General features: G+C 41.3%; 7 protein-coding genes across 10 annotated transcripts; 4 read left to right on the top strand and 3 right to left on the bottom strand.

The window, feature by feature from the left end:
- The first annotated feature begins 35,776 nt into the window (after positions 1–35,776).
- Positions 35,777–41,940, top strand: styx (serine/threonine/tyrosine interacting protein). Its single transcript, XM_084541732.1, has 11 exons — positions 35,777–35,960; positions 36,286–36,318; positions 37,093–37,146; positions 37,239–37,336; positions 37,443–37,503; positions 37,598–37,634; positions 37,715–37,754; positions 38,239–38,289; positions 39,011–39,083; positions 40,872–40,965; positions 41,381–41,940. Exons 1-11 carry the CDS (start codon positions 35,901–35,903, stop codon positions 41,455–41,457), a joined length of 678 nt encoding a protein of 225 aa, XP_084397858.1. The 5' UTR covers positions 35,777–35,900; the 3' UTR covers positions 41,458–41,940.
- A 231-nt stretch (positions 41,941–42,171) lies between these two features.
- gnpnat1 (glucosamine-phosphate N-acetyltransferase 1) lies at positions 42,172–46,546 on the bottom strand. Its single transcript, XM_084541284.1, has 6 exons — positions 46,405–46,546; positions 45,252–45,419; positions 44,995–45,057; positions 44,616–44,743; positions 44,272–44,333; positions 42,172–43,220 (listed from the first exon to the last, which is right to left on the bottom strand). The coding sequence occupies exons 2-6, from the start codon at positions 45,403–45,405 to the stop codon at positions 43,073–43,075; spliced, it is 555 nt and encodes a 184-aa protein (XP_084397410.1). The 5' UTR covers positions 45,406–45,419; positions 46,405–46,546; the 3' UTR covers positions 42,172–43,072.
- Positions 46,547–48,839: 2,293 nt separating this feature from the next.
- Positions 48,840–55,869, bottom strand: LOC311485703 (E3 ubiquitin-protein ligase AMFR-like). The gene is made up of 14 exons (XM_084541283.1): positions 55,700–55,869; positions 54,831–55,139; positions 54,633–54,725; positions 54,356–54,520; positions 52,156–52,308; positions 51,934–51,974; positions 51,298–51,430; positions 51,024–51,157; positions 50,783–50,893; positions 50,023–50,219; positions 49,833–49,936; positions 49,441–49,575; positions 49,097–49,287; positions 48,840–48,999 (listed from the first exon to the last, which is right to left on the bottom strand). The coding sequence occupies exons 2-14, from the start codon at positions 55,083–55,085 to the stop codon at positions 48,843–48,845; spliced, it is 1,869 nt and encodes a 622-aa protein (XP_084397409.1). The 5' UTR covers positions 55,086–55,139; positions 55,700–55,869; the 3' UTR covers positions 48,840–48,842.
- Positions 55,870–59,599: 3,730 nt separating this feature from the next.
- Positions 59,600–60,770, top strand: LOC311510061 (leukotriene B4 receptor 1-like). Its single transcript, XM_084574992.1, has one exon. The coding sequence runs from the start codon at positions 59,655–59,657 to the stop codon at positions 60,672–60,674; it is 1,020 nt and encodes a 339-aa protein (XP_084431118.1). The 5' UTR covers positions 59,600–59,654; the 3' UTR covers positions 60,675–60,770.
- Positions 60,771–61,859: 1,089 nt separating this feature from the next.
- On the top strand, positions 61,860–62,939 carry LOC311510060 (leukotriene B4 receptor 1; the record flags this gene model as incomplete). Its single annotated transcript, XM_084574991.1, has 1 exon — positions 61,860–62,939. One exon carries the CDS (start codon positions 61,860–61,862, stop codon positions 62,937–62,939), a length of 1,080 nt encoding a protein of 359 aa, XP_084431117.1.
- A 4,040-nt stretch (positions 62,940–66,979) lies between these two features.
- esrp2 (epithelial splicing regulatory protein 2) lies at positions 66,980–83,883 on the top strand. 3 transcript variants are annotated; one of them, XM_084540952.1, is made up of 17 exons: positions 66,980–67,133; positions 67,304–67,456; positions 67,898–68,026; positions 73,155–73,268; positions 73,437–73,551; positions 73,713–73,808; positions 74,175–74,229; positions 74,702–74,812; positions 75,255–75,387; positions 75,784–75,826; positions 77,108–77,409; positions 78,209–78,442; positions 78,842–79,040; positions 80,429–80,633; positions 80,753–80,948; positions 82,030–82,130; positions 83,742–83,880. In XM_084540952.1, the coding sequence occupies exons 2-16, from the start codon at positions 67,325–67,327 to the stop codon at positions 82,114–82,116; spliced, it is 2,151 nt and encodes a 716-aa protein (XP_084397078.1). In that variant the 5' UTR covers positions 66,980–67,133; positions 67,304–67,324; the 3' UTR covers positions 82,117–82,130; positions 83,742–83,880. The 3 variants fall into 3 exon arrangements, with proteins under 3 accessions (XP_084397078.1, XP_084397079.1, XP_084397080.1); XM_084540953.1 differs by lacking the exon at positions 66,980–67,133 and adding an exon at positions 82,220–82,251 and having other exon boundaries at positions 67,140–67,456; positions 83,742–83,883; XM_084540954.1 differs by lacking the exon at positions 66,980–67,133 and having other exon boundaries at positions 67,140–67,456; positions 74,705–74,812.
- A 2,454-nt stretch (positions 83,884–86,337) lies between these two features.
- nfatc3a (nuclear factor of activated T cells 3a) lies at positions 86,338–142,361 on the bottom strand. Of its 2 annotated transcripts, XR_014698974.1 has the most exons (11): positions 141,839–142,361; positions 124,325–125,507; positions 119,850–120,012; positions 106,657–106,856; positions 105,959–106,131; positions 105,397–105,537; positions 101,762–101,817; positions 101,470–101,596; positions 98,371–99,465; positions 88,572–88,800; positions 86,338–88,503 (listed from the first exon to the last, which is right to left on the bottom strand). XR_014698974.1 is itself a non-coding variant. In XM_084541129.1 (10 exons), the coding sequence occupies exons 1-10, from the start codon at positions 141,927–141,929 to the stop codon at positions 88,724–88,726; spliced, it is 3,306 nt and encodes a 1,101-aa protein (XP_084397255.1). In that variant the 5' UTR covers positions 141,930–142,361; the 3' UTR covers positions 86,338–88,723. The 2 variants fall into 2 exon arrangements, 1 of the variants encoding a protein (XP_084397255.1); XM_084541129.1 differs by having other exon boundaries at positions 86,338–88,800.
- Between the last annotated feature and the right edge of the window lie 1,818 nt (positions 142,362–144,179).

The raw sequence follows: 144,179 nt of genomic DNA, 5'->3' as shown, positions 1-144,179 counted from the left end.
AGAGAGACAGAGATGGGCATTTTGTGTGTGTGTGTGTGTGTGTGAGGCAGGGAGAGTGACTGCAAGAGAAAGAGAAGAATGATTTTTGTGCGTGCGTGTGAATAAGAAGAGGGTGGGTGTGCGTGCTCGTGCATGTGTGTGAATGCGTGCGTGCATGTGGGTGTTGATGGCTGTTGTCCAGTGAAGTAGAGCGGAGGGTGACAGTGATGGAGAGGTTCAAGGGAGGAGGGGAGAGGTAGATGAGTGGGGGGAGAAGAGCGGTGAGGAGGACAACTTAGTGCCGCCGGTGGTTGATGACTTGAGGAAAAAAAAAGGGAGAAGAGAGAGACATCATCAGACAACAGGGGGAGAGGGAGAGCGAGAGAGGGGTCGTGACTGGCGCGAGAGGGAGGGAGATTCCATTACTAGGGAGAAGGAGTCGGTTGTCTTCGGCATCCTTGAGGAACGCTTCACAGCAGAAGTGGAGTCGCAAGGCTCACAGCCTGGAAAATGTGAGTCCTGCTAGAAATAAATTAGATTTCAGAAAGGAGGCTTGGCCCAGTGTGTCAACAGACATGGACAGCATGTGGAGGCTGTGCAGAAAGACTGCATGTTTTTATCAACAAATGTCAGTTATGTCGTCACGTCCATCTGCTGTATGTCACCGATGCCCAGCTATCTTATCACCTGTGCCAAAGGTTGACTAAGCCAGCTTCTTTTTGTTTTTTCAGCTACAGTAAATTTCCTATTGTTGTTCCAATGCAGGTGAGTCTGTGAGTCCTGAGGAATGATCATGTAATCATGAAATAATAGTGCAACAGAGAGGCATAAAAAGGATTTAATTCAAAGACAGGGCAATGTATTAAACATTGACTTTGGAGAGATTTGCAAAGCCGGATGTTTTTCCTTTTTTTTTTTTTCATAATTTCCTGCCACTGTCTTTGAAATCATTTATGCCGAGAATACAGGACTGAGCTCTGCGTCCTGTCACCGAAGGCTGACGGTGTTGCTGTTCGGTCAAAATCAGGGAGGTGGACTGATAGAAGGCTGAGGAAGTTTAATGGCATCCACGTTGCTCAACACAAGGTCAGTTGCTGAATATATTACAGAGGCAAAGTGCATCAGTGGCAGGTACTGTAACAGGAACATGTCAAGAAATTTAAAAGGCAAAGTACGTGGCTTGTTTTCACCTATTAAGCAATTATATTCTTTTACAAAGAATACAGGTAGGGCTTAGTGATCATGAGTGGTTTGTTTTTTTGTTTTTTTTCTGACGTGTGTACATCACCTTCACATATAGCTCATATCTCATCATGCAGAAAAAAATGGTAATGGTTGCAGCTGATTAAACTTCAAATACAAGGTTACGACATGCAGTTCAGGATATTTCCTACCTCCGTTAGAAAACACTGACTTACACTGTTGTATAGTGACTCTGCTGCTGAAGGCATGAGTTGAAGAGTATCCGCAGCAGTGCGTGAAAATGTTGTATAAAAAGGAAAAATTATGTTTGCAAATTACCGCGATTTATGCCCCATGTAAAGATCGTCTGACGACATTCTGTTTACTTAGACGTGAACTCTGACTGTATTATATGATAAATATGTGCATACCGCACTACATTATAATCAATCCTGGAGTTTAAATGGAGCCGAGTGGCAGAGAAAGCATAATGATTTTCATTTGTAAAGCCTGCAGCACGATTACATTATACAGACCCTAGCGCACACAGGAGCGCTGTGTTGCTTGTGGCTTTTGGTTTCCATCCAGAAATGAATATTTTTCTATTGTGTGTCCCAGTTTTGCTTTTGCAGGAACTCGGAGACACAGAAGTAGGAGACCTTCGGTGTCTCCATGACGTTGGGAGCTGTAGCAGGACGGTTTTAATGTTTCCATCAGCAGGCAGGTGTTGCTTTGAAAGAATAGGCGCTTTCAGACCAAACACTTCAGAGGACTCCCTGAGGGTGACTACCAACTGGAGAGCTCCCTTGAGAAATACATACCTTCAAGGGCTTGTGTTTTTTTGTTGTTTTTTTGTTAGCATCCTGGCTTGTGCTTAATATACATGGATATAACTTAGCGCTATGTGACATATGAAAACATACATCAAACAACAACTTGGTTCAATAGGGTTGAATCACTATATAACTACTGTATGTTTCTCAGTGAACTGTGAAAGTACCAAAGATAAGACACTGAATAAACCCTAGAACTGCAGTGTGGACGCTCAAAATATGGGTTGTTTTCTCCAAAAGTTATAGAACCTATAAAAAGTTCCTGCATCCAGAAAGTGACACGTTAAAGACACAATACCCAGACGCAAAGACTACAGCCAAGCCGATACATGCAATATATCCTGCGCCGGAGTTAAAGGAAAAAATCTTCATACCATCAGGTGGCAGTAGTTTGTATTTATCGTTCAAAAGGAGAAACTGGAAAAGCTGCTTTTACTAGAAGGCTAGGAAGCCAGTAGGAACTATGAGCCAGTGATAAAGCCCTTTGTCGTTTGTTTTTTTCTTCTCATGCACTGGTTTCAGAACATTGAACAGCCAGTCAGAGAGATCTACTTAAAGTGCATTGCAGTAGATGTGTAGCTGTACCTAATAAACTGCCGATGCGGTATACATCGTACTGCAGAACCAAATCCTGTCCCTCACTCAGTCCACTTAAGCCCCTTGTTATCAGCACAAACAGAGCCCCATCCCTTGACGCTGAAACATCAACATAATACAGAATGATGAACACACAGCATCCCTCAGCTTCCCCCTTCTCTCATAAGTTGGGCAATTAACAATGCATTACACGTGTTAGGGTTTTATTTATGACTAACGAGAAGTTAACAAATCTTGATTTCCTCTATGGCCGAGTGTAATGTTGGGTCTCGGCGGAAATTCCGCTGAGTTACGGCAACTTGACAGCTGTATTTCATAACGACCCCGCCATGCAAGGCTCAATAACACTGATTTAAGCTCCTGTCTGAACCAACCAGCACACACACTGCTGCGCTGTATCACTTTATCACGCCCGGTATCCATCTCCCACAACAAAACAGGCTGCAGAATAAGCACAATACCGGTTAAGTGGTGCTAAAGTTAAAGAGATGTTGATTTGTTGCCCGGCTGGCAGTTTGTGTCGTGGGAAGTAATAATGAATGAAAACAACGGGAATGAGAAGGTTAGGGGAGAGAGAGGGAGGGAGGGAGAGAAACAGAGCGCGAAGAAATAAAGTTTTACAGAAAGTACACTGGAGCAAAAAGCCAAAATGTAAAAGAAAAAGTAAAAGAGCAAAAAGACAGACAGCCAAGAAGGGGAGAGGCAAGCAAATAATGCAAATGAGGGGGTAGACTATCGCGGAAATGATTGCCGCTATTACAATTATCATTAGCATGTGTTGTTGGCAATAAGTTGCCTCATTATGGTGGATCCTATCATCATGCTAATTGTGGAGGATGCCGTGCTTTAGCATGCAGGGGGCTTTCTGTTACAAGGGGAGGGTTCACTACAAAAACTCTCATGGTGTGCTCGACTAAATGACTGACAAACACAAGCAGGCAACAGAATCCTTTTGGCCTTAGTTTCAAACTGTATAATCCCAGGCACTGACAGCTCATCTTTACTCTGACGCATAGGAAGAAATACCATATACCATAGCAGAAGGAGGTAAACCTGAGGACGATGGCCGATCCCTAGATATCATCAGGTCAAAATGTCCAACGCTGACTAGAAAGGTAAGTCGACATTCCCATCAGTCTAGGTGTTTGCACTCTTTTCATATAAATTCTCATAAATGCTAATGGTAAACATTCATTCATTCATTCATGTTCTGTAACCGCTTGTCCTCTCGGCTGGACCCTATCCCAGCTGTCATTGAGCGAGAGGCGGGGTACACCATGGACAGGTCACCGGTCTGTTTCAGGGCTAACACAGAGACAGACAATCATTCACACTCACACCTACGCCAATTTAGAATCACCAATTAACCTAACAAGCATGTCTTTGGACGGTGGCATACTACTGTTGTGGTGAGCACACTAACAGTCTGCCTTTTAATCCAAAATCTGTAAGAGCAACCTCACAGAGCCACTAGCATGCCGCTAGCATGACTACCAGGCCAAATCCATTTTTCTTAACACCTTATCCAAACAGTTGGATGCCATCGACTGATTTCAGAAAGTCCGGACAACAAAAAAGCTCATGAAACATGATCTGTGTTTGCAAAATCCAAGCCAGGTTTGGATGTGGTTGAAGGGCAGTTTCGGTCAGGTTTCGTGAATCTCAAATTGGTTTTCAAAATTTTGCGTCAATCACTATGGGACACAGAACGACAACATCAAATTCAGAGTAGTATCCGTGCTGCTACTATATGAGCACTATGGAGGACATCATGGAGAACAGCAGTATGTGGGAAGACACTAAATAAGCCGTCTTAAAACAGAGGCTTCAGGTGCAAGTAAAGCTGGAACAAAAGTACGTCATCTGCATCTACGTCAAAGCAAACCATGCAAATGGGCTGAATCACAGAAAGACTTGTGTTTAATTCAATCCCTTTTTAACGCCACAAAATTATACAGTTTAATTACCTTTTCTTACATCGTTTCAAGATAAAGTGAACATTATGACAGTCGTGAAGGGGGAATTAGCGCAGGACTGTTAAATATGAATGCACTGCCGTCACTAGTGTAGCTAATGTTTTGGCAAGTGACTGCATATGCTGGTGTGGCAAGGAGACGGGGGGAGTTTTTGCAACATTAAATAATGAAAGACGCCACCTGGGGACTTGCACCCAAGGATATAAAAAGCAGAACTAAACTAGTGTGATGCAAAGAATAAGGGCACAGGGTCGTGACTGAGGAGGTAGAGACAGTACATGAAGCAAATATTATTATTGAATTAAAATAAATCAGGGACAAACCTAAGAAAACTGGAACTGTGGAGAACACAAGATAACACAAGGTAAGTATGGAAAAAATGATTTTAACAATAATCTAAAAGGCCGGCTACAACAGGGCCAAAAAAAAACTAATAACTATAACCTATCGCTAAAATCAGTGGGCTGGGGCCTCAGTGGGAGGCAGACTACCAGTTACAGGCCCCTTCTCAGTGGCCTGGGGTACAACACTAAAGTAATCACTACAAAACATGCATTAAAAGTGCCCCAGTGAGTGAGGTCCTCACCACGGTGCCTCGCCTCCCACCTGACGACACCCAGGCCACGATGAAAATCAAAAAAAGGAACAAAAACTTCAAATCAAGACCAGGAATCAAACAAAAGGGTACTTTAAACAAACTTAAACAAGAGGACAGAAAGAACAGAACAGGGCAAGAAAGAGCAGCATGGAAGAAAAGAGAACAGCAGATGAGCCACCCTCAGACTACCACCACCAGGGACCAGCAAGAGGCTGAACTGAGCCACCTGAAGCCTTTTATACTGCAGGAGGCAGGAGGAGGAGCTAAGGGAGGAGACTGGGTTGCAGTCACAACCTTCACTGAGGTTCACTACACTGGCATCAGGTGGAGTAAGCAGCTATACCTCCTTTAATATCTGTTGATATGATAGACTCGTCCTTTCAATATCAATTCAAACTTATCACATGAAAGAGGATCCTTTGAGTCAATGACTTTATTAGCGATATTTGGGTAAGTTGTGCTTTCAACATTCCCTGCCTCTCTTCTATTATTCTGTCTATTTAATATTTTCAGATAAATTCATCCTTGACATCTGTGTTTTTCACTGAGTCTGTTGCACAGCCTAAAGGAAGGGTTTTGACTCTAAAATGCCGACTCAAGCTCTGCACAAAAAAAAAAAGCAGAATATCTAACTGGAGAGACATGGAGCATATTTGCCGCTATTATAAAGAGAGTATAGATTTAAACTATTGACCTGTGAGATAGATATTTTGCCGTATATATTCACTAAGTGCGGTGTTCTTAAAAACATCTTGTGCCTTCATTTCATTCATTCACCTTTATTCACATTGGGTAACTTTCAAAGGGTTTCAGTGTTAGGAGAGTACGGCATGGCCTAAAGCTGCCATCTCATTACACATACACATTTAGGCACTAAATGCAAAGTGTGGGATTTACTCGTTGCCCTCTGAGGCTAAGTAAGAGTTGTTTGGAAACTTACTAATTTAAGAATTCTTGTTTAAGGCCTGAAAGTTCAGAAAGTAATTTGTGAAAGTGCAGTTTACCCGAGGGAGTAACAGTGTACCTTAAACGGTGAATTTTTCCAGTGGAAGATACAGTAAATGCTGAAGAAACTCTCACCAAGGGAGCTCAAGATTTTACATCTTGATGAGTCTTAGCTCTTTAGCCTCTAGCTTTGGCTGAAAGTTGTTCAGATTCATTAATATTAATTGGACAAATGTAGACCAAAGGAATAACACATACAAATTCTTAAATGTGATGGTACCAAACTTAAAATGCTGCAGTTTAGTAGTAAGATTTTATACTGTACTTTATCCCGTTGACTAAAAAGGAAGAGAAAAAAGCAAAACAGGACACTTCTTTCGATGGGAAAGAGAAGATCATCTCACCAGAGTGCCTCGCAGTGTCAGAAGCCTGTAAAGTATGTTGCAGATTGCCTTTTTCCTTGCAAACATTACTTAATTTATTTGTGTCTGCAACATGAAATTGTGTCAGTAGCTTAACTACAACGAGAAAGCTTATCTGCCTCTGTCCAAATGCAATAATACTAATAATAATAATAAAATAAAATGCCACCAAAAAAAAAAAACACACATTGTGGTTTTTTGGACTGTCAACACAAATAAAAAATAACTACCGCATGGGTTATTTCTGTGAGCAGCTTATTACAATTTATTAAGCAACAGGTCACATGAGACAACATAAGTCATTTTAGATAATGCCCCACAACAACATACTGTATATTCATTCAAGCAACAAAGTCTCCTGGAGGTCTAGTCATTTTGCTCAGGGCAAAAGTAACGTAGTTATAGAGCCACGAAATCCTCACACGAGGATGAGGATGTCAGGGTGGATGAATGGATCGACAAACCATTGTGGTCATCACAACAAAAGTTCTCTAAGTTCCTAAAACAAAGAACTTATTTTTAACATAACCAAGCTGTTTTTTTTGTGCCTAAACCTAATCAAAACCTATTTCAAATGATTATTTAGCAGGATTTTTATCCAACTTCCGTGGCATATGTTTGGCCTCGGGTTTGTTTCTATGATTTATAAAAGAGGATGGGACAATGGCATATTGGGTTTTTAAGAGGGGATTATGTGCTAACAACAATACCACTACCAACAATCTTATGTGAGTGCTTTAAATCTTCTCATCCAGCCCATAATACAAAAAAGGGGAACTCTGTTTGGCACATCTAATAGAAGCAGCGCTTCCACAATCGAATCAATATTTACTCGTATATCCCCAAACTACTTTTTCTCCTCAGATTTTTAAGACATAACTTTCTTGTCATTTGCTTCTTGCTCAAGACCCCAAAGTTCAATGTCTTTGTGATCCTAATATTATATTCTAATGTAAAATGTAGATTAGCACTGGCGGGGATGTTTATCAAACATCCAGACTGATGAGCTTTTATATAAAGACAACAATAGCTTGCGTATTTTGTTCAAACCTCAGTGAGTGCAGGAGCTTTATCGTCAGGAAGTGACTGCCATGCATTGTGGAGAGTTCTCTAACAACAACTATGTCAATATTGGGGACAGGAACAGAGCTGCTGAGCCTCCATGCCTGAGAGCCTTTTTTTTTTTTTATCTCCGTTACCCCGCCTATCAATCTCCCCAGCCCAAAGTTTGACTCTCAAACAACCTGTCTGATGCAAGCGATCAATCAAGCTAACGATGCCTTAAATCATAGCTCAAGAAGGGAATGTCAAAGTCTTAAGGCCAGGTCTGAGAATTACAGTGAAATTCACTCTGAAATTTGTGACTGAACTGTTTTGTGATCTGAGCCTCACGCCATACAGTACGCTGCCATGCAGTATGTTACCATACAGTACGTTACAGGCCTCCAGGTCCTGTCAAAGACACAAAGAGTTTTATTTCTGCACATAAAGTAATGTGACAAACGTTGAAACATACTCCCAGCACAGCATTAATCTCAATATTATCAGGTTTTGTGAATAATTGATTACATGTGGGCTATTGTCATAAATAATCACTACTCAAGAGTTTAGGATTTACACAACAATAACATCCATATAAATGTAATGTATACCACCCCGCAAGTAGGAAATTATAGTAACCTTGATATCATATAATAACAGTTCAAAATGAAATTGCTGAAATATAATGAAACTTAATAATCTTGTCTATTTTCCTTCATAGAGAAAAAGATAATTATTATTCATCCATCCATTATCTGTGCCATCATATCTTGTAGAGGGTTGCCGGAGCCTATCCCAGCTGACACTAGGCGAGAGGCGGGGTACACGCTTGACAGGTCGCCACTCTATCACTGGGCTAATACAAAGAGACATACCACCATTCATACTGACACGCACACCTACAACCAATTTAGAATCACCAATTAACCTAACATGCATGTTTCTAGAAGGTGGGAGGAAGCTGGAGCACCATCAGGCCCAGGGATTTCATGCTAAGTCCACACAGAAAGGCCCTGGCCGGAAGAAGAACTTCCGGCGGAGCGACTGAGACGAATGGCCGCATAAATAATCCCTCCCGGTCGGTCGGAGTTTATTCCCCATTGAAATTCAAATACGCTCTAAATTTTGTTCTAATTAACGATGGAGGGGGAAAAACACAAGAAAAGCAAGGGTAAACAACCCGAGAAAGCGGAGACTGTCGACGAATTCGAGTCTGAAGAAGAGGTCATGGACGAGGAACAGGCTGACCGTAATGGCGGACAACGCACTGAGCTAGCAGAAGTGGATATGAAAGCTAACATAGCTATTATCCGTGCAGACCTAAAGTCGTTGGTCTCAGAGGTGAAGTCTGAGCTGGGTCATTTTCGAGACAGCATCAGAGAAGATTTGAAAAAGGAGCTAACTGATATAAGGGAGGAAATTCAACACAAGCTAGGTGAAGTAGCAACCGACCTTAAAGCTACAACCGAAAGACTATGCGAAGCAGAAAGCCGTATAGCCGACATCGAAGAGTTCTCTGTGGACTTCAAAGAGGCGCTGAGTCAGTCACTGCAAGCCCAGGAAAAGTTACAACTGAAACTAACTGACTTGGAAGCACGTTCGAGGCGTAATAATATACGCATTTACGGCATCTCAGAGGGAGCTGAGGAAAACAACATCCAGCAACTTATTGTCAAAATGATCCAAAAAGAGCTGCAGCCCCTCGCCGGAGTTGAGCTTGGCATACAACGGTGTCACAGAGCGCTCGGCCCTAAACCCCCAAAAGAGGCACAACCTAGGTCGGTGATTGTTTACTTCCAGGAGTTTAAAACCAAAGAGCTGGTGCTGCATTCTGCATGGAAGAAGAGAGAGATCTACTACGGCGACAGAAGGATTTATTTTGACCATGACTACCCCGCCGAAACGCTGGCAAAGAGGAAGGCGTATGCCCAGATTAGGAGACTTCTGCGTGAGAAGGGGATACGGTTTCAGACACCACCGCCAGCCAAGCTACGAGTCTTCCTCGACAGCGGACCGGTAACGTACGAGAGTGCAGAGGCAGCGGCGGAGGATTTGAAGAAGAGGGGCTTCTCGTTGGAGCGTGAAGGCGCGGCTGATTCCGGGCTCACGGAGAAGACACGGAAAAACACCTGGCAGCGCGCAGCGAAGACAGCCAGCACCATGGCCAGCACCCAGCCTAGCACTCAGGCCCACCAAGAGAGGATCAAGGAAAGGCTGCGAAGCTTTCAACGGCCGTGATGGACCCGGTGTTAACGGAAACGGGAGGTAACAGACTGTTTAACGCAAGGGGAGAGTCTCGTTTGAGAGCCTTAAAAAAAAAGAAAAAAAAAAGTGAGTGACACTGGGGTCGCGGAACGGAGGAATAATTAATGTTGACGGGAGCAAAAACTATATATTACCTGTGGTTGTTTTGTAATTGATTCCTCCTCCGCCCTAATAAGACTGAACCTCCTCTGTTTCTGTTTCTATATATCTATCATTTATTAATATACAGCTAACAGCTCATAATTTCAGTTTTTGATTTATCGCTGTGTGGGATTGTCTTTAACCCATATAATGATTATGATTGACCGACATGTACGGGAAAGAGATCGGTGTCGAAGAACTTAGTGCACAAATACACCCTTGGAGCAGGGGGTTTACAAGTTGCACTGAAGAGGGGGCTCTGGTGGTTAACTAGACTACTCCCCCCACCTTAAGAAGTGTTATATTACTTCAAAATGGAGGTCTACCTGAGTTTTTTCTTGCTCAGTGTTTTAAGTTTGCGTTACTGTTCAAAAACAGTTCAAGTTTGGTCACCAAAAGCATGTCATTCACTTATCTGTGTTAACTGTGAGATTAAATGCAATGTCAGGAATATAGGGTAGTTACCCTCAATGTAAACGGCCTGCACAGTCCAACCAAAAGAGGCAAGGTTATTGCAAAGATGAATAGGGAGAAACTACATGTGATATTCTGGCAGGAGACCCATCTTAATCAGATTGAACATGAAAAGCTAAAAAAACATGGTTTTAAAAATACATTTTATTCATGCTATAAGAACGGGAAAAAAAGGGGGGTAGCAATCTTGATTCCTAATAGAGTGAACTTCCAAGTGATTTCTGAACTCCGAGATAAAGAGGGTCGGTATGTAATTGTAAAGGGGTATCTTGAACAGAAAGAAGTTACATTAGTAAATGTGTACATACCACCTGGCCAGGAAACTTCCTGTATTAGAGAAGTTTTTAATTTGATTGCCACTGAAGCCACTGGAGTTTTAATATGTGGGGGAGACTGGAATACCCAGTTACAATGTAAACTTGACTCTTCTAACACATCAAAGAGAACTGCTCCCAACGCTAGAGTAATCAAGAGTCTGTTGACAGAGCTTGGGATGGTCGATGTATGGAGGGAGCTCAATCCATCAGCTAGACAGTATACATTTTACTCAGCAAGTCACAGAGTGCACTCAAGAATTGACTATTTTTTTACCAATAACTCGGACAGGCACAGAATCCGGGAATGTAGTATAGGGATTCGTGATGTCTCTGACCACTCGCCTGTTTATCTAACCCTGCACCTAGACAACAAAAAGAAAAACACATTTTGGCGACTTAATACAAGTACCTTAAATGATATTACGTGCAAGACCTATATACAGAAGGAATTTAAAGACTACATGGATAATAATAATAATGGGGAAGTATCGCCAAGTGTTTTGTGGGATGCAGCTAAATCAGTGATCAGAGGAAAGCTTATCGCCTACACGTCACATAAGAAAAAGGAAAGAAGTAAAAAACTGTCTGATTTACAAGAAAAACTTAAAGTGTTAGAGAGTGATCTTGTTGAAGGGAAAGACCCCCATACCCTAAATAAAATTAATACCCTCAAAAAGGAATTAAATGGACTCTATGAAGGGGAATTAGAGAAAAAAGCTAAATTTGTTAAGCAGAGGTATTATGAGAACGGCCCTAGGGCCTTGAAACTCCTGTCATGGAGGTTAAGGAAGCAACAGGCAGAGAGCTCCATATTTGAAATTAGAGACCCTAGAACTAAAAAAACATGCCACAAGTTAGAGGACATACAACACATTTTTGAAAATTATTACAGAGAACTATACAGGGAACCAAATACAACTAGCCCTCAGGAAATAAATACATTTCTGGAATCACTAGATTTACCCTCCATAGGTGAAGAACAGAATAAAGCCCTAATGGCAGATATCACAAAGGAAGAAATAGAAAAGGCAATCTCTAAGTTGAAGGCCAACAAGGCACCAGGAACAGACGGCTTTCCGGCCGAATGGTACAAGACCTTTAAAGAGCAAATAGTACCAATACTTTTGGATTGCTTTAACCACACACTTAGAGAAGCTGATCCACCAAGAACATGGAGTGAAGCAATCATTTCAGTTATTCATAAGGAGGGTAAGGATAAAAAAGAGTGCAGTGCATATAGACCAATCTCTGTACTTAATATTGATTACAAGTTATATGCGTCAATACTGTCTAAAAGATTAGAACACATTATACCAGAACTAGTGGACTCAGATCAAACAGGCTTTGTGTGCGAGAGACAGACGCAAGACAATATCAGACGGGTGCTGCATATACTTGATCATGTGTCTAAAGGGAAAAAACAAGCTGTAGTACTCAGTCTAGATGCCGAAAAGGCGTTTGATTCGGTCCGCTGGGGGTACCTGTATTTGACGCTGAGAAGATTTGGATTTAAAGACGACTCTATTAGATGTTTTAAAACCCTATATTTTTCCCCAAACGCCAGAATAAAAATCAACGGACATCACTCACAGCCTATTGAGCTGGAGCGAGGATGCCGTCAAGGTTGTCCTCTCAGCCCGGCCCTTTTCTCCCTATTTATCGAACCCCTAGCACAGTCAATCAGGGATGACCCGGTAATAAAAGGAATAATGGTCAGGGGCCTGGAGCAAAAGATTTGTCTATATGCGGACGACGTTTTATTGCTTATAACAGAGCCAGAGACTAGCATCCCTAGGCTGATGTCTATACTAAAGGAATTTGGAACCTATTCCGGATATAAATTAAATGTACAAAAAACTCAAATTTTAAGCTATAATTATTCCCCTCAAAAAGAATTACTGAATAGATTTGATTTTAAATGGAACTCAAAGGACATTAAATATTTGGGGATTCGAATACCTAAAGATCTATCCAAGATATACGAAAGCAATTTTGGCCCCGTAAGTAAAAACATCAAGTCAGATATCGACAGATGGTCTCAACTGCCCTTAGACATGCATAATAGGATAGAAACAATAAAGATGAACCTACTCCCCCGACTTTTATATCTCTTTCAATCCCTCCCAGTAATGATTACGCAAGTGCAATTTAACGAATGGGATAAGTGGATCTCAAGATTCATATGGGCAGGTAGAAGGCCAAGGATCCAATTCAAAACGCTGCAACTGGCTAAAGAGAAAGGGGGCAGATCACTACCATGCCTAGCAGACTATTATAAGGCAGCGCAATTAAGACCACTGGCATGCTGCTGCAACCCAAATTATACAGCAAAATGGAAGGACTTGGAAACTTCACAATTAGACATACCATTACAATCTATATTGGGTAGTAAAACACTGTATGAGCAGCATTCTAATGATCTGAACCAATGGTCTAAAGTCTGCCTTCGTATTTGGTTTAAGGAATGTAAGTCACCAACATTTGAAAGACAGTCTAGGTTACTGAGATGGGTTGCTTTTGACCCTGACTTTAAGCCCGCAAGGATTGACGGGAGGTTTAAACATTGGTATAGAAGAGGAATTACCTCTTACTGTTCAATTACATCCAGGGGAGAATTTGATAGTTTTCAGAAAATTTCGGATACATATGGGCTAGACAAAACGGATTTCTTTAGGTATCTCCAAACCAGGTCTTATTATAACGATCAGATAAAACCACTAGAGGAAAGTGAGACCAACTTAATCGACATATTTATTGACATGTACAAAAAAAAGGATAATAGGAAACTTGTTTCAAAACTGTACTCCCGTATTCAGTCTATTAAGAAACACTCAACAGATAAGATTAGATTAAAATGGGAGAAAGAATCTCAAATTGTCATCACAGAAGAAGAGTGGCTGAATATATGCTCCGTACAGTCAACTTCTACTAGTTCTGGTCTCTGGAGAGATTTCTGCTGGCGGAATCTGGTTAGATATTTCATAACCCCTAAGCTAAAATATGTGCAAACAGGGGAGACGGCCAGTGGACTGTGTTGGAGGGGGTGTGGTGAACAGCTAGCGGACCATTTTCATATATTCTGGAGCTGCCCAGCTATTCAGCCATATTGGCTAAAGATCACGCAAGTAGTACAAAACATTTTTGGTGATGAAATTAATAGCTCTTTTTCCACAATCTACCTGGGTAATATTGCACCCCATATATTGGGGCGAGACAAATATCTTTTAAAAATACTATTAGCAGCTAGTAAGAAAACCATAACTCGAAGCTGGCTGCGGGCCACACCTCCGACAGAGTCAGACTGGATCAATGTTGTGTCTGATATCCAAAATATGGAAAGGATGACCTTTTCGTTAAATCTACAGACTGATAAATATTTGCACTATTGGGAAAAATGGATTGTGTACATGTCCGAAAGCGACGCTCATTGAACCATCATTGTATTTGTAACTCCACCAGTATAACGTCTGAATGAATGTATTGTATAGGTGACCAACTGTTTGTTCTATGTTATGTTCTTTTTATAAAAATAAAGTACAAAAAAAAAAAAAGAAAGGCCCTGGCCGGCCAGCAGGTTCAAACCCGGAACATTCTTGCTGTGAGGCAAAAGTGCTAACCACTTATTGTGATTATGTGAATATATAATATGACATCATTAGGCTCATTTTCAATGTTCAAATTTTCAATGATGCTTTAAACTCCAGTCTTTTACTGTATAATCACTGACTGATGATAAGTGCTCACTTTAGGAGAATTAGCTGTAAGAGAATCTAATTATTTATAAACAGTGGAAGCATTAACTAATGTCTGTTGGCTTCTTCACAATCCGCATATAGCACCCTTCAAGAGGCAAACAGAGGCAAAATCCAGAGGGAAATGTTACCAGCCGAGTCACGGGCTACAGCTTGTAAAACTTAAATTATGTGAGCATACAGTAATAACTAAATGTGGCACCAAAGGGCTTTTCAATATTCAGAACCTCTGTCATACTGGCCATTTAACAGTAGAAAAGGTTTAAACTTTAAAAAGTTACTGGGACATTCGTTTCCGACATAACTGCAAAACATTCTGTTTGATCATGGTGACCGGTTGTGTCTCCCAGTAGAGAACCACATGTGTAGAAAGCGATAGTCTTTCGTTAAGGTTGAAGCCAAACACTACGCCAGTTCAGATTCAGTTCAAGTTATTTCTTTCACCCAGCCGGGTCATTACTTTGTGATGTTTGCTCGTGTGTTTGTCTCCCCTGGGTATTTCCTCCCAAAAGAATGGGCAAGTCTAAGTAGCAGAACCTAAGATGCCATTCTGCAGTCTTATCCAAGGTGTACGCATCTCAACCAGTGTCAGCATGGAAAGGCTCCAGAGAACTTCAAAGTTTATCGCAGACAGGTGGGGGAAAATTTCCATGGCCAAGACTGTTACTGTGTGTCACCGCTTTATGATATTCTGTTACTAAACTACTTCTCAGTATGGGTTCAGATATTAACATGCCTCAAGCTGGAGTACGGCAGGGGAGAGAAGTTAGAATGACTAAGTGTCTAAAATGCACAGGAATGTGGGCAGGTGCTGCAGAACTGAGAGAGATGTGTATGCCGTGTTTGCACACATGCTGCACATTTAAATGATTAGCGTGCGAGTGGGCAGTTGGCACGCGTTCCTCTCAAGGAACAGAAAACTGAACAGCAACAAGTCTCCGCGGCCACACATTAGACAAGAATCCCATAGAGCATTTAAAGCTCTGATTACAACCACCAGAGGTCACGTTGATGAGAGAACTGCTGAACAACTGATTGTGAATCTTCGTAATATCTGACACACTGTGACGTGTTCGTTAATGCAGACACACAGATACATTCGACAGACGCAGACACAAGTGTGGATGTGTACAGAAATGCAAAACACAGTGACACAGTGTTGTTAATGCATGAATATACACTGATCAGGCATAACATTATGACCACCGACAGGTGAAGCAAACAACATTGACCATCTTGTGACTATACAATGTTCTGCTGGGAAACCTTTGGACCTGGCATTCTGGTGGATGTTACTTAGGGCGTATTCACACCAGGAAGGTCCGTTAGTTCACTTGCTTTGGTCCGGACCAATTTCTTTTTTCTTTTTTTTTTTTTAGTGCGGTTCGCTTTCACACTGTGATTAATTGCAACCGGACCAGAATTTATAAACAAAAACACATGTGCTAAGGTCGTTCAGCCATTGGCTGGTAAACGTATAGGCGGGGTAAAGAAGGAAGCCAAATGTCCCACGTAAATAGGCTACAATGGAGACTTTGCGTACTGTAGGTCTACTTGTTATTATGCTAGCAATATGGTTTATAAACTGAGGGCTGGAATCCCCTCTCTCTCATTTGATTACTAAAAATCTTATATACTTCTGCATTTTTATGTGTTTTCTCCAGCATTTGAGATATCTGGACATCTGCCCAGATATCTAGGAGGCAGCGTGTCTCCTCAGAGCTCGGTTAAGCCACGGCTCATCTCTACCTAACCTACCTGCGTTTGTTTGCTTCACGTGTCTCTCTCTGTTGTGTGTGTCACTGGGCTATCCTACATTTCCCATAACTAGTGCAGTGCCCGTCGGAGGTATGTATTCCTATAGTGGGAGCTGAAGAAGATTTTTCAGTTGTGACCATTGTCGTGACCCATGTCTCCTCCCCACAAAGACATTAATTGTAATGTTTTTACTGGTGGTTTTAATTGTATTAGCAGTGCACATCTTTGTGCCCGTAGCGAGACACCTGCCCAGTTTCAAATCAGCGTGCCACAGACAGACAGACAGACAGACACAAACTCACCAAATAAGTTAAAAGAAATTCTTGATTTATAGATAGATGATCAAATCACTCATGTTTTGTCTGTAAACTGTAAAATAACGTTGAGTCTCCGTTGCCATGGTTACCATCTAGCGTTTGAGCCAGCGCAATAATTTAGAACTGTCATCAGGAAACTGGAAATATTAGAGCGGAGAAAATCTATTTTACCGATATATTTTACATTTCTTATCCAAACAACGTCAAACTTAGCAGTGCACATCTTCGTGCCCGTAGCGAGACACCTGCCCAGTTTCAAATCAATCGGGCCAACGGTTCACGAGATATGCGTGCTACAGACAGACAGACAGACAGACGCTTCTTGATTTATAGATAGATGCGCGAAAACTACGGGAGCTCGTCAAATCCAAAAAGGTAGATTTTTGCAACTTGGGTCGGATCGAGGTCGGGCTGCTTTCACACCATAAAGGAACCGCACCAGGGTTCGGTAGGAACCGCTCCGAGACCACCTCCTCAGCTGGGTCTCGGTCCGCTTGTTTGGTCCGCACCAGAGTTCGAGTGATTGTATTCACACCAGTCAAAAAGGTCCGAACCAAGCAAGGAAACGAACTTGAGTTCGTTTTAATCGAACTAAACAAGGCAGGTGTGAATACGCCTTTAGACATGTACCACCCACCTAGACCAGACCAGGTATCACGACTCAGTGGCAGCTGGACTCAAAAGCACGACTCAAAAAAAAAGGTGACAAAACCAGGTTTATTCTGTACTGGGCAGTAAGGAAAAAAGGCTTACAGGACTCAGCGGTTGGGACGCTTGACAAAAACCGAGGACAAGACTAAATACACAGGGGAAGGACAACATCACAGGTGCAAGCAATCAGGGCGGGGGAGGGGGAAATTACATTGCCAGACACCACAGTACACCCTCAGAAGGCCCAAGTCCATTCCCTGATGAGTCACAACTGTTGTGGAGGCGCAAGGGAGACCTAGACAATATTAGGAAGGTGGTCATAATGTTAGGCTTGATTGGTGTATACGTGTTAATGAGTCACATACAGAAATCACTCCCTGGAAAGGGAGGATGAAATCATCGACAGCTCACGATGGCCGTTGACTGAGGCGCCAGTAACTAGCTGTTTCATATCCTTAACTCGCACATAAATAAACTGAAACATTTTTTGTTTGTATGTGTTTTTGTTTTTTGCTTGAGGGTGTATTTCTGTTCTATATGTGCCTATGACTACAGCTGGCACCAAGACCCCTCCTCACTATAAGAACTCTCCCTGAGGTGTGTCAGATCTGTACCACATCACAGTGCGAAAGTGTTTGGTTGGGAATTATTGTGCTCTTGGTTGATGGCTGTGACTATGAATTTCAAAGGCCCCGGGGTGATGCAAATGCTGCTAAGATATGCTCTCATAACACAACACTGGCCTAATGAAAGCCAGGGAGTAATTGTGTGAGTAAAGCTCCCCCTCACTTTCTCATTTTCTTCTCCAATCTAACTGCAATCAAACAAATCTCAGGTGGCGGTGGACGGGTGGGCGCCTGTATATATGGCACCTCTTCTAATTAAGTCTTCAGGTTCCCTGACTTTATTGAGGAGCTCGGACTGCGCAGTGCCAGCAGTAATAATTAAAGCCAAGCCCTCTTCTATGGATGTGCTTTATTCCCTGATTTAATTACCTTTATTAATCATATAATAGATGCAGAAAACAATCTTTTAAGGGAGTGGATCAGAGGTACGGCTTCTTCATTTGTTTATAGCTCACAGCTCAAGTAAAATTGCACTGTGCATGTGGTAGCATATAAGCAGATGTGATGAATAATGAGTTATATTTCCAAAACAGAAAAACATTCAGGCACTTATTCTAAGCCAGGGACTTTGTACATTACAATAAATGTTTGGAAAATTTACTAAAGCTGCTGGTGTAGAAAAGATGGTGCTGGTGAGGGGGTTCTCTGTGCCCTTTCACCATCAATTACTTTTATTTCCTTTAAGAAAAGCACAACAACAGCAAGAGCAAGCAAGAAAACAATACCTGCAGAGGAACAGATAAGCCATAACGGCGGACTGTGTTTGAACCGGGGCGCTAAAAAGAGCAGGGAGGTTTTCTGAGACCCAGGGAACGTGGGAATGTGTTTGAAGGAGCCTTGCATCTTTGAATTTGCTCTTTGCTTCTCTCCTCGTGAAACAAACAGGACCACACAGCTGACATCCAAGAAAAGCAGTCGACTCTAAACTAGGGTTTAGACCTTCGGGTGTCGTGTTTTCATGTCTGTCCAACAACCAATCAATTTGAGGGAATGCGAAAAGTGAAGTAAGAGAGATAAGAAAAAGAGAAAAGACGGAGGCAGCACAAGTCTGACCCCCACGCTACACTTGTCAGTCAAACATCTGGAGTGATCGCTTAGTGGAAGCAGCCCGTCAGATCCTGTTAATTATTCCCTACATCTCTACTCCTGCTTCCCCTCTGACAGGCTGACAATAGGCCGGTGAAGGAAAAGAAAAAACACACTGAAATACAATAAAGAGCCTGCAGTCAACTGATACAACAGTCACGCTGAAATGAAAACTTATATCCGATTAGCCAATTTACTATGCCAAAATAAAGAATATATTTAATTCTCCATTAAGTGTCATTTTTTATGTTAACACTGACTTGAATCAGTCATTTTAATGGGAAAATTACAGCTTATAATAACACCACAGCACGTTTCACATGCTCTTAGTCATGCTTATTTGCTTTTTTTTAAGAGTTGAATGGCTAGGGGGAGGCTAGCTTAGCTTAGCACGAAGACTAGCAACAGCAGAAATCAGCAAGCTTGACTCTACTCTAGATAATCAAATCTTATTAGGACCTCTAAAGCTCACATGTGATGAAAGTCAAGTCGACACTGACTAGTTGCTGATGAGGGCACTAATACAAACACAGTAGAAAGTATTGCTTTTCAGCAATGAAATCTAGATTCTTGACCTGAATGCATATGCTGAGAACAGAGAGCCCATGCGCTACATACTGTGTGCTGCAGATGTGTACAGCCTGTATAAAAACAGGCTCTAACTCTGCACCATCAGTAGCATTAAATAGCACTTCACAACGTGTTGTAACATGGGATAGTGTAGCCGCGTTAAACAAAATGCAGTATTTCTCTGTGTACTACAATTAAAGGTCTAATGACTTTCACAATAAAATTTACCGAGAAATTGTTGATTTCTAGCCGCCTTCCCTTCTCTCTGTTACTGCAGGGTGTTTGGAAAAGTTGTTAACTGACTGCTGTAGAGAGGATTTGGACCATTCCTCTGGTAGCGTTATTTGATGCCTTTTCAGATAAGTGTGCATTACAGTAGTACTTTTGTTGTATTTCAGGACTCACTTACACATTTTTGCATGTCACGGTAGAATGGGCTTAATCTTTAGCGAACTATTTCCACACATTTGATGAACCACGGATAGTTTGCTGCAATGACCCACTGTGCTCCTCACCTGTCTTCTCTGATGCGTCCATGCTGTTACTGTCACGTTACCAGTGACTAGTCGACACGATGCTTAGAGTGTCATGGCACAGAGCAGTGAAGTCAAGTCGACAAGTCTGAGCAATCCCTAATGGGTCGTGTATTTGTATGGACAGTGTTTGTTAAGTAATCTCTGTGTTTATACAAGTCTGTGTGTAGTGTAAAACTAAATTTGCACAAACACTTTAACAAAGGTTGTGATTCATTAAGGTGTACTATTAATGAACAACTATAGCAACAAATAATTAGCTACTAGCATTTGCTGCATTAGGTAACAAGTAGGCCTGAATGGTTCATGACTCTACAACAGCTAGGCAACATAAGCAATTTGGTGAAAGTGCATGGAAATCTGCCCTCTATAAAGAGAGAGGCCAATTAGTAAATGAGGAGCAGATGTGCAGGCGAGCGGCTGATAACGAGGCCAGTCGACAGAGTGGGTGCTCATCACAGTTGTTGATCCAGTGTGCACACACAATCCAGAACGTGTCAGAGTATCACCAGTGACCATTTGGTTGGTTTACCTGTTAAGGTCGCAATGTGCCAGCTTCCAACTTTATTATCATTCAACAGATGGTGGCGGCATATTACCAAAAAGCTGGTGTGTTGATGTCCACGCTGCCTTCAAATAGAACTTGTTAACTCGTGGTTACGACATGGAAAATGCTCGCCATTCAAGTTGATGCTTGGTAACTTCTGGCAACAACAAGCTAACTGCAAGCTAACCACGACATGTTAACCTAACAAAATGTCAGCAAATGCATCGCACCTCGTGTATTCAGCCCTTATTGAAAATTTTCTTTGGACTTCTCTCCTGAAGGCAAAATAAGAAACACGGAAATTCACTGTCCCTTCCAAAGGTCTCCCTAACAATGCCCCGAGAGCAAAACCATAAAGAATATTAATGCCATTGGAACGTTTCTCAAACACGGACCTAAAATCCATTTTGAACTGTCTAAACAAGGTCAGTATGTCTGTTTGTTTTGTTTGCTACATGAAATTACCTTTGTGAGTTAGATAGAACTGAGTAGTCTAAACCAAACATCAGCCAACGGCTAACCTGGCAAACACAGTGTCAGTGTCAGTGTCATTACCAGTGTAGAAGACACATTGCAAGTTCACCATCAAACTTCATTCCTTTTATGCGTTTATTATTTATTATTTTCTTTGCTATAAACAACTTCAACTACTGTCGCATTTACACAGGATTGACAAGAGGTCAGGTTAGAACACACCCACAGGACATCACTACTTTTTCTTCCTCCCATGTTGCACTGACTAGACGCTACATCGACTATTATCACCTCTTGTGGTACAAGGTAATATTACAAGAAGGGGGGGGGGTTGGCTGTTGGCAGGTTACATTAATTAGGTGCCTCTACAACTCCATATGTCTTTGACAAAAAGTACATTTTTGAACATTTTGAATTAAAAACAAAAAATGTTCTCCTTTAAATAGTCTGAACTAGTTTTCATAACTCATACGGCTTTCACTGGACTTTATGATTTTAAGGTTTTCTACAGGTCAATCTGTGTTCATAATTGAGACGTCCATTTGAAAAAAAAATCAAAGCTGTATAGGAAAACAAGAACGATGAAATGCAAGATGATGGCTTAAATCCAATCATCCAAAATGTCACATAGCTATAATTTAATGAGAGTTGTGAGCTTAGTATTGGACATTTTAGTTGTGATGGGCTTCTTATACTGCTGAGGTCTAGACGCCATACAAAATAATTTAATGATCTGTAATAATATAACGCAGCACAGTTGTTTATTAATTTGAGGACAAGGCTTGGTGCAAACATCGTTTTTACCCTTGAGAAGTAATAGACATGATAAAATATGAGGCTGCCATTCAATGGTACAATATAATACAATATAATCACCTTCAATGTTATAATAATAGGATAATAGGACTAGATTTGCCCACCTGATGGATGACCATCTTTTAAACTGAACAGTAATGTACTTGTTTCATGCATGTGTGACCTACAAATGTATAGAATAAAAACGTATAGGGATGGGAAAAATAGCTGAAGGGAAGTAGCAGGAGGAGTCAACCAAATGTAGTTTCTAAAGCCAGTGGTCTCTTGTCATTATGTCGCCCAGAGGGAGTAGAGAGATGTGTGACAGAGACTGAGAGGATAGCGGTTTCCCCCAGAGAGCTGAAAGACAGCCTCAGCATGAAATACATCATGTAAGGCGTTTGGGCAAACATGGGAGACAAACCAGCCTGAATAATACAACTTCTCTGTGTGTGTTTATTTCTCCCTATTTGCGTGCATGTGCATCAGCATGTTTACATGTGTGAATATGTGTGATTACATGTGTGAATATGTGTGATTACAGCTGTTTAAAACTGTAGTGCATTTTAACAGCAGAAAACCACCATATTCCCATGTTAAATCTGTAAAGGGACCGGAATCGGGCCAAATCCAGGATGGGATGATGGCTTATTAATGCACAGGGACCTGGTACCCAACATATTCAGATTGTGCATTTAGCTTTTTGCCCCATTACGGGCAATATTAAGCCGAAGAGTGCAGGGCCCATTTCCAAAGAGCCGGCCCGTAATGAGAGATCAGAGGCAAGGTTTTATCATAGGCAATAAAACATGAGAACTGCGTGTCTGTTAATAAGACCCCGAGAGGATTGGAGAGGGGGGTGAAAGGCGTGGGATCCTAGGATCAAAGAAATGTCTGCCTGGAGAGAAGAGGAGAGGAGAGGAGAGGAGAGGAGAAAAGGAGAGGTGAGGAGTAAAGGAGAGGAATGGCAGAGAACTGGCAGAGAATGACAGAATGGACAAAAAGGCAGTGGAATGAATTGAAAGTGAATACAAAAGAAGAATCACAAGAGAAAAAAATACTAAAAGATGATATATTGTGAAAAATAATGTGACTTTTCCACTCACACTTACATTTGTGCGCTTTATTCTATCGGCTTTTCATTTCTGTTAAATCAGCAGCGGCCTTTGTTCAGCTTAATAAGTGTGATGCCCCCGTTACATGATTACCTTTTCTTACACAGCCAGTTGACATGTCTTTCTTATTCTCCGCTGTCCTTTCAAGAATGTGACTTCAATTTCAGTTCTTTTCTAAAGCTTCCTCTATATCTTGTATTTGAGTGTGGCTGGGATATGGATATAGCCAATGTGATTACAGTCAAATCTGACATTTAAATGCATTTATCTGTATTATTTGTTAGCAGTGTCACATCACACCAAGAAGGTTCTGGGCCTGAACCCGCTGGTCAGCTAGGGGCCGTTCAGTGTTGAGTTTGATTGTTTTCCTTGTGACTGTTTTCACTTGATGCTCTGGCTTCCACCTACAGGAACACGCATGTTAGGTCCACTCATGGTTCCAAATGGGCCGTATAGGTGGAAATGCTTATGGGACACTTGTCTGTCTTTCTGTGTTAGGCCTGAGAAGGAGTGGTGGTCCATCCATAGTGTACGTCTCCCCTCATTCGATGCCCCCATACCTCTCGAGGTAGCTGGATTCCCATGAGATGAATATATCAAAAAGATTGAGCGAATCCTCTTTGCCAGGCTTCAGGCAACCAACCAACGTTCCTTGTGGAACAACTCGCAACTACAGGCACATTTTAGGCGAGGCGTCAACCCGTGGTAACTTCAGAAGAAGAAGCAGCTGATTTTCTGTGCAAACTTTCCTTGGAAAAGATGGCAAAGAATTGTCCACCAATGTGCCGGCTACAGGGCTAGCAACACCGACAGCATGCTAGCTTGCAAAGTTGCTCGGAGTCAGACTGTATAGGTATGCTAGAACGAACCCTCCACGACAACCACCCATAGGTTTCCTGAAGAGTGGCTTTGGAGCTTAGTTCGGCGGCTCCCACCCTCGCCTTTTTGATAGAGCCTGATTTGTGGCGAATTTAGAAAACAAAAACATAAAGCGGTGGAGTGTGGGTGGATGACGCATCTGCAGACAGTCAGCAGCAGCCAGCTGTCACTCAAAGTGTTCAAGGCCTCATTTATGCATAAATAAAAGGAGAAAAGTGAATGCTTTTTAAACTGGCGAGATGAATAGACATTAAGTTAATGTCTTGACTGCTGTTGGGTAGATCTGCCATTGCAATACATTGCATTTATTTTGTCTTATGTAGTGGAGTATTGCCAATGAAATGGAAATACTTTAAACTTCGAAACTGTGTAGTACTCAGGAAGTGTGCTTAGTTAGTGTCCCTCTGTGGGGTTGATGGAAATTAGGCCAGTCAAATTATACAATGTTTAGAAATTGGGATGGATTTATGTCTCATTTCAAACATACTTGTGTATGTATTTTTCCATATCAAATATTACATGGACACATAAGTCCCAAACACGATGCAGTGCCACTTTCGTGAGAGGAAGCCTCGCGTAAAGTCCTTTTTCATCTCTCTACTGAGAGGTCAGAAATGAAAACATGACTGTGGAGCAGCTGCACTTGATGTGACAGGAGCCTTCCCAATTTATTTTGATTGGCCTTGCTTTATGCAGCCCTCGGGTAGATTTCCCATGGGCAACTATGCATTCTCGCTAAGACTGGGAAACTCAACATGTGTGGTGCCTACAAGCAGAGGCTAGAAAATGAAAGCAGGAGTATCATCACAGTGGACATGTCCATTACGCTACAGTCACAGTGATGTTATAAGACGCTGATGGCAAGCGACTTTAATCGACTTTACATTTTAATCACTGTTTTAATACTTACAAGTCCTACTGCTGAGAAGGAATCTCCATAGCAACGGCATACATGCATCTAATAAGAGTGTCAATTAATGCTTTTCTCAACAGCTGATTGATTTTTAGTGCTTGTTTTAAAATGGAGGGCAATTAGCCTGGTGAGAACTTAATTAAAGGTCTTTAAAAATTCTTTAGCAGAAGTTAATTCAGACTGTAAGATGGGCTAATGAGTCTGACTGGATTTATAATTGACTTCAACCCGCGTGGCATAGCTGCATTGTGCGGGCGGAGGTGTGATCCTCATCTGCAGCTTCACCGCCACCCTGCTGCGTTCATCAGGCATCACAGCTCTCGTTGCATTTGAATCCACATAAAAAGGCACAGGGCGTCCGATCAGCGTGAACTTACATAGATGTAGATGCATAATTAACTAATAGCAAATACGGTGGTTTCTCTGAAAACCCTTTCAAGTCAAACGCGTTGCCATAATTTATGATTTCTCACCAGCGTCTCTGATCACATACCAGAGCACAGATTGAGATTAGCAATTAATGTTGAAAATAAAATAAAAAAACACATGGTACAGAGTTGTCACTTTTACACATAAGGTGTTGATTTCTTGTAAGGGAGCTTGCTGAAAGAGAACAAATCTTTGAGAGGGAACCTACTGCGAGTGTCCAGGGTGGCGCTATGATTAAAGGGACCTCAGAGGGCTCCAAACATCCTTTATACAACAAACGGATAGCAATCTTCCGCCCACAGTGACCATGAATCACACAAACAAATTTGTGTATAAAGAATCATCCTGCGTGCCCACATACGTGCAAACACGCTCGTTTCTTTTGAATAAGCTCAGACTCACATTTAACCAAAACTACTTTTTCTTAGGTCCGTTTAGTTTGTGCTGTAAGCACTGCATGGAAAAAGGGACTGCAAAGTGCAAAGTGGGAGTGTGAACCATACCAATGGTAAAAATGAAAGAGCATAAGTGACAGATTTAGTTAGCATTTAGCTTTTTTAGTAGATAAACACATAGGTTTCACTGAGGAGTAAATTAGACTGCTGTAGGGAGGTGAGACAGACGACCATCCTAGACTACAATCTTTTTAGATTTTTGATACAGGCACAAATAAGCTCCGCTGCAGCCTCCATACTTATTATTAATTAACTTACACATAATAAATTCATTGTATTGGAGAGTTATTGGAACTGATGGGATTAAAATTACCACAGAAAAATACCATTACATGGCAGATTAGGTTCAAATGTCCCTTCTGAAACATGCCTTACAATATAAAAACAACTTTTACCATCTATGTCTGACATTAACGCCTGTATTCAGACAAAAGCACACACAAATTAAGATGGTTTCAAAACCATCTCCCTTATTTCCTCACTCATTACCTTAATTCTTTACAAAAGTACAAATCAGCAAGTAAATTGTGATATTCTCATGATTGCTTTTCTACATGGATTTTCCGTCAGTGGGATATTTGAAATTCATAAACAGGGCAGACTCCTCTGCCCACATCAATCTGGAAGGCAAACTCTGTGCTGCTCTCGCTTCCCATCCTGCGTGTCCTTAATGAAGCAGGATTGATAGCACGCCAGCGGAAACACAGCTCACCTCATCAGCGACCAGCCAGGGGAGGGACGCCCTCCAATAAATAGTGCAGTAAACACACAATTAAGGGCCCACATATCACCGCTCTGTTATTACATCCTACCAATTAAGCATCAGGGGCAACCTCCTCATTTGTATCGCTTTACGCCTGTAATCAGTAATTTAGTAATGATGTGCTGAATCTCAGCTGCAGGCTCCATAACCAGCGAGAGGGTGAAAGTGGGTGGTGGTGACGGTGCAGCGTCTGTCTTCTAAGCCGGGGAGTTTTGGCTGTTGTGTGGAAAACAAAATTGAAAGTTTCTGCATGTGAAAAATGTATGACATGCGCAGACTTTTGTTCTAATTATCCTCAGCCTCATAATTAATTCTAAACAGCCACGAGCTGTTAATACATTTAACTGATGCTAAGCTATATAGGCCAACAAAAGCACGGCAGCGGCACGCTCATCCACTCTGACATTCACTTTAATATTGATAATGTTTCAAGCTCCAGGCCTTTTCTCATCAGGGCGATCTCAGAGGCTGAATGTAGTGTCAAAATGAAAGGTGCGCTGGAGTGAGCGAGTATGCATTCATAATCTGTTTTTAGCACCATGTCTTGCACACAAGGGATGAGCCTATTCACTGGAAGCGGTTCAGCGAGCGTGGACCTGCCCAACCTCAGAAGCTGCTGGAATGGGTTTTGAATGTTTATGTTTGACTGCCACCTGGTGGAAGAGATTGGTAAGAGGTTGGCTGTTGTCTTTACAGGTATCAGACAAGCAAGCACTTTAAATTAAGAACATCTTCAAACTTTGGTCATTATGGTACTTTCTGTAAGGTACTTAAAGTACTTTCAGGGGAACATAAATATAGTGTTTACTGACTCAAAGACATGACAAAGGATCAAACATATTCTATAACGTTCAAACATAGGCCTGTATCAGCCTAGCTGTTCATACATACACCGATCAGCCACAACATTAGGACCACCTGACAGGTGAAGTGAATAACATTGACCATCTTGTAACAACTTTTAGATCTGGCATTCATTCGTGTGGATGTTACTAAGACGTGTACCACCCACCTAGACCAGACCAGGCACCCCCACCCCATAGCAATGACAATCCTTGGTGGCAGCAGCCATCCCCAGCAGGATGCAGCCTGACACAAGCACACACACAAAAATGCCTTAGGAACAACTCAAAAACATGAAGAACAGCATAAGGTGTTGACCTGGCCTCCACATTCACTAGAAGCAAGAAGCAAACTGATCAAGTATCTGTGAGATGCACTGGAACAAGCCTGGTCCACAGAGGCCCCTCCCTTCAACCCATAGGACCCAGAGGGCTATGGGTTGAGGGGAAAATGATATTGCCAGACACCACAGGACACCCTCAGAAGGCCCATGTCCATTCTCTGATGAGTCACAACTGTTTTGGAGGCACAAGGGAGACCTACACAACATTAGGAAGGTGGTCATAATGTTATGCCTGATCGGTGTATGTTACAAACTGACTCAGGGGCTGCAGCATAACGTAGAAACCAGATATTAAAGTTACAAAAAGAAATAGTTTATTTCAGAAACCTGAGACATTGTGAGCTTCTGCAGCAAAAGAGGAATGACTCCTGAGGGCCTTTCCAGCCATGCCTTTCATCAACACCCTCCCAGACGTGGCTGATTAAGGTAATCAAGCCCATCAAAGACACTTTCACTGCCACTGCAAGGCTAGTAGGGATACATATTCTGGAAGGACCTGAAGAGGATTCAGACAAAACATCATTAATGCTATGGCTACGGTATCTTTTGATCGCCTTCCTATTGAACACCTTTGTGATGAACTCCACTGCAACATCCGAAATAACACCCACTCATACGCCTTAAGCAGTTCTACTGATAAACGATCAGCTGGAACACTGGGTGACTACGGCTTTCCATGTGACTTAAGTTTCTTTTTAACAGTGCTGACGGCATTCAATAATCAAAGGTGTAGAAGTTTCCCAGAAGTTTTCAGGGGGCTTTTATTATTCACCAGGGATTAGAATTCTCTCCCAGAGTAATATTATGGATCATGAATATGAGGCATGAAAAATAATGCTACTCTATACAGACTCCTCTGGGCACACTGTGCCAGGTTAAAGGCAGATATTTAGGTTGTCTTCGACTCACCGAGTTGCTGTAGTGTTTCCTCAGCCTGTGCTGCCACTGTTCATCATGTGCTGTAGCAGCAGTATCTCTGTCAGGGTTTTATTGACTGTAAAATTGTGATTCAGTACATGTACCTTTGCAAATATTCTCGTGGCGGTTTTAAAGGAAGCACTTCCCGCCAGGAAACTAGAACAAAAGTATCAAGTTGGGATTTTTGTAATGTTGCCATAATTCGGTTTATTTGAAGTTGTGATTGAAATTGTTGGTCTTCAAAAGTGGGAGCGAATTCCCTGGATCATTTAAAAATGTCAGCTAAAACAGTTCTTTAAACTGGCTAAATATATAGATTTTTATGAAGTTTTCAAGTTACTTGAAAATGCTTTAATTACAAAATGAACATATACTGTGTATAACAAAATGGAAGTCTTCTGGTATAACTAAATATTCTGACGTCAGTCTGCTCTACAGCGGCCTTTTTTTACTCTTCAGTGATCCTTCTTGTTCTGATCCTTGGAGCAGATGGTGGCTGTTCACGTTTACGGTACTGTTGCAGGGAATTTACAAGTGTTTTCTATACCAAAATGCCCTGGTGCCCTAACCGTCGCCCATTCACTCTGTGGCAGATTGTGCTAAGGGGAATTCAAATAGTCATCAGGTTCATGGATGAATAATCTGACAAGAGTGAAAAATGTGTACATCATTAGTGTCTTACTCTGACAGCATCAGTTAACAATTAACAAAGCAAATGAAAAAATATGAATGCATGAATAATACATCAGAGCCATCCTTATTAACATTTATTACTATTACAGGGGTAATTAGATTGATGTAAAGTGTTGGTAGATATTTTAGGAATTGTCTTGAGTCAGTTTGACTACAGACCAGCTACGTATCAGTCTTACTTGTTCCTACTATAGACAGTATAAAAACAGTCTATGGTCCCTACAAAATACAAATTCTTGAAATGTCCGTATTCACTCTTGTCCTCTGTCTATACCCCATCCATGTATTTATGCTCAGAGAGGTATTTACCTACGCAACTTGTTAATAGATGTAAAGCCATTGTTATTCTCATCCGGTAGCTCATTCAACAGCCATCATTCCAAAATGATGTATGATGCTGGCTGTTTGAAGTGCAGAAGTATGTCAAGATCGGGATGTTGTGCTGTCATGAATGTGAATGTCTTTGAGAGGAATACGATGGTTGATGACTGTGTAAGAGGATAAGTTAATATGCAGAGGTTTGTAGATCCAAAACTCTTCACTAACTATGCAATAAAAACTGCTAAGAGTAATAATTATGTATTTAATTTGAATTAATATTTCATCTTTGTTACTTTTGTTAGCGGACTTATTTACCACCACCTGCACACAAATCCAAGCTGTGCTTCAGCCTCAGCCTCTGTGTCTGAATATCAACTGATGAGTTTTCCATTCCCATCCGTTCCATAAAATGGTCTGATAATGAAAAATAATGTTCAGCCATTGGTAAGTTTACTTTCATATAGAACAGGAGTGTCAAACTCATTTCAGTTCGGGGGCCACATACAGCCCAGTTTGATCTCAAGGGGGCCGGACCAGTAACATAACAAAATAATAACCTATAAGTAACGACAACTCCAGATTTTTTCCATTCGTTTTAGTGCAAAGAAGAACAAGTAAATTAGGAGAATGTTTAGACTTACTAAACCATCCTTCAAAAACTTTTAATTCCTTAAGAAAAATAAGTGTAATTTGGGCGCATTGCGGTCTGCTGTTTAGTCCTGGGTCTCAGTGTTGTGTTCTGTCCACTTCTTTTTCTAAAACACTGGACAAATTAGGGATAGCAGTTATTTTCATTGTAATGTAATTTTCACACTCGCATAGTGCAAATTCATGCTGCAGGCCAGATTTGACCCTCTGGCGGGCGGCTTTTGGCCCACAGGCCGTATGTTTCACACCCGTGATATAGAACAATCGTGAACTAAATTTACTGCACATTTAATGCTGGTTTTATGATACAAATGTATGGACTCTCAGCTGACTTTGGTCAAATATATATGGTGCTTATCCATGAATCTAGACGACACTTTAACATAGTCTAAAAGAGGCATGATCATGCCATAAAGAAACATTTAAGGCACCATTCTGTCGGTTTCCGTTGTCGGCTAGAATGTTGTATTGGCAACATTAGCATGTGTAACACCATGGACAGATGTGTGCTGATGATCCCCGCTGAAATGGCTTATCGTGCCTGGCATTCAAATAGACAGGGAAGTTTTATTGCAGGCAACTAAAGTCGCAGAAGGAGATATATTGTGGTAGCTCTATTTAGTCCACTGTAAAACAAGAGTTCATTTAATACGCATGTGCTTATTGCAGATGTAAATGGATCCACAGTAATTATATTTTTAGTGTTTTGCTTGGTATGCATTGTACTAATTTGTCTGTAAAACTACATGTGTGAAAAGAAATTTTACAGACATTTACAAACCACAGACTTTATGTCCAGCCCAGCTGGTGGTAAGCAGCAGGCTAGAAAACACAATCTATGTTTTCACAAAGGCAACAACTGTTCCTTTATGCACTTGATCTATTTAGCACCACAGTGTAATTCTTTGACACAGCATGATAAATTGATACAGAAATCCTTTTAGTTTAACCTTTAGCTGCACGTTATTCTGTTTCAAGTAGTATATAGGAAGTTCTGTTATACTGTTTATATTATTTAGTTAATCCTTGGACAGTGTCAACACGAGATTTTTACGTGTGGAATACAAATACGTACAATTTTCCTGCTCTTTCCCTTTCCAATATTGTATCAACATTCGTCAGTGGAAGTACCAGGATGATCTCCAGCACTTAAAGGTTTGTGTAGGATTGTATGTCTTGCAAAGCATGTCGACTACACACCAGTATCTGGCCTAACATTTGCTAGAAAACGGCTTTGTGTTTTTGAGTTTGTCATGTAATGGAAAACCTTTTTAAAGATTGATGACTCATCCTGCACTGGTGGGCGTATAACAATGCTGCATCCTTTGAAACACACATTTTCATCCATCCAGAAGGCTTCAGATCGAGCCTTGAATTTGAGTGGTGCATGCTTTTTTCAGGTTGGGCTGGTTGTCCTCCGTGGCTCTGTTTTTACAGAAAACGAACAAACATACTCAGTAAAATTGCACTCTTGAGGGAACTTTAAGACTCGCGACTGACTTCGAATTATTTCAGATACAGATGGGTCACACAAGCAGGTAAATCAACCCATAAACCATAAAAGACTTAAGGGCTACTGTAACAGCTTTTTAGGTTGTTAATCATAGGTTGATTCACTGCGCCACAAGGGAATTTTTAATAGCCTTCGTGCACAGTTTCCAGTTTTAGTAATGGATTATTAATGTGAAAAAGACCCTTTAAATTTGTCCAAAGCCCATTAAATGACCCCTGACTGATTAAATTAAATGACTCACTTTAAACATTAAAGGCACACTGGTTCATTTTGGAAATTAAATTAAACCGAAAAGAAAAATCAGAGGTAATCAATTTCTCTTTTATGATGTGTCAAACACCATGAGGCATGAGGCAAGACATGAGCCACACTGTTGTACCGTGACACCTGTCTCTTTATTATAATGAATATTAGAGTTTATTTGTCATTTATTGCACATGTAGGTGCACTACCCTGTGAACTTAATCTGAACTCAAAAGTAGTCCTACATGTGTAACATTAGTTCCTTTAACTTCAAGGCAGGTTGCGTGTTAATCTCATCCACATCCATGCCCGCTGTTTTCCTCCACACATCCTGACACAAAATTCCAGCCAAAGGAATCTGGCAAAGCTGCTAATTTCTGATTCGGTCTGGAACAAGAGAATATCAAACAGCCGCTGTCGCCAGGTTGTCTGCTCTACAGGGAAGCCGTCACAGAGGGAGACGCAGATGCAAAAGAAAATAAAGTTGAGAGAAGATGTGGGCGCATGGAAATATGTTTCAAACTGAAGAGCATGCAAATTGATATTCTTCAAATATACGTTTTCAAGGTGTGTGTGTGTGTGTGACTGTGGAGGAGCAGCAGCAGGGGATGCATCTGTATCGTCGTCGACCGATAAGAAGCAACATTTAGTGACACCCTTCATTCTGACTGATGGTGCTCTGTGAAGCTGCAGCACTCTGTGAAGAAGGTGGTGTCCCCCATCCCACGGGCAAGGCGGTAAACAAGAATTACAAAATGCTACGCTGTCACACAGGAACAAACAGATGCCTGAGAGACAACGATATTATTCACCATCTCTGTTTTAGTTCAGATCTTTCATCCTCTCATTCTCAGTCGTTACTAAAGCGATTATTAAGTGGTAGAGAGGGAGGAAACAATGTCATTACGACTGAAATACTGGACAGAGATCTGAGGAACATGATAGGAAGGACAGAAATAAAACAGAGTGATATAGAAATCATAAGCGCAAAGAAAATGAAAACGTCAGTTCATGTGTAGGTGGATAAATAATGAAATGCTCACATTTATAATATCAGGCTATGTGGTCATCTTTGATGGGAGTTTACTGCTCTGATTACATTCAGTAACCTTTTTTTCACAGCAGACATTTTTATTTCTCAAAGTAAGGAAAGCACAGGTGTGTTAATGATGGCTGCACTATGCTTAAGGATGGCCCTGCTTTTGTGCTTGCTGGTTCGCTGTCATGTCTCAGTGGGACACTTAATGGAACCGAGCCATCTTCAGCACACCTGTGCTTTGTTTTAATTTAGGAATGTCTAAAGCCCTGTATTGAGTTGATATGGACAACAGGACTCCACGTGGACTTTGAATCAACACTTAATGATTCTGAATTGACTGACACGTTTGTTTTAACTCAGCTAGCACGTGTTAAAATGTATCGCTCACAGTAATTGAGAGAGTGCATACTCATGTACGGTACAGAAAAATAAACATACACTCACTTGCCAGCTTATTAGGTACACTAGTCAAAACAAATGCATTCTAATATTACGATACTGCCCCAAATCTCACTGGAAACAGCGTACGAAAGGTGGTAATTCAACTATATGATTATTTTGGAGGATGTAATTTGTGGTGTTGTTATTTATCCTAGCCCACTGGCTAAAATACGGTTGTCAAACCATAGTCTCCAAGCTGAAAACACGGTAGAATCTGTGTGAATTATTTATTTTTACTATAGTGTACCTAATGACAAGTTCATGGCAAGTCAGTGTAATTTCAGCATTGTCATCAAAACTTCCCTTTAACTGAAAAATTAAAGAATTGGAGAGTTGGGCAGCACAGTGGCGAGGTGGTTAGCACTGATGCCTCGCAGCAAGAGGGTTCAAGGTTCAAATCCATGGGCCGACTGGGCCTTTCTGTGTGGAGTTTCCACGTTTTTCCTGTGTCTTCGTGGGTTCTCTCTGGGTACTCCAGCTCCCTCCCATTGTCCAAATACATGCTTGTTAGGTTTATTGGTGATTCTAAATTAGCTGTAGGTGTACCCCGCCTCTTGCCCGATGACAGCTGGGATAGGCTCCAGCTGCCCCGCGACCCCTCAAGCAGTTACAGAAGATGAATGAAGATGAAATGGAGAGTAGGTGTTTATCAGTTGAATGTCTTTAACCTTTTACAGATTGACAACCAGGTTTGATTGATCCTATTGTGCTCTGCAACTAACTCCAACCCTTACTCAGGCCACAGTGGTCAAGTTTAACTCTGTTCTGGAGAGGTGTACCATGAACTCCTCCTTCAATCATTTTCTCAATAGGAGCCTGGCAATCATAGCCCATATCACCGGTGTTCAAATCAATGCACATAATGCACCTACAATATAATTAGTATTGATGGAACTGTACTTTGTATGTATGATACAGACACACAGCTGCAGTTAATATTAGCATCAGCAATGCAATATAAATAATAATAAAAAAGTCATATACACAAGGGACTCTTCTTGCACCAGATAGACTTTTGGAATACTTTGGTAATTTTACAATACTCTGAAACTTTGCCCATAATTTATCTGTAGCCTCTAGTTATTCTTTTATTGTCTGTAGAAAGTTCTCAGAATAACTTCTCGTTGCTCCCTGTCTTCCTCCATACACAAAACTCAAAACATAACGTATTACCTTGAAATCAAAGTTACAGTCACAGAAGTCTTGTTATTACATTAAAACAAATCAAGGCACACATTTTCTATTATAAAAGTAATATATCGGATTATCTACTCCTCAAAGAATATGTTTTGAGGTTTTAACCTAATTTGATCTGTGAGTTTTTATTATTCACCTCATTGTTGTAGCTGTGAATATAACAAGTTGTCTTGTATAAGGCCTAGTTTATATTAGTGCATTTCTGCCATCTGGCCTCTGTCACAGACGAGAGAGCTGGACACATTACTATCCATAGTTAAGTTAAATGTCAATGAAAAAAACAAATTAATTAACGTGATGCTGGTGGAAGGTTTTTTTTATTGAAATGTCTCGAACATAGTTAAGGATAAACTAGCAGCTGTTCTGCAAAATAAAAAGTCTTTCTGGATTTCGTCACAAATAATTGCACTGATTTAAATCGTTTTGTATTTCAAAGACTCATAGCTAGTTACTATGTTAATTTCTTTTGTTTTATTCCTGCTTTATTTATTCAGAGGTTGTTCATTTACAAGAAAGATTCAATTGATTTTAATTTGTTTCCTCATCATCAGAGACATTATCATCCAGTTCAACATTCGGATGATATTAGAATCAGTCTACTGTTTGCATTTGTGCAGTGCTAGACTTGAAAGCTTGATAAGCAGAGTGATCCTTCAAAAGCTTTCAGCAATTGATGCCAAGGATGGTGCTGCTCCAAGAGTGAATACATTCATGCATAGGCTCCTGAGGACTTATTGACAGCAAGAAAAATCTAAAAATTAAAAAGAAGGGGGGAAAAAAGCATTTTAAGGTGCATACCTCTGCAGACTGTACCACCTATAAATAAGACTATTGTCAAACCTCAAAACTACATTAGAGGACTAGGGGAAGAAGATTAGGGCCACCGTAAAAACAAACAAACTCAATCAATAAATAAAACTTAATGCATGTTTGAAAAAAAAAACACCCCTGCTGTATTTTATTTTATTTGTCTGTGTTTTATTCTTGCACGAAATCGCTTCCACACGCTGTCATTCATAAATCGACCGCAGGGCGTCGTCGTTGCTCTCTCTCTCTCTCTCTGTCTTTTTTCTCTCTCTCTCTCTCTCCACGCGCCGGGCTTGCCTGCCCTGCCGCGAGGTCACGTGACACATATGTCAGGGGACAGCATGGCGGACATTCATGTGGAGCCTCAAAACAAATTACACCGACTGTCCAGCTAACCCCGCCGCGAGGAACACCGATACCGCGCGTGTAGCCGGGCCGGCGGTGCCCGAAGAGACAGCAGAATGGACGAGGACAACAAACTCCAGTTTCCGTCTCTGCCCGCAACCAAGGAGGACCTTCTGGTGAGAGCACAGCAGACTGCGCTAGCCGACACGTCCACTGAGTCTGACAAAGCTAATCTGAGCTAGCCTCCGCTTCTGTCTTATTTTCGGGGCAGCAAAAATATGTCCTCAGGAGGAAGTTGTGTTTGTCTTAAGGGCATAACACGTTGACGTGGAAATGTTAAACAGGCTCGAGTCTTTCTTTGAATTCGTCCATATCAGTGGTTCCTTACTAAGGCAGCACAGAGTAGCTAACTAACATTAGCCACGTATGTACATAAAGTAAACTAGCATACACTTCACCCCTGTCTTACTAAAACCTTGCATATTAATTCCCATTTTACAGGACTGGTCCTATCCAATGAGACGAGAAATGCAGGTATGTACGTCTGTTGTCTGTAGTGAAAAAGTTATACTATTATTTAGCAGTTTGTTCTAGACAGTGTTCACCATGCCACATTTAATATTATCATCATATTCCTTATGCTACTGGTGGCATTAAGCTCACTAGAGATTGAAAACCCGCAAGGCACAAACTTCACATGCATTACAGGTTTTATGAATGCCTACACTCACTTGCCAGTTCATTAGGTACAGTAGTGAAAGCATAATGCATACTAATAAAGCAGCCCTGCACAAAATCCCCCCTTCATGACTCATATAATGTTTAGTTTATGTTGAGATAGCTAGGATGTAATTTGTGGTGATGCTAAACTGGATTGAATTAAGTGTTTGTTATTTTATCTAGCCTGCTGACCCAAAACCGGGTTATGAAAATAATGGAAACGTGTCGGTACAACACAACACAGTTCAATAGTACCACATACCACAGCCTTCAGAATGAAAACACAACTGAGTCAACAGCTCTGATATTTTAATCCAATGCTGAATACCTTAACCGTCATGTGGATAGATGTAGATTTAGTGTAGTCCATTAGTTTCCACTAGTGTACCTAATGAAGTGGCAAATGAGTGTATACTGGCTGTGAGAACTTTAATACACCTCTGTTTTGCCCACGGGCATTCACAGATCACGCTTGTTGTATTTAACACGCTGCTACAATGTCATGTTGACATGTAAAGGCAACACATCTCATCCTGAGTTGAACAGCATATGATAACGTTTGTCGTGCTCTTGTATCTTTCTGTTCAGGAGATATTGCCAGGACTGTTTTTAGGTCCCTACTCTGCTGCAATGAAAAGCAAGGTAACTCTTACGGGACTCAACAAATAAAAGAAATGCATTTCACATTTATTTATGGCTTTATCACACTTCTGCTTTTCTTTTCCTTCACCTAGCTGCCAATTCTTGAGAGACAGGGCATAACGCATATTGTGTGTGTCCGGCAAAACATTGAAGCCAATTTTATTAAACCTAATTTCCCTCATACATTTAGGTAAGTAGGAAAGCCCCTGGGTCATATTTCATGTGACATGTATTCTGCGCTTCTTATTTCGTTTTGACAATGAGTGGACTTAATTTCATCAAGTGCTTTCTTGCAGATACCTTGTGTTAGATATTGCCGACAATCCGATGGAAAACATAATCCGCTTTTTTCCTATGGTGAGTGGCCCTCTTGCTTCTGTCTCTGTGAGCTTTTCACTCACTGCAAGATATGGCATTCATTTTGTTCTCCGTTTCATTTTCCTCCGAGCAGACTAAAGAATTTATCGATAGCTGCTTAGCAACAGAAGGTAAGGATGAGTGCAGTTCCCATTTGTCACGCTCAGAGTGTCAAGTATGCTATCAATAATCTCTGTTCTTGCTCTCTTAGGAAAGGTACTGGTTCACGGTAATGCAGGGATATCAAGAAGGTGAGGCTTGTTTTTTGAAATGACATCATTTTCAGTTTCACTTCCTGCATTGAATGTCATTATATAATATGACATTATGTCTTGAATAAAGCACCAGCACCTGCAGTAGCGAACACACAAACAATGTACTTCAGTAAAAACAAGACCACATTAACCGACGTAGTCGCTGATGCCTGTTTTGTTACCACAGCAACCCATGCAAATAGATTGGTGCATCTGGACACACAGTCTGACGTGATCACAGACAGTCTATGCAAAATATCTGCTTTGGGAAACAAAAGTGATTTGATCGAAGTCTTAACACAGCTTTAGTGACTCAGGAGTCTTCTGAACACACTGCTGTGTCATTGAAAGGGTGAAACACGTGAGAATGATCGAGGAGCAGTTGGACTAAAGGAAAGCTGTTACACAGATCGATGCATTCTCATATTGATAACCTGAGTAACCTTACTTCTCTGTGTCTGCTTTATTTGTTGTTTTTTAGTGCTGCCTTAGTGATTGCATACCTTATGGAAACATTTGGGATTAAATACAGGTGAGTTATATTTCCTCGCAGCAGATTATTGCTGTGTTTTAACTCGGTAGAAAACAATTTATGTAATTTAAGTGCGATCGGTGAAGCGGTAAACTGAGTTATTATGGAGAATTTTCTACTTACATTGACCACTGTGTTGTTTCTACTTTCTGCGAAAATATACAAAACCACATAAAAGCTTCTGCATGAGAATGCTAGAAATCTAATAAAATAGTTTTGCAAGTCTGGACCCAAGTTTTTGAAGGCTTGCGTAATGTTTTGACAACCGTAGCTTTACATCGTTAATCCAAGACTTTGTCAGGATTTCAGATTTGTCACAGTTTTTTCCCCGGTGCATCTGTACACAGTTGTGCACATGTTTGACCACACCTTTATGAACTTTTATGGCAGTTGTGGAACTGTTTCATTATCTTAATCCCATATGTGTAAAGTGGCATATTTGTTGGAATACTCAGTCTTTTGCCAAAATATTAGGTACACTAGTTAAACCGAATGCATGCTAATGTAACATTCCTGCACTAAGTCCACCTTCATGCCTGTTACGATGTTCAGTTTGAGATGAAACAGCGTAAGAAGTTATGTTAATCCCATATAAGTAACGTGGCATAAGTATGTGTTCATCATATGTATATATCTTACGTATGTATGTATCTTACTGTTTGTAGTGGTTTTTCAGTGGTTTCGGGGGCTGTAAACGTAACTTCATGTTCTCTCTCCGTAGGGATGCATTCAGCCACGTCCAGGAGAGGAGGTTTTGTATCAATCCCAACGCGGGCTTTGTGCATCAGCTCCAGGTGAGACCCAAACTACAGATAAATATGTCTTAGGACTAATCAACACTTGTCCAGCCTATAAATATACATGTATAAGTCATTGCAGTGAATGACTGAACTACAGATATGAATCAACCTTGTCTCAGGGTTAGGGGTTGTACCGACTAGTCGACTTTACTGTTGTGCCATGACGCTTTAAGCAGGAAGTCAACTAGTCAACTGTCACATGACAATAACAACACGGTTGCCTCATAGAAGACAGGTGAGGAGTCATTGCAGCAAACTAGCAGTGGTTCATCTTGTATCCGGAAATACTTCACTAAAGATTAAGCCCATTCTACTGTGACATGCAGAATATGTAAGTCAGTCTTGAAGTACAACAAAAGTACTACTGCATTACACACTCATCTGAAAAGGCATCCGCTAGCATTAGCAAAGGAACAGTCAATTAACAAATCCACCTGTGTAACAGAGAAAGAGGCTGCACATCAACAATTTGCTGGTGAATTCCATATCGTCTGAAGTTATTAGACCTTTAGCTGATGTACACGGAAAACCATTTAGAGCATTCTGTTCTGTTAGTTGACATTGTTGCTGTGGTTAAAGAGTGTTGCTTTTTTTTGCTGAGTGAGAGCCATATATTAAAAGTGTCAGACTGACTGTGTTGATGGTGTTGACGTGGGCTACGGCCAACAGTCGCCCACACCTTCTTTTGTGTGAAACGCTGCAATATGTATTTAGATCAAGAATATAAATTTCTTTGTTTCTACAGTGTCTACTAGTCAACGTCGACACGACTTTAACCACATAGTAGTTGACTTTAAAAAATATGAGTAATTCAACCCCTACTCAGTGTGTAATGAATCGGTCTCTGGTACTTCATTTACAGAAGTAAAATAATACAGAGAAAATAATGTAAAATAAGAGATTCTGACCATATTATGTAGGCAGTCACATACAGAGAGGTAAAGCTTTCAGTGTGGATCCAGCATGTGTTCTGAATCAGGCTTACTCCAATCTGCTTTTGGTGTGACTTGGCAGAAATGTTTTTCTCATCTGCTGTATGCAAATACCATGGAGATGGGATGAGGGCGTGTTCATGATTGGGGTTTTTTGCTGTTAGAAAGCTGTCTGCAAAAAAACACAATGAACTCATTAATAGACCTTTTTCATCGCAGACATTTGAATCGTACAATCGAACAGTAGGAATAGCACATGTGTACTGATGATGACTGCGTTGTAGTTAGGGTAGATCTGGCTTTTGTGCTTGCTGATGCCCTGTCATGGACATAGACTGTATAAAATATGGACGACACGCCATCACTTCGTTTTATTGGTCAAACAGATGCTAGAATTCCTGGGATATGGGTGAAAACATCCTGTTTCTATAGTACATGTATGTGTACATGTACTATAGTGTTTTAGTTTCCTGTCCACTAACATGGAGGGGGTGGAGCTTATGACCTATACTGCAGCCAGTCACTAGGGGGAGCTCTACTTGCTTTGGCTTCACTTTAGAGGAGCTGTCCTGTTGTCCATTTTTTATATACAGTCCACGGTCATGGCTTACTGGGAAGCTTGATGGAACTGAGCCATCATTAATACCCTTTATTTTCCCAACTCTGACAAGTTAGAATGCCTGCAGTGAAAAGAGTCTATTAAGCATGTAAGAAGTCAGACAAGAAGGCAATACTCTCACAAGTTGATGATGCACATGATCATTCTATCAGCTATCCTGGTGTTACTGATGATATTCCAGTAGCCGTGATGAGTAATATATGGATTGCGTGTGCTTATTTGTTTTCCTAGGACTATGAAGCAATCTACCTGGCCAGATTGACCATTAAAATGATGTCACCGATGCAGTTGGGCAGGCCGTTCTCTCTACAAGCTGGGATGCCAGGTTTGTACATAAAGCACACGGTTAGAAAACAGATAACAGAAACATGTTGGTGTTAAATCCAGTCCAGTTTAACAACCCGACAAACTACACCCTCCAAAATGATCATACAGTTGAATTACCACCTTTCTGTTGCAGTTTCAACATAAACCATCAGTTATTTCTGTTGAAAAGATGCTAACATTCAAAGACTTTCTGAACTAGCTCATGACTAACTTCTTTTAAAGCCATGCTTCTTGTTTTCTGTTTCGTGACAATTTCAAGGTTTGAGAAGCGATTTAATCCAGACATTTCAGTTATTAAACGGTTAAAAATGTAATTTTCCTTCTTGTGATTGGAAACTCAACTCCCTGCGTCATGCTGTGTCAAATGAGTGCTGCATGTTCAGTTCTTTATTTTCACCGTCACATGTCTTCAGCAGGAAGCCGTAAACGGAGCCTGGAGGAAGATGAAGATTTTGGAGCAATGCAGGTCACGGCAGCACAGAATCTATGAGCTTTGCAGATACTTAGCCGTGTGGCACAGTGCACTCATTTTTACATTTTTAATGGGATTAAAAATGTAAATATTTGAACTTTTTCTAAGGGGATTGGATGGGGGTGGGAGGGAGGACCACTCGTGTCTGGGACATGGAGTACTGATGGGGCAAATTTGATAACTTTTTTTTTTTTTCCTTGAGCTGTATGCACTGATGGGAGATTTTTTGCAGTTTTATAGTATTTAAAGCATTATGCATTTGCAGCGGGACAGTATTGCAATAATGCACTTTCAATACTTGAATTTGTGTCGACGAACAGAAGGGGGAAGTTGGCAAAAGGGAATGAAGCCAGGATGTCGCTGAGTGGAAGACACTACAAGAGGAATAGCTATGACTTAATTTTGGGAGTAATAGGATTATTAACTAACATCAGGCGTAATATGGGATTGTAAGGAATGGAAAAATAACTCACTGCTTAATAAAAAAATAAGTCCTGTACAGCTGTCTTTAAATCATTATGTCATACAGTGCTTCACAACTACACATTTTTCTTTCCAGTATTTAAATTTTATATTATTATTTAAAGACATGTTTTTGGGATGTAGACTTGTGTTCTTTCATAACCATTAATAGAAATGATCACTTTCACATATGTCCACCAATTTTTAGGTAAAACATCTTTGTACAACTTTAAATTCATTCATCAAAACACAGTAGATCATAGAATATTTTAATTTGCTGACATTTGAAAATAAATTACAATTAAATATGTTCCCCTGTTCTCCAGAATAAAAGCTTAATTATAAAACTTAACTACAAAAGCTTAAATAAGAGTAAATTTACAAAAATCATTTGTTTCCAGTTCCCATTAAAAAAATGCTGCAATCCTAAACCCAGCTGTCAACTAAATACAAAACTTTGAAAGCACTGTGTCAGTTCCTTACCGCTACATGACTTTTTGTTGCTGTTCACTGGAAATGTTACAGATAACAGTCTTGATCATGATGCTTAATGTCTTTGTCATATTGAAAACTTCATTTCGGTATTCGAGCAACACGTGACTGACAAAAGGCCTTCTAGGACAGAGTACAGTTTGTATAGTTAAAGAGGAAAACGGTAGTTTTCTTTCGTGACAGACCTCTCAGAGTAGCTTGGTTCTCAATGTATCGTAAATTCTTCCAGCGTATTTGGTTGTGGCCTTTAATATAACTTCATTTGATACCTTCTTGATTTCCAACACACTTGTATTTACTTAAAGTTTATGGTAGTACCAGGAATAATTTGTAGTTTCTCTGTCAGTACATAGCAGATAACTTGTTAGCGATGTAACACAGTAAGAAAAAAAAAAAAATCACAGTAACTGACATTTCCTTCTTAAGATGGATGAGGAAATGACAGACGTCCTCTTTGGAGAGGTAGCCATGGTTACCAAAGGAACGGAGGATTATGACAGATTGAGCTTCCTTGTACATTTATGTGTAAGATGTTTCGGCTGTGGTACCTCCATAACCTCATCTTCGGGCCGCTCTCTTAATTCTTAAGAAGCTCATTGCAAGTTCTGATGTCGGTGTGCGTGTAAAAGGTAATGGTCCACACCCCAGAAATTGGGGTTTAAAGCTGCTGCTGCTGTCCTCAGTCGAAGAATCGACGCTGCATGTAAGTCTCATCTGAAGCGGCGTAGCCAAACTTTTGGTAGAAAGCCACATTGTTGGGAGCACATTCCAGTGTGATTTTATAGCAATTCAGCGTTTTGCTGAGAAGAGTAAGAGTTGACACTAACCTATAAGGAGAAAGAAGAAAGGGGAAGAAATTAAAAGATATTTCCTGAATACATTAATTAACCATAACATTATGACTACCTGATCACTGATATTGTTTAGTTCCCCTTTTGCCACCAAAAGCCCCGACAGCAGAGTCCCTAAACCCCTGAAGTTGTGCTATTATCTGGCACCAAGGTATTAGCAGCAGATCCTTGATGTCCTGCAAGCTGTGAAGTGGAGCCTACATTTATCTGACTTATATGTCCAGATGCTTAATTGTATTGAGATCTGGGGAAAACTGGTGACAAAGTCAACACCTTGAACTTCTCATTGTGTTCTTTTAAACTATTCTTGAACCATTTTAGTTTTGTGGCAGGACACATTTTCCTGTTGAAGGAAGCTACTGCCTTCAGGAAATACCGTTTCCATGAAAAGGTGTACATGGTCTGCAACGATGCCGCGTGAAAGGGCGCCATCATACGTCTTGCTTTCTTCCCATAGTGCATCCTGGTGCCATGTGTTCCCAAGGCATGCGACACATGCACTCGGCCATCCACTAGATTTAAAAATACATCAGACCTGATGCTCACATTCCCATGGTAGGTACTTTTGGCAGTGGACTAGGGTCAGCATGGGCACCCTGGCTGGTCTGTAGCTACGCAGCCCCATAAAGAACAAACTATGATGCACTGTTTTTTTCAGCACTTTGCTCCCCACACCATGACCCTGTCGCTGATTCATTGCTTTTCCTTCTCGTTTAGATCCTTGTAGAGTTTTGAAGATGCTCCGAGCTGATCGTCTAGCCATCACATTTTGGCCTTTGTCTCTCCATTTTTCCTGCTTCTAACACATCAACTGTGTGTTAGAAGCAAATGTTCACGACCAAATGTTCGCGTGCTGCCTAATATATCCCACCCACAGACGAGTGATAACAAGATAATCGGTGTTACTTACTTAAAATATTATTATATTGTTATGGCTGATTTGTGTGAGCCTGTGAATCAAGCTTTAAATATAATAATCAAGCTTAAACAAAATGCCTTCATGTCGGGCTAACACAGGCCTACTTACAGCTTCCCCAGCTGCTTCCCTCTGCACACATCGCTCACGACTACCTCCTCCACCCGGCCTCTCTGCAAACAAAATGAAACAAAGACAGCTTTTATTTCAGTTACTTCTGAGATCAATAAATATGCGTCTCTGCTCTGGAACCGGATTGACCTTGTTAAAGAAATAGAAGATATAAACTGAAGTTACGTCGATAAATTTGGTTAATAATTAACAGACATTTAATAAACTTGAATAATGTGTGAATAAGTAACTCCTTTATGGGATGGGAGGAAACACGCAGCGACAAACTGCAGCAGTACTGACTCCGAAATACACATAAACTGAACGTTAGGTTTAATATATACCTTGGCACAGGAGTGGATGAATTTGTGTTCTGTGATTAATGTGGCCGTGGCTACAATCTGTCCCAGATTTGTGTCCTCCACCACGACGACATAGTAGTCTCCCGTTTTCTTCATGTGCTCAAACTTCTCTGGAAGTCAACAGAAAACACTTGTTTTTAAAATGTAAGTAATCATTTATTTCACTGGTTTGTGTTTACAGTTTGTTTTCTAGTTTGTTTGTTTTTTCTTGTCTTTATGATCTGATGTCTGTAAGGACAGCTTAAACGCTGAATCTAAAACCGCTCTGACATCAAACAGTGGGTTCATGTTGTTGTCATAGATAGATAGATAGATAGATATTGTCATGTCTTACATGAAAGTAGCATTGATCAGGACTTACTCGCAAACAGCTCTGGCGTGACATCGCCCGTCTGGGTGAGCTGGGATAAAACCTTGAAGAATCCTGGAATACAAAAACGAGACGAGTTGGTGAAAATGACTGGATTTCGTTCCATTCGTTCATTTCGGCTGTTGCTGCAAGTTTGAAATCTCTATTAAAATACTAACATTGTCCGTACCGGATATTAAAAAAACACACTACATATTACAGTGTCTTCATATAGACGACAGGCTTTGGTGTATGCCGCCCAGACTCACCTCTATTAAAATCTGCAGTACAGAGCGGCCTCAGCACCAGGCCGTCCCCTGGGCTGGAGGGGGAGATGGGGGGAGAGAAGGAGACAGTGTTAAGACTCCAGTCTAGCTCCTGAAGCAGAGAGGGCTCAAAAAGTGGAGTCTCGTCCAGCAGCATTCCACAAGCTCTGACTGGGAAACACACAACATACAAACACACACAGGTGTAAATCCACAGACGCACACACAGAAAACGTACTAAAGGATAGCCTTTTTAAAAAAAAAAAAAAAAAAAAACTGTATCCATGCAGCGAGCTAACTTGTTGATACAGTCAACTTGGATGTTAAATATTTGTTCAGAAGCGCTGAGAACTTTGTCCTGACCAATACAACTTGTCATGAAAAAAAAAGTTTCATTGCTGAACAGCTATGAATCAGTGGTTGAAAAAGCAGCTGGCACGCACTGTACATGGGCGCACCCACAGGAATTATAACACACAGCCTGCTAAAATATCCTATGACGTGTTACCGTTCTCAGGGTTTATTAGCGATTTTCTTTCCAGGACAGGCCCGGGATCAGTCCAGGATGTGTAATTTGAGAGGAGCCTATCCCACACAGGCATAAGGACAGAGCACTACCACTACCACTGCTGCTGCTGCTGCCGCTGGCTCTGACACATGGAGTTTCTGAATGTCACTTCATTTTTACAACTTGAACTAAAGCGTTGCACGCGGCCTAAATCTCGTTACCATGACAGCAAGGGACAATAACACTTTACTGCTGTGGTCGTTTCCTGATCAGCGCACCACGCAAATCGGTATCCGACCGTGTGAAGTGACTTATTATTAAGTGCCAAAAGGGGATAACATTTCCCCGCCGTTGCCTGCGTTAGCTTAGACCAAACTGCTCAGGTTAACTGAATCAAATAATGTTACATTATCCACAGCGCTAACCCGGCTAACGTAGCGTTAGCAGCGACTGGCGAACTGTCAGTGTGCGAGCCCACGAGCAAAGCGGTGACATATTTAAAGAGTCGTTACCCTCTCGTGTGTCCTGTCAAACCTATCCAGCCCAGCTAGCGTCACAGCTGTAACTTCACACCTCATAATAAACGGTAACTTAGCGTTACTACACAAGTGCCTATTCTTAACATTTAGCTTCCCAGTAGCTACTTACCAGTAAAAACCTGACCAAGGACAGACAGTTCAGCCGACTTTACTCCCAGCTAAGGTACAATGCCAACCGGGCAGTTCTACCAGTTTTGAATGAGGCTGAACTACATCATTCAGCTGAACACCGTGGGTGTTTTTCGGCAGCCGTTTCCGCCAGGCTCCAGCCCTTCTGTATGACGTGGCAGGGATGCTGAGGTTAATTGGCGCAGTCCAATGACGTCATTACCACGTCTGCGACTCCAGCCCACTTACACAGTCAACGCTCCAGAAACTATTTCATATGGTAATTAACAGGAATGTAATAAACATTTCCATTCGACATGATTTATTAATAACAATTTATTAGACTAATCAACTCAAAGCGCCACTTTATTAGACACAGGCTTCACTGTCCTCACTCCATTTTTAGGAGCGTAGTTCTTGTCATAAGCAGGTCTATATTTCAAAAACATCTGCAAAGCCAAAAGGTAAGATCTGCGTTAGTCTTGAGAAAGATTCGGTATTATCAAGCAAAGGATGCACACCATTATTTGTTAAAATCTGTAGAAGCTCTGTTTATTGAGTCTTCTGTATATTTTACAAAAACTAGATTTACAGAAATTATCCATAACTGAACCATTCTTGATTTAGGCACAAAAATACAGGAAAGCTCAGTCCAAAAAGAAGTATTTCAGTTTTGATTAAATAAGTAATGGTTCTGAAAGATAACCCACGAATAAGAAAATATATCATGGATTTTTGAAGCTGCTAAATAACTGAACGACCAAGTGAAGATGAAAACTCTCCAGTTTTTTTGTTTTGATTTTTTACAAGTTGTCTAGCTGAAATCTAAAACCTAAATCCTACATTAAAACTTGTAACTACACACCCAAACAGAGTTTGAGCAATGGAAATGAAAACACAATGAAAATCACAACACTTCAGTTTTTTGTGGAAGTTTGTGGGCTACTCTTTGGGATAAAGTGGAAGGAAACAAAAGCACTTGTCTAGTTTCATGCACATCTCAACTCAAACTGCCTTTTACACTGTAATGACAGAAATCAAACACTTTGTGTCCTTTGATATGTCTCAACCAGCTACAGATTCAGTTGAATTTGACAATACCCAAAATAATTACGTGGGCCAGTTCATGTAGTACAGTTCTGTACATGATCAAAACAAGGTCTCCGGGCAGAGGATGATTCTGTTCACTGCTGGTATGACTTTTGAATTAGTTCTCATCGGTGTGAGAGGACCAAGGCAGTGCAAATAAAAATAATCATAAATATGTCTCTGTGAAGATTCTGTCATTAAGGTTGCAGAATATCTAGAAGTATTAAGTCAAAGTCAACTGTTTGCTGTTAAGTTTCAAAGACATCTTGCAGCACATTCAAGATGGTTTCAACTTTTCTATGAAAGAAAAAGGACTTCACCAATAAAACTGATGACTCTTGAATGAGTGACAAAGCATCTTCAAAATACAACACAGCAAGTCCAGCTGCTGCAGACTTAACTATTTCTACATAATATAAAATTTGCAGAAAGAGAGGACCATACTCTAGAGGGGAAAAGTAGAGGGTAACTTAAAAACACAAAGGACTACACTCATTGTACTTGTACAAAATGTAATACGACCCCCTTTGTTGCTTATGCAGCTCAAGGGACCTGTATTGGAAAACCAAGATTGACATGCCCATTTCCCCCTTTCATTGGATTACTAAATGCAAACTGTTTGTAATGGTTGATATTACACACTAAATACAGAACAACCCATATGGGTCAAAAACACTTTGTTTGCAGCATTATGTTGATAGACACATTCATATTTGACAGAAAGGCTGAACAATACTAAAGTGACATTCTCTTACTCCAAGGTAAGAAATAAAAACGTGTTGTTATTTTGCCTACACTTAATTCACAGTTGAAACTCATAAAATAACACACAGATCCATCAGATGAGTTTCTCCACCATGAGCAAAACTAGTGAAAACACATCCGGTAAAAAAGGAAAACAAAGACCCAGTTAGTAGCTTAATCTAGTAATGACACCTTCAAACTCTTCGCTTAACAAAACACCTTGCTGTAATCGTCTTCTGGATGCAAAGCATGCTCATTTTTCACAGCCAGTCCAAATCAAGAGAGACTGTCTATTGAAGCTGGTGGTTGCAATGTGTGGCACGTGAATAAAGGGCAGTGCAACCTTGCGTTTCGTGACTTGCACCCATCAATTTTATATAATGCTCCAAATACTGGAATCAGTTACACAGAGGGCGTTTACAATAGTCTCACCTTTTTTAAGCAGCCCAAAACAGTCCTAAGGCCATGTTTGCAATGCTATTTAGTTACAGTTTTGAATAGGTGATGACCACTGACTACGCCAAATAGAGGAAAGATGAAACAGCTCGGTCAGTGCCTCTTGGGATGATGACGTGGTAGACTTTGCTGCTGAAACCAATCTGTAAATCAGGGTGAAGTGTCTTGTTGGGTTTGCATGCGTCTCTCTGCGGCTGCTGCCATGGTGCTACGTCTCAGCACCGTCAAGTCCAAATCTGGGAGCATGTCTTCCTCCAGTCCGGGCAAATCGTCATCCTGTTCCTCTGGACTCTTATTCAGAAATTTCCTACAGGGAAGAAGGGTAAGAATTAGCTGAAAGCAGGCAACAAGGAATTAAAAGTTTGTGAAAAAACAATTAGAAAACTAATCTGTAGTGCACCAACCTGCGTGCTTCCTGGATCATCTCTTCTTTCCTCTGCTTTAACATCTTCTGCCTCTCCTCAGCTGACTTGGAGAAGCGACCTCCTCTGACCTCCATGTTGTCCAACTCACTGAGGGCCTGATCAGCTGCTCCACTGGGCCCTGCCTGTTCATCCGGTGAAGGGCTGACCTGTAGAGGGCCACGCTCTATAGCCTGAGGACGGATCACAAAGATTCAAATGTAACAGCTTGTTGCTTCCTTTAAACAATATCAAAAAATGTGATCAACGGATTGCAAGTTTCACAGGGATCACTGGAAAAATGGCAAATGGCACTGCTGTTGACATTTAAGCTACAATTGGCTTACCTGTGTTGGGAAAGGCACCTGAATGCGTCCCTCAAGGATATTGTCAGTGGTGACTTCAACAGAGCGGGTTAACTGCAGGTCCTGCATTACCAAGTAGGACGGCACCTGAGGGAACATTTCCTGAATCTGATGGGCCTGATGACCCAAAGGTATTTCAAAAGCAAAGAGAGCAATAGAGAAATTAGAAAAATACAGTTAGAGATACAAGATTAACACACCCAGAACCTAAAATGCTCTATGAAATCTGTTGGTTAAATAGTTGAAATGGTTATTGTTATGTATCAGTTAATTTAAATTATCTTGTCTAACAAGTATTTGATTAAATTCTAGTCGGCTTTTTGAGTGATGATACTCAGAAAGCTTTTTGAGTCAGACTGTACACTTGAACTCACCATGGCCATTAGCTGGGAGTTGTTGGCCTGAGCGATGCCCAAGATATTAGTAGTATGCATTACTTCCACTGAGAAACTGGGCAGCCAACTGGCAATACGAGACCCTGTAAGAACAGTGTATGGATTTTACATCGGTGTTGGGTCACTCCACAACCAGACTGGTCCTCAGATTTGTGTGTGTCACATTTACCATCAAAGTGGAAGAAGTGATTGTGTTGGTTGATATGAGGTCTAGCATCTGGAGCAGCTCCAACTGGGCCAATGTTCTCTTCCAAGCCTCCACCTTGTTGTTGGCTTCTCGGCTGGCCCCCATCCCCATTAATGTTCAGGGATGTACGACATGTGGGACACGACGTGTCCTGCTCGAGCCAAGAGCGCAGACATGAGCTGGAAAGATCCACAAAAAAGTCACTAGTGTTATTTAGACAAATCTAAATATCAAGACAAATCATCAGTAGCTAACATCAAGACCTGAACAGGGCATCTTACTGAACATGTGAATGTCTACCAAAATGCTCCCTAAAAACTGCAAACTTTAAAAATTGTATTACAAATACAGATGATCCGATTAGTATTGGGAACTCTGTACCAATCAAGGCCTTTTTTTTTTTAAATGATCAGAGCAGGTTGAGCACATGATCTGACATAAAACAAAACCAAATGTTAAAGAATGAAACTAAAAATGTCTGCTGTCTGGAGGTACTTAACTTGACGTTACTTGACGTTTTATAATGCTGGTCTATGCAGAATTGTGATTTAGTATTTGTTGTGACCGTGTGAAAGTTAAGCTATTCACCATAGAGCTATTTATAAAGACATATAGAAGTGTGTTATCTTGTTATTTATTCAGGTAAGAAAGATAAACCTTTTCAGAGGTATGGAATCACAGGTCAGTAGTAAAGTAATTCCCACATGTACTGTGTAATGCATAGAAGCAAGTTCCTCTTTACTTGTGGAAGAGATGCCCACAGGGTAGTTTCCGTGCTGTCAACATAGTATCCCAGCAGATGGCACAATCATCATCATTAGCTGCCAGCTCCTCAGCAGTGGCAACAGCAAATCTGCACAAGGTTCACAGTATACAGTGTGTAAATGCTGATGAAACAGGTAATGATCAACGAGAAAAGCCTTCACACAGAACCACAAAAAGTGATGGAAATAAGGAAAACAATCCAGGCAACACATCATCACCTGGCCTCCATGTTGTTGATAACACGAAGGTAGTTTTTGTGTCGTCGGACGCGTCGCTGGACCTCGTGGAAAAGATACCGCAACTGCATGAAGATGACCAAGCTTGCCATGGACAGCCAGATGTTACCAAAAAGCTAATGAGACAAATATAGAAATATAAGAAAAGGTGGAAGATTAGATGAGCGGAAAAAGTTTGTTAAGAACAAAGTGTAGTTTGTTCTTAACAAACTACATGTTAAGAATACGACAGGCCTAACCCTATTCATACCCTTACCAGCATATGAATATGGTGCATAAGGTCCAAAAACAGCATGGTCAGCTCCATTACGAAGTCCGTGTAGTAGACATACGTTCCCTTACTCTCCCAAGTCCCTGGATGGTTCAAATCCCACAGATGGATGGAGTACCTGAAAGATGTGACAGAGCTCTTTCAGCTCATGACAGATGTCGAACAGACAGAGTAGAGGGTGGGGATCGGCATCTCAGAAAAATTACTGCAACAACTATAACCATGCTGCAAATATGTTGAGCAGAAGCACAGAGGTAAGACTGCTGTCAGTATCATGGGACAGTCACAGTCTATGGACAAAGAAAAGTTCACAGTTCACATGATTTTTCTGACCTTTAAAACAAAGCATAAAAAACAAAACATTGTTTGCATACCAAGTTGCAACTGACAACAGACTAGTTGCTATATGTAACTACCTCAACCGATTAGACCTGGTAAGAGCCGTTGCATAATACTAACCACACTCTCTCTGACAAAGAGGCCTTTCACACTAGTACTAATGGAACTAGAGGAAAACAAATAGTGTTGCTAAGATTAGCTCCTGACTCCAAATTTGCACAGGCTATGTCATCCATACTGCTGCAGAGCGTTCACACATGTGTAATGAGGCTTTAAACTTACCGCATGATAACATGCCCAGTGCGTACAGTAACCAGCAGACACTGAAAGAAAAAAATACATATGAAAGTGAAGTTATTCTCATAAATGGATCACTTCGCTCACAAGACATCTGGGGATCTTGCGCCAATCATACGTGAAGAATCTTGGTTACCAGTTCAGCCTGAATATAAATTCATGCGTCTGAACAAAAGCTTGAATAATATGAAGACTCCAGGTTCTTACCTCTGCTGCCATAAAGGAGAGTGTGTGCATGCCGTGGGAAGCTCCCAGCAGACCACAGACCACAGCCAGGCCACAGCAATCCAGCAGCAGTGAGACCAGCAGACAAAGCACTCGAACGTGACTGTTCATTGGAGTGGAGGGTGAGAACGACAGCTGTGGGGAAGAAAATACAGTATATGAGTACAGTATGTTTCTCTAGAAGTTTCCTCTTTTGAGACGCTGGATGTGATACTGGGCTGTGCAAATAAACATTGACTGGCAATATACTGTATTTAATATAAATTCCGCAGTGGGATACTACTGTCCATACATCACAGGGAATGTTTCAATAGCAGATTCAGTCAAATACTCAAAGGGTAACCGAGAGGAAAACCTGATTGAGCTTAATAAACCCCTACACATCTATGCACTGGCCAAACAATGCATAATACTGTAAATTTACATATATACAGTAAAGAGATAAAAAGGTATAGAATACAATTAAGGACCATGTTACGAAAATGACAACAGCTGAGGTGCAAGGTGCATGAAACAGGTTTCTTTAGTTCTACACGACAGGTTTACCGTATTTCCCCCATAACACTGACAACAAGCCAATGTGTGTCTTCTGTAGCAGTTTTAACTGCCTATGACATATTCACCCCACAAGTTACTGCAGAACCCACAGTAACAGCAAAACAGGAAGGAAGACAGCTGGAGGAACAAACTGACAAACTTCAGTCGAACACTGATAAATCACGTATACATTCGAAGCTGAAACGCAGGAACAATGCTTAGTTCACAGGTACACGGGTAAAACACTTATGAGTAGCACAAGATATTCACACAGAGAAACTACATTTTGTCAACGGAGCAGGTTGAAATTCCACCAAACATCTGAAATGAATGCCTGTTTTAAACATCACTGCTTGCAAGGAGGCTATTAAATTTGATATTTTGTTTTCCCCAACGTGCTGAGCACAATCTGATACAGGCGCATGTCAATGTAGTGACTGAAACTGTATCAGTACAACCACCTATTAATAGATCCCGAGCAGAAAAGGGTACAGTTACACTTAGACCACTGGGGGACATTTGGCACACCTTTTAAAAAGGCCACTGTTGAAAGCGTGTAGGTTTGTTAATCAGGTGTCATCCAGTGCCAGGCTTTACCTTGACTTTAGTGTCAGTCCTCATGGGTAATGAGGCAGATACAAATATTGTAGGTTTAGTCCCATCATGTTTGCTGTGTAACCCATATTGGAACAAGTTTAATCTAGGGGCATTTAAGCCTATATATATATATATATATATATATATATATATATATATATATATCAGAAAGCCAGTTACTGTTGTTTTCACAATTACTACAAACAGAAAACACACATGAACATGCTGATATACACAACAAACATAAACATACACCTGGCCATATTTACACATTTACTTTAACACATCTGCCTGCATCCCTGCAAACGCTTGCATAGTTCACACTGACAGGCTCCGGTTTCATGGTTTGCTGTATAAAATATCACAGCAAAGAGACATACAAAGGTTGCCATCTGTGTACATTTCTGGCAAAAACCTCTTGATCTTGTTACTTGCTAAATACCATACCAGTCTTTCACAACAATACCAAAAGGAACTGAAATGTTATTGTATCTATGACGCGCATCTATGTAAGAATGGCAGTGTGGTAAGGACACTGGTATACGGTTTCTAACTGACATTTCTAAGGTAACATGTGCATCCTGGCGTGACAAGTAGGAGTTCAAAGAGCTTAGTGGCTCTACAGAAAAAAAAATAAGGGATATTTATTTAGGATTCCATGACAACAGCGTCCTCTGACTTGACAGATCTAGTTTCTTTCAAGGGAAACTGGCTTTAGAAGCAGCCTTAAGCTCTGTGACTGTAAAATAAGATGAAACTACTCAACTTTTAGTGGGCCATCCACTAAATACATTTTTGATGTTAGTATAGAGTCATTCCAATATAGCCCATATTTCAGACCTTGACATCTGGTACATTATCTTACATAGCTAATCTCAGTTGAATTTATTTGGTTGAGATTATCAATTGAAGACTATGATGAGGGTAGATTTGGACTGACAACTTGTTGACGGTATTCAGAAATTAAGTTGATTGAGTTTAAGGTCTAACCGTTAATTGCTATAAAAACCATCAATGAAAAAAGCATAGTGTCGTTTAAAATACTTACATATTCAAAACGGTCTTTGCAGAGCTGAACCATGAGATGGAGAAAGACCAGGGCAGAGAACCACAAACACCACATGACCACCTCCTCCACTGTCTGCACGTTCAACACGCCAAAGATGAAAATGAACTTGTAGAAGATGAAGTTCCAAAATTTATCTTTCAGGTGCTGTGAAATAAACACAAAGCAAATAAGATGCCTCGCCCTGGCTCATCTACGCTCAATATAAGATGAGAATATTTCATTCAACATTTCATCTGTGCCACAAACACAGACTCACCTGCTTCTCACTGACTCTTAGCGGGCCAAACACCACATACTGAATCATTTTTGCAATTAGCATCAACGAGCAGCAGAATGTGTTGACCAATACCTACGAGAGAGCAGATAAAAAAAAAAAAAAAGTGACCATGAGCATTTGCGAAAACTGCATCGTTTTATCAAACAATGCTAAAGTCCAAAAGTGGATGACACTCACCCATACAAAAAGACTGTCAGTGACAAGATACCACAGGACAGTGGTTGCTAATTCTGTGTTACTGATATCACTGTTCAGATGGTCAAGATCCACTTCAGATGGAGCTGGTGTTTCTTCGGTTTCCAAGGCACCAAACCCTGGATCAGTGACAGTGGTGTAGGCACTGAAGATGCTGCCAGCGAGCAAAGCCACACTCAGGGCAGTGTAGGTCTGCAGGCTGGGCCAGGGAAATCTCTCCAGAAACAGCAGAGGCATTGCTGAGGCTATGATCCACTCCTCAACTTGTGAAAATGGTGTCAGTCCAAAGACCTGTGAAGAAAGGCAGAAGGGCTAGCTAACGTTAGCCGAACTTAGCTAAACTAAGCCTAGACATTGAAGAAACACAACAACGCCAGCATGAAACCGTGGCTAATGAATCCAAACGTGTCGTGTACGAGTTAACGATGAGTTAGACGTATCCAGTTTGGACACGACATTATATTGCTAGTTTACAGCAAGTTCAAAGACAAATGGTAGCCGTACATGTTAGCATACGTACTCCCAATGCTAACTTCCCTGTAGCTCAATACAGTTGATGGGGGTACAAATTACTCCCGTGCTGAAGTGTCTTTAGCGAAGTATAATAATATTCATTTGAATGAGCCACATAAAAAGAACCACATGTCTCGCCGACCAAACTGGTTCAAAATGTCATTGAGCAATCCCCAGTAGGGCCAGCGCTAAATAATGTGAGTTCACGCCCCTAACATTAGTTATTTACCTGGCTAACGTTACCTAATACTAGCTTAGTTGTTAGCTAATATTAGCTACGTGTGTTAACCACTGTCAGCCAGAACCACACACCAGACTCCTGTTACATTGCCACTTACAGTTTGCCACAATTTTTGTCAAACACAATATCCGGCGTCTCTTGTTGTATCTGGCGCAGTTCTTTAGCACTGCTGCACTGAGAACATCGTAGTTGACAACACCGCCATGTTTATTTCACCGAGCAGGCGAGTAGGCAGCTGACTGAGGCTGAGCGGAGGCTTTCTGGTTTGCGCATCATAACCACGTCATCACGGCAACTTTAAAGACATAGTGAATAAAAAATATCCTGTCACGTTGCCGGCTCAATTCAAATAATAAAATATGCTATATAATAATATAATACTGCTTAAAACATAATAATAATACATTACTTTATTTTCTGATATTTACTTATGTCCTAGAAATGTATTTAGGTGACAGAGCTGAGATGAAGTTTCTAGAACAGGCGAGAAATAAAGCTGTGTTGTTGTTTTGCTTTTTATCTATATAATACAGATATTTAACCTTAATTCTACCGGATACTGAAATATTTTTTTTATTATTTTATATTTTTTGTGTCTGTGCTTTAGTTTCAGCTCATGAATGCACATGAATGTGACACCATGCTTAAAGCTAAGCCTACACCTTCTGAAGAGACATTAGTCTAACTTACACATCATGAACAGATTTATGCAGTTAAGACTTCACATTGTTAATGAAAATAAATAAATCACCATATAATGTCGCTTCTAGTTCAGATAATTTTGACAGAAGGAAAAGGTTTACTGATGACATGAAAAAGATAAATGCCTGCAAGAAGACGATGTGGTGAGAGCAAGAGTTACAGGAACAGATCAGACCAGTTCCCCCACAATTCCATAGGCCGGAAGGAACAAAGAGGCATGTGTGCTAAGATATGAGAATAATAAATAAATAATCCATTCATTAAACAAAAAGTTCACATGAACACAAATTATGTTCAGCACAGAGCCTACCAACAGAAAGGCTTTGAAACAAACAACGATTTCTATGTAAAACAGCAAGAGCACTTTGTTCTTTTACTTAAAACAGGTTTCAGAGATGAGGGAGTCTAGAATGAGTCAAGCCTGCAGGTCATTTCAACAGCATGGGTCATAGTAAAATGGACTCCTTTTTCCAGCATCAGTCCATATAGATGACACCTTGAGGCGTAGCAAGTTAATGGATCTAACAGACTGACAAATCCAATGGCAACACCTTAAGGGTGTTATTAGCTATTACTTGGCTCAAATAATATTATCTTAGTTCTACTTACATTTAAAAGTAGTTTTGAGTCAATGAGAGTGTGCTGCAATAAGTTAAAATAATTGTGTCATCAAATGTTATTGACGCAAAATATAAAGGTAACAGAACCCAAAATACTGTAGATCCTTGGGCAACTCCCCTCTCATGACCGGCTCAGTCAGAAATTTACCAAACATATTTCACACATTCAGTTAAATAACTATGCGGTCAGCTGGTCACTTCACTTTACTTAGAACAACATACAGTAGCAATGATAAAGGAAATTGCAAAGTGCGAAAGAAAAAAAAAATGCAGGAGGGAAGATGATTCATCACTTTATGTGACATGTTGGTTGAACTCAGTTATCAGATCACTTTGCTTATCCACATTTAGTAATGTGTCAAATAAACAGTGAATTATTAGCTAGCAGTAAAACTGTGGTGGGAACTGCCCAGTCTGAGTTCGTTTTCTTTCACTTCCACATTTCTGCTTTCAAAATTTACCACAGGTCCATCTGTTTTTGTCATCAAGAATGATTTGAAGAAGGCACACCTTCAGTTGTCATCAAATGCAACTTTGCCAATCTTTAGTGTTGTCTTCAAAAGGAGCTATGATGGTAACATATTTGACATTTTAGAAATTAACAGATTATTCTGAGCTGTATAAATCTGTCCTTTTAGTGAACTCTGTAAACCTAAACCACCATTAAATTGCGTCTACTTCAGGTTTTAGTTAAACCTCTGAGAACTTAAAGGGGTAGACTCAGCACTTGTTACACCTGTCCCCTAGAACTAAAGAAGCTACTTGGATGAGTAAAACGTCTTCTCAAAAAACTCTTCAAGTCCAGTTGCCTTTTTATTTTTTTAGTTTTGGATATACCATGACCTGGATGACTGAGATCCTTCACAGACAGACTCAGCATCTGGTTCAGACAAAACCACAGATGCGGTTTAAGCTATTGAGGGGCATAGTTATGGTATTTAGGTAATCATGTGACCTTGTACCCGTTCATTCATTCATTCATTCATTTTATTTGGCACATAAAATATAATAAAAACACAATAACAATACCGAAAGTACGTTAACAATACGCAATTAAAGAAAGAAAAAGCATGAAGGCATGCCAGGGAAACCCCAAAAACCCTCAAGGGGGAGGGTTCCCCAAAAGAACATTTCAACTTTAACTAAAGAAAAGCAATCAAGACATAAAACAGATGAAAAAACAACAAATAACAGAAAAAGAAAGAAAGCCACACTTTAAAGTGCAGTTAATGACAGAGAAAAAGTAATTAAGTTTTACAGGGAGGTGATTGGACATGATGATGTCACCACTTTATTTACATTTATTTACAATCATCTTCTGTGGTGTTAGTTAATGGATTTTTGCATTTAGCTACACTGTTTACACTGAAATTAATTTGTCAAAAATGCTGGCCAATCACTGAATATACTTGAAGGTGTGAAAATGATGTTGTAAATCAAACACACAGATGCAAAAGCCAGTCAAAAGCTACTTAGTGATGAACTAAGTAAGCAACCTGAGTTACATGGGGAAATTATGCATTTACTGTAAATCGTAGACCATCACCACAGGACTCCACGCATTTTAATGGGACAGACTGCTACTCTCAATAAAGTAGAAATGAAAGTGAAAGCATGTTGTACTCCTGTAGCTTTTCAATTAAAGGAATCTATAAGCAAATGAACAATATGGAGTAATTTTGACTACTTCACTGAAAAGACAAGGGATAGTAATAATTAGTAATTCATATGGTCATCACTCTTTCATTCAACTGCTGGCAATAACAGAGTCCAAAGTTAAGGGTCGTGGGAGTGCTGGAACAAAATCCTGTAAATGTAAATGTTATTATGGGAAGAACGAGAAAGTGATTCCGGCTTTCCTTTCAGGTCAGCTGGACTATAGCAGTAGCTAGTGTCCTGAGATTTTTTTGTTTTCCATTAAGCCTAATTGTTTGTTTGCCAATCACAAGGTGTTTGTGTCTGCTGACAGCGATTATCTGTGGGAAAAAAAAAAAAAGTTATAGCATATTTTTAGGAGAGTAGAAAAGGTGAGTCAACATATTTGGTATTACTTTATTTGTTTTTCTATGCTAAGAGTAAGTTTATTTCCTTCATTTTAGTTTAGTTGTTTATTTTAGCTGTGTGAAGGGAACTCACAAATGAAGGATTTCATTGCTCAGTGCGCTGAAGAACTGTGTATAAGACAATAAACTTCTTGAATCTTACTGATTTTGATAGTGAAAACTCATATTGACGAACTGACTGTATGTTCATTCACTTCATTCAGGCTTTGACACTGATTTAGATTTATATAAAGGAACTATGAAAGACATTTGTTTGCCATTCAATAAAATATGTCTAAATATTAAAATTCACCCTGGCTTGTTCTTCATTAGATATGGGTAATATAGTTTCTGACCAAGTCATGGACAAAACTGTATTCTTTTAATATCATGAGCTCATTAAAATGCACAGTACAGCAAATTATGCAAAGGCTTGACACAGTCTGTTTTAGTAGATTGATCAGTCTGTTGGAGGTCATCCTTACCTTGGGTGGAGGACCTATGATATACATATTAAATCACGAGTGATGCTCAAATGGTCGGGAACTCATGGTTCATGCGTGAATCAGCCTTGGGAGGAAACCCTGTTCCTGTGCAGCTTGTCCTTAAAGGGAAGTGAAGCCTTGCTTATACAGCATTTTGTTTTATTCATCATGCAGGCACCACTGTGTGCACAGACGCTCACAGCATGAACCATTCAGATGAGCTCTCTCCTTCCAAGGCCCCTGAGGAGTTTGATGGTGGGGTAGCAGTGGCTTGCGTGATCCTGGGCCTGTCCTTCCTGGTTGGAGCTCCAGGGAACCTGCTGGTGATTTGGACTATCCTGAGACACATCAAGCAACGCTCTCACACTGTGGTGCTGATCCTGCACCTGGCTGCTGCAGACCTGCTGGTCCTCATAACCTTGCCTGTTTGGATATACTCCCTGGCGGACAAATGGGTGTTTGGAGAAGCACTGTGCAAGACTTTCGTGTATGTCATCAATGTGTGCATGTACAGCAGCATCTTCTTCATCACCCTAATGAGTATGGAGCGCTTTCTAGCCGTCTGTCATCCATTTGTGATGATGCGCTGGAAGACCAAGAGCGCCATGAGCAGATTTCTTGTACTTCTTTGGCTCCTTGCTTTCCTTCTTGGAGTGCCTACATTGCTGACCCAAACTTTTGATAAAAGTAATGGAACTGAGCAGTGTCTTACCAAGGAATTCAGCTCTGATACCCAAGAAATTATCTTCTTATGTCTGGAGACGTTGGTGGGCTTCGTAATCCCTTTCATTGTTCTTAGTATCTGTTATTATCTAGTAGCTGTGCAGCTCAAGAAAATGAGCTTCAACTCAAAACAGAAATCTATGGTCCTTGTTCATGCTGTGGTGATTGCTTTCACACTGTGCTGGTTGCCTTACCACATTATCAACATTACTAATCTGATTTGCTGCCTGCGATCGGGCACAGAACATGAATGTGTACCAACGAGTATTGTCTTTGGCTCTGGTGCCCTGGTTTTCATCAGCAGTTCAGTGAATCCTGTGTTATATGCCCTCTTTGCAAGGAACTTCAGAGGGAGTCTGGAGGACTCAAGACTTGTCAGGCTGTTCCGGGAAATAGCCACACAGACAAACAAACTCGGGGACCTGGCAGTACAACACCAGACTGGCCAGGGGGCAGCAAGTACACAGGGAGAGCTAATGTCTGATTCTCTGGGAAAGTAATACTCTGAATCTTTGAAACTGTGATGCCTAAGAAAATGCGCTTTATGCAGTTAATTCATGCCTGCACTTTAGTATGGAGGCTTATGCGTGACATAATATGGGTGTGTTATTTCTATACATTGTACACACACACTGTTGATTCATATTTACACAATCTAGTGAAACTGAAATTTTGTGTTTTGAGGACTGTTTTTTAAAAGAAATGTATTAATCATATATTAGGTAATAACTTGTTTTCTCATGGTTGTAGGATGTGTTTGCAATAAAGATTAATGTGTGATGAAATTAACCAATGTTCTTGTCCACTGTTTCACGGAAACACACACGCACACACGCACGTACACACACACCCACACACACACACACACAAACACACACACATGCACACAGACATTCTGCATTCGCTTATTGTTTACACTGTAATGATCAATTAAAATACATCCTGCTTGTGGAATAAAAAAAATATTCTGTCCTCTTTTCACCCGTGGCCCTTGAGTGTTGGTGTTGTTTTTTTATTTTACAGCTCCAAAGTAACAAGTAGATGTATCCAAAAAAGGTTCAAAAAAAGCAACTGGACTTGTAGAGTTTTTTTGAGAAGACGTTTCACCACTCATCCGAGCAGCTTCTTCAGTTCTAGGGGACCGGTGGGAAGTTTGAGGTCCCAAGTCCAGTTGCCTTTTTTGAACCTTTTTTGGATAAACCATGACCTGGATGACTGAGAACCTTCACAGACATAACAAGTAGATGAATCATAACACATTGCAAATAGATAATTATCTGCTAGTTGAAAATCACATTTTGAAATATGTAGAAAGCACATTAGGAACACTGCCCAAGCTTTGTTCTAAAGCATATGGCCATTCTCACGACATCGTTGTGTCTATAAAACTGCTCTTCATTTACTATCTGATTGAGTATAGTAATTGTTATAATTATGGCAATAGATCATGCCAATTTCTTTCAAAAATGTTTCTGTTACTCTTTCATAAGAAATGGCATTTCTTTATGAACTTCTGGGGTGAAAATTGGCTCATGACTCGCTGCATGAGTCACCTCTCTGTGTCTCAAAAAGCCCTGGAAGGAAACCCTGTTCCTGTGCAGTCTATACTTAAAGGGAAGTGAAGACTTACTATACAGCAATTTGTTTTTTCTTTTCATGCAGACACCACAGTCAGCACATACAGCATGAACCACTCAGTTGAGCATTATTCTTCAGAGGAAATGGCCCCTGAGGAGTTTGATGGTGGGACGGCGGTGGCTTGTGTGATTCTGGGTTTGTCCTTCTTGCTTGGCACTCCGGGGAACTTAATAGTGATCTGGACTATCCTGAGACACGTCAAGCAGCGCTCCCACACTGTGGTGCTGATCTTGCACCTGGCTGCTGCAGACCTGTTGGTCCTCATCACCTTGCCTGTTTGGATCTACTCTCTTGCGCACTCCTGGGTATTTGGGGAGGCCACCTGCAAAGCCATGGTGTTCGTGATCAACGCCTGTATGTACAGCAGCGTTTTCCTCATCACTGTTATGAGCGTGGAACGTTTTGTGGCCGTGCGTTATCCCTTTGCCTCCGCTAACTGGAAGAGAAAACAAGCTCTGAATAAAGTACTGCTAGTTCTGTGGACTGCAGCGTTCTTGTTCAGCATACCTGTGATCCCAACCCAAGTTGTTGGGGAAGATTCTGGTGAGGACCACTGCCTGTACCGCGAGTATACTTCTGTGGCCCAGGAACTGGTGTGCGTGCTGCTAGAGACACTCATAGGCTACATAATACCCTTCTCTGTCCTCGTGGTCTGCTACGGCTGCCTGTGCAGCCGCATCACTCAGATGTCCTTCAAGTCCAAACGCAAGTCCACTATCTTAATTGCTAGTGTAGTGGTTGTGTTTGCCATTTGTTGGACACCTCATCACATAGAAAATATCCTCTCACTCATCATCCTGGCCACTGAAGGCTCAGATACAGCAGAGACTCTGGAAAGTGTCAGGAGCACCATGGCTTTCATCGCTGGGGCCATGGCATTCATCAGCAGCACGGTTAACCCCATTCTCTACATTTTCGCAGCTCGTTCATTCAGGAGCTCCCTGCGAGACACCGGCATCCAAAAGCTCTTCCGCCACATCTCCAGCACCTCCCCAGGTGAGGGAAACAGAGAGGTGTCCTTTGTGTCCAAGAGACACAGCAATCAGACCAACAGCTCTCAGTGTGTATCTGAGCCAAAAGACCAAATGAATATATTAATAAACATGTGTGAAAACAACCCACTGTGACACCGAAATTGTTTGGTGTAGTGTTTGTGTAGATATGTTTGTGTACACTGTGTTCATTTTGTATTCATCTTATTTTTCTTGTTTCTTGTGTGTACAACTTTGTAAATGATCCATTTAACATGTTTTATTAAAATGTGAATATATATTTATAAGCATATTACACTCATAGCTTTGCCCATATTGATGAATATAAGGCTTTTAATACGTATCAACCTTGCTGTGTTTTTCTGTGTTGTGGAACTGTAACATTTCAGACGCAAAATTTACTACAGGAATAAAAATTAGTTTTCCCCGAGTGTCAGATTCGTTAACAATTGTCCTAGTAACCCAGAACAGAGAGTCATGTTCTCAACTTCCTCTCACTGAAAAGATTGCCAAATAAAAAACTGCATGTTTCCTTTGCTGAGCAACAAAAAGAGGAATCACGTCTTAATGTTTCTCATAGTCTCATAAAACTCAAAGCCACCAGTGTCCACTTATTTTCTGCTGTTTTTAAATGCATCAATATGTTTAAAATGCTCACTTGACATACTGAGTTCGTCTGTTACCATGACTACAAAGAAATAGTTTCCCCAAACTAACCAACCAGCAGATGGCAGTGACAGCTGCCTGTGATGTTTGTCTGTCTTGCTGCTAATGGAGCGTTGACCTAACTTCAGTGTGGTGTCATAATAAAGTTTTTTACTTTATGTTTCAGTTATATATATATATATTATTTTTTTTTTTTCATTTTACTTTTCCGGTGAATGGCCATAATGAGAATCTGTAATTCAATGCTGCCTTAATACATGGTTGTAATCTGTTGTGGAAGGAGCCATGGTTTTCCATTCTTGTGGTACATTTAATCAATTTGTCCAAACAGTTAATACATAAATTAGTTCTCATATGTCTGTTAATATGAAGCAAATACTGGATGCAATTCAATATTAAGCCACTGTGAAAGGACCTCCGAAAAATAGGATTGCTCGATAAAATCACAAATATGACAAATAAAATTGGCCTCAGTGATACGACAGCTGAGTTGATAGTAGTAATTTCACCCACTAAGAGTGACTCACTGAATATCTTTTACAGAATTACATGTCCTACAATCTAAGAAATCAGGAAAAGCTCCCACTTCAGCGGAAAGATTTTCGCATGAGCTGCGGTTTCAATGTTTTGTCAAAGATGGCCTATTGTGAAAAAGATAAAAAAAAAAGCATGTGAATGAACGCACCGTGAAGGCGCTCGCCATTTCCCGGGATCCTTTGCAAATTACTGAGTCAGGATGGTTTTAATGTGACAGTGGAAAATTACAGACAGCACAGGGTGTGATCGAAGATGAGATCACACAAGAAAGCATAGCAGACTCTGAAACATGCCACTCATTTTCTTGCAGAATGAGGAAGAAGCATGTACATGTGACAACATCAGCAGTGGTGTGTGCCTAGACCATGAGAATTAGTTTTCCTAATAACTAGATGCGCACTATATGCACGTATAAGTATTGCATCGACCTTTCTGTTGTGGTTGAATGCCACGTTTTAGCCTTTGAAGGTGGAAATGCTGTAGCCATACGTATAACAGTCATATCCTGTGACACACTGACCTCACAGCAAAGTCACCGCATTTCCTTTTAAAATTGTGGTAATGCTACACTATAAGCAATTACGGACTTCTGTGTTATGATATTACTGTATGTTGTGTCTTTTAAATGTTACCCAGCACGTACCTAAATTACAGCTGTCAACTGGTACAACTGAGCTACACATCTTTGATAAGTTTACCAAGGAGTGTGACTTTTTTGCCTCTGGCTAGATGGAAGCAAGTTATTTTGTGGGTACAGTGGTGGTCATTTAGTCAGCTTTTCTTTTTTTTTTTTTTTAACAATTACACCTGCTGACTGAAGTTTGTCACTTCACAGACAGTCTACATGAATAAACATGTCCGCAGTGTGACGCCATGAAGATCTCTGCTGTTGTTGTGGTGGTGGATTATCATTCTGCATCTAGGTTTTCAGCTCAAGTGTTTCCAAGTGTGTCTCTGAAGTAATCCGACTGGTTCGGCTGGAAACAGTGATCCCACCTACTGTAAGGAAGGAGACACAAGAAATTCCTCTTGAGATTGGCAGATTTAATTCAGTGAAAGGAGATGAACGGGCAAAAATGCCTTCAATGCATTCTGGCTCACATCGAGCAGAGAAGGGAGTGTAAGGAGCAACAAAACATGGCATTCTGGGAATTGGGCCAAACACTAGTGAAAACTTCACCAAGCCAGTACGGACCTGTGAAGTCACTGAAATATTAAGTATGTTTTCATTGTTGTGTCTTTTACCATATTTTCTGGTGATCCAAAAAAAAAAGAACAAATAACAAACACACAAAAAAAAACATGTGAAGAGAATTAGAGAAATAGATGATAGTAGTGTGACTTTCAGCGGGTGAATAAAGATCAGCAGTTAAAAACACGTCATTTACACTGCGTGACCTGGATTTAACTAAGCAAATAGGTACGAGCCTAATGTTGGGTAATTTCTGCATGGGAAATTGTCTTTCAGCAGACAAGTTATTTAACCCCAACTGATGCAAGGAGTAGCTTCTCATTTCTTAAACATCCATGTTGAAAAAGTGAAGTTGTGCACCCATCATGTCTAGTGCCTACTGTACAAGCCTGTGGGGACAGTGCTATGATCTGGGGTTGCTGCAGTTGCTCAGGTCTAGGTTCAGCAACATTATGTGTCCAAAGAATGAGGTCAGCTGACTACCTGAATATACTGAATGACATATTCCCAGACAACAATGCCAGGATTTATATGGCTCAAATTGTGAAAGAGTGGTTCAGGGAGTATGAGACATCATTTTCACACATGGATTGGCCACCACAGAGTCCATTTAGAATCTTTGGGATGTGCTGGAGAAAGCTTTGCGCAGTGGTCAGACTCTCTCATCATCAATACAATTTTCTTGGTGAAAAATTAATGCAACACTGGATGAAAATAAACCTTGTGACCCTGCAGAAGCTCAAAACAGCGCCACAGTGAGTGTGTGCTGTAATCAAAGCTAAAGGAGGCCCAACGAAATATTAGAGTGTGTGACCTTATTTTTTTGGTGGGGACTTTTTTATTGGCCAGGCAGTGTACGTACAATGCTGATTCTTTATTTTGCCATCTCTCTGGATGTGTCTGTTTGTTTTACTTTCACTTCTCTCTTCTTTCTATACCTCCTGCGTTCTCTTCTACACCTGACATAAAACTGCTTGGCAGTGAAGAAATCTATAAAAACATTTTCAAAAAGATGTTTCTCGAAGGAATAGCTAGTAACACTCATCGAGTAATGCACATCACGAGACGGAAACGCTGCAAGAAAGTGACAGTCTTACAGTTGCACAACTTTTCACTAATTAAGCCAGAGGGTAAAATCAGCTTACGCAGCAAAATATTATTTATAATAACTGCAAGCTCAAAATGTGGCCGCAAGCTTCCATAAAATGTATGTTCATACCCATGATGATTTATTTATTTATTTATTTTCACTTTGTAAATGAAGCAGTAATTGTACACAAGTGAGTCAATGAGCAAACAATTAAATTCAAATAATTTACACCATTAACAGAGGTGTAGAAGAGCACATAATAAAAACACTGACTTGGCATATATGTTCTCAGTGCAATACAATTGTCTAAACATGTTTTTAGGGAATTTTTTTTATAACAAGCCAAATTTGGAATATATTGTTTAATGGAAATGTATTTAACACAAACTACATTTCATGGAAACCAGTATACCTTTATAAAACACAGTCTCTCTGACAATATTCAAAACTTTTGTGTGACTTTTATCTTTTACTCTCCACTATCACACAACAGCAAGCCACAGGACCGCGGTATGGATATGCCTCATGGAGGTTCCGCAGCCCTGTTTTGTTAGAACACTTCCTGATTAAACAGAGCCAACCGACCAATGAGATTGCTGCACTGAGGGCAGCGTCCCACCCTCACCTTTGCAAACCAGCCAATAGACGACGTCGCTGTTGCTCTCCTCGAGCGGAGGCCGAACCACACAGGTAACTCGGGGAGGGGAAAAAAAAAATAGAAAGGAGAGGAAAAAAAAAAACCTTGGCTTGTTATGGAGTTCGAGTGAAAGAAACGCAGATTTCCACCCTTCTTTACCAGTTAAACCAGTATCTCTGGATAGAACACACTCAAGTACAGCAACAGGTAGAGTCTCTGACCGCAAACTCTTCCGTGGCTCCTCTGAAAATAATCTCCTCTTTTTTCTCTCTCCGTTTATCTCAATTGAGTTTCCAGCCCTTTTGTTCGCTCTTCTTATCACTTGGAAAAGGTGAACCCTCGTGTTATTTTTATTTTAATCTTTGCTTTAATTGTAGTTTTTACCCTTGTGGTCCCTGATGGCTTCGCACAGTGATACTCTGGTGGTGTTCTTTGGGGCAACAGCTGGTGCAAATGGGGGTAAACTGGGTTCGGATGAGAGGGAAATAATTCTCTTGGTGTGGCAAATTGTGGATCTACATGAGAAAAAGGTACGGACCTTTCTGACCCCTTCGTTCGTTGTACGGTTTCTTATGTACCCAGAGTGTTTGTGGCTTAATGTCTACCTGTAGTGGAACAGTATGTTTGACATTTAAACCAACATGGTGTGCTCTCTGAAGCTTTTCCCTAATGCTAGCTAACTTCGCTAGCTCACCTTTTAACAGGTGTGCGGCCAAAATTTAACGAGCAGGTGAGAGGTGTCATTTCACCTGGTGGAGAAAACGCACTTTTTTGGTTTAGCATGTCAGCTTCTCGATATAAACAGCACTTTTATTGACAATTATGCAACTACATTGTCAATTGTTTGACTTCTTTTTTTTTTTTTTTTTTTTAAGAGTTAATTTCCTGTATTTGTGGGGACTAAAGCCTGTCATTTTACACTGTTATTTTACGACGCATTCTGCAACATGAAACGCTAAATCCTTTCACAGGTTGGGAAGCTTCACAAATGTCTTGTCAAGCCTGACACTTTGGAGCTGACAGAGCAGTGTAAAGAGGAGACAGGACTGACTCTGGACGAAATCGTTAAAGCTGAGCCCCTGGACAAAGTTCTTCAACAGGTGAGTCTCACTGGTCGCTTAGCTGTGAGTCATTTTATGTCCATATTATTGAGCCGTTGTACTCTTTTAATCAGACAAGGGCCCTAAAAGATTCTGGTACTCGGTTTCAAACAGTGTGTTAAATGAAAATCACAGCCAGTTTTAACTGTCGCTAACATTAGGAGACATCCACAAGCTTGTTAAACTGAGAAAACTTTCCTCTGACAGTTTTTGCCCAGAGCGGGATGTGACACGACAAGCCTGACTGGGTATTAAGCTGTAAGCTAATGTGAGGAGGAGCCTCAAATTTCCCACATGACCTTTTAGAAAAATGGTCTTCCACCTGGTTGAGATGTGTCATTGGTTTGGCCCTGACAGCTAAACTGTGCTGACAGTTTGTAGCCGTTCAGGAGCGAGGATGGGCAGTGCCGGGGGTGTCTGGAGATAAGGAGTCGCAGGTCTAGTCTTGTCTCGGGCCTGATGGGCTCTGCAGACATCTGGATGGCGGAATGTTTACCTGGGACCGCACCTCTGTTTTAGGCTGCAGGACAGACAGGAGGGCAGGCCTTCAGCTATTGGGCCTCATCTTCAGCAGGAGGTTACAGTGCTTGTTTATGACCAGGATGTGAATTTGCTTTCTTGGTCCTCCCTGTCAGGAGGTGTGCTTATGTTGCCAAACATGTTTTTCAGCTACCCTTTGCAAGAGTGTTTGATTGCACTGGGTGCACCTTTCCAGTATATAGTCTAAAACCTCTCATTATCATGCTAGACCACTGTGTTGGCGTTGATGTTGGTGCTGCTATAATCTGAATGTTACTGAATGTAATGCATGCACTATTTTCTTGTTTGTTGTCTTGAAATTCTCCCTGGGCCTTTATAACAATGATGCTTTAGAGGATATTATACCTAGTGCACAAAAAAACAAATGTCCAAATTCCATGGGAGTTCGGTCTAGATGTTCATACACACAGAATCTGGTGAGACTACAGCTTCAGCCACTCTAGGTTAGATTGTGTGCTGAACCTTTAAATATTAACCCAAGCAATCAGTTGGTTCTTTTCATACCTTTGTCTCACTGGTTACTTTCTCTTACTATTGGACACTCGAACATTAGTTTTCCTTTGTTGATACAAGGAAGGAAAGAAAATGCAAATTCTTCATGAGAGCTTGAAGCGATTTATTGAACTGTAGTTCAGAGGCATGTGGCTCAAACTTGTTTATTTTAGATGAGGTGGCCGATTCCTGCTTGTTCAGTGATCGAGGGGAAATGAGCAGCTGCCCTCCTATTGGAGGGCTTGACGTATTGACCTGTGTGGTCTGAGCCCCCAAGGACGTCTGTTGCTTTTCTTTAATGAAAGATTTATTAAGGTAGAGGAGGCTGGAGAGATTAGCAGGGCTGCTCAACACCTGGCTTCCATGCAGTTTAGCACTTTATACACGGTTTTTCTGTGATCATACATCAGTTCATACATAATACTTAGATCTGTGCATGCTTTTGAAAGTTTACATATTGGTTTCATCTGTAAAAATGCATCTTTGTCCATTCTTGTCACCATAGCAATTTTACTACATGAGACCTACTGACATGTTTTGTATACTTATGTGTTATGACTTGTAGGTGACTTGGACAACTTTATCACATTCCGGTTCGGCATGTCATGGCTGCAGTTCACTGTGGTTGTGCGCAGTAGGCTGATGGATGGTGATTTATCTGTAGTCAGGCTGCTGCTGACTGCACAGGCTCTGCTTTAGTCTGAGACATTGACAGCATGTTGCGGCATGTGATGTGAGACTCAACTTTACACACATTGTTGTGAAAAACTGGACCCTAACCCTAAAATGCTGACCGCTGGATTTGGTTACCAGTTTTTGTTGCCCATTTAGAAAGGTAGCCATGTTCTCACGTGACTTACATGATATATCACGTCAAAGAGTGTTTCGCATAATTTGGATTGGAGTAGTTCAGCAAAACGATGACACACAGTTCACTCACACATTTGTTGCAAGCCAAACCTGTGATGATGCATTTATTGTAGCTCATCCTGACACTTCTCTGCTGGGTGTGCCTAAAGATTTCTGGGCCCAACTCCAGTTGTTGTTGCAAAATTCAATTTCTCCCATAATTTTTACCTAGCCACAAATGGTGCAACACTGTAAGTGTCACAAAATGCGCCGTGGTTGAAGTGTGTGTAAATAGTTACCCACAGGGACTGTCCTGACACTCCCTACTTCTCTTATCGGAGTTTGTTTCAGCCACCACCACCCCGCCTTGGCTCTGCATACAAACAGTCCAGCTACACTGGAGAGCCAACTCTGATAGAACCACGTTCAAAGGCCACTTCCTCCCCCTCTTCTTTGAAAATGCCTTTCAGAGGGAGAACGAGACCAGAAGTTCCACCAGGAATACGTGTGTCTCCTGTAGTAATTTTGGAGAAGCAAATGTTGTTATAAATTAAATTGAACTAAATCATGTTACTCTCGTAGTGAAGTAGCATTATCATACAGAAATTGTAACATGGGTCAAGATACCGTAAGCTGGTAATGAGTAGCAGAGCCAAGTGTGCCAGTGAGCCCTGATAAGCATGTTTGTAGCGTGAATTAAGAGCTTCATCTTTTTTTATTGTAAAACGCACAGTAGATAAAATGTTGTATTTCATACATGGCCCAAACACACTCCTTTCTTCTGAAGTTACTGCTAGAGTATGTCCATTGAAAATAAAATGAATCTAATTTAATGTGAGGGCACTAATCTTTCTTCTGTGGTCATTTTGAGACGTTGGCTCAATGGACCGTCGTATGTTATCAGTGTGAGATTTGTCTTGTCTTGTTTGCTTAATTCAATTGTGGTTTTTGACACTGGGGAGAAAGGCAGAGGGTGTGTCTCCACCTCTTCAATAACATTTGCTTTTCTCCCAGTAATCCGGCTTTAGTAATGCACCAAGGTGGAGCTGCATGCTCAGCTATGAGCAAACATTAGGCTTGTTGTCACTGTAAACATGAAATTGTACAGTATGACTGAGCTTAAAATATGCCGCTAAGTTAATCTATGAAACTCTTGAGTGTTATGGTTTGGAATTTCTGTGTTTACCGTTGGACAATAAAGGCTTCAGATAATGAGCTTGATGCATGCAAACTCTTGAGGGTGAAATAAACACAAAAAGGTCTTGGCTTATTTATGAGGAAATTAAGTCATGGACTTTAAGTGGAGCAATATATTTTTAACATCATGTTTACAGGTGATTATGTGTGTGATGATTAATGTTTTGACCAAAGATACTTTTTATCCTGATGAACAATTAATACAAGAGATGAGTTTTCATGGTTGCTGCACTGTTCAGTGTGCATGCTCCCTTTTAAAAGAATTGTATAGTGGTTATGTGCATAGCTGAACATGGTCCTTTAACCAATGTTTTCAATTTGAACTATTTGTACAGTGAGTTTATTGGGATGCGGTTGTCAACTAATTCAGCAGATTTGTCACCGATGGTTGTTTCTGTGGTGATGTTGTCAGTTAAATACCCCATACCTGCTGTACCAAATCAGCAGGTAAATGCTGCGGTTCCACTTATTCAGTAGCTCTGGTTCTATAAAAAGTGTCTGCACAGCCTCAGTTTGTTTTCCCCACTGCTGAATTTGTGTTGTTGAAGGTAATTTGTGCTGTAAATGCATGTTAGAGCTTCTAACCTCTAACAGACAGAAGCTTTTACATCTCACGTGATCTTCATTTGTTGAATGTTAAGCAGTTTTATTTTTTCGTGTTTTTCTCCCAACATCCTAAAACCCCTTCATCTAACCCTGAAGCATTTGTTCCCCTCTTAGTAGCTGGGTCTGCCAAATAGCCCTGCTCTTCTCTCCGACTGTTAAAGAGCGTGCCCTAACACGCACCTCTAATGCTCTCTCACTGTTTGAAGGTCTGTCATACGTAGCCAGTGGCCATGTGAAACAAGTCACTGAGTTTAAGGTGATCACATATCCAGGAGATCTAACTGCTCTTACAGAGATGACTTTGAGTGTTCTGGGTAGTAACGGTATAAACAAGCAGTATTCTGAAGTGTCTGATATCGCAAGCAAATTGTGGTCTCTATCATGTAGCCTAGAATAATTAAAGCCTGAACTGATTCATCTGATAGCCAATGTTAGACGCCTGGGTTGTGACAACAACATGATGAGACGTTGTAGATGTTGGATTTTGATCAAGATGAAAATGGTGAGGGGGAATTTTGAATTTCACATCCTGAGTCACAGTATACTAAGTTTAAGAAGTTTAAGAACACCTGAAGTAAAAATGTTAACAGTCATGTCTGGCATACAAGCTTATATAATTAGATTTTACGCTATTCACTCAGCACAAAAAATGTGAACCCAAAGGAAATCAGTATCTCTTACAAAAATTATATTGTTCCTCATAATTTGCTGGACCAAATCAGTAAATAAATGTGAGCAGATATTACACTTCACTAGAGCATTTCAGTGGTGGCACCATGCTGTTCTCAGACTACTTGATGTTAAAGTTGGGAACTATTGCTAACTGCTAACAGAGAGATTGCCTCAGTTGGCCGTCAAATGCCGGCAATAACAAGTTGACACAACACAAGAAATGAGGCTCATTGAATGTGATGGTTAAAATAAACACTTATATGTGGGAGGTAGTGGTATTTGGGACAGGGTGCAGTATCCAACTGAGCTTTTGTAAAGTGGAGATGGGCAGGTTGGACTTGTATGGGCTGTTTTTCATCTTGTCTTGCTGCGACTGTTGGTTTTGCAAAGAGAAAACTGTGATCTCGTGATTAGCGGTGTGATCATTCCTGTCCTTTGTGTGCTCCCTCCCTCACTAGGCAAACACGAAAACCTGTTAGACTACCCTCGCTCTCAATGAGAAACAAACAGTCAAATGTCAAATACAGCACCACCTTCACTTTTTTAACTTTAGATTCTGAGTCTACTGTAGGACTCTCATCTTCACTTTGTGGATGTTTGAACCATATCTGACCTTTATAGCATCCCGTTAAATGCAAGTTGATGAATCCAAAATAAATTATTTTGTTTATTTCATATGTTTTGGTTTCAGTTCTGCATTCCTGGACGAGATTTAAAAAGTGTAACTTGTCTCCTTTTATACATTTCCTCCTTTTCTTATGTGTCACCACAGTTCCAGCAGTCAGTGTCATCAGAAGTAAAATGCCTCGGCAGGAACTCTTACACACTGTGTGTGAACAGTCCCCTTATCATTCGTCAGGCCCTCCACCCCGAAGCTTCCAAAAAGGTAATCCTTTTTTTTTCCCTCTCAAACTCAAGACACGTGTCTGTGCAGGCACATGCCCATACAGTTCTGATTTAAGATCCAAAAGGAAAATGTTTCAGAAAGCTTTTTGTTACTTTGACGTACATGCCATTTCACCTGACCCTGTCCCTTTTGTTTCTTCCTCTCCAGAATCTTGTTCTACCTGAATGTTTCTTTTCATTTGTGGACATCCGCAAGGAGTTTCACAGATGCTGCCCAAATGCTGGCCCCGTGCAGAAGCTCACACTCACCTCCATGTTGGAACGTATCCTTTGCTAGCCGGACCACTAAAATGGGAAAATTTTAAAATCCTCTGAGAAGCAAAACTGTAATTGCGGGTTATATATACGTTACAAATGTAAAATGACATGTGGAGTAGTCAAAATAACAGTGAAAACTGGACAGCTTCCTTAACTGTGTGTATAGATGTTGGTGTTCCTGCTGTGTCAGAGCAGTCGATGGAGGTGAGGGAGGTGGGGAGCATGGTGCAACTGACGCTCAGCATCCTGGCTGATCCTTACAGTAAGTAACTCCCTAACTTTGCAGAAAAGTACCTCCTCCATAGGGCACCATGACAGTCGATATTATAATGTGTGTTAAGAAGCAGCAGACCCTCTTATTTGTCATTATGCAAGTTACTGATCTGTGGACAGGAGAGTGATGACTCCAGATATGTTACAGTGTGGATAAATCAAACTTTATCTGAAATGTTCCATCTTAATTGTGACAGTCCCCTCTGGCTTTACCCCCTTAATAACGGCTAAGTACTGTACATGGGTGGGATAGATTACAGGAATGCAGAGTGCTCCAGACTGACACTGCTGAAACATCGAGGCTTCAACAATACATTCTGTAATACAGTTTTTTGTTTTTGTTTTTATTTTTTAGATCACAAGTTCTCCTGTGTTGAAACAGTGAAGTACAAGTTTGACTCTGGCACATGGTATGTAGAAACTTTTACAATATACATTTATCTTAGCCTGTGTTTGTGTGTTTTCTTGCCACACCTGTTAGCCAGCAGCTAACCCTGTTCAGACCTCAGACCTAGGGCTCTCGGCATTGATTACAGCAACAAGGAAACCACAAGTGTGTTATTAAAGCTGTCCAACTTTGCCATCAAGCGCTTACCTGGATATCTAGTAGCAAAGCACCAAATCATGCGGTTCTCAGACAGCCAGAAGCCTATCACCTTGACAACCCTCTGACATTTAATCATGGGAGTGTGTTACTGTGTTAAGCACTTACTGTGAGTGCCCTTTGTCTCTACGATCTGTGGACAATTTGTTCAAACTCAAGAGTGATGGTATTGGTGTGTTTTTCTAAATCCGATCCATCTGTGGAAATGCTTTTAATAATGTAATTATTGTTCCTTTTAACGTCACAGATGTTTTTATTTATTTAATTTTTTTGCTCAGCAGTAAGACGGAGCCAGTGGACAGTGAGACGGTGATCAGAGCACGGGGGCTTCCATGGCAGTCCTCAGACCAAGATATAGCTCGCTTCTTTAAAGGCCTCAATATTGCCAAGTATGTTGCACCTCATGGGTTTCTTCAAATAAACAAAATGTGATTTTTGGAGGTTTGTGCAAACTAAACAACGGTGGTGAACACTGTAAACATATCACTTGAAAAGCAGCTTGTTAGAATTATCATTGTGTGTTAGCATGCAGACATTTAGCTGAAAGTACAGCAGCAACATAGAAAATGTAATTTAGAAACATAGTAATTTAGAAGTATTGGTATTATGACTTTGTTACTTAGCCATACCTGCCATTGGCACCGGTTTTTAACTGTTCCTAGTACGAACATGGCAAGACCATTTGTATCCCTGTTAAACCCAGTTCTTATTGTCCTGATACAGGTGTGAAACTGATAGTGGACAGGATGTTTCAGTTTTATTCCCAACTAGAGATTCTTATAATTAATTGTGTGCCATTGCATGAACAATATCTGTGCACTTGTGTTTCAGGGGTGGTGTGGCCTTGTGTCTGAACGCTCAGGGCAGGAGGAATGGAGAGGCCTTAGTTCGCTTTATCAACTCGGAGCATAGAGACCTGGCCCTGGAACGTCACAAACACCACATGGGCAGCCGCTACATAGAGGTACAGCTAAGCAATTTGTGGTTTAGTTTTGTCTGCTAAAATTGAGCTGCTAGCTGAACACTAGTCTCTTCTCTTAACCCTCGTGCTACACTCTTGCATGATCTCTATCTGTCTGTCCATTCGCTTGGGGTCCCAGAGACCCCATAGGTAGCACGAGGGTTAAGTCAAGCTGAATGTGGAAAATGCCTCTTTAACTAAATATGATTAAAGTACCGAGAAATGAATACCCTCAGGTTTCATGATGTAAAGTCCAGTGCTGCTGTTTTCCTGCTCTCTGTTTTTATAAGAGTGAAGATGTTTGACTTGTCTTCATTAATCTGAAGGCAGTGTATGTTAGCTCTATACGAGTTAATACGTTATTTATGACTAAATCCAGTTTCCTCTTGTCTTTGTCAGGTTTACAAGGCCACAGGAGAGGAATTCCTCAAGATTGCTGGAGGTCAGATTTCAGATTTGTTTTACTCCTCTCCTCTCTGTACGGTCATAGTGAAAGACTGTGTGTTAGAAGTGAAGCAGCATTCCACATCTGTAAAAGTGCAGCTTTTAGTAACTGTAAAAGAAGGGATCTCCTTTGCTCCTCACCTCTCTCTCCTGTTACCTGTGTCTTTGCCTCATCCCAGTGACTCTCTAGCAGCTTATCTCAGACTAATGAAAGACGCTTTGTGAGGAGCTTCCCCCACAGCCCCCCATCCCTTCCTCACCGCTTCCTCTTTCGATCAACCCCTCAGAGGCCAGTTGGAGAGAAATCACTCAGGGCTAACAGCAGCTCACCTGTTCAGTTCAGCCTCCAGCTCCACTCCCCTGAGGGAGACGGGGCTGACGCCCGGTGAAAGGGCCAACTCAGGGCCGATACAAAGGGGGTGTGAAGAGACAAAGCCAGGGCCTGGGGCCTCTGGATCATTGAGCTGCAGCCGGCAGTGACACGGGACACAGATTGCAGACAAAGAAACAGTCACTGGCAGCAGATAGCTTACAGTAGCTGCTAGTCAGACCCTGGACTTTGCTCAGATGAGTTAAGATCAATACAGATTGATAGCACACTGGACTTTAAGCAACGAACACACACAATAATACTGACATAGCTTAGACTTTTTTTGATTTGAGGTAAAGGTGCTTGTTTGCCGGAACAGCACACAAACTACTTTTATAAGTTTACATCCACACAGTTTTTTAAAATGATCAATGGATGACAATCATATCTTGTGATGGGTCATCAACATTTCCCATGTGGCTGAACATGTAGTTTAACAGAGTAATCAAAGAAATTCTTGTTGTTGAAGCAAATCTTATCTGAACATGGTTAGCTAGTGTATGTAGACCTATCTAATTATCACTTGTACAGTACTTATTTGCAACTTGAAGGGTTGGCTCGGAGATGAGGCGAGACCATTCCTTTTTATAGTCCTCTTTTCACTGGTTATATAAGTTGATCCTATCCTCTTTTTGCAGTAAAGCAGAGTAAAGAGGAACATCATAAACAAAGCCAAGTCAACTGCAATTGTATGCAATGCGGTGTTGGCTTGTTGAAAGACTAATTAACATTTAAATGTTAATATTAAAAATAAGAAAGGAATGCAAAACGGTAACGGTAAATGCTTTTCGTACACACTCAGACTCTGTGTTGTAGTTGTCTTATGAAGGGAGAGACCTGGGTGCCAGTGTCTGGGACATACGATGTAGGGAGGTCGTAATTAATGTCAACTGTCCTCTGTGACTCTAGGTACGTCTAATGAGGTGGCCCAGTTCCTGTCCAAGGAGAACCAGGTGATCATCCGTATGCGGGGGTTACCATTCACTGCGACACCCCAGGAAGTACTGTCCTTCCTTGGTCCTGAGAGCCCAGTCACAGATGGTGTTGAGGGTTTGCTCTTCGTCAAGTACCCTGACGGACGCCCCACTGGCGATGCCTTTGTGCTCTTCTCGTGTGAGGAGTATGCTCAGAATGCCCTAAAGAAGCACAAGCAGATCCTGGGGAAGCGTTACATTGAGCTTTTTAGGAGCACTGCAGCTGAGGTGCAACAGGTAATTTAATCATTTTCTTCTTTTTTTTGGGGGGGGGGGGGGGGGGGGGGGGGGGGGGGGTTACCATCTGGAATAATACCCTTACCGTAAGTTTGGTCATAACATTAAAAAAAAAATGTGTTTCCAGAAAGGGTAATGCTGGAAACTTTAAGAGGGGAACTTGCAGCAGTGGTTTTCTATTTTCAACACAAACATGCCATTGCTGTCATTGGCATTAATTTCTACACTATTTGATAACTAAGCAACTAGCTATGAATATATATATAGACAAATTCAGGATTTTTATTTCCTCCTAATGTAGGCTCTTGTCTATGCCTTTTTGTTACCTTAAATAATCCCAAAAGGTCCTCTGTCTGTGTGTGATGCCATCACCATGGGCCGAGGTCTATAACAGCTGCTTCCCCTGTCAGTAAGGTTTCCAAATAACTGATGTCATGACAACCTAGAGAAGTAAGCAAACATGGTATGGAAACTGTGACACACCAGTTAAGACATAATCCAGTTGATTAGAGTTTGCACAACAGATAATGACATAATATATGCATGTAATTTGGATCCCACTGAGAAACTGCTGTGACCTTATTGTACCATAAACCATGCTTGATTCAACCCTTTTTAGTTTTTCCTGTCTTAATCTTCGTGAGTCTCTTTTGCATGTGCAGTGAGTGATGCAATCACCTATTTCATCAGTGATTGCATATGCAAAGGAGGAACTATATAGCTTACCACCCAAATTCAAAATCTGCTTTGTTGTTTTCTTTTGGGAGAAATAATCAGTAAATTAATTTGTACTCTCCAGGTCCTGAACCGCTATATGTCCACACCTCTAATCTCCACACTGCCCCCTTCACCCATCGTGCCTGTCCCAGTCCTCGCCACACCTCCCTTCCTTCCAGCAGCCAGTAGCACTCGGGACTGCGTTCGCCTCCGTGGTCTGCCCTACACTGCGGGTATTGAAGATATCCTGGAGTTCATGGGGGAGCACACCGTTGATATCAAACCCCATGGAGTCCACATGGTCCTTAATCAACAGGTCAGACTGGTACAGACTTTGGCCCGGGCACACACACGTAACTGTGACGCTACACGTCTTAAATCTGTGTAAATCTATGTGGGTATCTGAGAATCTTCACATACATTAAAGAAAGTTAAACGAAGGCAAAGGAACTCATCCTGCCTGAAGAAGCCACTTGAATGAGTGATGGAACATCTTCAAGAAAACCCAAAATAGTCCAGTAGTCTTTGTTTTAGCTTGGTTTTTAAATACATTAAATGAAATACAGTATGAAAATAATCCTATAACATTTTACAGACACATCTTGAGCTACCATTAGTTTTCAGTGCAGGACTTCATACTGTTTTATAATAATCACCTGCCCTACAGATTTACTTATTCTTCTTTTGTTTATCTCTACTTCCTTTCCGTGTGCAGGGGCGGCCCTCTGGTGATGCCTTCATCCAAATGAAGTCGTCTGACAAGGCGTTTATGGTGGCCCAAAAGTGTCATAAAAAGACAATGAAGGACCGTTACGTCGAGGTGTTTCAGTGCTCAACAGAGGAGATGAGTATCGTCCTGATGGGAGGAACCCTGAACCGCAGCGGCCTTTCCCCTCCACCCTGCAAACTTCCCTGTAAGTTAACCCCACAAACATAGATTAAGGCAGAAGTAAACTTTGTTCTACACTAAAATATTTCAACTATTTGACAGATGGCCTTTCAGTTTCATACAGATGTTCATGTCCAACTCGGAATTAAGTGTACCGTTACCGTTCTTCATAGTTTATCATTTTTTGACCAAATAGCATTACTCATGTTTCAGTGAGCCTCAGCTGTACTTTGTGGTTAGTAGTGCTGTTTTTTTTTATTGCAACATACACAGTTTAGAGTGTGCTGGATGCAGATTAAACTATGTACTTTGCTCAGTTATGTCTCATATCTGTCTTTGCTGCTGGAGATTAGATTGGAAAAAAAAACTCTGCAGATTACTTTTTTATGGTCGCTGATTAACCGGTTTACTAGTTTTAGTTTTGATTTATTTATTAACTACGTGATGATGGATTTCCATTCCAACTAGAGTTGAGGTTTTTTATTTATTTATTTATTTTTTTTACCCTAATCAACCTGGGAACACTTGAGCCTCCACAAGGTCAGCAGTGTTGTTTGTCTGTGTTGCCTGGTTGGCACTGAGGGAGACCACAGCTGCCCACAGCCTCACACAGATAGTGGCTGTTTGTATGTAAATACATCCATACTGTCATTTGTATGTGTTTGTATTTCAAGTGTGACAGACCGAAGGACGCCGTGCACTTTGGAAATAAAATACTTGGTCTAGAGGACAGGTTTTTGTGACGTCTTTCTAACCTAAGGAGTTAGTTTTTCCTAACTTGGCTGAGTTTATTGTTACAGTATTGGCTTATGGTTTGATGTTCCTTGATCTACTTAAACAAGCTGATAGGTTTAGATGATATGATTAAACTATGTGTTAATTAAAGGTTAATGTTATAATTCAATCCAATAGTGTTAAGTGCTAAATGTCCATTAGAACTTTTTCAATAGATTATGTCTGATAGACTGGCTGCTTATTTACAGACGATTAATAATATATTAATGCTAGGTTTGCAGCTGTTTATTTATCTTCAGATGTCTTGCTTTGTCCTACCAGTAGTCTTCAAACCCCATAATGGCCAGTAGAGAATAAAAGGCCGTCAAATCCTTACATGACAGAAGTGAATGTTAAGCACATGTTCTAGAAAAAGGGACATGTCAAAATAATTGCTTAACTTGCAAACTTGAACTTCAGGTTTATCAGTTTTTATGTCTCCGTCATGCAGACAGTGGGTTGGGTGTGTGTTTAGTCTGTTGGTCTGAACGTCTCATTCTTGTCAACACTTAGAAGCATTTATTTTTTTAATCTTACACAGACGTCAATGGGACCAAATCATAAAATCAATGTATAATCTTCATATTGCTTTACCTCTCTCAGGAATGTATACATTCATATCTTTGTCTCTTTCTGCAGGTCTGTCTCCCCCCACAGCCTACGCTGCTTTCCCCACTCCCCCGACTATTCTCTCTGAGGCTGCCCTGTATCAGCCCCCTCTGTTGGCAGCTCCAAGACCTCCTCAGACTACCGCACACAGCCCCGCTCACACTCTGGCCTACTACCCCCCTCAGCCACATCTCTATATGAACATGAACATGAACTACACAGCTTACTACCCCAGGTTAGTACAGCAAACTGTTAGGCATGTGAAAAAAAAAAAAAGTACCACATCTCCCTTCTTACCTCATCTTACCTGTTTCCTTCTTTCTCTTCTCGTCCTCTTTCAATTTTGCTCTCCAGCCCCCCAGTGTCTCCCTCCACAGTTAGCTACTTTGCAGCTCCACCAGGAGCGGTGGCAGCAGTTGCAGCTCAGCCCCACCCTGCTGCAGCCGCTGCCTCCTCTGTGCTGCCCCAGCCTGGTGCCCTGGTCAGGATGCAGGGTCTGCCCTACAATACCGGAGTCAAGGACATCCTCAGCTTCTTCCAGGGATACCAGGTCAGTACATGCAGAGCTGAAAGGAAGGTGATGATAGGAATGTGCGTTTGTGTTTTGGGGAATGTGTTACAAAGAGAGGATTAGCAGGATGTGAAGCCATTTACTGCAAATGCTTTTTGTTTATGGTGTCTGATGTAGTAGTAATATTTAAAATGCTCCCAGGCTTTTAGCTTCTTCCTACAGAAGTTCTGTCATTTGGTAACGATGGGGGGTTTAAATGCTGACCAGTGTAACTTTGTCAGTGTTTCTTTCCATTTTGCTCTGTTGCTAATTATGAACTCTTACCACTGTCTGCAACCCCACACGATGAAGTTTCTATTTGTTGGACCATTGGGCCCATTTCCATTGGTGCTCTTTATTTTAAAATCACATCACAGTACTGTTCAATTAAGGGACATGTATGCACTTGTGCTCTCCCCCTCCTCTTTGCTTCCCATGTTTTACTGCTGCCAGCCCAAATTAGGTGGAGTCCCCTGAAGCAGGTATGAACCCTGACAGGTGTGGCCTCTGACAGTTTGCGAGTTGGGGAGGGAGGGGGTGGAGGTGGAGGGATTGTGTTGCTGTTGTTGTGTCACAGATCTTGGGTCTGCTTTTGGTCTTTATGGCTCTAGTAATCTAATATTTGTACCATACTTTGACGTTTGTGTGTGTGTGTGTGTGTGTGGGTATGAGCAAATACTAAATTCACAACAATTCTCTGAGAGATTTTATGGAGAACTTTACATGCTGTGACAGAGAAATGAAAGCCCAAGAGTGTACATTGTGTGTGTGTTTGAGAGCTGACTGTCGTTCTGACTGTTGGCTGAACTATTGCAATTGTATCCCTAATGGAGTGTGTTGGTTTCTGGCTGCGTTAGCATCTCTCACTGGCCCTGGGTGAGAAAAGAGTTCCCACACCAGCTCTGGTGATCACTGTGTAGTTCAAATGTAGCCTGTTCTGTCAGTATATGATGTGTGTGTGCGCGCGTGTGTGTATATTTCTGGTTTGGTGTGTTTTTTTGCATTTTTTGAGAGTGTCATGTGTGAAACCATGTGGAGGCCTCCCACCCTGACTGTCTGTCCATTATTATGCTATGTGTAGTACGCCCCTGACGAGTACAGCGGCGTGGTTCAGATGAACGAACAGGCCAGGAGTCTGATTCAGCCCAAAGAATGGCTCTGTCTTTAGGGACTCACCCCAAGGTAAGAAGAGCCTCCAGACCCGAGAAGCTGAGTGGAGAGAGGGGGCATTTCCTACTTCAATCATGACATCTATGTGTTTTGGCAAACAGATGGCTAATATAGACTGCCAGCAAAATGCCCAGTAAGTACTGAAGTGGTGATTTATTGTTGGGTTAACGGGTGAAAGCTTTTCTTAACTTTTGGGTTTAATGTAAAGTGGCATTTACATTATGGGGACTCTATGCTTTCCATTAGATGTGGTCATTTTATATAATGACAAAAAGTGCTTTATAATTGCATGTTTGAACCCATAAATCACCAATTTAGTATTTACTGGATGAGTTTGACTCTGCTGCTACTGCTTTGAAGTCAGTTACCAAAGCTCAATTCATTCATTTACTGGAATACACACAAAATAAATGTAGCATGTGTTCTTCAGATTGGAATAAAACACAAAATCTAACACACACATCAGCAAATTCAGACAGACTTCTCTAGACAGGATCGCCGTCGAGGTTTAAAGCTCCTGACCCGCCATGCCGCCTTCTGCTTCCTAAACAAATCTTCCTCATAACTGAGCTACTTCCTGCTGGTGTGTTACATGTGCTCATGCTGGAATCCTGACAGACCGTCACGTGAACACGCAGAACTGATTATAATATGAAACGTTGTGTGGTGTTGGTGTTGCCCCAGTAACAGAAAAAGCATCTAGTATTCAAATTGTCACATTTTCCAGGAAGGACAGTGTTGCTTCCCCTGCTCCCCCTTGTGTTTTGAGAGGAACTAAAATGCTGTAAGACGGCATCAGAAAGATGTCGTTAACATTTTGTACACTAGTGGCAGACAGTGTTGTACAGCAGAGGCCGTTAAACGTCCTGTGCAGAGCCTACTGTCTGCAGGTTGAAAACCGAACACAAGTTCACTCACTCGCTCAAATCACTCCGGTTTCATGTGCTGGATTAAGAGCCTGCAGATTTTTGGCACATGACCAGCCTCACCTGTTCAACGGCGATGGTGAAAGTGTTTGTAGTTTCCCTCATTTCGAACTTTAAAAAAATAATTAAGTGCCGTCTCCCTCGTCATTTAGTCACCTAAAACATTTAGTCACCTAAAACCTTTAGTCTGCGTCGCTGATACTACTTCTACCTGCCTCCTCAGGGTCACTGTAAATGTCCCAGCTTCTGTAGAAATCGCTGCTCATGAAAATGGTTTCTCTCTCTGAGGCTCTGAAGCATGACTCATGTAGACTTGATGGTTTTTTTTTCTGCTGTCACCTTTAATGTGATCAGTGAATTGTTTCATGTCTGCATGTCTTAAGGAATCATTTTGGCATCAAACTTGATTTTGGTACCAGTTGTGAATGCATGCGAACTAACGGATGATTAATGTGTGTGGTGTCATAACCTGCCTTGTGGGTTTCAGGTCTTTAAGAACAGCATGTCCCCTGCTTTCACTCTCTAATCCTTTTCTTTCTTTCTTTCTTGTTTGCTCTCTAACTGGACCGGTTTAATGAGATGACTTTCCAGTGCTGTTATTCCTCCTCAGCTTCCTGGGCGCCCCCTGGTGTTTTCCTGCTGCAGCTACAGGTAGATCCGGCGACTCATTTCCTTGTCTCCTTGTGTTTGTCCGCAGCTCCAGCCAGACGCCGTTCTCATCTTGTACAACTTCAGTGGTCAGTGCAGCGGCGAGGCCTTGATCACCTTCCCTAGTGAGGAGATCGCCAGGCAGGCCGTAGCCGAGCGCTCCAACCACCCCTTCTACGGCCAGCAGGTCCACATGGTCTTCTGTAACTGACATGTCCTCTGTCTCTCTCCAACTCAATCAATTTAGCGTCCTCCTGAACACATCTCTTCAGCTCCAAGCTCCAGTACATTCCAGCGCTTTGTAAAACAGCCTTTTTCCATGAACTGCTATTCCTGATACCCATCTGACACTGCTGCTCTTGACACTCCTGAAGCCACTGTTGGAGGTTGGGCATCCACAGATGAATCGCTCTTTAAAGTTTCATGTTGGTAAATGACTTTGTGGATGTCGTGTATAGCATTTCTGTGTATTTGCACCTACTGTAATGGCTGGTTGTGGAGAAGAGATGGTGTGGAACATGCAGATATATTGAAATGTATATAAATATGTGTGTCCCCCATAAAAGTGTACACATGTTCATCCTGAAATGCTTGAGGCTGTAAGTCACTACTAAACACAATCGTTTTCTGTACATTTCTAAATTGATACTAGTAACCACTACTTGATTTAGACTTTTCTATGTATGTGTGTAACCTTTGTTAGCTCTATGCAAACACAGCTGTGTGTATGCGCAGGCTTGATATTTATTATTTGACGGCCTTCAGAAAGCAGCGGTGTCACTGAAAAGAGAAGAAAAAGCCATACAGACTGACTTAGACTACTGAAACAACAGCACAGCGGTACTCTTGAACTGTCATGAATTAATCTGAGATAGCTCCGAGCTTCATGGACTGATTGTTTATTCTACACTACACCACAGTTGTGTCAGCTAAAACATAACCTAACTATTTGTTACGTTTTGTTATTTTTCTGTAAAAAGCATTTATGGTTGACGCACAGCTTGTCATCCCATTTAGACTTTTTTTTTGAAGCACTACAGACTTCTTTCTGCTTCAGAGAGCGAAGGAACTGAACGTCTTAGCCAGACTAGCAAGGCAAAATGATTCTATTTTTATCAATGTAATTTCTTTACAAAAGCTGAGATTTAGTTATTAAATGTTAAAGGACGTAGATGTTTCCTGAACTATTTTATAATGATGGACCTGAGCTACTGTACCTCTTCCTTTCTTGTTTCCAGACTATAACTATCAGTCTGTAGCATGCTTTCGTTTCTGCTTCAAACCACAGTACTGTGTAAAGCTGCATGAGTTTTCTGCTGGTCTGCTGTCTTAGTTTTTCATCTTTACTGTGCCTACATTACCCAGAGTGCAATGCTGGCCCAAATGAGGCTAGGTCAGCCTCTGGTGGCAGCGGAAATATTTCTTTTGTTGCAAGTTTGACACTTGCATGAATTTAGATCTGTGTATAGACTGTAAACAATAAAGATGTTGATGCCGAGCAGCGTTTAAGTTCTTCTGTCAAAAGGTTGAATTGTTTTACTGCTCCCACGCTGACATCTAGTGACGGCTCGCTGGCCGTGTCCTGCATATCTATGAAAACATTTATAAATGTCCATTTTAAGGTGAGCAGTACTCAAGCTTTAACATTGCAGCTGATTTCAAAAGTCACTGAAGTAAAACTAATGCACGTTTCCAGTAAGTTGCTATACTACCGCTGGGGGGCGCCAAAGTAGCATTCCTTTAATTATTAAACATTTTAATCTTTTTACTCAAGTATTTTTATATGTAAAAAAATAAAAATAAAACAAAGTACAAGTACCTTTTCAGTGTACTTAAGCAGAGCTGCATGATGTCTGATAAAACTCAAAGAAAAATCTTTAAACGCTTTATAAGACAAAAGTCAACAAGAGACCACTGCCTTTCTTCCTCAGTGAATTTAATTTTTATTCTACATGTTTACATCTTTTAATATTTAAACCCACCTAGGATGTGAAAAGGAGCTGGATAATGTAATGGAAATCTTAAAAAGTGAGACTAGACAAGAAAATGAAAGGTGTCTTCAGGGAGCGATGCGAAACAAGAGACGCGAGGCCGTGGCTGAGTTTTCTGTTTTATTGACATACACTACTTCAGAGCCTACAGTATGATGCAAGGTATTATTCCCTTTGAATAATTTCAAAAAGCACTGCAGTCTTAAAAATTACAAAATTTGAAACATACAAAATATACAAGAAATGACAATACAAGGCTTGGTAAACATCAGCTAAACCTGTATTTCCCTTTTATTTTACAAAACAATTTCATATATATATATAAATCTATCTATATATAGAGGTTATATACAGATAGATGTATATGTAGACACTCATGTCCCCAACCTTTTAGGAATGACATCCATTTCAAAGTATCAAAAATAGAGTTGTACAGTCTCTGTTGCTTTACTATTATGTAAAATGGGAACATATTGTTCGGTCTTTGGTTGTGACAGAAGAAGACGGCAGCCAGAGTTTACTGTCAATGCTGGTTTTGTTTGGTTTTTCTTTTCTTTTTTTGTTTTTTTTGTCGACTCAAGTCTGTCAAGCTGCAGAACCGACCTTATATGCAAATAGCCATCTCCCTTCTCCCACCCATCCCTCACTGTCCACCCTGTGCCCCTAAAAAAAACAACAGAAATAATAATAATAGTTACTGACTCGCGTCATAGTCATAGGGGGTAAAAATCACCCGAGAACAGCATACATACAGACACACTGACAAACTGGTTTTCAAACAAGAGTTAAGGCATCCTAATAGTTTAAATAGTGACACGATACTCTCACTATCAGGTTTACTTTTCCTGTGAAGTTCATAAGCGACCTTACAAGTAGTTTATAATCTCATAATTCCTATCTCAGATTTGCTGCTGTTATTGTTGCATAGCCTAAATACATGTGTGTGCTCCTGTTGTCGAGAATAAACTTCCTGTCTTCTGTACAGCATATTTGGTACAATCACCAACCATTCATTCATCCACACACACACACACACACACTCACACAGCTGAACCTTAGAGGATGCTCCACCGTGTCCTCCACAAGGCTGACGGGACAAATCCAGGATGCTAACAGAATCAATCAAGCCTCTACAACAGGTCTACTCTACGTCTATAGGCATCGAGGTCTTTTTTTTTTTTTTTGTGTGGTTTTCTCTTTTAAAGGCATTAGGCAGAATTTGAATGCATAGCAGAATCATTTTCACCTGGAATCTGACTTCAAACAGCGCAGGAGCGTCGTTGTCAAGCTTAAGGCGGAAAAAAAAAGCCGACGGAAATCTTCAAATCAGAATCTGTATCTGTTCACGTCATGTCTGAAAATACGTGTTATTGCTGCCACACGGGCGCTGCACATCTGTCAGGACAGGAGCGTGACCGAATACGTCGTCGGGAGGAGACGCAGTTCTGGGAACCGTTCGGGAGAAGTCTTTGATTGTGAACGGCGGGGGCGGGGGGGGGGCACGTGGAAGACCGCATCACATCCAGATGCTGTCCTCTGGACTTTGGGATTTTGCCTTTGTTTAAGGGACACAATACATGAATTCAATATATAGACACTTTTATGTATAAAATACTTTCACAACCTTTGTCAGATTATTTCCCGTTGCATGTCGCCTAGGCTTCCATACCGTCAGAGGCATGGCGGCTGTTAGGAAATTGAAGGCACGCGAAGGCCCCTGGGAGATTCGGGGAGTTATTGCAAGAATAAAACTTTCCCGAGGCAGACAGCTCTGTCTCTGTGGACCAATAAAAACACTTCTCTGTAACACAGAAATGACGGACGTCCTCACCAAATCATATCCGCCTGACCCGACTTGCAGATCTGTTTCAAAAAAAGCGTTATCGTCAAACTTAAAGCCTGCTGTGCAAAACAACAACAAAAAGCTTTCGCTACCATTCAAAGCTGCTAAAAGTTAATAAGGCAAATTGTTCAACTTGAAGAAGAAACGCAGGAGAGAGCGAGAGAGAGGGCATAAAGGGGAGGGAGAAGGAAACGGGGGGGTGGATTAATGTACAGATATCTACACGGCTGCAAGGACACTAAGTAAAAGTTGTGGAATGTTGCAGATCCTAGACCAGCGCCGCAGGAGCTCGTCCTCGCAGCAACTTCAGACCTGAATGCTTTTATCATTTAAAAAGGGACGAACAACAAGAGTGCGCGGACACCGAACTGGCTTCATCAAAGGTTTCACTTGCGTAGCCTGACAGAAAAGTTCGACGAGACAATGTGAAAGTCTTCTGAAAGATTCATTATTTTTTTCTCTTTTACTGATGATGGGCCTTGTGATGCTTTGAATGTGGTCGTCAAATTTTACGGCGAATAATTCGATATTTTTCAGTCACGCTTTTGCTGATGTTCACTCAAGCTAACTCACTCACAACGTCAAGGAGCATTCTGGGAGTTTTAGCGTCCTGGTGTTTCCTGAACGAGTTTGAAAGCCAGCTCTGGCTCCTCGTGACAGCTCTGAGCACTTCTGGGTGTTTCATACTACGAGACGGATTCATTCGTGAAGGTCAATGCTGGTGAGAGGGCGACGGCGACACGCTCCGCTGTCCTGCCTCTGCTAAAGAAACCCAAAAGGTTTGACTCCAGACTCACGGAGCTGATTGGTCGGGAAGACAGACGGACGGCTCTGGAGAAGTAAAGATGTGCAGGGAAAGCGCGCCTCTACGACGGCCTTCATCGTTCTCCGTCACCGTTGCTCTACCTGGACGCGGCTACAGTTTACTCTCCTGCTCACGTTTCCGTTGAATATGTGGGAGTTCTGCATCTACATCTCTAAACAAGAGAAACAGCATAAATGAAATCAGTGTCTTGAGTGGCTTTTACAGATTCTCTGTCCGTACTCTGTCTTTGACCACAGTCTTGACTCTTCCGACACTCTGCTTCCAGGACCTGGACCAGGAGCTGGGTCCTTTGCAGAGCTGTGTAGAGCTGTGGAGTCTTCAGGTTTAAGAGCCGGAGGGGATGGAGCACGAGCCACGAGGCTGTGTGTGACCTACGACTGGTTGAGTGATGATGGAGGACCGTGGGTGCTGGGGGACTGGGACATGTCTCTGCCGATGATCTCATTAACTGCAGAGAAGAACAAACAGAAAAATGAAATTAAAAAAATGACTTCAAAGCGTTTATCTGCTACATCTTTGACTACATCTTTGTGGCAGCACATTTGACATTATTTTGTGTGGAAATGAAACCGGGAGCGTGTCCCTTTCTCTCCAGCAGAGGGCGACGCACGTCCACACTGAGCTTCTCACGAGATTGAAATCTCAAACTCAAACTGCCAGAAGCTCAAAGTGGAAAAAACTCACGGGCTGGCAAACCCAAAGGTCACAAAGTCACGGCTCTGATGTGAGATATAATCACTCCTGACACAACAAATGAGAGAAACTATTCCGTCCGCTGACTGTGCCAGCTCTCACCTTTTCTGAGTCCAAGAAATGCTAGCAGGGAACACTGACTCCTGTAGCAACACCCCTCTGCAGGCGACCAACCAGCGGGGCTGTCCATTACTTCATTAGAGCTTTAATGGTGGTTCGGTACATTTCCTCAGGCCCCATCACGGGGTTTGTAGGCGTAGCAAAAAGGGCCCGCGTAAAACCAATCCATTGTTAAAAAACATGTTGTTGAGGCCAGAGAGGCACTCAGGCACGGCGAGGTTAATTACTCCACCGACTCAGTCAGAGCCTGATTTTAAATAAATAACAGATAACTCTTTGTCTGAGCTGCAGCCTGTTTTTTTGGCCGTGGTTCGTGATTGGTTTACATCTGCTGCCTCCATTCAGCACTCACCATGGGACCACAAGAAAAGACAGCAGGGAGCTAGTAAAAACTGCAGCCGTGAAGTGCATTAACTTCAAATACTTCGACACGGCGAGGAAGACATGAGGGCAGAGGGAGAAAGGCCTTTATTCGTTCGAAATTTATGGAAAATGTGATGTTTTTTCCCCCGCAGCGACGCGTCTGCGCTCAGTTTTCGTCCTGTGACTTGTTCGCGTGGTTTCCCCAAGTGTCTTAAACGCGACCATGACGGGTCAGAGAGACGTGGCGCAGAAATCAGGCCGGGCAAACTGGTTTTGGGAGGGTGCAGCAGAGACCTCTGGCCCAGTTTGACACTGGCAGATTTACGAGCAGGCTTGCCTATACTTGACTGTCTAAACAAGACGCAACTCTTCTTCTCTGCTGCTCTCTGTCCACTTGTGCAACTGTGCTGTAAAATCAAAGATTCCCCCAGGACACAATAAACAAATGTTTTACTGTAACTCTGTAGAGAAAGAAAAAAAAAAAGGCGTCGGGGGTGACTCAGTCAATGATGAGCAACTAAACCCAGCTCAGTGTGCGTTTCACGAGAAAAAGAAACTATTTCGACGTAACGAGAGAGCAAAATGCTGCGACGTTAAACACACGGATGCATCACGAACTTCGTGAACTCAGTAATAAATCCTCACACGTGCGGCGCTACCTTCATGCCTCTCATGCACACTTTCATTCATCAAACTGCAGCGCTCTCTAAGACGGTTTCTAAAATGATTCATTTGTCTTCTACAGCCACAGGACCAGCCGCTTTAATTGAGCGCCTCTGTGTATATTATTTGTGTTTTCTGCTGCTTGCCTTTGTGTCTGGCCACCATCACTCACATCATCCTGTTAGCGTGGGAGGCTCTTCCTTTCCCATGTCAACCATGTTCACACACACTCACAACACCACCACGCACTTATGAGACGAGCGTGTGACTATCAAAGCAAACATTTACCTTTGCGTATATGGTGTACATGGTGCAACGCTGAGGTGCAACGTATAGCGAGTCGGCCAGTTGATCAATTTGTTGCGCCACTCCTTCTGTGAAATACGTTTTTGGAACGTGGTTCTTCTACAGATTGTCTTTAAAGGCGGTGACCTTTTGAAAGAGAAGTGGTGAAACTGCGCCCAAAATAGACAGCATCGTACAGCTGTTGTCTGAGCTCCACACCAATTCTCATTATTTCACTCCTAACACTTGTAATCTAGAATGAATGTATAAAATCGCTTAATTATAATAACTACTCTTATCTACAAATTGATATTAGTGTGTAAAAAGCCCCGTTCTAAACACTGGGATGCATTAGATTAGTGGATCGATCGCAGAGCGGCGCTGACAGGCCTGTCAGAAGCCTCCTGCACAGCTGAAGAGTCATGTGGTGAACTTTGTGTAGCTCTGTTTATTCACGGGAGTGAATCTGCCTTAATACCACAGGAATATGAGCAGCACGGTGTGAAGTGCGAGAGACCGACATTAAGTGGGCGTCTGCAGAAACATTTCACTTTCCGCTGTACTGATTAGATTGCCGCAGAGGCAAACATTAACCTATCGGCCGATGAAGAACTCAGGGGAAGCAAACCGACGGCAATTAGCATAAAGCAATCTGAGAAGCTGCGACTTTAGGCTAATTCTCCTCTCAAGCTGAATCACTCCCTTTTCTCATAAAAGAGGTGACGGAAGAGGTTTCTCCACACCATCTGTCAGAAATGTTTTCGTGAGGCTTCGACCTTCGATATTCGAGATGTAAATTTGACGCGACGCCGTTCGAAATAAACCGTTGGACCCGTTTTTGGAAGCGAATATCCACCTCCGCCTTAAAGGAGACAAAAAAACAGAAAAGAAAAATTCCACTTGTGGCTGTACATGTCTCCTTCTCTGTTGTTTTCATTCCTAGTAGGCCGTTACGGACAGAACCAGTTTGTGACTTTAGTTGCAACGTGTGGACTAATACCTCATACGCTTAGCTAAATAAAACTAATCTGGTTTACATCTAGAGGTGTTGTTACAGGATTTGACATAAAACAAATACTTTCTCATATCAGTGAGCAGCAGATAATCTATGCTTCAATTTAAGTGGGAGCTCCACACATCAATGATCCAGAAGTGAAAGAGAGGTTTGAGTCGAGCACAGCTTGTGACAGGTTTCATATGCTGATAGTATTCTCTCAGGTTTACTGGTATTGTTCATGACGGTGCACCAGAAAAAGCGGTGATTCAGCTCTGCCCGCCGTAGTAACCGTGTCTCTAAATGTCTCAGCCGGAGGGAGATCCTCTGCAGATGACTGGGAAGGGGGGCTCCCTAGTCAAAATATACATCTGAAGTCAGCCGACTGCTGCCACTACAAGCACTACCTCTAAGTCTTTCACCACTGGGCTTGCATCAGATGGATCCTTCCTGTGAACTTTGAATCCTATTAAAGCGTTCAACACTTTAACTGACTGAAATAAAATCTAAAGTCTATTTAAAGAGAACGCAAGGAAGTGACTTGTTCCATCCGCTTTCATCTGAAACCAATATGCATATTTCCACAATCAAAACAGTACAACTTAAAAAAAGAACCACCTTCACCTCTGCTGTTCATCATCGATGATGCACGATTAAAGACGATTAGAAGCAGTTCTTTTTTCCAATCACCAAGCGGAGTCATCTTTAGCTCCACACCTCCTTATTCAAAGCAACATTTTCTCTCACTACGGTGGTAGCAGCGTTCCTTCTCTACAGCTTAATGAATCACTCTTTCAGTGCAGGGGAAATGGAGCAACAAGGTTCAGATTAATTAAGATATGACTATCCACAACCTAAAAAAGAAAGCGACAAAATGTCAGACTTGTAGCTTGTTGAGCTAGAAGTAAATGCGTTCGAATCTACACGAAAGTGAATGAAGTGGTGTGAGGGTCTGCTTTAATTTCCCCAAACGAAGGCTTCCCATCTAGTAGGAGACAAGCATGCCTAAACTCATGTCTCCATTTCTAAAGTGCATGTCAAAGGAGGCATACTCAAAAGATTTCCATAATGCAAAACAGAAGTGAAATAGGCAGATGGACAGTCGGTACGATAAACATGTCTACTGTCGAAATGGAAAATGGGTAATTATCATATGAGACACTGAAGAAAAGTTCCCCCGACCCAGGCTTAAAAAACATTACTCTGGCAGAGCAGCTTAAGCAAATAACTCAGAGACTGACTGATTCTCCTGTCCAGCAAATAAAGACAACATGCCACAATGGAAAACGTTTGTGCAAAGGGAACGGAGAAGAGGCAAGACTTGGTTTGCCTGCAAGAGGGAATTTCAGAGCACACAGTTTCCACTTGCAGGGCCCTGTAACGACATGCACACGTTCTTCAGAAAGCCTCTGCACATGAGGGCAACCGTGAAGTCAGAAAAGTGATCGCACGCATAGGAAATAGATGGTCAGTTGATGGAAGTGAAGTCTTCCAGGCCTCCTCAGCGAAGCCTTTTCACTTTATTTCACTTTTGGAGTAAGTGAGTGAGTGGGCGAGGGCACAGAGAGAAGCACACCGGAGAAGCTCGTTACAAAGTCAGTTTCTCAAAGTCACTCATCTCTGTGAATCATCTGTGGATTTCCCATTTGATCTAACGGTAAGTGATTCACAAGACTCGCGCCTTCGGTCCGGGGCCACAGAATAGCGGCTCCACGCAGCAGATGACCAGAGAACCAGGGTTATAGCGGGGAAACCACTGGAGCATGAATGGCTCGAGGAGATAAGCAAAGACCACTGCAATGGTTAACAGTACATAAAGCTGAGGAGCTCCTGTACCGAAACCAAAACTACGTACAGTAAGAGAGCGGCAATCCTTACTGTTTTGTCAATAAAATGTCAGCGAACGTGAAGAAATATCCCCACAAGAGAGAAGATGTTTGAAGATCATTTCCTGCTCTGCGTGGCGGCAAAGTAACGGCAACATGCTAAGGTGACTAATCAAAATCTCACAGAAAACCACACATACAGTTGCAGGCACACATTTCCAAGAAGGAGTGAAATCTCCTTCACCGTAATCCGTCAAGTCCTCACTTGAGCGCTGTGAAAACGTGGTGACTAGTGCTAGTTTTTCAGATGATGTCAACAGATCCTCAGGGAGGAAACAGAGCAACCAACAAAATCTTAGTAAACGCCGCTCCAACAATCTACATAACAACGTGGTATACGTGAGTGTGTATTCATAAAAACAAACTAAGGGCTCATACAAAGCTCTAATCCCTGCAGAGGAATTTCCAGGCTTTTCCTCCTCTTGTCTGAAAGGCAGCATCTGGCAGCGTCACCACACCAGGCTTCTGCATCTGCCAAGACCTCCGCAATACACTCCTTAAGACCTTAATTGTATGGAAAGATGACACAGAGAGTCCGTTTCCACTTGTTTAAGGGGAAAAGACCAGCTAAAGTTTGCCATTGTTTTTCAAGAGCGGCAGAAGCATTTAATGGAAATGCATTTTCCTTCCACTGTTGTTTTTTTTTCATGCCATCGAATCAGGAGCACTGTGGTGTTACTGTTACGGCTGGTTAACGGCAGCGCGCGCACGGATGATTTATTTTTGTTTCCTTCATACAAATAATTACAGTTAAATAAACTACAGATAGGTTTGCGTTTTTTTCCTGGTTTTGTAGACATGAAAGTCGTTTCCAGTGATGAATTGTGATGTTTCATGAAAAGTCTGTTGGGCTAAAGTTACTAACTACTCTACATATGTTTTTATTGTAAATGGTTGGACTGAACTTCTCAATCCTTTCCAAAGGAAAAATGTGAATCGAGATCCTTTAGAAAGGGAGCCAAAGACAAAAGGTAATTTCCAAGTCTAATTTAATGTTTAATTTAATTTTCATACAACCAGAGTCGCATTTCTTGCCACCTGTCAGACGTAAATCTAACATTCACGGCCGCTTTGTCCCTCCTGAGCTGCGCGGCCAACGACTGAGAAAATGTCCAAGCCTTTATGCGTTGCTTGATACTTGAAACTCTCACTTCTCTCTTACCTCTTGCAGCTCAGACAAAGACAAGGAAAAGCAGCGAACCAGAAAACAGTCAACGGGGCTGTTAGTCTTTACACAGAGCTACTTGGTTTGATGCTGAAGCAACATCGTGAGACAGTCCGTTAAATATGAAACTGCAGCAGCAGTTCAACTCAGAAAGACTGGAAACGTGGGAATATTCCCTTCTTTCTGAAGGTAACTTTGTAATCAGTGGAGGCTGAGGTGGTCCAGTGCATAACCTCTGTAATGTTTCATTTTCAGGATTTGCATATTGATCTTACAAGACGTGCAACTGAGCTGTGAACCCAGAGAGGGTGGTATATTCTCATTTAAGCAGGCTACAAAAGAAATAACCACATTTGCTGATCTAAAAAAACAGCTATTTGGAATCAGAAAAGCTTTGGGTCTGTTTACCACTCTAATTACAAAAATGCAGCCTGAAACAGAAAATTAAAATGTCAACAACAGGAGAGGGGCTATTGTGCTGCACAACATGCATGCGCGTCAACGGCATTGTCAACAACAGCTACAGAAAATTTCAGCCTATTTCAACTCAGTCTGTGCCCTTGTAAAGACAGAAGAACAGAACAATAAGAATATATATTTAAATGACGTATCCGCCGCACGGACGGCGCCACGTTTGATTACATCTGCAGGAGAACGTGTGCCGCTCCCTTTGTCCGTCTCTCTGCGTGCATTTGTGCAATAGCTGTGTCGGTGTCTCTCTCAAGGAGCTCAGGCGACAAGGCTCGGCCTATTATTAACCCTCATGGCCGTTCTCGCAGTCTGAGGCAGCTATGCATTTGGGAAAGGAAGGGCCAACAAAAGGCCAGCTTCTGTTGTGGACACACTCAGTCACACATGTCCTATCCCTTCCCCTCTGTGCTCTGCAAACATAAAAAAAAAAAACAACAGACACATGCCGATTAATTAAAATTAAAGTTAAATGCACCGGTTGGCGGCACAGCAGCTCCAGACTCTGGAAACAAGATGGCACATATTTGCAGGTGTTTACAGGCAAAACTAGTCCACCTATCATTCATGCTATACCTCTTTATCTTACGTCAGAAATAAATTCAAACAGAGCTCCTATTTTGTTTTTTTTTTACTAAAGCACCGACACACCACGCTCCCTACGCCAAATGTTCCAAACAGCATCCATGAAAAAAAAACTGTCTTTGATCATTTTTCGTGAAGGCACCACCCAACCAGACTCAGCTCTGTTTGGATTAAGACATCAAAGCAGTAGAAATACACAAAGCTGCACATTTTAGCGACATTCACCCATGTCCCCTCACTGCTTTGTTGAAAAGTTCCTTCTCTGCACTGTAAAGCATAATGAAAATAAACCCTAACTTTCCATTTGCTGCAACATTTTGAAACAAGCTACTTTATATTCATTCAATATTCAAATTAACTGCAGTGTTCACAATAAAAAGAAATAAATAAAGAAATTATTCCGTGCGCACTTCAATCTCAGATGCCAAATACATTTCAGATTGAATGTCTCAGCTGAGTGACCCTGCAGTGGGGTTGGATCCTGAACTTGTCTGTCCATCTGTCTATCAGTCTGTCTTCTCACCCCCCGCGTCTCTAGCTCTACACATACACAACCCTCCTCAACATCAAACAGACAAACACAATATCGCTCTCTCTCTCTCTCTCTCTCACACACACAGACACACACATAGACATACATCTCAAGCAAGCTCTGCCGTGCGTCACACGGGCCATCTGCTTTCTAAACAGGAGCAGTTTTCTACACACTCACATTTGTGTTACACCACTGACACAAGTCTGTGATACTCCTGCAGTAGCTGACGCTGTGTTTGATGAACGTACTATGATGCCGTGCCAAATAATGATTCCACGTGAGAGGTTGTGTTTCGTCAGAAATAATAAAGCTATAACGGAGCGTTGACTACAAGAAGAAGCGGAGATCATGCGCTGAAGGAAATGAAGATGGTGCAACCTCATTCTCAAAACGTGCAATGCCTTGAAGGGTGACATGTCGATGACAGAAAGTTGGTTTCCACTGTTTCAATCACACGGCAAGCCCCAAAGGTCAAAGACACCGCATTAAAATATAAATGATTTTATGCGTAATCACTCAAAAGCAACCAGTAACTCATATTTATCGTTCATGCCACATGAATTTATGTGCCCTCATATGTTCGCGTTTGTCTCCACCGTCTGACCCGTCTGTCGACCAAACTGAAGAGAAAGTAGTCTAATTAAGAGTGCGTGCTGCGACCTCCTAAAACTCAGAGCTGGGTGAAGCTCCACGTTGCTACTTCAAAACATGGCCCACAGAGCTGGGCTGGCACAGAAAGCTATTTTTAGCCACAGCCTCAAAGGGAGATCTTACATTCCCGGCTGAACCGTGTCACTCACAAACTTTTCTCACACTTTTTTTTTTTTGTAAGACAACGAGTGCAGGCAGCAACTTTTGTAGTCACTGTATATATACGTACTTGTGTTGAAGGGGAAAGACTGAATCTTGACTGAAAAAAAATCTGAGTTTCGTGTAGAGAAAAAAAACTTCTGCGAAACCAGATTTCTTGCGTGCATCGAAATGAGGGTGTGAATAGGGAGATAGTGGGTATGTGTATTTTCGGGTGTTATGCACTGTTGAACCCCGGTGGCAGTTGGGTCTTTCACACATGACTTATTGACAACCACTGTGTTAATTAGGCTGACCCGCACTAACACACAATATCACACCTCCCTCACACAGCCTTGCCAGGGTACTTATTAACCCTAAATCTTTAGGACCCTCATTTGAATATGGCAACGGGGTTAACAAAGCCGGGCAACGCTCCGAATGACAGATAAGAAGACTCAGGACTGTTTGAATTAACATATTCTACGTAGAGAAGTTCACGGGTGAGAGGAAAAAGGCGCTAAATGCATGCGCTGACTTCATGGTCAATTGTTAAGTCAACAAGGTCTCCTGAGCATCCTAATTAGACTTGTTAACGCAAGTAAGCACACGCTCACGTACACTCAAGCACACACAGGATGTAATTACTGCAGCAGCGCACGACCGTAGTCTCTGTGTTCCAGCGACAATCTTTGCGAGTGACACAAAATGACGCAATCCTCTCCCCTGTTCCACAAAGCCAAAAAATTCAAAGTGTAATTAATCTCCAAACTGCTGCCAGAGACACAGAAGCTTTGCAGTTCACAATTAGGCCCTTTAATATGATACTACAGTTATCAGTCCTATTGTGTCTATGTTACCCAACACTAAGTCACAGGACCCCTCAGTAATGAACTTGTGTACACAACTGTGCCACGCAATGATAGATGAAACGCTATATCACGGTTATCAAGCATCAAGGTTTCAGCCCCTTGAAAACGCAACAACTGGTGCTCTGTATTGTTTTACATCATCAGATACAAATTTGTCTTGTGCGTCACATATTGTAGGGTAAATTTAATCCCTCAGCGGTGCCTTTGTTTCAGACTGAAAATGAGATTGATCACAGATGGTTGCGCTCTAAATATCTTGTGTAAAAGGACAGGGTGAGGAGGGAAAATGTGATAATGAGCGCAGAAGACTGGACTGGGAGACAACTGAGGAGTGAGAGTCAGAGATTTATAGTCACACAAGGAGCGAGACAGATTTATGTAGGTCCGGAAAGAAGCACAAGAAAAAGAAAAGAAAGGTCGATGGAATGAAGTGGGTGTCAATATCTGATGACCTTGTCATAAAATTTAAATCAGTTTCACCTTTTTAGCTGTCATTTTTTCATGTTCTGGTATTATCTCAGAGGCTGTAGCGACATTCAGCAGAAGAAAAGCACTTTCACAGATTTTGTTTTGAGATAAACATGACACCACATATCTTACCATCATCCAGTGTGATGTCCTGCAGGCCGATCGAGCGGAAGGTGGGCTCCCTTTCTTCTGGCTCCTGCTTAATGTTCAGCCTCTCCCCATCTGAAGGGAATGGCCCCTGAGGGCTTAGAGGATGAACCAGAGTTCCCACTGCTACTGGGGACAGGCTGGTCATGACTGGGCTTGTAGCCTGGGGAGAAGGTTGTCCTGAATGCTGCTGTTGCAGAGCCCCCAGAGGACTACCACAAGAGGTAGGGGAAGATGAGGTGGGAGACTGGTAGGGCAGCGAGTGGAGCTGAGGAGAGGAAGGACCAGAGTGGGGAGAGGGGATCATCCGTGGAGGAGGGGCGCTGGATGGTGTGGGACAAGAAGCTGACCTTTGACCTACTGGGTGGTAGCTCAATGCCCTCTGCAGCTGTGAGGAGTGTGGCCCTGTAAGTGGGTGCCCACCTGGAGAGGGCACCTGGGTGTGATTCGGGGAGCAATGATAGCCTCCGAGTGCGTGCAGATGTGGGGAGGAGGGGCTGAGCAGAGGTTGTTGGCTCTGGGGGGATCCACAAATGGTGTTGGAGGCTGAAGAGGAGGGCGCTGATGGTGAGGAGCAAGGTGAGGAGGGGTACATCATTCCCATGCCCATCGGGTGCGACGCTGTACTGGGGCTCTGCTGAAAGGGCATCCTCTCATAGCCCTGAGGAGGAAGGCTGGGCTGGCCATTGAAGGGCAGGCTATGACCGTGGCTGTGGCTGTGCTGCATCGGCTGGTAGGACGGCCTTGGAGGAGCTGAAAGAGGAGCAGGAGCTGGGCTTGGGTGGAACGTCATGTGGCAGTCAGCAGGGGCATGGTGCAAACTGTGGCTCTGGACGTGAGGCAGGTGCTGGAAAGACGGGGAGCCCAGGGATGAGCAGGGAGCCTGCAGGGGTAGCAGGCTAGGTCCGGAGCCCGTGGCCAGGCCGTGAGGGGAGCTGGACAGAAGGTTGTCCGATGGGTGGCCCTGCTCAGGAGAAGGCAGCTGGGTGCGCACCAGACTGGCAGCGTGTGCCAGGGGCATGGAAATAGGGGGTCCGGCAGGAAGGTCCAGCTCTTCTCTGTGCTCCTGTTTAACCATGACTAAAGCATGAGAGGTATACAGAGAGAGAGAGAGAGAGGAAGAGAAATATGGCAAGAGAAGAAAGACAGGATGAAAGAGAAAGAAACACAATGTCAGTTATGTCCATCAATCAAATACTGCAACAAAAGAATGAAAATCATTAAATCTATAAATTTGTCAAGTCACCACATTGCAGCATTGACATTGCTATTTTTGCTTCAGGTGCAGTAGTCCAGAGACTCCAACTAACTTAAACAAGGAAGTAGATGTTTCAAGTTTTTCCACATTCTCAGTCCTCTCTAATTCCCTCAATCTGTGCCTTTAAAGCTGAAATATGTCTGCTAAATCTGGAAAAAAAAGTAGGCCAAAAGAACCTCAAAGCCGTGAGCGCAGTCCCTGAAATGTATGGATTGCGAAATAGGTCTCCTTCCAGATTAAAAAAAAAAAGAAAAAAGAAAAAAACACCCGAAAAGAGAGAGTGCCATTTTCATCGCAAATGGGGCCATTCCCTTTTACTGTGACAGCTTAGAGCACTGCTATGCCAATCGGTAACCTATTTCCCAATCTGGTGCCTTGTGACAGTGAGTTTTATTTTTATCCAGCTCTGAATCAGAGGGAGAGCATATGTTGTCAGTCTGGGTGCCATCATGTGAAATGTTGTGTGGGAAGAGGAGCTGAATGCCCCCCAGCCCATATCAGACCAACAGAACAAACGAGTTCACTGACTGTGCCCTCTACTCACCCTGACATGCCTCTGGGACTGAAAGGCAAGAGGCACTGAAAGGCCAAACGGGAGTTTATTCTGGCTGAAAATGGAGCCAGCGGATATCAAGGGTAAGAGAAGGGTGATTTGACTGAGCATTATGTGAAGACTGACAAATACTCAGTCTTGCCCGACAATGCAGGAATTAAAAAACAAAAACAAAGCACGAACTGAAGTAATTTTGTTCTGAAGGTCTCGCTACAATCGTGTGACATTTTCTGGCAAGTTTCTCAGAATTCATCTCTGAATTGGGCCATGGCCCCCGTAGCGGTGCCCGTGATAAAACATGAAACACGGCTGATGTCTTTTTTTCTTTTTTTTTTTTTTAGCCACAATAAAGCAGGCGGTGTCCGTGGTGACAGTAGTGGTGTCAGCAACCCAGCTTGACTGACAGAGCAGGGTTATTGTACTCTGCTCTGATTGGCTACCCTAATCTGACAACGGGGAAAACAGGAACCACTTCTGCCGAGTGGGCGTGCTTGCAAACAGAAAGGCTGGGTGGGTGGATGGGCAAGGCCGCTTGTGCGCATACACAGATACACAGATACACACTCACACGAACGTACACACTTTTGCGGTGAAACTTAAGGTTTGGATGTGTTGCACAAAATGCTCACATGTCATTATATTCCGCCAACTGTGTTTTCAGTTTGACTGGCTTTAAGAGGAAAAAAAAACAACAATAACAAATATCAAATAACAAGGCATGAATTTGATTTTAACAAAAAACATTAAGGAAACTTCAGGATACAAATATTATGAACTCTGTTTCCTTGATGCAAGAATAAAAAATAATGCATCAAACCACAACGACTGATTGTCTATGTAAAGTAAAAGTTTCCTGGACGGCAAAAGATTAGTATCATAAAACGCAATGCAAATGCAGAACATGTGAGAAAGAGAAAAAAAGTCTGGTTTGGGAGTTTGAGGTGGCTTTGCGAAACAAACAGTTGGCAGGTGTTTATGTTATTGTTAGTGGAAGAGCTCCCTCTAAACCACAGCAAGGCTTTCTTTGGAGAAAGAAAAGAGAGAAACGAGGTTAGTGAAACCCCTGTGGAGAAGCACGCTGTCTCTGCTGTCAGTCAATCCCCTCGTCATTTGCTCGGAAGATTCACAAAGCAGCTAGCAATACAAAGCCAGAGTCTCTTAGTGTAAATGTCTTCAGCACTGTAACAGCAAAAAAGTTGAAGTTCAGCACTTGTAAGACAAAAAAAATATATCTAGATTCAGGCTGCCAAATTACAAGAGCCTTCCAACTCACCTGAAAGGTAAGTGAAGCGCTGTGACTGGCTCTTTTTCCTCTTGCCATTGCAGACGTAAAACTGCACCTGGACAGCCGAGCTCACGGTCTTACTGTGGTAGGGAGGGACCTCCACCACAATGCATGACTACAAAAACAAATGTTACAAAATACATATATTATCAGCATACACTATTTGTCATGAAGCACAGCACCATTTGCATGCATTCAAATGTAAATAGTAGTATAAAGTTGTGCAAATATTACAGAAAAAATGGCAGTTACACAGGTAAATTAAAAGCCAACTACTTACGCCTTGAGTTTTCTCACGGATTATTTTGGCCTCAACTTCCCATTGAGGTCGTCCATCTAGAAAGAATAGTTGAAAACAAACACAAGGTTAAATGAATAAACCATTGGTAATCCCGAGGTGTCTCATAATCATTTACTGTACATACTACAAACTCCCTATTTTTGTTTATCGTTCCTTCTTTAGTTTCACTTCAGTAATAAGTGAATAATCAAACTCAGTCAGTCTGGCTGAAGACAATATAGTAATGTTAAACTATTTATTTAGTTTATCACATTTTCCCTAACTGACAGCGTACATGCAAAGCGACAACTCAAATCATTGCACCTTATACACTGTTAAAACCATACATTCTTAAAATCAGCATAAAAATGAATTTAGTTCCACCTAACCAACACAGAAACAGCGATGAACCCATGACACACAGGATCACAAATGACTACAACATTTTAATTAAGACTCTTTTTAAGTATGGTGTTGCTTTGTCTAGCTTGCCCCATCTGATGACGCTCCCTTTTCTATTTTCTTTTTTCCTGAAATGATGTCAGCCTTCAGTGCTTTCTCAAACAGAAAGTACTTAAGAACCACGTGAGGCTTCAGAAAAAAAAAGCACACAATTTCAGTTTGTTCTCCAGAACCAAGAGACATCGAAATGATAGTTTTTAAAAGCCCAGAAGCTCCACGGAGAAAATCGCAGGGGCTATTTAATCGTAATCAAATGTCCAAATATCCTGCTGTTTGTCTTGTCTGGTTAGAATTATGGAGAGAGCAGTGGAATAATTGTATTTATTTTAAAATGCCTTTACACGCTGCCAGGCTTCTGGCTAGAAAACATCCTTTCCAGTTTTCCTATGAGGGATCTAATTATTTGGCCAGACATCTTAGGGGCAGCTGCTTGAATGGAAGCAGTTGGGGTGAAAACACTGACGGGGTTACCGTGTGGAAGAAATCACAGTCACTGCAGCATGGAGAAGAATAAATACTTTGACAACTAAACTACTGAATAGCCTCTCAGCTGAAGAGAAATTATTTGCAGTTGTCTTTTTCGTGGTGCTCACACCGTGCCAGTATTCTGCACCTGCATGGCCTCTTCCACAAAACCGAAAGGATTCCCCCCAAATACCACTTTGAGGCATCTGCAACAAGTCTGCAGAGAGGCCTAGCCTATATGTGGATCCTAACAAAGCAAGCACTCAACTGTAAGCCCTGTTGCATTTAAGCTATTCAGCTTTTACCAGAAGCATGTCTACTGTAACGTTAAGTATGTGATTTACTTGTTATGATCTCACCAGAACATGAGCCTTAGGTGTAGTAATCCACCGGCACATTAAGCAGTCATAACCCTAAAGAGATTCTCTCTATTGTGAAGGAAGAGCTTAACTTGTTGATGACAGAATATTTTTTTCCAGCAAGCCATTGACCTTGAACGTCTTTGCAGCTGACAGCAGTGCATTATTGCAGCTTGTTGACATTCAACAGGCAGGAGCAGGGGCCCCACATGCTCTGTCAGACAACAAGCACCGACAGGAACCTCATACCACGCTAAGGCAATGACTTGGACCATCGAGACACCCCGCGCACCCCAGTCAGAAAGGAAAAGTACGTACACCCACTGTGCCGGAAGATCGAACGAAAATAAAGAAATGTGATTACTGTTTATGTTGCAACTGTGGGTTTTTACTTAAAGCCACAGTGGTGTAGGTTTAACAACAACACAGCCCCAGAGTACCCATGCTGTATTAGTCACTATTCAAGGCAGTCAGCGTTACAGCCTTTAAAGCCGAATGCTTTGTATAAACATTCACGCTTGTAAAACTGAACGACTTCTACCAATTATGGACTTATTTAAACTTCACTGTTTGATGAAGTCTAGTAACTCTGAAGTACTAATCTTTTAAGTTAAGGTTTAATGTAAGAACATAAACTGTGTGTGTGTATGTGTACCTTCTCCTAACAGAAAAATCATTCTTGGACTAGTTTATGTATAAATACCGTGCCACTAAATCTCCAGGCTCATACCATTACCCTTTATTTGTCTTACTTGTCTTCTTTTTTATCCTCTCTCACAGCCTAAATGCTACTTTTCAAAGGACGGTTAATTAACAGATAAACTTTCACTTTGCTGTCTTTGATCAACAAAAAAACGGAAAGCAAGAATATTAAAAAAGAATTTACAAATATTCTTGAAGGTAAAAGTCTTCGCTGTGTGAGCTTTTCAGCATATTATCAACTGCACATTTGCAACATAAAGGAGGCTACAAACAGAAATCACACTAAAGCTGTGCACACCAAAAGACAGCGAGCCTGAACAACTTCACCACAATTTTTATCTGGATTAATATCATCTTCGTGTACTCAGTGTAATAAAGTCATCACAGAATGTGATGCACTGATGTGTACGTGCTACAATAGCCCAGTATCTACAGCTCTTTGTGAATCTGTTCTTGTTTTTCAGTTATGAGATATGGTGGAAAAATATCTGTCATAACCTCTCTTTCTTTCCTTTCCTTCCATTCCTATACTTACAATCAGTGCCTTCTTGCACTAAAGCGGGGGGATTAGTCATGATGACTGGGATCATTCACACAAACCTAATCAACATCTCGTTTCCTTCATATTGTTTCTGTCTCCTCGCACAGTCCGCTGTGCACCAGGCTTTCCTCCCGACCCAAGACGAGCCCCTCCAAGGTTTCCACTTGCTACTTCTCTATGCCATGCTTGAGCTGGTACACCTCAAAGAGTGAAACGCATTCCTCTGAGCAGATTTTTTTTTTTCTCGAAAATGGAACAGAAAGGCTCTTGCTCGCAAAAGCAACACCGTCAACTTTTTGCCATGTGTGAACTTGATTCTGTTGCTCTACGTGACAAAGGTACCTCGGGCAGGCAGAGACTGGCTCAACAAATGTCATCCATTTAAAATTTCCATCCCAAGTACACTATTACACTACTGTGTACAAAATAGAGAAAGGATAAGTAAGAAAAAGTGTGCAACTTCAAAGAAACATTTTGAACAAGAATTTTGACTAAGTGATCTCTTTAGGTATTTGTTAAACAGATCTAAGCAACCTCTAGTCACCAGTTTTAGGATTCTACATTCTTGAACTACAAACTCCCAAACAGCAATAGGTTTACTGACTGCAAAACTCGTTGCTTAATCTAGATGCAGCAAAGGTGCATCACATAAAATAACATAACAAAACATTTTATTATGAAATGATGACATTACTGAACAACTAACATAACCGGTTCCGTGTTTCATAATATGCCTTGGGGGAACAAAAGACGTGTTGAGACTAAGATAATGATAGATGTGATCTGCAAACTGATGCACACACGTTTAACAATGTTGGAACATGAAGTCAGGAGTAGCTTTATGTATTTCTTGTGACAACAGAGGTCATATTCTAGAAATAACATGAAATAGAGACAACATTCAGTAATAAAAGCTCGTAAACTAGTCTTAAGTCTGCAACTGCAACACAAAAAACAGATGCAAATGGTAAGTTAAAAGTTTTACTTGTGGTTCCTTCAGTAAAAATCTTTCCGGCAATGATGCCGTATATTGCACACACAATTGGTACATGCTGTTTCGGCAGAATTGGCTCAAGGAAAAGCTGTTGTGTGGACATAACACTTACCAGGGCCTTTCTCCAGGAAGATGACCTTGGACTCTGGGAAGAAGTTGGAGCCACTGATGACCATCTCTTCTCCCCCGCTGACCAGACAGCTGGTCAGGTTGGATTTCTCAACTTGGGGCAGTTCTTGAGCTGAACGCTGGGCTGGGAGACATGCAGAAAGGGTTGAAGAGAATGAGGATGATCATTTGCTGAACTTTGTTCATGTGATATAAGTGGACAACGGCTTGTAAAATCACACGATTCAATGTGACATGTACTCAGGAACAACAAAAAATGCAGCAACACTGTAAAAAAAAAAGGTAAAATCTGTCTTTATTGTGTTGTGTGTCTGTGTGTAGCTTCTCGGGTAACTACTAGCCTCGAAGGGCACAGACAGACATTTACATTTTTAACATTTATCGGACGTTCTTATCTAAAGTGACTTTCAATGAGAGCAAACAGTAGATTAAATCAACATCCTAAATCCACAGGCCGCAGTCATGCTAATAGAGAAGTGGGTGTGGAATTTTCTGAATGAATTTGTTTACGTGTGGGAAACTCAGGTTAGGAAGTAGACACTCACAGCACTCCACAGGAATGGAGGCAGCCTGCAGCGACAGCACCTTCCCGTTGGGTTGAGGGATGTGCACTCTGAACACCACGCGGACCCGTGTGTTCTTTCTTCCTATATCCGTCTCCCCCTTACGCAGCTCAATGTCTGAGTTCCGCAGTTTAAGTATGCCGGCACAGTCGATACTGCAAGGTAAAGGGAAAATGGTTGGCCCTATATAACACCACCAGGATGGCAAGAATCGAAAACATATTTCAGTAGTAACGGCGTAGGAGTGATAAAAACCAACCACAAGCCCAGCAGGGAATTGGCAATGAGAGGCAGAGCTATAAGTGTTGACTCGCAAATTAAAAACGCCAGTGAATATGATTTATTGCAACTGTAAATAAGAAAATCCCTACCAAATCCCAATCCTATGAATTCCAAAGTAAATGAAACCAGAGCTTGTATAAATGTATTCATTCTGGTGTTACTGGATCATAAATACATTAATAAAGTTTGTTTTTCTGCTCCATGGGAAACCCTCAAATTTTCCTCCTGCGCCCAACCCTCCTGTTGGTTTAAATTAAGAAAATCTATGAAATCCCCATTGGAAGATATTACTACCATGTATAATAATAAAAGTGGTTATTTTTCATTGGACGGGACTTCCTTCACGGTGGTAAACTCATAACTGATTAATGTAAACCTGAAGTGTTTCTGACATCTACCTGGCTGACATGTTGTTTTCGGGAAGGAGTGGAATTTCGAGAACTTTGGTGCTGGTGACCACAATTTCTTGGCTGGCCGTGGCTACAGTTTTCCCCGTGATCCGGTGCACCTGGTAGAAGGCGTGTGGCCTCAGGTAACGGTCATCTGCTGTTCCGATGAACATCTGCAGGTTGACAGGCTTCTCGCTGTAGCCAATGAGCTGAAACATGACAACGAGAGATAGAAAAACAGAATGAAAACAGATGTGAGTCCTTGGGTTCAAGAGGGGAGGTGTGAGCAGAGGAACACTCTTTTTTATTTCAACTGCATTCAGAAGGCCACGTTTTTTGGAGGAAAACTAAATGACAGATGACAGGTCGAAGGTGTTGTGATATTTTTGGCTGGGCCACTGGAGATTCATCTGGTGCTTTGGCCTCCTACCAGTCTGACACTGATGTTGTCAACTAATAGCAGCTAAATTTCCCCTCTGCCTTTTCTCATTAAGGAATACCTGATCTCTTCAGTTGCTTCAAGAAAAATTATCTACACCAGCTATCATGGAAAACAAAAGGAATACAGAAACCACGATTATGATGATTTACAGATTATAGAAGACAACAAAGGTTGTCTTGTTAAAGAAAAAAAAGCGATGTCATCAGCCGGTTCAAACCAAGTGGGCACCGGGCACCTAGCAGCAGCTGCCATCTCCGTTAGCGCCTGACTACTGGCACCCCGGTTTTTAAGATGTGTTGCACACTGAGTAAAGACAAGAGGACGATGGAGAGGAGGGAGGGCTTTTCTTCCTCTGAGGGAAAAGACAAACATGCACGCCACACAATCCCACTACTGTTGTAATGTTGTACTTGGCAGACTCTGTGACGACAGGATGGCACCCCCACCCCCACATACACACTCCCCCCATACTGCCCTCATAAACCCACACCTCCAGCTCAAATGGAGGGCAGCCCGTTGAGGCTAACAGAAAAGAACAAGGCCATTCATTGCTGTTTCACCCCAGGAACTGCCAAGCCTCAGCCCCACCACAGCTGGCTACTGACCCTTTCCTCCCTGCAGGTTTGCGTCACACACCGCTGTGTCAATGTTTGGTACAAAATGTTTGGTGCACGGACGGACAGAAAGTGGGTGTAGCTTGGGATTTGTCATGAGCTGTTCCAAAACTAGCTCAATAAAACGACTGAAATTGCTTACAATGAGGCCTTGTAAACATATATACCTGAGAAAAACAGCGAGCAACCGAAGAAATGTGTGCATGGTTTCAACTTTCACTGAATCCAAATTAAACTCTCCTAGTTAGCAGAAGCATTTTTAAACACATTTTATTTCCAGCACCGGCAAAAGGTGAGCAGGAAGTAGAGATAGATTTAGTGGTGGCATGTGCTAATTTTTGCATTTCCCTCTCATTCGCTCTTGCTCATTACTTCCGAGACAGTCGCCTGTGGGGAAAGAAGTCAAGGTATGGGGGTACCTAGGTTGAACCAAGCTGTGGAAAAACTGAAATATGCTGTGTTTACAATGGGCTCTGTGAGAGGACGAGCCTCCAGAGGCAGATACTAAGCCGACAGGGCGGTGGAGCTTAAATCCTCAAAATGATTCACTGTTCTGTGCCGAATAAAAACATTGTGTCTAAAAAAAGGGTTTTGTTACTGAACTCAACAAGGATCCACTGGTTCCTAAAAGAAAGCTGAACTGAAAATAATGCAAGGGGAAATACATATACTTCTGGCTAGTAAACAACTACTTAAATTCAGTTAGGAGGTGCACAATTACCTTAAAGTAATCCTTTCTATATTTTGTGGACAGAAGAAGAAGCAGTTAAGTGACATCCTCTGCGGGGCTTTGCTTAAATCCTATAATGAGCATTTCTCAGTCACTTCAAATGTCAGAAATCTATTAGTGGAGTAGCTTGAGTCATACACAGGTTTAAGCTGAGAAAAGCAAGTCCAAGCTGGCTAAACTAGCAGAGCCTCACACTGCCACAGCTGTGAGAAAAGTCACAGGACTTGTTAAACTGTCATATGCATGGTACTGAAATCTAATAATGTATGCGTATTAAACTTAACAGGGTAAGACATCTAATTTTTATTGTCCAAAAGAGTTGTTGTATTTTCAAAACTTAGTGTCATGATACAGTCAAGCAGAATTATGGAGGAAAGGGAACGTTGACTAGTACTGCTACTACTACTACTACTACTACTACTAATAATAATAATAATAATAATAATAATAAGGAGTAGAACAAGAAGAACTTTTGAGTTATTTGGGGGATTTTAAAATAGAAATTTCCGACCTCATGGTTTAGCTAGTTCTTTTGTAATATATTTTTTAATAAAAACTCCCTGCCCCAAGGCATGTTGCCACTCCTCCACACATCCTCCAACTGTGTTTTATAACTGTTGAGCGACGGATTAATTACTGAATGACTAAACACATCAGTAGTTCTCATTGCTTCGAGGGGCGTGTGTTTGTGTTGGTTCTTCATGTCAAGAGGAGACAAAAAAAAAATCCAAGTGACACTATCCACAGAACTGATGGCCAGACAAGACAATTTCCTTCTAAAACTAAAGCGCATGTACACCTACAGAGGCACAATGTATTGTTTTTGTGAAATCAAACATCTAAATTTCAACTGACAGGCATGGAATTTAATGAGGCAATTCCTCACTTTGTTTCTCACCATAACCGATGTCAGTCTGGAGTCAACACACCGGATGTCCAAACTACTAGATGTGGCACATGAAATGTATTCGGAAGGAAGTTGGACCAAGGAACAGCATGAGGCCCCTATAATAACCAGTAATGGGTTCATCTTTAAAAACCACATTAGATCTTAAGAGCCACATTAAAGTATAAATCCTGCTTGTAACAAGCTGTCAGGTAATTATGCACCACAGCCTGATTGGATCCCCGGCTTTAAATGACACAATTTTTCTGGATTATAAGAAACGTGGAGTCAAAGGAATCAACAGTTTTGTGGTCTGTGTTGCTTGTTTTATGATCATGTCTGAACACCGTGGGAGTGAGCACACACAGCTCTTGCACATGTGTCTGTATGCATGCATGCCTGGAGTGCACATTGTATGCGTGTGTGTGTGTGTGTGTGTGTGTGTGTGTGTCCATAAATCAGGGCATGTTTATTCGCAGCACCATGTGTGTTCCAGACGGGATAAAAAGAGTTAACAGTGTCTGGAGGAATGTATCTGTGAGGGAGGACAGACAGGCATGAAAAAAAAAGCAAACTGAAAAAGCACAGAACAAAAATAAATTATAGCAGAGTGGTGTTTTATTATACCAGCGCCAATGTAATACCTGAGTTTATTTAAATTGTTGAGGATTAACACATTTAACATTGTGTTAAGTAAACTGGAAGTCGTATAAGATTTATTTTTCGAGGCTGTCAGTTCTGCTAAACTATCACCATAAAACAAAAAGTGACTCCTTTTCTTCTTTCCTCCTATTTACACCCTTCATCTTTGCGTCTTTCTGTGCCCTCTGATACGAGAGGGATCTGATGTGGAGCTGAAGTGTTGACAAACACACACTAGGCAGGCCTGGAGATCTCTCCAAATCAAATAATCAACTAGGAAAACCTCATTAGACGGCCAGAAAGAAAAGGCTCACTTCAGACGTCCCAGTGAATCAACACTAACGGCCAAAGAGAAGAGAAACACACCACATGTCTCTCTGCCACAGTAACAACTGTTACAAAAACACCGCTGTTTTCTGTGTGGTGTGTTTTTCTGTTCTGATATTCTCTCTCTTGATTTATGCTCAGCACGTGCCTCTAGTAGTGGGAGCTGTGCAAAATAAAGTCACTGCAAATGGGGAGGTTTAGTTTTCCACTATACCTCAGTCTGATATCAACAGATTGTCACTGGTGCCAGACTTTCCAAGGCACTTGGGTTCCCGACCCAAACACTATGTTTTACACAGTTTAAGAAATAATTATAACCGACTACACTAGTATCACGACCTTCTTAAATTGTAGTGTAACTACACTTTGGTAAAGCAATACCTGTAAACAGCAAGACATGTAAATAAGCACACACGGGTTGTACCATTTTCCTGGCACAGGAGGCTTCTCGACAGTGCACATGACACACACCCTTGACACATTTCTGAGTCACCTCTCCTTCACCCCCTAAATCTATGGTTGAGTGTGAAATACCGCAGGGGGGTGGTCTCTGCACTTTAACTCCTCACCTTTTTGCATGTCCAGAGTGCACTGATGCCAGCTGGTCAGTCAGCAAGTAACTCAGCCCTGATAGAGATCAGTTCTTATATTAAACCCCGGTGACATTAAAACTGGTCACATGACCCCAGGCGTATGTCCGCTGAAGCATGTAACTAACTTCTGACTTCTAGCTTCTGACTGTGGATTGAGTTTAAGATAAACCTTCCCCTTAAAATAAAACCACTGGATACGGTTACATACTCAGCTCCCACTAAATAGTCCCCATTTATTTTTGGCCTTCATCTGTTCCACTGATCCAGTAATAAGGCAAGCAAGCTGAGGGGAAAAATATATTCCATCCCTGCATACGTGCGTAAAGAGGCACACCAAATATTTAAAAATTAGCTTAAAAAAGAAAAAAGAAAAAACTGTTTTGTGATTAAGAAATGCTGTAGACTACTGAAAGGAATGACATCCTCTCCTCTCTGCAGTAAAACACCGACTCCCTTCACAGACATGTGCTTCATCTATAACAACCTGCCCCTTGTTATTTATTTGTATTTCATTTTCTCATTTTATTGACTTCTTTTATTTTTTATTATTTTTTATTCTGCCTCTCCCCTTCCATGACTTCCTTCCTTCCTTCCGTCTCTTCCTACTTCTTTCCTTTCTGTCACTCTCTCCTCTATGTCCTCGCCTCTCACCTAACTCAGCTTCAGCCCTGTGCCGTAACTTGACACTTTCTCACAGTGAGCGCCTGACTCTGCTAAGTTGTTTCCCTGTGTTGCTCCACTGTTGCCATGGTGAGACTCGCTGTGTGTATGCAGGAGTGTGTGTGTGTGTGTGTGTGTGTGCATGAACGAGGAACTCCGTAGACTCACGTTGATGTAAACTACAGCACCGAAGCTGCTCTTGTCGGAGAGTGTGTGCGTGAGTCAGAATGTGTGGATTTAAGCGCACTGACTCTGGTGTAAACTGTGGTCCTTAGAAAGGTTTGTGATGTGTTATTGAGACAGAAAGAGACTCTGCGTGTGTGTGTGGTGTGTGTGTGTGTGTGTGGTGTGTGTGTGTGTGTGTATCAGTCTGGCTTACGTGTGTGCAACAGATGTAAGAACTGGAGAAACGGTGGTCAAGGTCACGAGATGGCCCATTTTATCTGGCAGTGGTTTCCCTGGTGTGGCAGTGTGGCACCACGGCATGGGATCTATGGACACACACACACACACACACACACACACACACACACCACAGCTCACACAGGCTTGCTGTTTGCCCAGCACACTAGGGAGGGCAGCAAGAGCCAGGGGGCCGGTTGACTGTTTGTTTAAACAAGGTCAATACATGCGCACAATCATGCGCGCGCGCACCCACACACACACACACACACACACACACACACACACACACAAAAGCATTTACTGTATACTGCGTGAGGCTGTATATGGCCTTGCTAGACTGGTCCAAGCTCAATTCCTCTTATTCCCCATTCTGTCCTCCCCCACATTCACTCTAGACACACACACACACACACAGACACACACACACCTCTGTCTCCTTCTCCCCCTCTCAGCAACTGAGAGGTTGCGCGCTAAGCCTGATTACAACAAATGAGAGCCAAGCTTCCAACATGTTTACATCAAATACAGCCCCGGGGCAAGGTAACACTAGCTCCAGCCAGTTCACACAGTGTAAACCGCATGGCTTTGTATTGCCGTCTGCATGTCTTCCCATTGTGCCAGCCAGTTTACTGAGAGAGTCAGAGCCCCCGAGTGAAAGACAGGCCTGTTAAGGTATTGCAGAAGCTTCAGGATGGCAGACAGGAAAATGGTAAATAAGAAGAAAGAAGGCAGATGAGATGGACAGAATAACAGAAAAGATTAGAGACACCGAAAATGTGAGAGTGAATGACAGAGACAGACAGACAGTAATGGGGTCATGGCCGTGAATTCAAGGACTGGGATCAAAATCATTTAATGCATCCAAGCTGGTGGAAATATAAGGCTGTCTTGGACAGCTTCAGTCGTATTCGCTTTCAAACTCGTGTCACAAGACACCAGAGCTTCATTTAGATTTATTAACTTTAGCAACAGGTTTAAAGATGGACATAGTATTTTGTCTCTGTTAATTTTCCATATATGTGTTGTAATAGAGCACAGGCTTATTTAGTGTTTTTGTGCTGTGTAGTGTGCGTATGTGTGTTTTTTATTATTGCATCTGACAGCCTTTTTCTGTTGTGTCTGCTCGTCTCTATCCGTGACCCAGTCACTAATACCAGAGGGGCTCCTTATATTTGTGTGGGTGCAGCAGCACTCAAATAAGCTGGTTAAATACGCACAAGGATACCTCAGCCTTCAGCCAGCCAGAGAGGCTTTGGACTTATATGTCTCCTAGCAACAGGTGTACCGATTAAGGTCTGCAGCTAGCCCCAGAGGAATGGCCAAAACAGCCAGTCAGAGACACAGTCATCCTGCAATGTACAATTATATTAAAAAGGTCAGATAACCTGTAGTTTCATCATATGAAGAATTATTTTTTAAATGTATTTTATTTAATGCCACAATGTTTGTTTTGATGTCTGTAGAATGTGCACTGCATAAATACTGAGCTTGTTGAGTTTGTATATTTCTCTGGCACCTAACATATTACAAGAGAGGGATTTTGTTACAAGTTGCCTACCTTGTTGGGCTTTACATATAAACAAATGGCAGTTGTCCTCTTAGATAAAAGTCCCACAGACACAGATGAATGACCACAAAGCTACACCGTGACTAATTAACAGTATCATTAGCACTCATTGTCAGCCTTTGCACAGGAATACACAGCATTCCTCGCAGAACACAGTGCTGTGAATCATGTATGTCAAACAAATGTAAACACCGTCATGTTTTATAGTCATTGTTTGTCTGGCTACCAGACTATTGTCAGCCATTAATGAAAGCCCTGTCTCTCATTAGATCACTGGTCAATAGCTGGTAAATTCTCTCAACTCATTCTCACTAGTTTTAACTGACTGAGTTAGTCTCAAACTGTGGTGTTATGTTTTATTACCCACACAAGAGAGAAATGTTTGTGTGTTGCCAAAGCCCAAGTTACAGTGACATAGAATACACAACGCAACATGTCAGTGGCGTAATATAATGCACCAATGGCGTAACATAACGCACGTCGCATTCAAAGTCACAAAAATGAGCGTGTGCACAGAAAGCACTGGCTCGCGTTATCTTGTGGGATTAGAATAATAATGTAAATTTAAATATTTCTGACAGTAGGAACTCCTCAACGATTCATTTGCCCTTTATTTTCTGTGGCTAAACTTCTTAACAGCTGTTACATCCTGTGTCTGGAGACCATAACTACAAGTTATACATCCCTGACCTAAAACTGCTCCTCATCTAAGCCATTTGGTTCTGCACAGAGTATTTTTCATCCAAGCCAGTAGGTGACTAAACAGAAACTAGGAGACTGAAATACTTCCCTTTTTCAGAAAGGGCCTGGTTTCATATGTTTGTATCAAAATCTACAAATCAGCAATCTTGTCACAGGCATGTGAGTAAAATGGTAAATCCTTCATAACTTTAAAGAGAGAGAGGAAACTTTGTGATGTGTGATTATCACAGCATAGGACTTAATCAGGTGCAGTGAATCCATTTTTGTTTTGATTCTAACAGGCTGGCCTTTTTATCATCTACTGCTTAAAAAAATAAACATTTTAAAATGATCTTTTCACATAACATCATTCATGATATTCAAAGACTCTATGGCAAAAGATAATCAAGAAAAAAACACTGTACCCTCATAGTTTGCAGAAATCGGTTCCAACCAGTCAGAATACACATTTAAAAACTTTGCAGTTTGCAACACAAAATAGAAAGATGGCCCAACACAAAATGTTTCAAAAATTGTATTTGTACGTACCGTATTTGAAAGCCTGAAAGTTCCCTACAGCAGCTGTGGCTACATTAGCAACATGCCTGCAGTCATGAAGAAACTCACGTGAGGCATCAACAACTTCATCGACCTCTACAGAAAATGAATTAACTAGTTGTGTGCCATGATCATCTAGATTAGAATGAATAAACTATAGACCAACTGATCCGCATGATTCAGGAGAGGCCAGCTTGTAGGTCTTGCAAGTTTTGTAGCCTTAAAGCTCATAGTAGCTCTTTCAGTTTCCCAGAAGAGTTAATTCCTTTCATGCAGGTGCAGATAGGCAATCAAGCAACAAAGTCAATGCTGGTCACACATAGGAAAGAGGCCACTGATGCCTACAGTACATATACAGAGGATATAAACATAGACATTGTCGACTTTGTAAACAAAACAGCAACCAAAGGTTTGCCTACTTTTTGTTCGTACATTTTATTTTAATACGAGACATTATTTCAGAACACATTGTTGTGCTGTGTAGTTTTTTTAATTTTTTTGACCAATTCCAAGGCCAAAACAATATTATAGACCAAAGTGGTGCAGTCAATTCAAAGGAGCTAGATAAGCAGATCCCCTGGACTGTTGGCAGTCCATGAAAAGTCTTTCCCAAAGTGAGTAAAGTGTTCTAAGGCGTGGCGAAAACAGCGGTGTTAGAAACATTCTGCTTCCAACCACGTAACAGAACAAGGCAAACATTTTTAGATCTTTAAAAACTGCGCCACCTCCCCAATTCTGACATTCTCTTGTTTTTCTGCTGACACAGCAGCTCAGTGGTGCACAGATTTGGGCAACGTTGTGGTCACAAAAGGAAGTCATCACCACGTCCAGATGGCAGCTATGGCGTCATCTGGTGACATCACACCACCAGAGTCAAGGTCCCACAGAGAACAGAGTATGTGCTGTACAATTTATAGAAAAAAGCAAATACTAAAAGCTTTGAATGTGCAGCAGGAAATGGCACAGAAAAGAACAAATGCTCACAGCGGCGCCCATAAGTGACCATTTGTTTTGTAGACACTTTGTTTTGTATACAGACGTTTCCATAACAAAAGGGATTATTAATTTTTCTGTTTGATTTCTGCACTGCAGTGTTTGAAATATAGTCAAAAATGTCAGAAATACATATTTAAATTATGTGGCAGAGAGGCTGCAATCTCAGATGCTGGGACCTGCAACAGTCTGCCTCCAGGGAACAGCTTGCTTCACACCAGCAGGGCACCCGGGAAATATGATATACGCAAGCTTGTTAACGGGCTCTAGTGGTCTGACGCCCTTCAGTTCAATATATGGTACACTGGGACAAAACAATGGCAGAATAACTTTGAGATTCTCTCCAAGAAGGACAAATGTTGGCTTGCTTGTGCTTTTTGCTTTTTTTTTGTGTTAATTTTAACATAAATCTTATATCCAGCATCTCACTGTGTGTTCCTCTGATGACCTCAAACAATAATACAGAGCACTGTGTGCGTGGTGTCGGTTTTTGAAGTTAATGTGTTTCTGTAAAAACAATAATGACATCACAGGGTAAAGAAATGACCTTTTCAATGTGGTACTTTGTGCACAATGCATCAAAAAGAGGCTAAGACGACTACCAACAGAGAAGTGGATGTTTAGTAAACACAGGCTGACTGTTAGACCTGCTGGACAACTGATGATACTATCTATAAACACGCACAGCACAAGACTGCGGTTAGTTTAATGTTGATTGTCAATAATTTCAGTGTCTACACTGAAGTGGGTAGCATATTAGTTTCCTAATAGTATTTTTATCACTAAAAGAGATGAGTCCTCCGCGGTTCAACACACAGAAAATGTGTAGTAATTGTCTGGATTTGCATCAGCTTGAATACAGAAACAGAGTTCCTTAGTTTCAAATCATATATATTATAAAGTCAAACACACAGAAAAAAAAACTGACTTGCTCTTGCTCACCTCATTCTCGCTCATAACTCATTCACCCACACACTTCTCTCTGTGCAAAGAGCTCTGCAAACCACTGCCGATGACAAGCAAGTTATCTGTGTGCTTCGCTCACTCTCTTTGCTCACTCTGTCTGCGACAACGTTTGAACAAACTGAATTGTAAAAGTTTGTTTCAGGAGAAAAGCATTTAATTTTTTTTTTTTATCTTTTAATTTTCATCACTAGTAGAGGCAGCGTAGTGCTAATGAAAGCAAAAACCAGAGGCTGAGGCAAATATCGACAGTGATGTTGGCGATATATGTGGACACTTCCTTACAATAAACAACCCATAAATTTGACCATTTTAAAAAAATGTGATCGTGTACTGTGCTGTGCTGCTTACTGATAAATCTCATTTTCCTCATCATGAAGTAAAAATAAACATAACACAATACATAGATAGCGTTTGCACGGAATGTGGCAATGCAGCACCTTCCTGCGGGGTTGTGTGGCAGTGTGGGTGTGTTTGTTTGTGCTTTAGAGCATTACTGCCATGAAACTATCAGAAACTCGTAACGGACTCAGCTCACTTGGTTCTGATTCAGCTTCTTCCCGCATGGCAGCTTTTTTTTTTTTTAACTCACTTCCTCCATTCTTCCTGCATTGCCGCATTCCATGTGAATAATCTTTTTATTCACCAGCAAGCATGCATCCATGGTAAGCGTGTGAACACTGTCCTATCAGATGGAGCCCTGGATACATGGGAACTGAATTCACACCATTTGCCAATACAATTAGATGTAATAGGCTAGTAAACCTGACATCTACGGAGACTTATCATCCACTATTCAGTTGTTGCTGGAGATGCTTTCAGATTCTAATATATGTCTTGGCCCAACAAGAGCTGATAACACAATAATATAAAAGAAATCACATAAACTCAGTAAACTCAACTGCAGTGACTGTCATGGTCACTCATGCACGGGTACAACAGAATGAACTCTGAAACTGCCCTGTCTCACCAAAGATATATGTTCTCAAGTCACTAGCTACTGCAGGAAAAAGGCTATAACCAAACAATTCCCTCTGGGAATGAGAAATGAGGACAAGCGTGGCAAACACTCAGCTGAAAATATTTGACAGCTAAATTATGCATCGTCACATATGGCAGGCTTGAATCTTGGTGTAACTGAGGTTGAAATGGTTAATCATTGGCCTGAAATGAGCCTGCATGACTGAATGTATGAGGACATAGGCTGTTTCTAAAGCAACAAATGGCAGTAGTCTGAACATCCATGTTGTTTCAGGAAATTGTGTGTCCACAACTGTTCAAGTGTTGCATTTTACCGTAAATGTTAGATCTTGCATTAGCCTCGAGTCCTGCTCTAGACTAATTACTACTACTACTACTACTACTACTACTACTACTACTACTGCAACTGCAACTTACCACAAGTTGCCATCACCCAATAAAAATCAAAGTAATAATAATAATTACACACAAATTCAGTCCTAGTGGGAAAACAATTAGGACTGATAACATACCACACAAGCTGTGTAGAGCTTGTAAAAATAAACAAAACTAACACTGCAATCAAGTTTGCATGATATACTGAGGTTAGAGGACTGTACGTGGCAATGACTGGACAGGAGACCAACCGTTCAGTCTGAGTTCAGCCATTGTTAGGTTCTGCAACAATGGCTATGGCCCAGCATCAGGCCCTTTAATCACACACACAAAGAAAGCTTGTCACTGGACCTTGAATAATTAATGAGACTCAAATCTTCTGCTATTGCTCTCTCTCTCTTTTTCTAAAGTAGCCATAGCCCTATGAACGCTCACCTAGTCTCTCACAGGTGCTATCCAATTACAGACCAGCTGACTGAGCTACAGTGACAGCTCTCTTGCCTGCCTGTCTGTCTTCCTGCTTCAACAGGTTGACTGACAATCTTGCTGTGGGAGAGGATCCCTGTGACCATCTACGCATGCAAATGTGTAAAATTAAACCTTAAATCTAATGCTCATTCCCTTCGACACATGAATCCTGCAATGTGCTGTTGTTAGACGCAAACCATTAAGTTCTATCTATTATCTTCTTTATTTTTCCCCTGAAGCCTGCAAGGGTTGACATTGTGGCTTTGTAGATAAACAATGGGAGTGGGATGATAAGTATTCTGTGCATTAACAAACAATAAAAAAAAATTTATATTGGAAGAACTAAGCGTAAGCTTAAAGAAAGATTAGCAGAGCACAAATATGCTATAAGAACAAGCAACCACCAATATCCTATGGCTCTACATTACAAAAAGGGCGAACCATGGAAGTAGCGACACTCTAAAAATCTTTGGGATAGAACATGTTAAAATATCACCAAGAGGGGGGGATAGACTAAAAAAACTGTTGCAGAGAGAATCCTTTTGGATTTATACTCTAAAAGCTAATCAATACCCTGGCCTAAACTTAGAATTGGATCTGTCTCCATTTTTGTAAATGACTATATGCACATATCAATGTTTTGCTATATGTATCTATCTACAGTATATTGATATTTCAAAGTGTATTGTGATGTGGAATGTGTTATTGCACATATTTATCAGATCATGAAATGAATTTAAACCTTTTCCACAATGTAACCTTTTTCTGTAATTTGTCTTTGGTAAAGTAACTTGTTGCGATATGTATCTATTTATATTGATATTTTAAACTATCTTGATGTGAGAAGTGGTAAAATATTGAAAATGTGACTTGTCTTATTTAAAGCAACTTGTTGTAATTGCTCTCTGACAGGTGACACCTGGGCAGATGAGCACCTGTACTTCTAGGTCATGTGACCACATGCAGATATACAGCATGCAGTCTACAGACTGCCATTTTGAATTTGCCCTGAAGAAGGCCACAGAGGCCGAAACATGTTGGCATTTTTAATGGATAGCCAAGATTAAATAAAGGCTTTTTAATTTATATTCCTTGTGAGTGCCTCAGAATTAATTTATTTGGGAAACAAAAAATAGTCTTGACTTCTGAGGAAAATATAATGTCAATGTATTATTGTATGCCTAATATATAATTAAATCTGTCTGTGTTTGGGAAAGGTCTTTGCAGTTTCTGGTCAGTTACAACTACAGAATTGTGAAGGGTTGCCTAAAACTGACCAGCAGTATGTGTCACAATCAAAACATCCAAATTCATTACCTTCACGATTGGATGGCCACCAGATGAAGCTTTGACGGCTCCTCGGCTGCCCTCAGTTTCATAGTGCGCCCTGTGGTGGGCTTTGGGTTGCACTTCTATCTTGAGGTCATACTGGCCAAACTGGCTCGGCAGTGGCCAATCTAGAGGAGGCAGTGAGGAAGTCCTGTGGAAGGAATACCACAAGCACGCACACACACACCCACACAGAGAGACAGAGGATGTTAGAGGTCTGGTAAGAAACTCCTAAACCACACAATGTTGTGTACCATATTTTGTGCTTAAGAATGCTCTGGAAAGATCTGCGGTCTGTAGTACGCAGTAAATGTGAACAATCTCTCTTAAGACTGTGAGAGCAGAGAGGGTGCAAACAACACTATAATGGTCATTCATAACAGAATTCCCCTCAGAAAATCTACTTTGGTATACGTATATTCATATTTTCCATATTTCAAATTATACTGTAGAGATATGTTAATCATGTGACATCACATTGTAAGTTCAAGCAGGACAACCACTCAACCTCAACATGGCTGATGACAGCAATGTGTCTGAAAACATTTAAAGCATGATAATGGTGGTTTTCCCCTTGCATGGACTAACGTGGTGTAATAGGTGCAAACTGGGGGTATAAAATGCTGTGTGCTGGCCCCATCAGACAGTGAATCACTGGACTACCCACATGCATCAGTCCTGTTCTTAAACATAAGACTTGTAATAGGTCATGTTAAAGCATAAAGTGTGAATCATTTCCTAAGGGGACTTTTCAATCTGAGTCTTTACCCATTTGCTGTGTGGGTCAGTGAATGGGTGGTAGGACAAGACTGTGTCAGACATTGTGTGTGTGTGTGTGTGTGTGTGTTTGTGCGCATACTGTACGAGTGTAAATTTCGTGTGCGGTGCAACACAGTGGCTAGCATTGTGTGTTTTTCCTCCCTGCCTCTTTTTTTTTTGTTGTTATCTGTGTAGGCCACAATCATATTTGAACAGCTGCACTCAAAAATAAAACACTCAGTGGCCGTTTCCACAGAGAAACTGGGTCTCTCCATCTCACTTCATTAGCTCAGTTTATTCCCAAAACATTTTGTTAACACTAGCAGCAAGAATTAGTATCAACAATGCTGAAAAGCTTTTCTGTTTATTGCTGTATTTCTTCTTCTTGTTTCTTACTTTTTCTTTTGTCGGCGATGATTTATTTAAATATATTTGGGTACAATCCTTAAAAAAATAATGATTTTAGAGTATAACATTCCACACAAAGTGTATTTCATTGACAATGTGCTAGAAAATATGCTTATCATTAGCTTTGTGTCATATTTGTCTTTGTAGTAAAGTAGTTCCATCTACTCAGACGTTACCTGGCTTGTGAAATTCACTTGCTATTCAAGTCATACACAAAGCTATTCAAGTAATTTTTCATTTAATATTTCTACCAATACTTACTACTAGTAAGTCTTTCCCCTTGTTACATCCGTGTTGAACTAAAACAGTACATATATGTTTAACTTGACGAGGTATTAGTCTTGACGAGGCTTGTATTGTGGTACAAGCCACAACATAAACCTTTGTCATGTCTTGATAGTACAACAAGGATTTAATCATGATCCAAGAGGCTTACTGCAGCATAGCACAAGCTATGTGTATGTCAATACAGGTACTTTGTCTGGTAGCAGGTGGAAGTGCAGTCTTTTTTTGTTTATTTTGTTCTTTTGGTAGTACAGCACTTCCCACAGTTAGTAAAATAAATGTGTGTGTGTGTGTGCCCATGTGTCTGATACTTATTGCTGTGTCTGTCAGTCAGAACTATAGGCGGCTACAAGTATGAGTTGTAACACACTGGATCTCTGCCACAGCACTGACCACTGTAGGCTCTCTGTGAACCCTGTAACACGGGGGCATATGTATTTACAGCCTCCCAGCATGTAAACATACTCTAAACTACATGACGGGACAAATTAATTTTTTAGCTAAATTTTGTAAAGTTGGCCAGCATGGCTGACTCCCTTAATTCTTCCCCTTGCAAATGCATGTCAAATGCTGGCTACAGGCCGACCAATCTGATCAGACTGAATTAAAGACATGTGCATCAGACTTTGAGCGGAGCCATTTCACTTCATAAAGTGTCATAAAGTCTGGAACCAAACCCACTAATAAGACTGATTTTAGAACGGAAAGCCAAGGGTGTAATATTTAGCAGAGGTTTCAATCAATGAAGCCTTGTGGTTATGAATTTAACTGCATTGAGCTGCATTCTGCAGATCATCATACCTACCGCTATAGGGATTAACTTGGCTTCCTAAAGACTTATGAGCTTGTGCAGAGGCACATATGATGCAAATAGTTGCCGTGAAAATACAATGCCACTTTTGGCTTTGCTTGTTTTTAATTTTTTGTGTTGCTACATGATTATTTCTTTTTTATGTGGGATGTCATAAATTATATGAAACTGTAGTCATCTGTCAGTGTCAATACGACAATATGTAAAACTCTAAATACTTAATAATAAAGTTATATTTTCAAGTTTCACAGACAGAGTTGCCAGTATCAAGAACAAGATCTAACACTGACACAGTGTAAAAGAGCAACAGAGGCATCCTAACCCGTATGTTTTCCTCTTAGCAGCCATGACATAACTATCAGGGAAGTGTGGGTTTGCATGGCTGCTACGGTAACTGGAGCAGAGGAGGACAGAGGAAATATGAGCTTGTGACGGAGCAGGGCAGGAGCAGTGGGCTATGTCCTGACATGGCATAACCTTTCTCAAATGTCTAAGCCGAAGTGTAGGTGCTCCCAGTTCAATCATATCCCCAAAACTAGCCTCGGCTACAGTCTCCATTGTCCCACTGGCATTCTATCAATCTCTATCATTCAACCAGCGAACCAAGTAATCTTGCATTTACACAAGACGAATGTGAGGTCAAAACAATGACACCTTGTCAAATTTTCTTGCAATTTAAATTTACTCATGAATGCAGGTCTCCACTGTTCTTGTTCTTATATTAGTCCCTTTGTAATTGCTTCTGGAAATGAGGACATCTTTACTGGCTGACTCATGGTATACCAGTAAGCATACGTACATTCTTCAATAATATCATCAGCTACCTCTGCTTAAGTTATCAAATGAAAATGCATTTTTCATCCCAAATATTTTCCCACCCATTTTTGATCTTTTACAGACACTTTTTTGCTGACAAATTCAAGCCTAATCTCTGTTTATTAACGAACACCATTAACAAGTGTGTCAGTTCAGTCATTTCAGATTGTAAGGCGTGAGCAAATCCTTTGTCTGAACAATCCACCAATTTTTCACCCCACTCTCATCTCTAACTCATTCCCACCTATTCAACCTGGGCCATCTGTTATAACACCACGAGCACACATGTGCCTGAAACTCAACTTCCTTTTTCAGTCTTATTTGAAAATGGAAATTTAGTTAAAATTATATTTAATATACCCCAACATGAGCATCTATTAGCCTAAGTAAGGATGGATATTCGAAAATACTTGTGGGACAAATTTAAAACAAAGCACACTTAATCCTAACGCAATACAGACAATATTCAGTTACTGTCTTAGCTGCCAATCTCAGAGGAAAGTTCACTAACAAATACAATAAGTTCAAATTGAGACTCATCATAGAGCTGACCCTGTTATTGTCTGGACAGTTTTAGGTCTACGTGTGCAAACATTTGTGTTATGTCTATGCGTGTGTCGGTGTGTGTGCGGTGGCCCTGTTGCCATATGTGCCCCGTACTGATTTACGGTGCTAGGGGCCAGTGCACACAAACAAGGCCATGTCTTCATCTGTTGCACACATTGGAGAAACAGACAAATGACTCCCCCTATTCCTATGTATGGTTGTCTGTGTCTTTGAAGTATTTACCATGTGTGTGTGTCCTTGTGTTTCTCTTCACACATGAATAAACTTATGTCACTTTATGATGTAAGTGAGTAAATCCTTAATCAGATTTATACTGCTGATACAAAGCTCAAAGTTCCCTCTATTACTCAATACTGATTTGCTGTTCCATCCACAGGCTGGTGTTCATCTAACATGCTATATGATACTAACTTACTGCACTGCAATGTTTACACTTCACTCCAAGATCAAAAAGTGTTTTTAATCTTTATGACAGCTCACAACACTCATAAACACATTCATCACTGAGACCTATTACTTACCCTTGACATATAAATTGTTTTTAAGATTGACAATGTGTGCTGTATTCCCATTAATAATTCACAAAAACACAGATAAAATGGCAGTGTTCAGCACACCACCGTGTGTGTTTTTGTTTTTGTTTTAGTTGAACACCTTTATAAAATGTTGTATGTCACAAGAAGAGGAGTGTAAAAAACAAACTGCAACAGGAACACGTTGCAAAATTTGCCCTTGCTGTCATCTGTCACGTCAAAAAAAAAGAAACAACACTTTCTCCCCATTTTTTTCTACTCGTTCTCAACATTAACATTTTTACCTGAATATAGGTGTATGACCAGGCTTCGGTTTATTCCATGAGAAGTGGGAGGGAACTGAGAGGAACTGTTCCATAGGCCCATCCTTCTTCAGACTGTGCAGGGCATCATCTGAAGGAGAGTCTAGATTAGGAGACATATTTCCTTGGTCATCTAGCCCCAGGTCCCCCTTCCCAGGCTGCATAGCTGTTCTGTCTTGTGAGGTCTTCCTTGTCTTGGAGGGGATATCTGCCTCAGGTGGGCAGCACTGAAAGGATGACATGCCCACAGAGGGGCTGCCAACCCAAGTGTCCTCTGTCACACTGCCCCTAGGTGAAGGTCCTGGCGTAGGTGTGGGTGAGTGATGAGGAGACAATGAGCTGGGATAGCAGATATCGGCGCTAGAGTGCCGCCTCTTCCCGCAGGGTGACGTGGGACGTGAAGAAGGCCTGGAGGGTGGCCGTGGACTAAGCCAATTTTCATCTGTGACACTGGTGCGAGGGGAATGGCAGGGGGACTGTCTGGGAGACAGGTTGATGGAGTGGGAGTGGTGCACAAAGGGAGGGTGGTGGTGCTGCCAGTGGGGCTGCTCTTCCAGAACTCCACCACCAGTTTGAGGGGAGGCACAACCTGGGGAAGTAAGAGGGGAGCCCAGTGTAAACCGGGCAGCTGCTTCGTTCAGCTCCGAGTCAACATCATCATAGACGTGTGAGAATGATTCACAAGAGGAGGCGTCAGAGAACCAGCTCCTAGAGGAGAGGCTGCTGCATGGGCTAGGGCTGAGCGAAGAGTCCCGGTATGAGTGGTCCAGTGGCAAATACAGGTGGTCTCTGGACAAGGGTCTGTCACCATGGTAGTCCCCATCAGGGCCATTGGCCCTTAGGTCCTCCTCACTGGCATCCATCTCCTGCTGGCAGCTTGGAGAGATGGAGGTGATCTGAATGCTGGGGCACTCAAAGGCCTTTGGTGCCTCCACAGGAGCAGAGGGCAGTAAGGGGGAGGTGCCATATTTGGAGTCATGTGCCTCATAACTGGGGGGCTCAGATCCCAGTTTTTGTGACTGAAGGCGTGGTGAAGCATTGATGACGTGGGAGTGTGACTGCATGCCATGACGTGGAAGGCCAATAGACTGGTGGTTAGTGACCATAGACTGGGGCTGGCCCACATTTAGGATGTAGAACGCCGTGTTGTCATCAGGCTCCAGATCTAGGAGAAGAAAAGGAAGGGAAGTTTACAATAAGGCAATTGGTGGAGATGTTCTGTCATCACTGTTTTTCCTTAATGTCTCTTAGTACCCTGAGACAATGAATAAGTAAATGAATAAAAGAGGGAAAGCTTGCCAGCTGGAAAAATGAACAAACTGTAAAGACCTCAATTGCATCCCATAAATCTAAGTCTTAACTATGGAAAATAACCAACAACAAGAACAAGAAGACTAGCAATGCTATTGGCTCATCGTTCAGCACACTGACAAGCTAATACAAGATTCAACAACAATATATGATATATAATATATAAGATAAAGTGCCAACATCAAAAAGTACCAGACACTGTAAAAAAAATCTATTTTACATTACTCTTCGGGTTGTTGTATATTTATCCACAGCTCCCTCTGATGGCCTTTTAATTTGTCTGTTACATTTAAAAAAAGATAACAGTAGATGTATCTTGCACCTGTCATGCTGCACTACACCAGGATTACACTTGAGCCTCTGGCTGCCAAAATAACAATAATACAATTATTTGTACGGTTATGCCCTGAGTTTGCGCTTAAGCCCAGTTTCAGGAAATTAGAGGCCAGAGTGTTGCTGGGTAGCAGGCAGTCATACAGGCATTGTTCCAAAAGGGATAACCGATGAACAGCACTACTCAGGAAACAAATTCACACAACGGTGCGTGCTGTCGGCTGTCATCACAGCTAGCACCGGCAGGCTATTTATACCAAAGGTCATCCGGCAGAGGCAGAATGTACACACAATAACACACCCACACACAAACAAATAGACAAGAGTCCATTGTGTGCATTGACACTATTTGGTTAGAGTTTATTGATAAACTTGCACTGGATATGGTCTGCTGCTCCCTGTGGGAATACCCTCCCCACACACACACACACACACACACTCCTCTCAGTGTTTCACATGTGATATGTTATTTAACACGGAGAGTCACCGTCACATTAGAAATGCAGGAAGTGGGAAATACCACATTTTAATATGCATTCAAAAACATCTGCAGTGTCTTCATATGAAAATTTTCACTAGTGACAAGTTTAGAGCAACTTTAAAACCAAATGTGGACCTACTATAATGTACTCTGTATCACACACTGTAAGTAATATGGAAAATAAAATAGTACAATAGTGACATAATGTCAGCCTTCCTGACAGTTTTTAAGTGCTGATGAGCACAACTTCTGCTTTATTGTAACCGCTCGTGCTCTGGAGGGTCGCCGGGAGGGGGGGCTGGAGCCTGCCCCAGCTGTCACTGGGCGAGAGGTGGGCTACACCCTGGACAGGTTGCCAGTCTATCACAGGGCTAACACAGAGAGACAGACAAGCATTCACACTCACACCTACAGCTAATTTAGAATCTCCAGTTAACCGAACAAGCATGTCTTTGGACAGTGGGAGGCAAATATACAAGTCAATGAATACACATAACTTTAAGCTTGACTAAAAGCACAGAGTCGCCTGTAGAGGATAAGATTGTGAAATTCTTACACACCACTTCCCCATACCCACCTGCCTAAAAATACAATTTAGCTGCATTTAAAACTGAATAAACACTTTTGCTTTTGCTAAATGGTTAAACACAGACAGAGTCCATAATTTGGTGCCTTCTATATTTACTTTAAATGACAAAGTCTTAAAGTAGTTTGTAAAAAGCAAGATGTTGGGAGGGGAGTGTGCGTCTGTGGTTCTGTCTGCCATCTCTATCCAACAGCAACAACAGCGGCAGCAAGCTTTTTATTTATAGCTGCTCAGCTTCTCACTGGCTCTGCCTGCCAGTCACAAGACCCAGCAGTGGATCCTCTGACGAAAGCATATGACTGACAGGGAGTGAGAGAAGGACGGCAGACAGAGGAAGAAAAAGGAAGTTATAACAATTATAAAAAAAAGTGTGTATCCTCTGATTCAATGATTGTGTGAATTGTGAAATGACACAAAGAGAATGCAAAAGGGAAGATGAGAGAAAAGAAAGATAAATACGGCTAATATAAATAAAAATGTATGTATAAATAAAATAATACATAAAAAAAAATCCCTTTTAAAAGCATTTTAATCAATTTCCCAAGAACAGAGACAAAGTTACACTCTGCATGTACTGTTCTTTTTAAAATCAAAAGAAAAATAAATAAATTCAGAAAAGGCAAGGAGGAGCAGAGACATAAATATAAATGCTTTATCATTGAGCTGTTCTCTGGTGATGAAAACACATCATCTGCTGCTGAGTGCACAGTCGCATCTTCTTCTTTGTCATTGAGATGCTTTTCCAAATGGGTAAGATGGGCAAACCATCCACAACAGGATCTGAGTTACTAAGCATGATTCACTAAATAAAAAATAAAAAAAGGACAGGTAGGAAGAGAGTCAGAAAGGAAGGGAAAATAAAACATCCTCTCCCCTTCTCTGTGGAGTTGTTGTTGCTAATCACCACAGATCCCAGGGGAGGACAGATATTAAGAGACTTACTGTAAAAGAGGCATGGCCAGGTGATTATGTTAGTAGATTTGGGTACAGTTTAAAAAGATCTGATATTAAAGTAGGCATTCCTTGTAGTATGTAGTACATCAGTGGCACCATAAACTTGTTGTAAGTTCTGAAGAAATGTCATCCTATTTTTATATTTTATATATTATATATTATTGCATTACATTGTTTTGTATAAATGTGATAAATATAAAATAGCAAGACAAAATAGTATTTCAAATTTTGTGAAAAAGTGAGATGCCTTGAAAAATGCATATACTTTTGTACTTGTGTATATGTTTACCCACCAATATACATGGTGAAGAGAGTAAGTAGGCAGCTGGGACCAGATGAGGGTCACAGAGGGGGCGACCGTGTTACCTGGCCCACAGCCTTCTCCTTGCACCAAGATAAGATTAGCCTGCTACCTAAAACCCTCCAGTGTAAGGGAAGGGTGGTGGTGGGAAACCCCCCTTGTCAGAGCCAAACCAGTCACCTTAGGAGAGGATGGGAGAGAAGAGGAGAGGAGAGGAGAGGAGAGAAGAGAAGAGAAGAGAAGAGGAGAGGAGCATGTAGTACTGTTGTTTTATCAATGGCCTTGGTTGCAAAGTCTCTGCACTGTTCCTGAATGTCCTGTGCGTCACACACTCCTCAAGTGTCCATACATCAGACAGCCAATCTGGTTAAATAAAGATCTCTAAGAGGCTTTGCTGTACCTAAGATAATAATAGCTCTACCTCACTGGGAGATGATTCAGTGAAGCATGGATTGGTGGATGTTTGTGACACAAAACCAAGATTTTGTTCTCACGGTAACCACAGGGAACGGCCTGATGATCCACTGCTGATGGTGGTATTCGCTTTGGCTCCTTGACACAAAGCTCAACAGGCCTCTGGCTGACCGCAACACTGCCTGGGGATTCTCACTAGGGGGATAATCCATAAAGAATCGGTCCCTCCCTCCACCTACTCTCACTGCACACGAAATGTGTCAGGGTCCTGTGACCGGCAGTGACACACAGGCCCACATTCTGAGAAAGCCCAGTTTACTACAGAGGAAGGGATGGATCTGTCTCTCCCCGAGAGGATGACAAGATCATTGCTGCTGCAGGTTCTTGCTGGTGCACCAGAGACCTTTCAGTCTACTTCTCTTTGTCTGTATATGTGCATGGCTATGGGTATAAAAGTGTGGGTGGTGTATGAATGTGTGTATGTTCCTGTGTGCATGTGGTTGTACCTCTGTGCCTTCCTGTGTTTTTTGCACATACTATATGAGTTTTCTGTTGCACATGAGAGTGTGTATGTATGTGTATGTGCACATGCCCAAACACATATCAGTGTCTTAGGTTACCAACTAGCCCCAACACCATGTGCTGCTGGAGCAGGAGGGTAACCTAAGCCAGGGTTCCCTTTGTGGTGGACAAGCAGGTTGATTAGAGCAGGCTCTGCTTACATCCCCTGTACAGAAGGCTTTGTGTTTAACCCAGTCTCCTCTTTCAGCTCTCCTCAAGAGCTGCTGATCAATAGACCCGTGTACCAACACACCATGGACTGAAAGCACCATGGGACAAATGTCATATTTCTCAGGTAAATTATCAATGTGAAACAGTAAATATGTGTTCAGTAAACCACTGCAAAATGATCAGTGTATCTAGAACATTTTTCTAAAACGTTTCTTGAGCACTTTAGACATTATCCTTCTCATAGAAAAAAATTCCAATGCCAACATTTCAACTCAACTGAAAACCAATGGTGAATATACACATTAATTATTCTCTTCAGTCATTTTAAATAAGATGATGACATGTTTGTTTTTTTTTTAATAAAAAAGGCAACTTCCTAGATTTAAACATTTTACTTTACACTTTAACACATGAGATCATATAGATATTTGCAGAGATTACCGGCAGAGATCCCTTTAATTCCTTCCCCCTGGGTTTTCCAAGAACTCTGTGGCTGGCATGGTGCCTGCATTTCTAAACACAGAGCCTGTGACGCACTTCCACACGCGTATTGTAAGGGTTGGCCTACACCTGTGACTCTAAACCTTGCAGAGTGGGTTTATGCCAAACCTAACGGTGATCCCTCAATGTGTAGGTGGTTGGGTATGCGCACAAGTAAAATTCAGTGAGCAAAGGAGAAATCGAAATGTAAGGGACAATAAGGCAGGCCAGATCTATCAAGAGCTATGAGGGACAAAGAAGAAGCCTGAGGTATGAGTCTCACTTTAATCTGGCATTTGCAGAGCCATGTTATTGTCTTATCCTGTAATGTTATGTTAAGGTTACATCAAAAAGTCCTTCCTTTGTCGTCACAAAAGACTCGCCAGCCAGCAGAGGCTTAACAATGGCAGTCTAAGCCAATGTTAACATATGCCGGCAGCTAAATTAAGCTCCTAATTAACAATCTCATGCAGAGACAACATTATGGGATAAACACAGAGTGCCAAGTAACCACCTGAACTAAATACCCACCAACGCACAAAGATCTGTCTCAAACACTTCACAAACTGTGTTTCGGGTAAATGACTATAGTACTCTAAAGCTCAAGTGAAGGTTAAGAGTTTCACATATACCCAAGATACTAGGGTTAAAAAACAGGAGCATTAAAACAAAACAAACTAAGAAATATAAAATGAACGACAAAAAGAGATAAACGAAAATTATCCAAAACCTAAGACTATCTAAAGAGGCTGCTCACTGAAAGCACCATAATCGCAAAGCATAAACAGCAGCTTCACAGGATGTGTTCAGAAACAGTACAGCCGTCTAAGTCACCAACATTTTAGCTGATCTGAGAACACACTATACTATATTTTCTTCTATTTTTACACAATATAAAAATAGAAAAAAATATTACTGAACCATTTTCTCTGGACACAGCTGTTCAAAGCTGAAAAGCGGTCTACAATGCAGACACATACACAAAGTGAGAAAAATCTAAATAGTTTATTCTCTAAGCTGGAGCATCATATACCATAAACAGATCTTAAGAATGCCGGCATTATGTCAAATACATGGTATAGAGGTTGTAGGAGAGGCATTTACTTGTGGACCTGTTGCATGTAAGCACCAGTTTTTGCATGCATAAACAAAAATTCTCTATTTTTTAAAATTCTCCCAATAACCACTTTTTTGAGTGCATGCAAACACAAAACTTGTCAGACTGTATATGGATGTATTTGTGTTCAGTGGAGCAGGAGAGCTACAGTGCATTAGAAGATTGGCCTCGAAGGCGAACACAAGCGGCCTGATGGCCTGCAATAACCCAGAACAGATAACATCAGAGGCTACTGCTAGCAGGGGTGACATTTAAACAATCTGTCAGAGCTGAGTGTGCATGTGCCTGAAAAAGTCAACCAGGGAGAGGGAGCCAGAGAGAGAGAGAGCAAGGGAGAGGGACACAGAGGAGAAACAGAGTGAGAACGTTGTTCTGCCTATGTGTGGGAGAGAATAAGAGAAAGCAAGGGAGGTTTGAAGAGAAATATAGAGACATTTGGACACTATGGATATGTAGTAAGACTGTAATATATACATACAACTGATAAATGCACTAGTGTTTCGACTGATTCCTTCAACCCATATTCATAGCAAATCATATAGATTACCATTTTGTATGTGCTTATTTTGTGTGTGTATGCACGCTCCTGGATTATCCTAAACCATTATCCCACTTCCTATCCTTTCGTTATCTTGCACAGTTGTTGAGTAGATGATCAGACTATGATGAGCTAATAATAGGATATGCTGTGTCCTGAAGTTAAGGGTTCTGGGGCTTTCGGGGAAGCCCTGTAACAGCCATGCTACACTTTATCTCGCTTGCAATCAGACAAACTAGCAGGAAACAATCAAGGAGAAACCAGGAAGACTGTCATTTTCTTTCCAAAATGGAGGTGATCTTTACTTTGCATCTTTTAGACAAACGCCAAACCTCAACAATCTTCCTTTAAAACATTTATACATCATTAGTAATAATTCTGCAGGCATGACTTATTTCAATATTGTGATATTAAAATGTTACTGGTTATTTCTGCTCTAGGTGCCACCATTTTAATGATCAGACAAGTGATCATGCTGGTAAAACCCCTACCACCTCCAACCACAATTGGTGTCCAGTGCCCTTTCAGCCCATCTGTCAAAGTCCACATGGTCCACATTCCAGTTTTGACCCACACAGTAGGGTCTTTTTAGCCCCATGAGGCCCTGTTGGAATGTTTACCATCATCCCGTTGAAAATGCAAATGGTGCATCACAAGTTTAAAAGGGACTTCTCAAGAACTTTCATGTTGTTCGAATTTATCACTTCTATAATTTACCAATAACGAACCAATTTTAGAATACTTCATGCCTGATTATTAGACACATAACCCATAAGTGTGGCTGCATCAAGAAGAGGTGCCAATACCAAGCATTAGCCTGACTGAAATATGGCTTTGAGGGACAGCCTAAAATAAAGTGGGATTCAAAGCGCACTAATCCCTGTGTGGCAAGCCTCGCCTCATAGTAAACGAGGACCAGAGAAAGAAAGAAAAAAAATGAAACTCGATGCAGGAGTTCAACAGCTTTCTCTCTGGTGTAATGCAGCCTCTGACATGTTGATACAGCGCAGCCAGCGGTAGCTTCAGTTACACTAAATTTAAACTAGACAGATGCCACACATAGTTACTCATGCCTCGCCCCGGGAAACAAACGTCTCATTCATCACAGTCGGTGCTGGGACCCCCTCAATTCAGCAGGGTTAGGGGGCACCCACATGGTGATTGTACTCCACATGTAGACCTCATGCATGACTGTCTGACCTTCGAACTCTCCGTCTTTCACTTTTTCATAGAAATCCGTACTTGTAGGTCCATTAACTCTCCTTTACTCACACATACAACATTTTATTTTAAATTAAGATTTAGGACATCCATTAAAATGTATCTAGCTGTGAGCTGTGAGTGTATGTCCGTTATCTACTTCTGGTATGAACCAAGTTTAGTTGGGTCATTCCTAGAATGTCAACAAAATATATATATATATATATATATATATATATATATAAATCTATTTTAAATAAATAAGAAGACACGTGCTAAATAGACACCAGTGTAGTGGAAGTGAACCAGCACATAATATCAGAGAAAATGTAATTCTGGACATATTTTAGGTTTAACTGGAAACCTCCTCCTAAATTTGTTGAAAATTTGTTTTCAGTCAAAAATTTAAGTTCAGCATTATTTTGTCATTTCTATCAGACTTTGTTATTACACTACACCTCGTGCTGTAATAAAAGCTGTTTTGTCAGAGTGATGGCGCCCACCCCTCAACCTTAAAGTCTAGACGAACACACACGCGCGCAAAACACACCTGGCTCGAGTCTGGGAGTGCCGGCACACTCACCTGGCGATGTGGCACACAGCATTCTTCCACTCCTCTCCTCGTTAAGATCACAAAGTGCTTGAGCTGTAAAAAGTTGAAGGCTCCAGACGTGCTGGGACGAGAGGGATTCTCCTGCTGTAAGTACGAACGAGTCACTAGAACCTGCCGCCTGCCCTCTGCCACTCTCTTTGGGAGCTCAAAATAGTCCACCATGAGAGCGATGTAATTTCAGTCTTTCAGTCTTTCCCACGACAAGGACTGAGAGGATCATGCTCTTGGTTCACAGAAGCAGAGCACTGACAACAACACTGACAAGGGCAAAAAGGCTTTCTCCACTCGTTGCTGTCAGTTTGATGATTTAATTATGATAAAAACAAGCCACTGACATATCCTTACATCAAAGCACGACAAAGACGATTCTACAGGTACAAGAAGTGTCAAAGCCCATTAAGAGAACCAAATCAAACCTGACTAGTCACTAAGTGGTTGTGGTGACTGCCGGCATCTGGAGATTTCATTAGCCTAGATCAGTCTCTCTGATGTCACTGGTGGTCTCTTTCATATCCTGAGAAAGCAGTGAGAGGAAAGACGCCTCAGTCGTCCTGGTGGCGGGTGTGCTATTCTCTGTGCTGCTATGGCGGCAACCGGCAAACCACAAAAAAACTTCTTTCAGAATGTGAGATACAAAAACGCACCGGGAGAAGGTCAAGGTGTCAAGAAAAAACGAAACAAAGAAAGGTTTACACAAGGTGAGCAGGTGAACAGAAACGCTGTTCATGTTCCCCTCACCATCAGCTTGAGAGTGGTGTGGCCCTCTCTCCTTTCATTCCACCCTGCCATCTGAACCCCACATGGCATGTCTGGGCAGAGAGCCAGACCTCCGCATTGGATCTACAACTCTGCCACCCATAAAGGGCACTTCTTCCCCCCTTCCCAATTTCACGTCTAACACCCAATGAGTGCACTGAATTATCATGACCTGTTTACCCAATACTTACCAGTACCTTTTTCTAACACGTCACAATAGATGCTCTCCCACAAATAATACATGTTGGAGCATATATAAGATTTTGTGTTATTTTTATACACGGCACATGAATGTGTAGCGGCACATATAAAAGGAAATATGTTCTATAATTAGTTTGTACAACCAGGCTTACCCCAGTCTTGATACTATAGATGAAAGAAAGTCTGGGGCCACTGTCTGCAGCAAGTGAAACCATCACACACAGGTCTCTAATACCGCCACTTTCAGTGACATTTGTTTCACAATGACAGTTGGCTGTGAGGTACAAAGTGAAAAGGTCTAACACTGTCGGACCCGCTTATAAAGAAAATTACTCAAAACATCACTTACATGCTTTACAACGCATGGTTTTTCCCGCCTATGCAAATCTACAGAGATGTTTATTTTTTGTTTGGGTTTATTGTTAATTTGTTTTGACGGCCTAAAGTAACACAGTTTAAACGAAATAAATAAAAATGAAACAAGCTGAACCATTATAGAAAAAAAACTGTTCCAGCAACTAAGTGAAATAAGAGGACAAGTGATTGTGACACTACATTGATGGAAATGCCAGACGTAGCTGCTTTTCCTAGCGTTCCGTCTCAAGAAGTGAGGTTTACAGTTTGATATATTACAGTTTATTTAAAAACAATCAAATTAATTAAAAGAATTATAGTAATTTTTAATAACTAAACGCTTAATAATTGACTGGAATAAGTTCCAATACAATAATGTAGGAGGCATGGTACTTTTGTTTGTCCCATGTATTAATTGAAGGAATGTATCAGTCTTCCCACTGGTCCACGCCGGCCTAATGTTTTTGTCTGTTGCTATTTTTAGTGTCTTCACTGGAATGAAAGCTTCAGTCACATGATTTTTGAACATCAGCGTTTATTTTCTATATCTGTTTCCATTGCACTTTTTTTCTGAATGTGAAATTTTCAGATGCGTTTCGAAAGGGATGAATGAAAACAAATTGTAGAAAACTTTAGAAAATAGAAAGGGAACTAAGAAAGAAGCAAATTACTTAAACAATTAAACAAAATCACTGACATTCAAAATTCTTGTCTCAGCTGGGTGTATAGCAACCAGTAGGTTACTGATTCAATCCTTGGTTCTTCTGTCCTTACATTTCCTTAGGTAAGACAATAAACGCAAGTTGCTCCTATTTTATATTTTCAAACTATGAAGGACCTGTCCTCTGCCCCATGTCTCTGGATTGGACACCCACTTTGAGTGTTAAAATCAATTGGGGCAAGTTGTTTTTTTTTGCTCCTTGCCCAAAACCTGTGGTTTGTTGCTAGAGACACTTTATCAGTCTGGACAGGATAAGACAGAAAGTTTAACTCATTTTGTGACTAGATTGCTCATAATCCGTGGGTGAGAGAGAACACAAATGTTCCCACTTCCAAATAAGTCACACAGCCAGCTGTGAAAAATTGGCTGACTTAACTTGATTTCCAGTTTCTCAAGCATCTATCATTATCTTTTTTTAGCTTGCAATACTATTGCACTACGGTAGTGCTCTGCAACTAGTGTTTGGTCATTGTTACAGGGTACAGCCCAGTATGAGTTTTAGGTTTTGACTTGGCTTACATTTTGACACATTAACCGTTTCAACATTTTAACAACACAATACATTACAATACGATACACTGCAATTGACATAAAGTGTAATAAAATAATCAATGCTGAGAGTCTCTCCGATGTTTTGATATGATTTATGGATGTGCTTCTGTACACCAATGTCCCAACCCTACCTCGCGTTACAATGGAAAGTGAAGAGTCCGATGAGGAGATTTAATTTGATTTAAATCAGTAAGCTCCTGCAAACTTAGGTGTGGCACGAAGCCTGAGTCAAATGAACAGGGAGCTGCCAAATACAATGCTCGTAACTCTAAGTGCAATACAATCATCACAAGTGAAAAAATAATAATATAAGTCCTTTGTCACAACACCTTTTGTTGGTACGTTTTACACAACCACAACGCTTGTTAGTCTGATAGGAATTATTATAAACACGCTAAAACAACAGCTTTGTGCATGCAGACTAACTTTGCTATCCAAACTTGGACAATTCTTGTAAACTTCTCTACAGGCTGAGACAGCAGTCGTCCCCTTTCTCCAGCAGCATTACCTGCAGGCAGTGAATCCACATCATCACAGGACAAGACGACGGATATCTGCATTCACCTCAGCAATATTATTTGTTTCACATTTGTTTCTAGAGAGATATGCGAATATGCTGAGACTGCGGCTGGAAACACCATTGCTCTAAAAACTAAATGTATGCATTTCTTATTCCTTTACTGCCATGAATCAATTTTTTATACTGAAAATATAGAAATATGTAAAATCTTTCTTAGTGAAAAAAGAACCAGATAATAAGTAAGAATACCCACAGCTAGCTGGTAGCTACACACTGACTATAGGAAGACGAGAAAACCTACACTGCCTCATCGTTTCAACCTACGGCCTTCAGAAACTTAATGAAACCCCAGGTTTGCAAACCCTTCAGATTTACTTTTACATTAAGCACAGAAATAGCCAATATGTTTAGTAGAATTTTTCTAGGAGTGAGTAGTATTCACAACTGAAAAACTCTCAATTGAGGCTTGAGGATTATTCAGTATATGAAGGTAATTTAGATTCATATTTGTTTTATGAAATGTGTATAAACAAATCTCTTTATCTCAACAGAATGTACTGAAAGGAATGCAAATGTGACACAATAAAGAAATTCAGTATTTTAGCCTGCAAAAGAAAATATGCATGGGTTCTTTGGTTCTACTTGTCCTGTTGGCTGGTGAGTCCAAAAATATTTCAGACAAATAGGAAAAAGAAAAATCATTTTTTATGCACAGACACTGAGTCCACACTCGGTGTCATGCAAGCATGACGGAGCCCTGAATACATGGACCATGCAATCACACCATGTTGCCAGCGAGTCATCAGCTACCCTCAGATTAATTGTGTCAATGTGGTGCCGACCGCAAGGTTCACAAGCACAATGGCTGAGGAAGGAAAGAGGAAAATGTGCACGTACTGAATACTAATTTGTTTATCGCGTTATCATTATCATAGCATGATCACAACATTGAACACTTGCTGCATTTACATGAAAACTTGTATTCTACTAATAATCAAAATAACAGCGCAATCAGAATGATAAGGCCACATGTAACCCTACTCAGTCGGAACCGACCTGTAAACCTTTGAATAATAACAGGAAAATGCACAGTGGTGCAGTGGTTGGCGCTAATGGTGCTTTGGGTGCTCTGGCTCCTCCCACAATCCAAAGACCTATGTGTTAGATTAATTGGTAATTCTAAATTGGTCATAGGTGGTGTGGACGTGGATGGTTATATCCCACCCCACACCCAATGACACTGAAGTTTTTCTCATCTTTCCATCTTGGTCATATTCGGCTTTTTAACGAATTCTTCTTTTGATCAGTGGTCAGATTCGCCTCCATAGCAGGCAGATCTACTTTGCACACGTCATAAAAAGTTATATTCTGATTGATGTTTGGGTGCATGTAAACTCATATATCTTATTGGATCCTTTTATTTAGCATCAAAGTAAACAATTAAGTCGGAAACTCTAATCAAAATGATTTCAGTCAGGTTGAAGAAATATTACCCATGTATCGCACACTGCAGATCCAACAACCTGGAGTCAAACCAGAGACTCAGCAGATAAGGGCATTTTAGGTCATGTGGTACATGCGCTAACCTTTGCGTTCATCAGATCGTGTGATTTTTATTTTATTTTATGATTATGAAAGAATTTACCTCACTTTCTAGTCCAGCTGCTTCTCAGAGGGTAATTCACTTGTACATAATCAGGGGAAAACCCTTACAGTAAGATTGCCCGTTGCTGCCGAATAGAACAGTGGAATATTTCACCTCAAAGAGGCGACTGTTTCCTGAGCGACAAGAAAACACAGAGAGAAAGGAGACACAGACACACATACAAGCAAACGAAGAGCAGAACAAAAAAAAAAAAAGACAGATGGAGAGGTGCGCTATACTGTACCACAGACTTACACAGATTTTTTAATCACATTTACATATGCAGGTAGAACGACAGCAAGCTAACAGCTGGGCTAAGAGAAAGGTGAACAGGAAGCCAACCATTCACTAGTCAGCTCCATTGAAGCACATGATGAAAATGAAAGATGGAAAACAATGATATGACCCTGTCACAAACACGATGTTCATCTGCTAAAAAAACATGTTAATGTTAGTTTTGAATGGCATTACCTCTCCTTTTCACAACACTTAACAGTCTTAAAAGGGTTCAAACAACAAGTAACAATGACAAACTCAGACAAGTATGAACCACAACATTCACACTCGAGGTTCCCTTCCCTTCGCTGTTACACGAACAAGCCCTGACTTGAGCCTTGCCTTCAGCGAAGGAGACCAACTCAGGAGTGTGCAACTCCCTGTAACCGTGGCTGAGTGATGTTGTAGTATTCTCCACTTATGAATTTGGCCAGGCATCCCCCTCTTTTGGGCCAAGTCATACAGTCCAGACCAGATTAAAACCACTTGCACAGTGGTTCTTTTATTCCTACACAGTTTTTCCCTCATCCCATCTCCAAATCAAACTCTTTTTTTTTTTAATCAGAGGAAAATCTTATTTAAGATTCCACAAGCCAATCCTTCATGGAGTCACTTCTTTGCCCAAGTTTCATGAAAAGGGGAAAGCTAAAGATTTCACTCGTTCCAATGATGGAAAGACGAAACAAATGAAACTAAATTTAGCATGGACTGCAAAGCAAAGACTAATTCATAAATGGGTAATAAGCTTGTGACTGTGTCACTTTAAGACCTGTTCACACTCTGAGTTTTTTAACTAAATAAATAACACAAACTCCAAATGGCATCAGCGTCTGTTATCACTTGAGTAAGGATGCAACTTTTGCAACGGATTTTGCACAGCCACTTCAGCTTCTCAGTGGTCATTTTACCACACCACCTCACTCTACCATCTATCAGGGAAGTTTATCTGTTTATCTGCAAATATTTTGCCCAGAGTAGACTGCTTTGTGAGTATTTTTCCTGTTTTATTAATATTGCCCTTTTTAAGTTTTCTCAAAACCAACAAACGTACTCTTCTTGTCATAGCTGGTGAATAGTTGAAATCTCTTCCGTCATTCTGTTTCCTCAATCAACAACAAGTAAACATAAAAAAGGGCAAAATCCCCTCTTAGTAATGACAGAAAACAACCGCATTTGGCTAAATATTATCCTGCAATCTAACTGAAAACTGCTTTACGTCATCAACATGATGACAGACACTCACAAAATAACACATTCATTATCTATACGGTGAACTATTACCGCCACAATGTCCTCTTTTGACAACAACTAAAAGCAGCTTCAGAGTTGTTTCTTTCGCTTTCTTAACACTGGACAACAGAAAAGCAACAAAGCTTTAAAAAATCTGTAATACCTGTAATAAAGCACTGCAACATACTTATTGCACACCCGTTGCTTCCATCGCTACGCTGACCCTACGATATACTCAGTGTGAGTGAAATGTTCGGATCTATTCAGGTGAAAATCCTCCAATGCTTTTTTGTATAGTTTTAGACACATTCTTTGTTGTTCTGTCTGAAATATGTGGCATCTTCAATAATGAAGCTTCAATAATGGATCTTCCAAATGGTCTACAATGTCATCATAACCAAGATTTCCACATAATCGAAAATATCAAATACGAAAAGAGATGATTTACAGTTTATCCAATTCCTGACAATTAAACTTCTACTGATCACTTCCTTTGTTTCTATTGTTATATTAAAGACAATTATAATCATCTGAAATTAATTATTAATGAATAAACTATTGCATCAAATTTTTGAATTTTTGAAATTACAATTCTGTGAGATGTGCGTTTTGGCATTCTCACCGTGGTATTTCAGTTTAGCCTGATGAAGATAGAATAGGCAATGTGGGATTGGTATTCTGAACTTTTCATTTAATATGGTCCGAATGTAAAAACCACATCACAGTGAGTGCAACATATCCTGATATCACAAATTTACGATTTTTTTTTTAACTAAACACCTTTCTATAGTAAGAGTATGATAATTATACAAATTCACTTTTTATTTACAGTATGTCACTAACATTTGCGACATCCATGACGTGAAAGATTTTTTTCGGCAGTCATGTTACAAACCACATCATTTTGATGGCAAACACATTTCTACATTTCCTGTGCTACTGCTCTTAGAAATATTAATGGCAAAAATAACTTACTGGTATCATGATCTTGCAACATGTTAATTTAAAAAAAAAAAAGAAAAGGTTAACAAACTTTAATAAACTTCAAATTGCTTGTATTATCTAGAGCTCAAGTCAAAACATTTTACTCCCAGAGGAACACTTTGGATTCTCATTTGTGCCAAATACCAAAACCTAAAAGTAGCCCAAATGAGGCGATAAACGGCTGAAACAAAGCACTTCCTAGAATGTGTCCCGGAGCAGGGCTGAGGGCACCTCACCTCTATCCCTGGCCTCTGTTCTTAAAATCTATACGCAAGGATTGAGTATGAATTCATTGTGGTGACACCCACACACCGCAAATAAAATGTAAAAGTCTTAAGGTGCATTTGTCTTTTTGATATTTGAATATAAAATTATATCCATTGTAAATTACAGGGTTGTATGCAATTAATATGAATGTTAGCTAAGCACGAGTAGTTGATCTGTAGTTACCTTAACACAAACACAGTAAAACCTGCTGTCTTTGGAGACACACATAACTCAAATCAAACATAACATCTGCATTTACAAATATCGTTAAGAAATGATATGCCAAACGTTTGACTGTTTAATTAATATATTTTCTTAAAAGCACGCTAAAACAAATACATATCAACTGCAAACCGTGCAATTCAGCTGTATAGTTATAAAGTAAGTAAATAAAGAGTGAATAAAAGGCTTGACAACATTAGCATGTGCTTTGCAGAAATGAGGCAGAGTGACAGTCAAGCTGCTCCTTTCCTCAACCATACTTCTACCATCATCAACCAAGCCCTCCTGCACACAGTCCCGCCAGAGACAAACGGCGGGCTGCTTCAGTTGACAGGCTGTCAACTTCATGTACGAGACATTCACCAGTTTCTAACTGTCGCTGTTAAATTGCCAAACGACAACAGTGCGCTAACCCGCTAAGTTAGCATGTGAAGCTAATGACAGCTGGCATCGTGGACATTAGCTCGTAGACCACGGCACAACCCATGACATTTAAATATCTCAATTTGTTTTTAGTAAACATTTGTGGGTGCTGGTTCTTCTTTTCCTGAAATACACAGAGTGCGGTTGAAAGTTGCCGGGCTAACTTCAAGCGGCAGTTGAAGAAGAGTAACTAGCCCTAAGTTTACTACCACACACACACACACAGTACGTGTATACATATATATCTATTAAATGGTGCCACTGGGCACGCCGAAAAACACTAACCTGCGGGGCCTAGCGGCTGCTGCTGCCCGTCCTCCCCGAAGATCAGTCTGAAGTCCAGCTCCTCATTCCCGGGGCAGTTTGCAGTAGTCATCGGGTTTGACAGCTCGGGTTTTACCCCGCCACTCGACCGTCGACCGCTGGAGCAAATTCACGCCTGTCCTCAAATGTCACAACATTTACCGACTGCCGCGACGACAAACTTTCAACTTTTGCTCATTTCATTCGCGAGCTCTCGGCCAGGCGCACGAGCCCGTGCTTTGCTTTTTCCCTCCCTCCTCGTTTGACAAATCCAAAATACAGGTCGCTGCCGCCTCTTCCTCTGGCAGTTGACGAGCGAAATTCAGGCTTCAACTTGAGAGAAAGTCGCCTGCCCCTTCTGCCTCTCCCGGTTTCACTATTTCTCTGCGTCTCCCGACCCGCCGTGGGCAAGAGAGAAGTGTTTTTTTTCCCCCCTCCCCGCGTTTAAAAGCCGACGAACAGTTATATTCGTCCCGTTCCCCGTCTCTCTCTCTCTCCTCCGGTCCGTTTCTCGGTCTCTCTCTCCCCGGAGCTCCTATCCCAACTTTTACTAACCCCGCGTGACAAGGCAGTTCCAGCGGTGACGTCAGCAGACACAACACAACACACACACACAGACACACACACACGCTCACAGCTCCTCTGCTGTGGAGTTAATAAACACTTATTAAAGTATTACCAGCTTATCAGCCTGAAATATACAACGTGTTTTATGCTTTGGAATAAGTGAGAAAATGCGGAAATGGAATGTGGAAATTTAAAATAACATTTTGCTGGAAAACTAAAATGTATTATTCAGTATTATCTCAGCCCGCCTGTGTTGCTGGCCTGTTTTCAGCATGTAACAAACCGTTTGACCTTGCAGCAAATACTGCTTCCACTTTGCTCTGTTTAATTGGCCCTCCATTCCCTTCCATCCACCCACCATTAGATTACATCCGATTGCACCGGGCCCTCAGCCTTGCCTCTTCGCGTGGCTCTAATCCACCGCCGGGATTGGTAGGTATAACGACATGCTGCACTTTTTACCTTTGGATCCATCCTGCCTGCCAGCACGGAGGCCCATTGATGTCTTATTGGCCAATTTAGGTTTGCGTAAAGGGCCGTATTATAGCTGAGGATGGGACATCTTGATTGTAGTTTTTTCAGCCATTTAGGTGGTAGATGTTGCCGCCTTAAAATCGTTGTTGGTGTTTCCATATTAGCATGTGGTTCAAACCCAGTTCTGTTTGCCATTATTATCCCTTCATCCACAGAGCCAAGAAGTGCCTTTCTCACTCTGTGTGAATTGCTAATGTCCAATTTATTGTCTGCTCAAGTGGTGAGTACTTTGCAGGTCACTGGAAAAAAAGAAATGCTGGCCAAATCCATGGCCACCCAAAGCAAAATGCTTGATTTTACACATGCATTCCAGATTTGCATCCTCATTTTGCTGAATGGCATGCTAATGAGGGAGTTTCACTTCATGTGCTTATTTATTACCTCGATTGTATGTTCCTGCTCTGAACTGTGCCTTTCTGTCATTGGTTCCTTAAAGGTCGACATGTGCAATTCTGAGTATATCTTACCAAAGACAGAATAAAGCAATGGTAAATCTGGCCCTTTACCCGCGGTGCTTCTATCCGCCCCATCAATCTCCTCAGGTTAATCTTTACTGGGTAAACAACACAGAGGTTGATGCTCTTTAAAACTGTAATAGGTTGCTGCTGTGACGATCTCGTTGGCTGACAACATTTGCATTGGTACTGAGTTATTTCCTGCCTCCACCTTGTTAAAGATCTTAGCCCCAACTAGTAAAATGTTTTCTACAAATACTAGAATGTAACCAGCATTACTGTCAGTGTGAAGTGTGTAATTTACTTCTTGTTTTGATTCCTCTACTATGTACACACTAGTACACAGACACATGCACACACGGCTTGTGACTGGTTGAGAGTATCTGAGTCTATCAAGCAGGTATTTAATGTTTCACCAAAGGTTTTTGCAACACTGATAAGTGTAGTTGTAAAACTCAAGTCTTTATTACACGCAATACTGTTACTCTACCCACGCAAGAGTAATAGTATTATTTGGTTTGTTCAGGTAAGCTTCTGGTGAAAGAAACTGTACACTAATGTTTGTGTAAAAATTCAGATGACCTTCATGTGTTTTCATGCAAAACACAGATAGTTCCAAGAAAAAAAAACAAAAAAAACCTCTAACAATAGTTTTAATATATCCAAACATTACTTAAGCAGGAGCACACTCTGATGTAAATCACTCCTCCTCCTGCATTTACAGCCGACAACACCCTGTTATTTTTCTGACACACTACATATAGCCA

This window comes from Chelon labrosus, assembly GCF_963514085.1.
Source record: "Chelon labrosus genome assembly, chromosome: 3".
Lineage (NCBI taxonomy): Eukaryota > Metazoa > Chordata > Actinopteri > Mugiliformes > Mugilidae > Chelon > Chelon labrosus.
Note: the sequence above shows the minus strand (reverse complement) of the source record. Positions and strands in the feature narration are given on the sequence as shown.

Excerpts from the sequence above, each read along its gene's own strand:
- styx (XM_084541732.1), top strand. The coding sequence starts at position 35,901 with ATGGACGAGGACAACAAACTCCAGTTTCCGTCTCTGCCCGCAACCAAG. Across the intron at positions 37,147-37,238 it reads CTGCTGCAATGAAAAGCAAG|CTGCCAATTCTTGAGAGACA; the intron begins GTAACTCTTACG and ends TCCTTCACCTAG. Across the intron at positions 39,084-40,871 it reads GCTTTGTGCATCAGCTCCAG|GACTATGAAGCAATCTACCT; the intron begins GTGAGACCCAAA and ends TTGTTTTCCTAG.
- gnpnat1 (XM_084541284.1), bottom strand. The coding sequence starts at position 45,405 with ATGCTGCTGGACGAGACTCCACTTTTTGAGCCCTCTCTGCTTCAGGAG. Across the intron at positions 45,058-45,251 it reads TACTGCAGATTTTAATAGAG|GATTCTTCAAGGTTTTATCC; the intron begins GTGAGTCTGGGC and ends TTTGTATTCCAG. Across the intron at positions 43,221-44,271 it reads GGGAAGCAGCTGGGGAAGCT|GTTAGTGTCAACTCTTACTC; the intron begins GTAAGTAGGCCT and ends TTCTCCTTATAG.
- LOC311485703 (XM_084541283.1), bottom strand. The coding sequence starts at position 55,085 with ATGCCTCTGCTGTTTCTGGAGAGATTTCCCTGGCCCAGCCTGCAGACC. Across the intron at positions 52,309-54,355 it reads GCAAAGACCGTTTTGAATAT|CTGTCGTTCTCACCCTCCAC; the intron begins GTAAGTATTTTA and ends TCTTCCCCACAG. Across the intron at positions 50,220-50,782 it reads TGTGGGCATCTCTTCCACAA|CTCATGTCTGCGCTCTTGGC; the intron begins GTAAAGAGGAAC and ends GGATCTTTCCAG.
- LOC311510061 (XM_084574992.1), top strand. The coding sequence starts at position 59,655 with ATGAACCATTCAGATGAGCTCTCTCCTTCCAAGGCCCCTGAGGAGTTT.
- esrp2 (XM_084540953.1), top strand. The coding sequence starts at position 67,325 with ATGGCTTCGCACAGTGATACTCTGGTGGTGTTCTTTGGGGCAACAGCT. Across the intron at positions 78,443-78,841 it reads ACATGGTCCTTAATCAACAG|GGGCGGCCCTCTGGTGATGC; the intron begins GTCAGACTGGTA and ends TTCCGTGTGCAG. Across the intron at positions 80,634-80,752 it reads TACACAGCTTACTACCCCAG|CCCCCCAGTGTCTCCCTCCA; the intron begins GTTAGTACAGCA and ends TTTGCTCTCCAG.
- nfatc3a (XM_084541129.1), bottom strand. The coding sequence starts at position 141,929 with ATGACTACTGCAAACTGCCCCGGGAATGAGGAGCTGGACTTCAGACTG. Across the intron at positions 120,013-124,324 it reads GGTCATACACCTATATTCAG|GACTTCCTCACTGCCTCCTC; the intron begins GTAAAAATGTTA and ends TTCCTTCCACAG. Across the intron at positions 101,818-105,396 it reads CTTCCTGGAGAAAGGCCCTG|ATGGACGACCTCAATGGGAA; the intron begins GTAAGTGTTATG and ends TATTCTTTCTAG.